The sequence below is a fragment of the Pleurodeles waltl genome, chromosome 6 (assembly GCF_031143425.1).
Source record: "Pleurodeles waltl isolate 20211129_DDA chromosome 6, aPleWal1.hap1.20221129, whole genome shotgun sequence".
Lineage (NCBI taxonomy): Eukaryota > Metazoa > Chordata > Amphibia > Caudata > Salamandridae > Pleurodeles > Pleurodeles waltl.
Window position 1 is genome coordinate 1472739376 of NC_090445.1, and position 144179 is coordinate 1472883554.

Here is a 144179-nt window from a genome sequence, read left to right on the forward strand (position 1 = left end):
CGATTTCCTCCACCATGACCCGAGCTCCTCCTCAGAGAACCTGGGGTGTCTTTGAGGTGCCATGATGTGGTGTGGGTAATGTGTGAGGTGGTGTGTGTTGTGATGTGTGAGGGGATGTGTTGGTGTGTGTTGTTTGAGGTGCGTGGATGTTGTGTAAGTGATGGTGTTGTCTGTCTGTGGATACTGGTGTTGTTTTAGGTAGTGTCTCTCTGTGGCCTGCTTTCAAATTTCTGGTTTATCACTGACCTTTGGTGTGGCGGACTAGTGTGGGTGTCTGTATTATGGCGGATTCCGAGCTGTGGGTTGTAATACCTGTAGCAGGATTCTGCGGCCACAGCGGTATGTTGGCGGTCTTCTGCACTGCAGTAAACGGCATTTACCGCCAGGGTTGTAATGAGGGCTTAAGTCTCCCCATATCCTTTGAGCACCTACCGTAACTCGAGGTCAGTGGGAGAGATACTGGGGCACAGTGATATTAAAGTAGATTCCAACAGTGATGGCTGGCTATCAAAACAGAGTGATTTCTACAAGTGTGGGAAGTGTAAAGCATGTAGGAGTATTAGGAACATTAAAAGCTATTTGTTGCCCAATGGTCAATGGCAAAAGATCAATAAATTCATCACATGCAGCAGTGATATCTGTGTTTATGTTCTAATGTGCCCATGTGGTTTTAGTTATGTAGGAAGTACCATTTTTCCTGGTAAAAAAATTATTCTGGAGCATTTAACGGCAATTAGGAATTGTGATTACAGTTACTCAGTGGCAAGGCATTGGAAACAAGCAGACTCTCAAAATCCTGATACACTCTCTTTCTTTGGTATTGACAGGGTATTGGCAAGGTGAGAGGAGGCAAAAGGGAAAATACATTTCGGATTATGGGGTCAGGGTATATTGTGAGTCTTAATTGTAAGGCCCATTGGGTCTCACTTTTGAGGAACTTTCAGTGGATATTGTTTGAGGCTCCTTTCCCTTGTGCAATTATTTGACACCAGCTTTTTATGTCCTTTTTTATGTCCTGTATTTTGTGATAGGTGATTGCAAGGGTTTTTCTATTTATTTTTGCATGTCTTTTCAATTATTTTATTTTTTTATATTGATGACTATCAACCTTATTATTATTTGTATTTATATTTTTTAGCATTGTGTTGCACTTTGTATATTTATGTATTTGGGAGTGCACTGTTAGTATACAACTAGGTATTGGGTAGTTTTTTGTGTAGATGTCTCTTTGAATTGAAATAAAATATCTAATTATAAAGGAGGATTGAAGAGCCACTTGGCCTTGATTTGGGAATATTATGAATTAAGAATATTCATGTTGAATTGGGCACATATTTTGTAATCAATTAAATTTATTTTTAGGATGTTATGCTGTGACTTATATGACATGAAATCTCAAATTCGTAATTTGCTGTAGCAATTTATTTCTTCCATGAGACTGTGATAGGGGTATAGTCTTTTCACTGTTTTTGTTGTGCCGAGATGTATTTGTGTTTATAGGTGGTGGTGTACGTTGCTTTTGTACTGGCTGTGAAGAAGATCTCTTTAAGATCGAAACGCATTGCCATTAAACCTTTCTGCAGACATTAAGCCTTGGGGTGTGTGTTTTACGGTGTCTGCGATCCGCAGCACCTTCTAGTGTGATTTTAGCAGTAACCGGTGTCCGCAACTCTCACCGACCTTGTTTTTGGGGATGTGATTGGGTTATGTCGGAATCTATGTCTACTGTCATAAATATATATTCACTGAAAAAAACAAAGTTAACAAATCTATCTATATATATTCATGGAATAAAACAAAGGTTCCAAGAACATTATAGTTAGAAAATAGAATTAAAAAACCTTGGAAATTGGGAGTTGGCCGTGCAGCCTGTCTGGATGTGAGAGTAGGTGTGAGAGAGTCTATGTGGGTGTGAGAGTGGGTGTAAGAGAGAGCACTTCCTACTGGTTAGCTAGTAAGTGATACCTTGTTGGGTAAACGGCCAGTGTGAGGAAGGGGGGCCTAGGCAGCAACCCTCCCCTGGCTGATTTCACCCCTGGGGTCCACATCTCCCGGCACCCACAATTCAATGGGGGGTGCACTGCCCCTCTCACAGGGCTGATCTAGGCCCCATCGCCCGGGGCCTGACCTTTATTAAATTGAGGAGGGAGGCTACGCCATCCCCCTTCACTGGCCAATTTCGGGACCCGGGGACCCGATACCCTAGAACCTGGCCTTTTTTTTGGGGGGGGGGGTGGGTCACGAGGCTTCCCACCCAGAGTCAATCTCTTCCCCGGGGACCTCATACCCCAGGGCCTGGCCTTAACAGGCCTGAAGGCCCTGGCAGTCCCAGCCGGCTCCCCGTCTATTGCAGGAGCCAGCATTGCTGTCAAAGACAGGGAGCTGCTAAAGATGCAACTCCCAGTTTGGGAGAGCAATTCTGTTTGACAGCTCTCACTTGCTGGAACCGGAGTGTTTGTTCTGACTTAGAGGAAGCTGTCAAAGCTCCCTCCAATTCAGAGCAAACAGCTATGTCCCGGGAGTGGGCAACCCAGGACAAAGCAGAAGCCAACCCTGAGACATGTCGGTCCCCAGGGTCATTTATGGCTCCACAAGGGCGCCCGCGTGGCACCATCATTCTTTTAGTTCAGCCCCAGGGAGGTTGTGGTCCCAGGGCTGTGGGTGGGTTGTGTAGCTCCCCTTAATTTAAATAAATATCCTTGGGGAGGTGGGGTCTTAGGGCTGTAAAGGGGTTGCGTGCCCCCCATGTAAATCAACGTTTACACCAGAAAGGTGGTAGTCCCCGGGGGCTGCAGGTGGGGTGGGCAGTCCCATCATGTATATCAATGTTTGCCTGGGGAGCTGGCGGTCCCAGGGGCTGTAGGGAGCGCACAGCCTCCCCATGTAAATCAGTGCTTGCCCCAGGAAGTTGGTGGTCCCTAGGGCTGTGTGGGGGGTTCACACAGTCCCCCCCACACATAGCTAAATATTAGCCAGGGGCAGGGTGGCAGTTACCGGGACGTGGGTGGCTGCACAGCCCCAGCTTACTATTGAAATTAAGCTCCAGAGAAATGGCAGTCCCTGGGGCATAAATAAGTCCAGGAGGGGGCCCCCGAGCACCCCCTCCTTTATTTTGAACATGCCCCCAGGACCTGGACCACCAGGGAACTTTCTTAAAACAAGCACAGAAAGACCATGCTTGTTTTTTAAAACTTTTTTACCACAGATCTGCAACTGCGTCGTGAATTCACTGCAAAACCTTTTTTTAAAATACTTTTTTTCCCTGGGGTTCCCTCTGGAACCTCAGTACCAGAGCTAAGGGGTCAGGGTGTCACCCTCTTTTCTGGGACTCGGCTGAAACCAAGCCCCAAGATGGCTGCCAACACCTCCTTGTTGAAGTGTTGGAAGCCAATCAGATCTCTGCATGTGATTAGGAGGGTTCACGAAACCTTCATATACTAATAGATACAAATTAGTTTTTTCTTTAATGTTTCAAAAACAACTGAATTAATTTACAACAAATATCAAAAAGGGGTCTTTATGGTCCAAGACCTAGCTTTCTGACAAATTTGGTGTAATTCAGTCCAGCGGTACAGCCTCAATTCCTGTTCAAAATCCCTATGGAAATTAAAATGTAGAAAACGTGTTTTGGGACCCCTCTTTTTCTCATCCCCGCATGACGGATTACCCTGAAACTTTCCATACATCAGCTGAAGTGAACGTCGTATTTGTTTGGAAAATTTCAAGAAGATTCATTACCTGGCACCAAAGATATAGGCAAGTAAAAAAATGCTTTTTCTAGAGACACTAGGTCCTAACTGTAACTACCCAGTGGCAACGGCCACTAGGTAGTTATAGTTAGCACCTAGCTTCCATAGGAATAGAATTACTCCATATTTGGCAGGACGTTATAACTTGTTGCGCAGATTGTGCTTGTTATAATTTGGCGTAAATCTGTTCATTAGTGTTGGAGATATTCAAGGTCAAACAATATAGATATCTAGGGACACGGATCCTCTGTGGATCCAACTGTCCCTTTGCTGATATTTTTTTGGCTGCCAACACTTCAACCAGGAAGTGATGGCAGCCATCTTGGTATTTGGCTTCACTCTGGTCCCCCAAAAAAAAGGTTAAAAAAAAGAAAAGAGGCCAGGGCAGGGGCACCCTGACCCCTTTGCTCTGGTACTGAGATCCCAGATAGACTCTACCAGGGCAAAAAAGCATTTCATAGAATTTTGTACGAGAGTTACGGAGAATCCATGGATCTGGCAAAAATTTTAAAAAACAAGCAAGGACTCCTGCGCTTGTTTTAATGAAGCCCCCTGGTGAACCATGCCCCGGGGGCATGTCAAACATAAGGAGGGGGCACAAGGGGCCACCCTCCTCTGCTTGCTGAAGCCTTGGAGACCTCCACCTCCAAAGGCAAATATCACCTTGCATGCTGGGGGGCCACGTGGCCACCCAGTGCCCCAGGGACCACCACCTCCCCAGGCAAAATACTTTTATTTATATAGGTGAACAGACCTCCCTTGTCCTAGGGACTGCAACTTGCAGTTGAGGCTTCAACTGAAATGAATGCAGGGGACTATGTGCCCTCCCTCCCACAGTCCCGGGGACGCCACCTCTCTGGGGGTTAATTTAAAGAAGGAAAGGAGTCTGTCCTGGATCGCTGGCCCCGGGGACTATCACCTCCCGTGGGTTAGTTCACGTTGGAGGGGGGCCACTAAGCCCCCCTCGAGAAGCCAATGATGGCCTTGTGGAACGCCAACCCCTAGGGTCCCCTAGCTCCTGCTATGTCCCAGGATGCCAAACCCCAGGGCATAGCTATTTGCTTTTGCTTGGTGGGAGCTGACAGCTTCAACCAAGCAAAAGCATACAAACTCTGCTTTCTGCAAGCAGGAGCTGTCAATCAGCTCATACTTGCAAAAAGTGGAGTTCTCATCTGTTTCCCTGCATGCAAATATGCGTGCAGCGAAACAGATGAAAACAATGCTCCTGTAAGCAGGGAGCCTGCTTGCGGGAGCAATGCTGATTCCCACAGGAGTCGGGAGCCAGCCAGGACCGGGGGGATTTAATGCCCCCAGCGGTCTTCTAGTTTAAAAAAAAATGGTTTACTGATATTAGGCTGTCACTTAATAGATTGATGGTTCAAGTCCTGATATCTCATGCTGTGTGTCTGTTTATTTACTAGTGTATTCAATGTTAAGCATTTTTAGTGATGTACCATTTGTGTGCTTTTGCCATCAAAATCTGTGGGTTGAAAGCCGTAATTGTATATGGACACTGTAGACTAATAAGTCAACTGTGGCATAGTAATTAAGGTCCAGACTGTCACACTGAAGTTTGTGGGATCTAGTGTAGGTGTGACTGTGGTCATTTCCATACTTCAATTTCTTTTCAACTTCAAATATTTAAGGTACATACTGAAAGGTGATCTCACTCTACTTACTTGACAAAAGCATTTTTCTTTTCAATTTTTCTGCAAATATCTCATCCTAAATATATCATTCATCAAAGCTTTAAAAAGCTCTCTCTCTCTCCCTCTCTTATTTTTTTTAGGTGGTCATAGAGGCTTGGCCACTGGGCCTGGCAGCAGGTCAGGCCCTGTGGCCAGCTCCTGCTTCACACAGCTGAAGGCCATATGTGGCGCAGGGCTGAGTGGTTATAGGGGCTTGGCTGCAGGGCCTGGCCGCAGGGTGGTTGCGCAGTAGTGGTTGGATTAAAGTAGACCAATTAAAACAAAAATCTGTTAAAAAAACACATAAATTCACTGAAAAAACGAAGGTTACAGGGACATTATAGTTAGGAAACAAAATTTAAAAAAAACCTTATGAATTCACTTGAAAAAACGTAAAGGTCACAGAGTCGTTATAGTTAGGTTTTGAATTTCTGAGAGCACGTTATAGCTATGATAGGGCACAACTTAAAGTTGTTTGAGATAACTCTAAATATAACAGGTGAATTTCTCCGGTTTCGTGCAACTTAATTCAGAACCTAACTATAACGTCACTGGTCACCAATAGGTAATTATAGTTAGGACCTAGCTTCTATAGAAAAGGCATTTTTTGTTTTGCTAATAACTTTGGTGCCGCTTGATGAATCTTCATGAAATTTTCAATACTTATACTTTGCTAAGTTCAGCTTCTGTCTTGAAAGTTTCAGGGTGATTTGTCTAGCAGGGGCAGTGAAAAGGGGAGATCCCTATATGTGTTTCCCTATTCATTTTTCCATAGGACATTTAGAAAGGACTACAGCCCTTTTTTTTCATCCAATTCATGGATCCACAAATCCTGGATTTGTGAATCCACTTGCAGATTCACGAATACAAAGAAAAATTGAAAAAACACCCACTGTATCCAAACTCATGCTCCCTAAGGTAACTATAACTCACGCATTTGGCATGAGCAGTTAATTACTCCCCATTTGATATCACTGATAACACCTTCTTTGGCATCTTTGATATAATCACTGCAAAATTTGCAATAAAATTATTGATCAGAAAAATGTGCATGGCAAGATTGCGAGCTATAGTTACCTTGGGGCGTGAGTTATAGTTACTTGAAATAACTAACTATAACTGCTGAATTTCTAAGGTTTTGTGCAAGTAAATTCAGAACCTCACTATAACGTCCCTGTAACCTTTGTTTCTTTCAGTGATATATATATATATACATTTTCTTTTCCTTAAATGTGTTTTGCACTTTATTTAATTTAGTATTATGATGCCCGAAAAAGAAAAACAACAATAAAAATCATCAAATATCTTAAATTGGATTGGGAGTCGTCTGTTCTTGTGCCGTGGTGCAACTGGTCTGGGGTAGTGACCGAGAAGTGACCTGTATTTCCTGAATATATATATATTTATATATATCAAAAACGAAGTTGTCCTCATGTGAAAGCGCACTCCCAGCAGGTTATATAAACGGGAAGAAAAAGCAAAGCTTTTTGATATTTATATATATATATATATATATATATATCAGGCAGTGGTGTTAAAGAAAAACAACAAATAGGGTTCTGTTCCCTAAAACCCTAATATCAAATCAAAGAAGAGAAAACAAGCATAAACACCATTTGGATAATGGAAGGGTATCAGAAAACAATACCTTTAAACTTAATAAACGTAGGCCCATTTTCATACTTTTTTAGCGCTGCATTTGCGTAATTTTTTGACGCACAAGCGGCACAAACGTACAAAATACAATTGAGTTTTATAAGTTTGCGCCGCTTTTGCGTCAAAAACGGAGCAAATGCGGCGCTAAAAAAGTATAAATATGGGCCTTAATCCATATAATTTTCTTTACTCCTCAGGCTCAAAAATCATATTTAAATATTGATAGCTAAAGCAGTTGCTCCCACTTTTTAGTTGGTAGCCTCTGACATAGGCCAGTCAAGGTGTACAGCCATTTCAAATTTTCTCCATCAAGCAGTAGGAAAAAAACTGCCCAAAACTAAGCACTGTGATATTCTGGTTCTGCTCTGCAAAGGGAATTGGACATTGATCCAAACTATATATATTTGCCAGATAAATCCTACTGGTAACTATTCAAAAGACTATTTGATTCAATCAGTGACTCTTTTAAGGATGATGCATTATGCAATATCTTTTATTATGACGATGATTTCATGATTCCTCCAAGAAATCCACATCTGATACATAGAGTGTATTTTTGGATGCTGAAGGGAATGCTGCCTTCAACCCTGGCCTGATCAGGCATCCAAATTCACCTGAATGGTTCTTCTACCCCTTTCTGGATGAATACATTAAGGCCTGCATGATGGTCCCAAATGCCAATGCTACTAGGCTGAAAATGAGTGCTGAATGCCAGTAAGGAACCCAAGAAAGGGGTCAACAAGGTCTGGTCCTCATGCATGGATAGATTGCCTGGCACTCTGGGGACTGTAGTGCAAAAGCATCATAGGAGGTCCCGCACCAGGCTATTGTTTCCAATTAGGGGCACAGGGAAATGTGTTCCCTCAGAAACACCAATGCTGAGCGTTTCTTTGAAATGAGGAAAGTCTCCTGCTCAGTATAGACCCTAAGCTGAGCAATCAAGCACATTTAGAAGTGTAAGAAATTGGTTGAGGGGGGTGAAACTCTACTCTACTCAAGCAGGAAACACAATTCGTGTCACAATGAAACACAAGTGTTAGACCTGGCATTCTTGGCATTGTTTCTCCTGTCTTTTTACCTTCCGACCTCCTTTTTCACTGACTTCAGTTTTGCTGGCTTTAGGATTGTGTGAACTTTACCACTGCTAACCAGTGCTAAAGTGCAGATGCCCTGTACCCTACACAGGATGATATTGGTTATCCACACTTGGCCTATTTCATTTACTTGTAAGTCCTTAGTAAAGTGTGCTATATATGCCCATGGTCTGTAAATTAAATGCTGTTAGTGGTCCTGCAGCACTGATTGTGCCACCCACTACAGTAGCCCCTTAAACGTGTGTGCAGTTTTAAACTGCCCCTTCAACCTGGCAAGTGCACCCAGTTGCCATGTCCAAGCCTTCCTTTTTATTACGTGTAAGTCACCCCTAAGATAGGCCGTAGCTAGCCCCAAGGACATGATTCAATGGATTTAGAAAAGTTGGACATGTAATTTTAAGTTTAACATGTACTGTAGTGAAATATTTATTTTTCACTACATCAAGGCCTATCCCTTCAACAAGTTAATGTTGGAATGAGCTTGAAACTAAGTGTAATTTCTAATATCAACAAGATAGAAATTTAGAGCTTGGTGTCTCTGGAGTCACATTGTAAAATCAAAATATATCATGAGGATGGATTTTAAATTGAAAGTCTGAACATGCCACTTTGGAAAGATGCAAAACAGAAAAAAAACTCCACTGACAGTAATTATAAGCTCAAATCCTTCACAAATGTTGTCATGCAAGTGAATTGACATGATTTTTTTTTTTTAATTTTATGGTTATAACTTTTTACAGAGAGCTTTTGTGAATTTCTGATCAAACATTGTCATAAGAACAGGTAACAGCTAGGAAATGGAACTTTCCATGCATTTAACAAACGCTTTTACAAGCCCACTTATCTGACGGAGAGCTTATAGCACATCTAATATAACCAACATTGCGAATGGCAAACAATCAATTGTATCCTCAAATTACAATACAAACAGCTATACATTAGAAATAGAAAATTATATTGGGAATAACAAAGTATATCTCATGCCTTGATTATTTGAAAAAAGGAAAAATATTTATTGGAGGAGCCAACACATAAATGTTGCACTGGTTCATGCTCCCTCAATTAAACCATAACTTGAGGTCAGGAAGAGGACTTCTTATTAAAGCTGTATTTAGGGACCCAAAGTGTGCCAATTGTGGATAAGTGGGGTGTGAATGTGGACATGTACTTTTAAGTTCAACATGTCCTGGTTGTGAAAACCTATTAAATTCATTTTTCACTACTGCAAGGCCCATGTTTTCTAAAAGTTAAAATTGGAAATACCTTGAGACAGTCTTTAAGTGTAATTTTTGGGAAAAGATAGTAATTTAGAGTTTGGTTTTTCTGGGCTCATATTTTAAAATCAGAATTCATGATGAAGTTAAATCTTAAATTGTAAGTCTGAAAAAGCCACTTTTAGAAAGTTGACAATTTCTTACTTTAACCATTCTGTGCTTCTGCCTGTCTCCGATTATATGTCTGGGGTGGCTGACAGCTAGGCTGTGTCTATTTCCTCTAGACAGTCACACACAAAGGGAGCTGGGGTGTGACATTTACATCGTGGTGGCCCATCACCAGGTTGACAGGCCTTCCTAGGCTAGTTAGAAGGGCCGAGTTGACACTTGCACCCATAGGGATGTTTCTGTCCCCACGAAAAGAGCTGCTTAGCCCCATGTAGAGTTTATGGAGCCAGGGAAGGAAGAGCAGGACATTGTACACTTCAAAGGCCTCTCTTTTAAGTCTCCCCCCTTCAAAGGCACAGGTTTAAGGACTGGACCACCAAATCAGTAAACGTTTGGATCTGAGGAGATTCTGCAAGGAAGAAGGACTGCTGTGCTGGCAGAAGGGACTGCCACTCTGCTGAACTGCTTTGCTGTGTTGGCATGCTGCCTGTTTCCCGGGAAAGAGAAATAATGGACTTGCCTCTATGCATCCTCCAAGAACCTATGTGACTCGAAGGACTTGTTGGCTTGCCTCTTGTGAGTCCTACCTTATCAAGAGGTGTCAATCTAGTCCTGGGCCTCAAAAGTGATTTTGGCATCTGTTTGTTTGCAAAAGTGGATGCACCTCCGCTATTGTGTCAGTTGGAACTACTCAATTCCAACGCATCACCAGTGCTGCTGAGGGCTTCACATGTCTGAATGCACTTTTCAAGATCGATGCAACACCACCAGCCCTGACTATGCATCACCACCATCACCCGCTGTGCAGCTTCATAAAGATGTATCTTCCTCATCACAAAAGGTTTGACGCCGCACTTCAAGGAGAAGGAATTGATGACTGTGCAGCTCGACGACGACGCATTCCCTGATTGCGTGCATCAGAATCGACACATCACCTTTGTATCGCCTCATTGACGTCGATCCAACTCTCCATCTACGGTATTTTTTCAGTCGGCCCTTCATGAGTCCTGTAGATGTCCTACCCTACTTCATGGTCAGCCTGAAGTTTGGATCTACCCCGGTCCAGAGCGACCTCAAGTAACTGGTAAGTGCTATTAAGCTTTCTGCTTTCTATTGCAGTTTCTTGTTTAAAATTGTATATCTCAAGTTCTACTGAATGGAATGTTGTCATGTTGGTCTTGTTTTACTCATAAATGTATCTTTCATTTAGCTAAACCAGTGAGGAGTCTTTTTGTGGTGTTTTCACTGTGTTACTGTAATTTACGTGTGGCACTAATAATTTACACATTGTCTCTTAAGTTAAGTCTCACTGCTCTGTGCGAAGCTGCTGGAGGGTGAGCAAAGGTTATTTTAGGGTGTGTATCTGACTAACCCTGAATTAGGATCTGGTCTCTACCTGGACATATTGCACACCTCTGCCAACTAAAGACCCACTTTCTAACAACAAGCACTCCCCAAATGAACTGTGCTTAACTCCCTGGTAGCTTGGCACAAAAGCAGTCAGGATTAACTTAGAGTTAATCTGTAAAGTATATTTGGTACACAAACAGAAATAAAGTGAAAAACACAACACAAAAAAATCCCACAACCATTTAGAAAAATTGAGTAAAATGTAATAAATTATGTGACACCAAGACGGCAAAATTTCAATCAGTAGAACCAGAAAAATGCAATTTCAAATACTTAAGGTAAGTAAAGTGCCTAAAAGCACAAACTGTCACTCACAATTTCTACTTGTGCGAGACCGAGGAAAAGCCACAAGTTCAGGCCGACCGCAAAAGACCATGGGCCAGATACAGGAACCAGGCTAGTCCCTTCTAAAGTCCAGTGAAAAGAGTTCCATTTGTACTGGAGGAAGCTGTGAAAAGCTAGCACTGCATCATAAATGGTTGTCGATGTAGTGGAGAGCAGGATGGGGTTCGTGGACATAACCTGTTGGGTGTCGTGGAAAGTCATTGCTGGAGATTTGCGTTGGCAGCAAACTGTGGGCTGTCCATGATGTAAAGCACAGTTCACTTCTCACATTGTTGCTGGTGGTTGCTGTAGTGCGAAGAGTCAGGTTCACTAGAACTTGGCATTGGTGGTTGATGTAGATAGCAAGATCTTTGTATGAACGAGCCTGTTCGTAGTCACAAAGACCTCAGAACTTCAGAATTTGTCCTTTTCTTGGAGAGGAATCTCAACTAATGCTACACCAGGGTCCAGGACCTGAGAGGCACCTCTTGGGAATAAGGATATCACACTGGCAGAAACCAACAGGGCTCAGGCAGTTCCAATTGCAGGTCCAGTTGCAGTTCCAGGCAGCAGGTCAGCTGGGCAGATGCAGGAAGGCCTCTGGACCTTGTATCTCAGAAGAGGTCAGTCAGATGACCCTTGAAGTCACTTTAGCCTGGTAAGAAGGGTGCAGGTCCAGTTTTCAGTCTCAGCAAGCAGGGCAGCAGGGTGTCCTTCTTATGTAGTATTCACAGGTCCAAGAGTGTATTGATGTGTTGGGATTGAGGGTCCATTATCTCTACCTGGTACGAGCTTTGAAGGAGCAGAAGTTTCTAGAGGCTTATACCCACAAAGGTGTCTGGAATTTCATGTCTTCCAGTCCTGGACCTAGTTTGCTAGGGAGCACCATAGACTGGTGTGAAACCATTTGTGAGTGTGTTGAGGCTGAGTCTTTTTGATGTGAAAGTATAGTAGGTGACAGCTCAGCCCCCTATCAAGTCAGAGATGGCCCCACCTATGCCCCTTTGTCCCACTGCATAGGTGTAATACACAAAGACCGGCTGCCCGCTACATCTAGCCATGTGAACAGGATATAGGCTGCAGGCACCAAATGGTTAGGATAAGAAAATGCAAAGTTTCTTAAAGTGGCATTTTAAAAATTAAAATCTGACTTTAACGTTAAAGAGGGTTTCAAATTACAATTCTTTAGATACAAAACTCAACATTTTAAACGTAAGGCGATAACACCAATGTGTCCCTTGGGTGAGGGAGGCCTTGCAGTACTGAAAAATAATGTAAAGAGTTTTTCACTACCAGGACATGTAAAAGTTAAAAGTAGGTGTTCAACTTCTAAATACACACCATCTTGCCTAGTGGGCTGTTTAGGGCCTACCCTAGTGGTGACTTATATGTATTTACACAAAAGGTTTAGGCCTCATAAAAGGTTTATTTTGCCATGCTGAAATGGCAGTTTAAAACTGTACACATAGACTACAATGGCAGGCCTTTTCAAAAAGGCTACTTAAGTGGGTTGCCAAATAAGTGCTGCAGGACAACTAGTAGCATTTAATTTGCAGGTCCTGGGTCCATGTTTTACTGCTTTACTAGAGACTTTAGTAAACTTAAGGTGCAAAATGGGTGTAAGCCAATTTTAACCAGTGTTAGGGAGAGATCACAATCATTTGAGCACTGGTTAGCAATTGTACAGCGAGCCGCAGAGTCTCAATGCCAACAAAAACAAAGGGCCAGATCTATCAGAGTGTTTTGTGATCCGGTTTGCGATCGCAAAATCTGCATTTTGTTATGTAACAATTCCAATTTGCGAATCGGTAACTTGTTACCGAATTGCAAATTAGATTTGTGACTACATTCCTATTTGGTATTAGGAAGGGGTGTGTCAAGGGGGTCCCTTCCTTATACCGAATCGCAGAGGTATGTATGATTGTTTTGTGACCATAAATGTGGTCGCAAAACAATCGCAGTTACCACCAATTTCAAATTGCTGGTAACCCATTTGCAAGGGGGAAGGGGTCCCCAAGGGACCCCTTCCCCTTTGTGAATGTATGCAAAAACGTTTTTTAAGAGCGGGCAGTGGTCCCACGGACCACTGCCTACTCTTAAATAATGAAAAGAAAACGTTTCATTTTTCATTTTTAAACACATCAAGGAAAACAGGCTGCATTTACAAAAAAACATTGCTTTATTGAAAAAACGCAATCACAGACATGGTGGTCTGCTGAGCCCAGCAGGCCACCACCCCTGTGATTGTAGCCATTTGCAATGGCTCGCAAATTGCGACCTACCTGATGAACATTGATGAGGTAGGTCCCTTTGCAAGCCCTTGTGAATAACAGTATGAAACTCCTGGAGTTTCATACATACCAATAGCGATTACTTAATTGTGATTCGCAAAAAATCGCAATTAGGTAATCACTATTGGATATAATGATACATCTGGCCCAAAGTCTGCTAAAACAGGAGGATTGAAGGCAAAAAGTTGGAGGAAAACCTCGTCAAGGATGGTAGGTCCAACAACAACTTTGTACAGGTTTTTACATTTCTTGACAAAGAACATTCCTCTCTTATGGTTATTTTTTAACTGGTACCTCCAAGGACCGATGGGTACAGGTGCAGGCCGACACACTTGCCATGCAAGGTATTACAGGACCTTAGACAACCAGCAGAGCACCTTCCCAAGGCCAATCTTCTTATTCCAGAGAAGGAGAGGAGGACACTTGCGCCCATTCTGAGAACAAACCAGAGTAGGGAGAGCTATAAGTAAATGTTGTTACTCCTTCCTTGGTGAAAGTTGGAGGCAGGTTACCTCTATTTAAAAAAATGATGGGCTATTTCACAGGACCCTTGTGAACGCCAAACAGTGAACGGGTTTAGAGTAGATATTCTTCCTATTGCTCTTCAGTGCTAAATGCCTTGTTGCTGATCTCATCTCCAAAGTAAGAGATCATCAGTAAAAGGATCAATAGACAGATGCAGTTTCCATTTGGTGTATTTTTCTGATTCAAAAGAAAAACAATAGGTTGGGGCCAGTTATAAACCTGAGGGAACTGAACAATTTTGTTTTTTACAAGATGGAAACTGTCATAGGCCTGAGGGACATCCTTTTACGGGGGGATTGGCTGATGACATTTTGATCTCAAAGATGCTTTTCTTTTGGTTACCATTTTGCACCATCACAGGAAATACCTGCAGATTCATGGGACGGCTAAGTGTACAGATTGAACTCCCCACCCTTTCTTGTTTCCCTTGCCCCTCAGCATTTTACAATGATCCTGAGGCTGGTGGCTTCATTATTAAGATCAAAGGGTATTCAAATGGAGATTTACTTAGAGGTTATTGTTTTCACGTGTCATTTCTAGTGTCCCAAGTTCAAGAGGCAGTATATATACTGCGGAGTCTGAGAATCATAATAATCCAGGAGAAATCAGATTCACACCTTGAAGAAACATGGACTTCTTGGGCTTTCTGATAGATTCAGAAGAAGCTGTGCTGAGACTTTCAGTGGTAAAGGAGAAAGACATCCGGATCAAGTTGAAACACACTTTGTAAGCCTGCCACATAGTTCTCAGGCAGCTAGTTTAATCCATTCAGGCAATCTTCCCTAGGCCTCTCTATTAGAAAGTCCTGTACATGTTAAAATAAAGGGGCATATTTATACTCCGTTTGCGCCGAATTCGCGTCGCTTTTATCGACGCAAATTCGGCGCAAAACTAACGCCATCTTTATACTTTGGCGTTAGACGCGTCTAGCGCCAAAGTATGAGGAATGAGCGTCATTTTTTTGCGTGAACGCCTTCCTTGCATTAATGAGATGCAAGGTAGGCGTTCCCGTCTAAAAAAATGACTGCGACGCAAATGCGTTGTATTTATACTCCCGGGCAAAAATCACGCCCGGGAGTGGGCGGGGCAAAAAAAGCCGCATTTGCGCCTCTTTTTAACGCCTGGGTCAGGGCAGGCGTTAAGGGACCTGTGGGCTCAAAATGAGCCCACAGCTGCCCTCCCATGCCCCCAGGGACCCCCCCTGCCACCCTTGCCCACCCCAGGAGGACACCCAAGGATGGAGGGACCCATCCCAGGGACATTCAGGTAAGTTCAGGTAAGTATAAGTTTTTTTTTTTTTAAATATTTTTTTTTGGCATAGGGGGGCCTGATTTGTGCCCCCCTACATGCCACAATGCCCAATGACCATGCCCAGGGGACATAAGTCCCCTGGGCATGGCCATTGGGCAAGGGGGCATGACTCCTGTCTTTACTAAGACAGGAGTCATGTAAATGGCGTCTGGGCGTCGTTAAAAATGGCGCAAATCGGGTTGAGGCGATTTTTTTGCCTCAACCTGACTTGCCCCATTTTAAGACGCCCTAACGCCATTTTCCCCAACGCCGGCGCTGCCTGGTGTACGTGGTTTTTTTCCACGCACACCAGGGAGCGCCGGTCTGCTAGCGCCGGCTAACGCCATTCAATAAATACGGCGCCCGCATGGCGCTTCAGAATGGCGTTAGCCGGCGCTAAACTTTTTGACGCTAAACTGCGTTAGCGCAGTTTTGCATCAAAAAGTATAAATATGGCCCAAAGTATTTACAAAAGGGGTTAAGTTACTCTCATGTGCTTCCCTTAGACAGAGAAGAAAAGCAGGAATTAAAATGTAGGATAGATTATATATTTATAGAAGCTTTGAACAGCCACACCAAGGCCCATATTTATACTTTTTTAGTGCCGCACTTGTGCCACATTTTGACGCAAAAACGGCACAAACTTACAAAATACAATTGTATTTTTTTACGCAAAAACGGCGCAAACTACAAAATACAATTGTATTTTGCAAGTTTGTGCCGTTTTTGCGGCAGAAAGCGGCACAAATGCGGCACTAAAAAAGTATACATATGGGCCCAAATGTCATATTTCTTTAGATCTTGTTTAAGAATCAGATGCAGATCTGACAGGCTGGGACGCCCGATGTGAAGCAATTTGGACAGGGGAAAGATGACTAGAGAAGGACTCCAGACAATTGTTTATGACTTCTTGCATGCTCCTCTGTCATCGAAAGTTTAACAAAAGGAATGGGGAAATAGGCAATTCTTCTGAGAATGGTCAGTCTGACAGAATTAAATTGTGGCAACAGCCTAGGGGACACAAAATCAAAACCTCTAGCAGAAACAGAAAGGCATTATTGGATTATTGTCAGCAACACAGGATGTTTTCAGTTGCAGGATGTCTTCAGGGGCAAGTCAATATGATAGCAGATTAGTACTGATGGACTTGTTGAGACTCCATGAACTGAAAACTGCATGTCACAGTGTTAGAAATCTAGGGTCCTTATTTTTGGCTGCTGGCTTCATGTGATGAAAAACATATAACTAACTTTTCCCCATTTGGAATACGAACAGTATACCAAGTGGTGGCCTTATATACGGCTCACATTGTTCAGACCAATCAGTCTTGATGCAGGTTGATGGGATAATGTGTTAATATAATGATTTCCTTTTTTACGAATGGGTAGGCAGCATTTTCAGGTTTAATTATCGATGGATTGATAATGTCATGATATTTTGTGTATAAGAGCTATTGTGGAACTAATTTCATCTCTTTTGGGGTGTAATTTTGCCTTCATTTGACAAAATTAGCAGTCATTTTGTGAAATATTTGACTCACTACAAACTGCCTTGTTTTTGAACGGGCTATTAATACCGTTGAGTTGGAGTTAGGTCATTAATAGTATAACCAGTTGTGTAGGTATTAACACCTGCTTTTACCACTGAATTAAATTTGAATACTGAGGATGAAATTGGCGAACTCTGAATTCTTAATGGATGAGCTTTTGGATGGGCCTCAATCGCAAAAGTCTGGTTATGTGACTAAAGCTATGTGCCATTATTCATCATATCATTAACTTTTTTCACAACGGAAATGGGAATAACCTTTTATAAAGTGATATATTTTTCATTTGAATTGGTAATTTCATTGCACATTGTGTTTTTGTGTTTACGCTTTGCTCTTTCTCTTTCTAATTTTTTTCTTTATTAAATTATGCACTGATTATTTTCAGGAGGTCAGTACATCAGGCGGCTCACCAGACTGTTATAATGTAATTAGTGCTTTCTACAACTATATGATAGGATGAGGCAACTATATCTTTTGGCGAGCTGAACTATGAATTGGACATTGTGATTAATCTGTTTTTAAGATTATGGTCAAAACTGGGCTCGATTTTAATCTAGTGTTTTCAACATGTCAATGTATGTATGTTTTTAAATGTGTATTGTTACTTACTGCCTTGTAGAAGTTCTTCTCAACGAACCATGGTGGCTGTATGATTTTTTAAAATGGAATCAACAAGGAAGATGTGTATACTATATCGAGAAGTTCTCCTTTTCATACAGTGTACCTAATGGATTCCGTAGATGGTGGACTTGTAATTGAGTGCTCCCTGAATGATATCTTTAGTATCAGGATATTTATACCAGGCAATAATTACTAAGGAGGATTTTCTCATCAGTGGCTTCCCCATGCAATTTTAAACGAGTTTGGGATATACTGCTAATAAAAGGAAATGTTCATAAAACTTGTATTCAATAGGTGAAATTCCTCATAAAACTGCTCTAATAGTAGAAAGGGAAAAGAATCACCATGACTTTGTGTCAGATTCATCTCTCTGCATCACACTAAAATCCTTTTCCTTCCCACTGCCTATAGGAAGGCCTCAACATAGTGGAGAACCTGCCTTGTCCAGAGTGCTATCCAGGAGAGCTGATTGGGTAGCCATATGGGTTTTATCTCACTGGTCTGAAAACGTATCCTTGATTTTTTAGACTAATCTTCTGATGCTGGTTCCTTAAAGATTGCTATATCAGTATGTTCCAGACCTTTGAACACCTTCAAAATGTCTCTAGGTAAAATAGTAGGATTTTAAGTAGGTTAAATATAGAATGCTTTTGCATGAATAATAAATGTCCCAAACTCCAGTCTTTTAACCTTACTTTCATAGTTATTAGTAGGATTTATTTTCCAGCAAAGTTGACATTTCCGGAGGTGAGCCTGAATTTTTTTTAGAGAAAGTGTATACAATTATTAAAATGCTTGCTATTTCAAGTTTTATAACGCATGAGAGGCATTCAAAGTATTGTCTACTCTTTGAAAGGAAAGGTTTTACTGTGGATAAAACCATCTAGACCAGTGGTTATTTAAAAATGCTTAATTGGATGTATATTTTGCTTCAATGGAATATTTGCTGTCCAGTATCAGTGTAAAAGGAAGTACTGAGAGAATGCTTCGTAGCCTATTGTTTACATTTTCACAACAAAGATGCATTAAATATAATGCGAATATTAATTGTTCCTCTTTGCTCTATTTTACATTTGGTCCAGGCAAACAGGTAGGGGCAGATTTAAGAGGCCCAGACCGCATCCTTGTGCCACATTAGCGTTTTTTTTTTTATGCTAATGTGGGCCAGTAAGGACTAAATTGCCACACAAAACTTACAACATGGCGCAATGCCTGCATTGCGCCACTTTGCAACCCTTTGTGCTACATTATGCCTGCGCCAGGCATTATGGGGGTCATTCTGACCCTGGCGGTCCATACCGCGGAAGCCCCGCCAACAGGCTGGCGGTGCTTCCATGGGCATTCTGACTGCGGCGGTACAGCTGCGGTCAGAAACGGAAAACCGGCGGTGTCCCGCCGGTTTCCCACTGCCCCAGGGAATCCTCCACGGCAGCGCTGCAAGCAGCGCCGCCATGTGGATTCTGACCACCTTCCCGCCAGCCTGGTTCTGGCGGTTTTCACCGCCAGAACCTGGCTGGCGGGAACGGGTGTCGTGGGGCCCCTGGGGGCCCCTGCTGTGCCCATGCCATTGGCATTGGCACTGCAGGGGCCCCCTAACAGGGCCCCACATTGATTTTCAGTGTCTGCTTGGCAGACACTGAAAATCGCGACGGGTGCAACTGCACCCGTCGCACACCAGCAACTCCGCCGCCTCCATTCGGAGCCGGCATCCTCGTTGCTGGTGCTTTCCCGCTGGGCGGGCGGGCGGCCTTTTGGCGGTCGCCCGCCAGCCCAGCGGGAAAGCCAGAATGACCGCCGCGGTCTTTTGACTGCGGTGCGGTCTTCTGGCGGCGGAACTTTGGCGGGCGGCCTCCGCCGCCTGCCAAAGTTGGAATGACCCCCTATGTATGCAAAAGGGGCGTTCCGCCATTAAGTGGGTGGTAAAAAAAATGGCCTAAAGAAATATAAGAGATTTCTTTACGTCATTTTTTTGTCACTTTTAACGTCTGCCAAGAAACGCCATTAAAAGGAGGTACACCATCGTTCACAATGGGCCTCAACAGGCTTTGCAGGATTAGTGTCAAAATCTTTGACGCCAATGCTGCAAAGCTCCGAACTAGCGTCATAAATTTTGACACTAGTTCCCCTAACTGATACCATGGTGTGCTGTATCTTAGATACAGTGCATACATGATGGTATTAGGGGGGCCCTAAAGGGCGCAAGAAAAGTGGCGCTGCACTGGGTGCAGCGCCACTTTTCCAAATCAGGCCTGTAGTATTTCTCACACAAACGCACACACATAAACATATTTGTATGCATGTATACATATGTATGCATATATATACATAGTAAATAATATATATGTGTGTATGTATATTTTTATATATATATATATATATAACTTATTAGCGGTTGCTAGGAGGTAGTTATAGTTAGGAACTAGTTTCCATAGAATAAGCGTTTTTTGACTTGCCTATATCTTTGGCACCTTTTGACAAATCTTCACAAAAGTTTCCAAAAAAAAGTGTCGTGGTGATTCTTGTTGTGCACAGAAAGTTTCTGGGTAATTCGTCAAGCAGGAGCCAAGAAAAAGGGCAGGTCAAAAAAGTTGTGTTTCTCATGTTAATTTTCATAGGATCTTTAGACATGACTACAACCAGATCTACTGGACAGAATTACATGAAATTTGGCAGAAAGCTAGATTTCGGTTCACAGATTACGATTTCGTTTATTTGGTTAAAATGTGCCCATAACATTAGGAGATATTGAAGGGAAAACACATTTGCATGTGAATGACATCATCAGTGATGTCCACAGTGATGTAATTTGAGATGTCATCAGTGTCATGTCACTGGCTATGTCATGAGTGATGTCTTATGTGATGTCATAATCAGTGCATCTGGGGGCCAAGTTTAGTTTAGGTAACTATAAATGCTGAATTTCTCCGGTTTTGTGGAACTAAATATAGGCCCTAACTAAAAAGACCCTCTAACCTTTAGTATTTTCAGTGAAAACATATATATATATATATATATATATATCTACACACACACACATGCATATACATATATATGTCCTCGTCAGTTATATATCTTTAATAATAACAAGGAAGGCACTGCTTTCTTTCACACACATAAATGTATACCTTTCTCATTTTTGGACATTGCCTTTTGAATGTCACACAAGTTTGAATATATTCTGTATTTCTGTATTCCAGATCTGTAGCACTCCAAGGGACTGGAAAAAAACCTCTCATTTATGTGCTACTGGGATTTGTCTTCAATAGGGCACGAGATCTGATCAGTATGTATCAGGTAATCAAAATAACCAGCCGACTTCTAGGAACTGTCACTATGTTTGTTTAATGCCCTTCACATGAGCAAAGGGAGAGCGAGAGTAATTGCCCTCGCGCTGAAAGGTAATAACCAAGGGATCGAAATAGCCACATAATTGGATCCCATGATAAGAATGAACAATAACATGATTTATAATGTATGGACGTGTGTGAACTAATATGGCCTGATTACTGCTTCTCGGTGTTCCAGCAGCACTGCAGAGAAAAGAAGGAGCTGGGAAGAGGTGCTCGACCACCTGTTTTAGCTTCTTGAATGTCACGTGCGGTATGATAACCTACAACAATTTTTTGTTTTACTCTTGCTGAATTTGAGTCACGGTTTTGTAATCATATTTTAAATTAACAAGCGCCTGGACAGGTATTTTTCGATTTGAAAAATGCAGCTGTTTACAAGACATAGGGTTGTATGAAATACAGACTTAGGAAAAAACATTTAAGCGTCCTAATATGGGTAGAAGAAGTATGTGACTTTCTAGAATACATAATGTTTGCACAGGAGGACTTTGGGAATAATGAAAGCATTGTCAAAACCAACCAGACCAACATGTCTTAATACCGAGATATGCCCTGTTCTTGTCTTGTTGTGTCGCTCCAAGGGGCATATTTATACTCCGTTTGCGCCGAAATTGCGTCGTTTTTTTTGACGCAATTTAGACGCAAAACTAACTCCATATTTATACTTTGGCGTTAGACGCGTCTAGCGCCAAAGTCCATGGAGTTAGCGTCATTTTTTAGCGTGGACACCTACTTTGCGTTAATTATATGCAAGGTAGGCGTTCCCGTCTAAAAAATCGACTCCGAGGCATGTGCGTGGGATTTATACTCCCGGGCAAAAATCACGCCCGGGAGTGGGCAGGTAAAAAAAAATGACGTACGGCCGCTTTTGCGCCGGTTTTTAGCGCCTGAAAAAGGCAGGCGTTAAGGGACCTGTGGGCTCTGAAGGAGCCCAGAGGTGCCCCCCCATACCCCCAGGGACACCCCCTGTCACCCATGCCCACCCCAGGAGGACACCCAAGGCTGGAGGGACCCATCCCAGGGACATTAAGGTAAGTTCAGGTAAGTGTTTTTAAAAAAAAAAAATTGTGGCATAGGGGGGCCTGATTTGTGCCCCCCTACATGCCACTATGCCCAATGACCATGCCCAGGGGACAGAAGTCCCCTGGGCATGGCCATTGGGCAAGGGGGCATGACTCCTGTCTTTGCTAAGACAGGAGTCATTTCTATGGGGGTTGGGAGTGAAAAAAAATGGCGCAAATCGGGTTGAGGCGAAAAAATTGCCTCAACCTGACTTGCCCCATTTCTTGACGCCCAAGCTCCATATCCCCCTACGCCGGCGCCGCCTGGTGTACGTTGTTTTTTTTAACGCACACCAGACGGCGCCGGCGGCTAACGCCGGCTAACGTCATTCAATAGATACGGCGCCCGCATGGCGCTTCAGAATGGCGTTAGCCGGCGCTAATTTTTTTGACGCAAAACTGCGTTGGCGCAGTTTTGCGTCAAAAAGTATAAATATGGGCCCAAGTATCTAATTCCCGGGATCTCCCTGTTGATCCCGTAGCTCCAATCGCAAAGTCACCTACCCGAGCCGTATCCATGAGCCTTATCCTTTAGCCTCTGTGTCCTTAAACCTCCATGTCCCTCGGTGACCCTCTGAGGCCCTCCGAGGTTCCAAGGCTCCAAGGCAACTCTCCACGCCTCAGCACCTCTCCTGCCCTTCAGGAGCCTGTCAGTCTGGCTCTGAGCTCGCAGCTCACAACGCACAGCGCTAGGCGCCCAGCTCCTTACTCCTTGCTTCCTGTTCCAGCTTAGCATGCATGGCTTGCCTAATGTCTCATCGCTAGGACTTTCCTATTATTTATGATTTTTGATTCACGTTTGTTTTGTATATGCAAACAGACATCAGATGAGCTTGCCCTTCAAAATAACGCAAAGTGTTTTCTGGATAACACTTTACTTCCTGTGGATTTTTTACTATCGCCGGTTACTGTGCTATGTTTTGAAAAATGTATCTGATTCGTTTTGTATGATCTTGTTACAACAGAATTTCAATTAACCATTGTTGGTTCAGTAATACTTTTTACCCTGGAGAAAAACCGAGAGAACAACTTGCTCTCTGTAGGATACACAGTTTTTCATCCACTAAACAAAATGGTTTTCTGTCGTCCTAATAATACTCACCATTAACATTCAACAAAGAAACATTTACCTGTGAACTGTTTTTGACCATGGATTAACTATTTTGAGTGCTATGATTTTCAAAATCTTCTGTTATTAAGAGTGGAGGGAGGTATTGCAAAAGCTTTATATTTACCCTAAGGTAGTGGGGTTTATGTTTTTCGTGGTAGCACCAATTTCCCATTATGATGCCTTGTTGTAATCACTAATGTGATTTTATGATAGACTTGCAGTGTTTGTTGTATCAACGCTGCTGCAATATATGTTTACTAAAGCAGTCTAGCCTGCTGCAGAGGTCAATGACAGTTGTAAAGGCCATCTATTAGGGGTAGAGTGCAGGCTCAGCTGCTAACAGGTTAATGCATATTATTCCAACACACCTACAAAAAAAGAGTAAGAGGAAAATTTCCTTGTCCAACCTCCCAAATTATCTACCACTATCACAAAAAGGCCAAGAAAAAAAAAGTAAGTCCCCCCGCCTTCATGGGCGGGCAACTAACAAGATATAATACAAACACAGATTAAATGTTTGAAACAACTGCCCTTGCCCACTAATCGTGGCATGCTTCATCAATGGGCTTCTGCTAACACATTCCTATATATACCCACATTGGAATGGAGCAGTATGGGTGGGGAACATAAAACACTATGCAACAAAATGAGCAAAACAGGGGTCAGAACACACAACAATACATTAAAACTATCTCATGGGTGTCCACTCCGTCATTTTATTAAAGGACCCCCTGGAAAGGATTAAAAATTGACTCCTGGTGGTGATATACAGGACACTATTACCTGTTCACCCCAGTCTCTGTTCACCAGTCAACATGTTTCAGCCATCTTCATTGCCTTAAGGGTCATTCGGCCTTTATCAGGACCTCTTGGATCCCTGTTATTTTTGTCCCCTACCTGTCATAAGTCAGGGCTTCTATCACTCTAAGTATCCATGTACACTTAACCCCTGTTCGTATACACACTGTGCGTCATCTATGACAAAGGGTAGAAAGACAAATGTCACACACACACACAAATTCATTTTTGCGGTTGAAAATTCATCCAATCCATTGCCTCTCTATCCCATCACAAACATATACGCAAACAAATGTGTACATTGGTTCCCTCATAGTTCAATGTTATCTCCTTTACACATTCACATTCCATCATGATTCAGCCCATCAGCCTGAATGGTTTCACCCCCAAGCAGTGAGCTTTCCAAATTAATATTGGACTTATCTCGCAGGCACCTAGTTTCCCTTAAGTCATCTTTAAACCTGGAGCCGAGTGGGAGCACCACCCTTTAGTCACACACTAAGCAAAATAAAAGGAGTATTTTTTTTTTAATAAACTGCTTTGTTAAAAATATTAAGAAGTATATATATTATTAACAGTAGGAGCTTTCCACATCAAAAAGCAGTTTTGTGGGCATGCTATTATAGAGATATGCAGAAAAGAAATTTCTACATGTCCTACCCTTGAATACATTGCAACCTACCTTGAGGACTACAGGGCCTACTTAGGGGGCAAATGCTAGTATGTAAAAGAAAGGTTTTTCCCTATGATAAGCTGTTATAGTGAAAGTGTTGCAGTCCACAGATGGCATTTGACTTTCCTTGCCAGGAGTGTAGTTTGTACACTATCTACTATAGTCTTACATGAGTGTTACATAGAGCAATAAGGCATTAGCCTATTTATTCATGATTTAGGGGCAGAGTGCATACACTGGGCCCTGGACAGAAAAGCCTCAGCCAGCAGTATCTAAGGATCAGCAAAAAATTGAGGTGACTATGTAAAAAAGGGCATTTTCTTATACGTTTCATGCTTTCAGAAGGTGAGTGGAATACATGTAATAATTTACTAGTTGAAGATTGTGTACTTCCCATAAACAACCTTTTTCCAGATGCACTCCTTAAATATAATATTTAGATTGTGTGCCTTACTGATGCATGTTTGATAACCCTATGGGTAGAATCTCGTGATGTTTGCTATCATTATGTGATCTGTCACCTGTTTTCATTAAAAAATGTGTTTAATTTTATGAAAATGATGAATAGTAGAAAAGTACAAAAGTCGACAAAATAAGGTTTAATTAATTGAAAATTCTAGATTATTTAAATACCCCATGTACGACCAGCACTACATTACCAGTGCATATTCTCTTTTAACCTACACATTTCATTTTGCTGCATCTGTAAATGTCGATAAGAACATGAATATTGCAATGTTTTGATTAACAGTGCAAGATGCGGAAATGGTAATACATAAGTAAAGAAAGGCAAATGGGTATAAAGGGCAATTAATTGTAAGCTGATAATGTAGCTCTATCACACCCTTGATCAGTACAATATAAATACAGACACGGTTCAATTATAGAATTTACCCATTCTATCTCTCAGTCACTTCAGCACTGATATCTAGCAGACAAGCAGAGTTTAGTAATTACCAAACAGCTTATGAAACTGGTGAATTTCTAACAGGAAATATGTTCACAGGTAGGACAGTCAGCATACAATATGTAAACTGCTAGGCACCTGCAACTGATTTTGGCAGATAATGTTGGACATAACACGAGCCATCGTAGTATAGGTGTACTTCACAAGAAGAAATAATGAATTGTTCCTGAAAGTGTGAAAGTCAACCTAAAATTGATTGTTATGGTGTGACAACCATGGGGCGCCATAAGCAATTGGTACTTTTGTACATGATTCGTATTTACAACAGATTTAGGCCCCAATTATGAGTTCGGAGTAAATATGTGCACAGTTCAGCCATATTTATTGTTTATGACTGGAGAAATGTTCAGTTAGACTATGCTTATGATATTCTTTCAGACAAACAGCCCATTATTTTCTGTCTCTGTATACTCTATCCCCCTCCAGCAACGAGAAGGAAATTGAAAATAAAGAAAACTGACAGTTCTACGAGCACCCTTAGACATATAGCACCTTGGACCAGCAAGAGGTTGGGACCACCAGTCTTGTGAAACAGTTTAGGGGTTGAAGTCCAAGGCAGTGTTACAGTCATTTTTCTCCACTCCTCAGTAAGGCAGCCAGGAGCATTTGCACCTGCAGTACGATGCAGGGAAGTCTTCTTGCCTGTTTACTTGGTAGACACTATATTCAGAGTGGATCAAGCAGGGTATTTTAAATTATAAGCCATGAAGGTATTTTTCATGAGGCCTAAAGTTTGCATGCTCATTTCTTCCAATTTTTCAGATGTGTGTTGCATGTTTTATGTAAAAGGGAGCCACTCCATGCACCCAGAAAGTAAGATGGTGGACATATTCTTCAACTGTGATGAGTTTTCTCCTGCACTCTACCCCTCCTTCTGTTTCTCCCAGTTTAGTCCAAGAAAGGTCAAAAGTAATCCTTTATCTGCTACCTGTTGGTCATAGTCTCTACAAACAGTAACGTGCACAAATGCATGATTTCCCCACCATGTGGCAGGCAAATTCTACCAAGAAGGAGTAGCCCTAGAAAACTGTCACTGTTACAAATGTTTTAGGACATCTCCAGGAATGTATTGTCAATCCTCTGAAAAATCGAAATATAGGAGTATACCAATGCAAGTTGATATCTGAAATGTAATCCTCATGAATGCCAGTTTCAGGGCACACGAAACAAGAGAAGTATTTTTCTTTGTGGCCAGAAGCACAAATCAGTGTCAACAATACCAATATCAGACTCATCCAATAAAAGATAAAGGGGGTGATTCTGATTCTGGCGGGCGGCGGAGGCCGCCTGCCAGAATTCCGCCCTCCAAAATACCGCGCCGCGGTCAAAAGACCGCGGCGGGTATTTCAAGTTTTCCCCTGGGCTGGCGGGCGGCCACCAAAAGGCCGCCCGCCAGCCCAGGGGAAAACGACCTTCCCACGAGGATGCCGGCTCGTAATCGAGCGGGCGGAGTGGGAAGGTGCGACGGGTGCATTTGCACCCGTCGCGTATTTCACTGTCTGCCAAGCAGACAGTGAAATACTTGTAGGGGCCCTCTTACGGGGGCCCCTGCAGTGCCCATGCCAGTGGCATGGGCACTGCAGGGGCCCCCAGGGGCCCCGCGACCCCCCCTACCACCATCCGGTTCCCGGCGGGCGGACCGCCGGGAACTGGATGGCGGTAGGGGGGGTCGGAATCCCCTCGGCGGCGCAGCTAGCTGCGCCGCCTTGGAGGATTCAACAGGGCAGCGGTACACTGGCGGGAGCCCGCCAGTGTTGCCGGTCTGACCGCGGCTTTACCGCCGCGGTCAGAATGCCCTGCGGGGCACACCGGCCTGTCGGCGGTGCTCCCGCCAACCCTGGCCCCGGCGGTCTAAGACCGCCGGGGTCAGAATCACCCCCAAACTGTGTTCACTGTCCTTAGGTCTAGGAGATCAGAACAGTGCAGCTTAAGCCTCGGCCTTCACCTTAAATACTTAACGCCATCTTGTAAATATGGCCCCTACACACGCAGCACTTTGCGTGGAAGGAGTGTGCAATGGGTGTGCCTATGGGTGTGCCACAACAACACTCATTGCATTTTGACACTGCCCCAGATTTACAGGTTTTCGTAAACCTGAGGCACCGCCAAAATCTAACGCCATCCCGGATTGGCGTTAGCATAGTGCAACGAGGAGAAATGCTTTAATTTCTCCTAGTTTCTTTTTATTTTCCATTTAAGAATGTTTTTGTGCAGGAAGGAATTCCTTCCTGCACAAAAACAATCTCCCCCTCAATGCAGCCATCCTTGCACTATGGTACAAGGGTTGCTGCGTTGATGCATGGCAGCAAATTTAGCGCCACCCCAGGGAGAAACACAGAGATGTGCCGTATTCTAGTAAATACAGCACATTCCTGCGTTTTGAAAACAACAGTGCACGACGGTGCCAAATTTGCTGCAGCAACACGCATCGTCATTTTCTGTTAAATCTGGCCCTCATTTCTTTTAGGAAACCACATATCAGTATATACCTCAAACTTAGCAATGTGTATTTGCTAAAATCTAAAGGAATGATCCACTGATACTTCCACCTTTTGACTACAGTCAGCATTCAGTATTGAGGAGAAAGACACAAGGCCTTAAACCCTTCACCATTTAATTCAGAAGGCAGTTACTTAATTTTACATGGTACACTCTGTAAGTCAAATGCGCCTTGTGCATTACCCTGGCCATATTGCTTCAAGGTTAAAGTTCCAAGGACAGGAGAAGAAATTCATAATGAAATAACGAGGTGCTATGATTATCTCTCCAAGTCTGTGAACACCTCGCCTATAGTTGACTTTATGTGGGAAGATTTGGCATTTATAATATCTGACTACTGTTGAGACAGGTGAATCCAAAAAGTCATATGCACATGAAGATTTAATGTATAGGAAAATTGAATATTACTTGAACAGGGGGAGAACCCCCCTCCAATATTAATCATAGTCCTCGCCAGGGTGAAGCACAAAAATCTCAAATAAACCTGTGCTTAATCTACATGTAGTTTGACACAAAGCAGTCAGGCTAAACTTTGATGCAACACTCGAACAGTAATAAAGTACAACACAACACAATAAAAATATCAAACCAATTAGAAAACTAGAATAAATATAAAATAAAAGAAATGTTACCAAAATGACAAAAGTTCTGCACGTATAACTGGAAACATGATTTTTTTAAGTTTTAACTAAAAATTGTGGCAAAAATCACAAAGCACCAACTGTGGTTTTCTTGTTGTACCAGACCAGGTCAAAGTCAAAAGCTAAGGTTGACTGGGATAAAGCTCATGTCAGATGCAGGGACCAGATTGAACCCAAAGGAAGATTTACTATTTTTGGAGAATAAGTGGTTGGTGCCAAGTTGTCAGTGGTGCAAACTGAATACTTTTGTGTAGATTTGTGGGAAAGCTATGAGCTGGTAAGGACTGTGTATTGTGCCTAGGAATATCTCAACATCAATGAGTTATTGTTCAGCATCAGTCCTGATGAAGCCCTTTAGGTTCAGACTTTGAAACTTTAAAGTCGACGGCTGCAGCTTTGTCGGTGGTTCATGTCTCAGTCGATTCTCCAGGCGCAAAGTTGGCAAAAAGTTTCTAAGTCCCAGCTTTTGCAATGCGGAAAGGAAGATTGCATTCTCACACTAGCCAAGAGTCTAGGACCTTGGGAACACCACTTAGGGGTTAGGATTCACTCCAACAGAGACCAGCAGGAGGGTGCAAGCAAGGTTCATTTAGTACTGGCTATCTGGGCAGTTGTATGGAAGATGTTTGAAAGCCTGTTGTGTTCCTGTATCTCAAAGAGCAGGTCAACCAACTGACCCTTGAAGTCACTTCTGGGGGTCTGGGTTCGAGTAAAGATAAGCAGGTTCATTCTTCCTTCTGGTTTTAGACAGTAGGGCAGTCCTTTTTCTAGCCTTCCCAAGGACCAGGAGTGTTCTGTAGTCCAATTTGTTCAGCCTGGGGTTGGGGTGGTGGGTGAGTTAAACATTTGTCCACTCATAAACCAGTTCTGGTAAGTACCTCTACACCATTAGGTTTAGTGCCAGCCTAAGTAGAGAGAAAAATGAGAGGTTAGGCCTAAGTTTGAGATCCTTTTGTGATGAGTAATCTCCTCAATTATGGTGTATGAGGATATTTTTAGAAAGGGCAAACATGTTTGTGTAAAATTACCTGGGGACAATATGAAAACAATTTTATTACTATTATTTATGAGCCATGCTAAGGACAAAAACAGAGCGGGTTATTGAAATTATTACTATCTTAAAGTCCCTAATTAGAAGATAGTCAACATGTCTGCGTCATATTGCCCATCCAGATCATTAGCAATCATCAGGACCATGCAGAGTAAACTGTAATCTAAATGTAGACCTCTGGACGTTATAGACATCATAAACGGTAGGGCAAAACACATACACACACAAATTTATAGAAATTACAAAACCTAGACAACCTACACAAACTAGATAATCTGAATACTCTTTGGTGCTGTCGGAAACAAATACAGGAACATGAAACCTTTTAATAACCTTCATACCGCTGTGGTTAAAGGATCATCACCAATACACACATTATATTATATTTGTAATCCAACACAAGTGAAAACAGCAAATGATGCAACACAGCACATTGTGGGTTTAAAAAGAGCAACTACACACACACATACACACACACACACACACACACACACACACACACACATGAAGGGCCATTTGTAGATTGCCAAAGAAGAAAATGTTCACATGTGCATGAAATGTTGGTTACTCTAGCTCTGAGTCACAAAAGTCCCAGGGGAAGCAAGGACCTGCTGTTGTACTAGTCACACTCTGCAGTAAAATAGCACTACAAAAAAACCTGTACTCATAGCAAGGTACAAGCTGGCACAGTTCAATTATTTGTATTCCACTTAGGCCATCAGACGTGTGCACCAGCTATTGACTTGTGGCCTCTAGGCTTCTGTCCCCAAGTAATACCAGGATGGTAAACAAGCTTACCATTAAAGGACCATAAGGGCCGTTGTGAGAAAGACAGTGCATGTGGCTAGTACATGCTCAGTCAGAGTGTCTTACATGCATGTGCCAGACTGTCACAGCTCTGCTAGCAAACAACTAGAAGTGATGGATGCCATGTATATGCATGAAAATGCCACACGGTGTGCCAAACTTAGGGCCTCATTATGAGGCTGGCGGTCCCAGGACAGCCTCTTTGTGCTGACGGTTGGACAGCTGAGACTGTGGCAGTACGACCGCCACATTACAACCCTGGTTAGCGGACCCACCAGGGGACCACTGTCCCCACTGGGAACAAAGATCCTGATGTGGTGATGGTGGCCGAAGTTGTAACCAGCCAAGGCGGTGCTGAACTCAGCACCGCCTGGATGATTACAACCCCACTTTCTGTCAGCCTTCCCATGGCTGGAGAGGCTAGTGGAAAGCCAGTGCAGGGGACAACAGGTGGGCCTCTGCACTGCTAATGCCCATGGCTATCATGGCTATGCAGACAGTGTGCATTCTGAGGGTGCTGGAGTGCTATGATATTGGTCTGTGCTCCCTTAAGTGAGTCAAGACCAATATCATAGCGCTGTTCCCGCTGGTCAGCCCGGCGGGAACCGATTATTACAATGTGCCCGGCAGGAACATTGTAATATGCTCAAGGGGAACATCACCATCTTGGCAGTGATGTCCTCTCCGCAGCTTTCAAGGTCCCGTGGTGGGACTGCCAAAGTCATAATCAGGCCCGTAGTTAGGCCATATTTTTATATGTGTTGTAAAAAGGAGTCATATTACTTATGACAAAAGGGAGGGCAGCATAAGTCAAATGAGTATGTATGTTCAAATGATATGAACAATATTAATGGAGGTTTAAAAAATGAAAAGAAGGCACAAAAATTCAACTTGGGGTATATTTGCCTCCTATCCAGATGTGGTAATTTTCTATTCATCTTTTCTATTTTTCTTTACTTTCTGGTATAACTTAAATGTAACTTCCTGAAACCTTTACCAGTAACAAATACAATAAATCAAAGCGAATGGTCTGGGCTAAAATCATGGCTGCTCCTCTGCCATCTGTATTCTTAGCATCCTCATTGACACCGAGATATTCTTTGGAGCAAAGGAATCAAAGTTAACCAGCACTTGCATGTGGCATATTAAACTGCTAAACAACTGTCTTGTTCATTTGTTTGTTGATTCTGAATATCATATGCTTCCATACAATTGTGGCTGGATTATCGTAATTCATTCTCCATTGGTGCCCCAGAGAAACGAACAGGAATGCTGCAGATGGCTTGAATGAGGCAGCCATCCTCATCAGTAGTAGCAAAAAAAGGGATCATATCATCCCAATTTTTTTTTTTTTCATTGCTTGTCAGAAAAAGCACCCTGCTTAAATCTCCTGTTCTCATGTGCCATCAACCTTTCCCTGATTTATGGTGAACAAATGTGTTTCTTACATGCTATAACATAATTTGCTATCAATAGTTGTTGCAAATCTCGAATACCAAGACCATACCTTCAGTTTATGGAGCTTTTTCTGTAGCCACAGTAAGGGTCTCAATTAACCTTGATCTAGGATCAACATGCTGTAACTAGCAAGAAACATTTTCACAAGAAACTAAACTAGAGCACCTGATTTGTATTTGTTTTCCTTCAGACCCATCAATGCATCTTTCTCAGCTTTCGTGATGTTAAATTTCACATATCTACCCTTCTAGACTAGATTTATCATGCCCCTCACAACTACTTGTTCAAAAGCTAAAATCTTATGAGACATCAAATGTGCAGGGGGAGTGAAGGTGGAAGGCATCCTCAATCCAGTAACCAAGGTTGTCGGAAAGGACAAAGTTCTATTAAAATAGTAATTTAATCTCACCTTCCGAAAAAATTGGTGTCATTCCATTTTAAGATTAAAAGTATTAGGTAAAGTAGTGGGAACATATGCCAGCCCTTTTGATAATGCCTTTTCTTCTGCCCGAGATAGACATTAGGTTGACAAATTGACAACAGCATTGGATTGTTTGGGGTTGACCATCTGTAATGTTGGCTCTGTGACTGTATCTCCCCATGATCTTCCTGTTGGAAACAAACTTGTTTCCTGCCTTTGTATCTCCCTCTGCCCCAACGCCGTTTTCTTGGTTGTCCCCTGGACCATGGGCCACCCCATCCTCTGAGTTGGGTCCATTGACTGGTCCCTAAAAGGGGCCAGATTCCAGTTCCGGATAATTAAATTCTTGTTCGCGTGAAGTGGTACTTGTACTTAGTTGTTCATTATCATTTTCTCCTCCACTTGTACCAGAGGACTCAGAAAAGGTGGTATAATGTTTATAACCACCCCAACCCCTACTTGAGTATCTTCCACAGGAGTCTTGTCTGTAATATTCCTCTGTCAAGTATGGATAAGTTAATGTCTTTTTGTAAAAATGAATGTCTCTAGCTAATTTATCAAAGTTTAAAAGCTTGCATATTGGTATCAAAATCCTTCATCGTTCTTTCTAAAGGTTCCAAAGCCTCCTTTGCATTCACCAAAGCCTTTTTTTCCAGGAGCTCGTTTTTAAGGTCCGCAATTTCCCTGGTCAGTTTTTGAACTTCCTCTAATGCTGTTTCTACTCCTAACACCATCCAGTGTCTAGAGCAATTATTTTCTACAAAGCTAACAATTTTCTTTAAATTTGTGATTATCCACAAAACTTGCTGGTTCATTTCTCACCTGTAACCCTAATGGGATGGTGTTTGATTGTAAATGTCAATGTAGGCGCGTACAAACCAATTTCTTCTGAAGTCTCTCTAGTCTATTAATCTTTTCACTTAATGTTAAATCAATTGAGGAAGACACAGTATTTAAAAATTGAGTACCAGTTTACCCCTGTACCAGCCTGTTAATGTAATCCTCGCTATACGAGAGTCTCTTTCAAAAGTCAGACTTGTAGGATATTCAATTTCCAAAAATCAGTATAAATACTCAACAATTCTTGACAAATTAATTATCAAACAAAAAAACACAAAACAACCTTTCGCAGATCAGCATCTGCTCTGAGAATATATTATAGTCTACACAGGTTAACCCAATAAGAATCCGACGGATCTGGGTTTGGTTATATTATAAAACAACATTGATCCAACCGGAGGAAACCCCCATCAATGTCTAATCCAATTCTAATAAAAATAATTATTATCACCCATGCAGCATCGATACAAAACATCATTGAAATTTCCATTAATTACTCCATTTAAAAAAAATCTTTTAAATAATGTATTAAATATAAATCAAACTTCCTACCATATCAAAACAAAAAGAAAGACAGAAAAAGTTTAAAAGATAAAGTGCACCTGATTTATAAACAGCAAAATTGACAACAAATCTCCCACATATCTAACAACACAAAAGAATTTAAAAAGCCTGTTGGTTGACCATTCCTCCAATTGAATAAATACTTATTAAAATATATGACACATTAATGTAATAATGTAAAGTATGTGTAATTTCTTTTTAAAATTATATGTAATTTTTTGTACAATATTTTAGTTTTTTTGAGTTTTGAAAATTATAATGTCTTTATATATAAATTGTTTGAAGATTTTCTATTTTTTCTATTTACATTTATTTTAAACATTTTTGAAATGTTGTCTAATTAAATTACTAAAATAGAGTAAATGTGTAATATTTATGATTTATTATTTTAGATTTTGTTAAATATATTTTATTTATGAAGAAAGTTTCAAACACCATACAGATAATGCCTGTATCATATTTTTGGAATAAGTTCTGTTGGTGGGAATTTTAGTTTATGGTTTTTATTTTTAGTGTTTGTTTTGAAAGTTTAGGAATATTAGTGCATACTAATAAAACATATATTCTATTAATAATAGTGATAAATATAGTATTTTATATGTTAATGTTTAACTATAAACATATAGGTTTTTAGTTTGGGCTATTGTGTCCCTTAAAGCAATTTTTACTTAATTTCATTAATTAAAAAGTATGTGTAAGTTTAGACTTTGTGCATATATACGTTTTAGTGTGGAGCACTTTGCATGAAATGTTTTTGATTGTAGTGGAAATAGAAAATTGCACCCATGTAATATCCAACACATTCCCTAAGTAGGTTTAGATCGGGGTAGATATAGTTATTTCTATTTTCACTCTTTAGTGTCCAACACCTTCCTCAATTGGTTTATATTAGAGTGGGAACAGTAAATGTCACCCTTTTAGTCTCCAGCACATTCTTCAAAATGATTAATGTTGGAGTGGGAACAGTAAATGTGACTTCTTTAAGGTCCACCACTTACTTCAAAATGGTTTAAGTTAGATTGGAAATGGTAAATGTCACCCCTTCCCTAAATTGGTTTAGATTTGAATGGGAATAGTAAATTTGCCCCTTTAATATCTGAAACCTTTCCCAAATTGCTCTAGATTGGAATATTACATGTTACCCCTTTAGTGCTCACACCTTCCCCAAATTGGTTTAGACTGAAGTGGCAATAGTAAATGTCAACATTTTAGTGTGAAACACATACTTCAAAATGGTTTAATATGGAGTATGAATAATAAACCTCACCCTTTATGTCATTCACTTTCTTCAAAATTGTTTATATTGAAGTGGGAATAGTAAATATCATCCCGTTTAGTGTCCAACACCTTCACAAAAGTGGTATAGACGAGTGGTAATAGTAACTGTCACTGCTTTAGTGTCCAATACCTATTCCAAATTGATATAGATTGGAGTGGAAATAGTAAATGTAACCTCTTTAGTGTCCAGCATCTTCTTCGAACTGATATAAATTGGGGTGGAAATAGTAAATGTCACCTCTTTAGTGTCAAACAGTTTTTTAAAAATGCTTTACGTTTGAGTCCAATTGTTAATTCAATCGTTTTAGTGTGAAATACTACTTCTACTTAAAATTGTATTTCTATATATTAAGAGTAGTTTGTGTTATTCCATTATTGTTGGTGTTTGGAAGGATATTTAGAAAATAGTCAGTAGTATATGTGTAATAAATGACATTATTAATTACATATTTGCATAGAATAAACACATAGAAAACATTTTTCAATTTGTATTTATTTTTTCAAAGTTTATTTATTGTATACTGTTACATTTTTTAAAATATATAAGTCTAAGCAACACATTTATATATAGATAAGTAAAACTATTTTAATACTTTTATATTATTAAATAAAAATGTAAATCACATTTAAATAGTATTGTATGTTATACATTTTCCAGGTTTTTTTGCTTAATATTTTTTTACTATTTCTTAAATTGTTCCAAATTGCCAGCATCAAGGAGGACAGCCAAAATCGTCTCAGTACATGAGAAGGGTCCAAGAGATACTCCCTTAAAGTACAGAGCCACAGGCTTGATAGATGCTTCGCAAACAGTATTCTCTAGACTCTAGACAGATTTAGTTTTCTCAGGAGGCTTGGATAGATAAAGCTGAAGCATTATTCCCCCTTCAAATGGCATTCAGAAAATAACCCAGCACCATTGACCAAGCCTTCAGATTTTTATCTATCTACTGAAAGGCAATGGTCATCCAGAAACAACATGTCTATGTTGTTTTTGAGGACCTAAAAACAGCATTTGACCTAAGAACAAATATGGACGACACTTAGAGGTATGGGTGTCCCTCATCCTCTGTTAGATATTTTAATTTGCCTTCATAAGGATACTTATGCACCTTTACCACCTCATATATACACTTGACCGTTACTGAACCTGGGGACTCATTATGGCTTCCCCTGGACACAGTGTCTGATTGCTGTCCTGAAAAAGTCCTTTGTAAAGGACGAACCACGTTGGCTGATCTGTTTTTATGTGCAAGGAAAACTTAATAAGAAGAAAAAGAAGATGATCTTGTGAAGATATGGACTAACTGGACTTTATTATTCTACTTCAAGTGGTGCACTATCAAAATATCTATTATCGTATCTCTCTTGAGTTAGCACCTTAGTGACAGGTGCTGTGATTTGTGCACACATCGATTCACAAATACTTGCTTCTTGTTCCATTACAAGGCCTATATCTAAGTAGGGGATAGGGATTGGTGCATTTGTACTCCGAACCCGCTGCCAATCGTTTCAATAGTTTCCTTAGGCACAGATTTGTTGGGGACAACCTGGGAAACAAAATGATCAGGTCAACATTAAACACAGGGTTAGACACGGTTGCGTGCTTAGAATCAATTTTATATCTGAGCTCCTAATGACCTGACCACATTGCAGTGCATCTCTCTTAGCATTCCTTTCTTTTGGGTGACTGTTATCTTGAGAAATTGTAACAGCAAGTGTACGAGATAGCTGTACAAGGTATATGTTGAATAGGTTTAGCCTTAGCATATGCGTAATACATGTAGAGAAGTTTACATGTGCTATTTTTGTTCACCTAGTTAGGCTCACAGAAATTACAGTACTAAGCTTATAAATTAGTCTGCATACTGCTAATGTCGCACAGGCTTAATTTTATTGTCTGAGTAGTATACGCAGAATGTCAATCGGCCAGATGTATGTAGTTTTGACTTTGCAATTTCCTAATTACAAACTGGGATGTATAACAGTGTGTTTAACACTGTTTGTGATTTCCAATGGGGCCGCAAATGACCTACTTCATCAATATTCATGAGGTAAGTCACAGTCTGCAACCCCAATGTGACTGCTTTTTAAATGAAGCAGTTTTTTTTTTTAAATGCAACCCATTTTCCTTAAAGGGAAACAAGATGCATTTCAAACCAAAAAAAAAGAAACTTTTTTTTTTAAAACTTTTTTCAGAATAGGCAGTGGTATGTGGGACCACGACCTGCTCTGAAAAATTATTTTTGCTTCCATTCACATGGGGGATGGGTCCCGTGGGGACCCCTTCCTGTTTGCAAATGGGTTACACCAACTTGAAGTTGGTGGTAACTGCAATTGTTTTGTGACCGCATTCACAGTTCCAAAACATATTTACATACCCCTGCAACTCGCTATGAGGAAAAAGCATCCGTGGCATTCCCTTTCTTAATAGCGACCCACAAACCTATTTTGCCAGCTAGAAACAGGTTACTGACTCGCAGAATAGGATTGTTACATATAGAAAGGCTGTTTTCCAGATGCAAAAAGCCCAAAAGGCTTTCATACATCTGGCCCTGCATGTTTTATTATATTTTAAATTATGTTTGATTATTAATATTTTTTTAAGTATAAGTGCTTCTGCATTATTCGCAATATTAAAGAATTTGTGAGTGGATGTATTGGTGAGCATAATAATGTTAGCTTAACACTGAGGTCTGGTCCTACTTTAGAAAAATAAATGTAGCTGTAGATGTAATTTATCCCTTTGATGAGTACAAGCACTTATGCATGCACCATTTCTTAATTTTAGATGTATTTTTTAGCCTGCAGCATTTGCACATTACTATACACTTCTTATTTAGTGGAAATTTTGCATTTTATACATGCCTTTATGATGCCATACCGAAATAAAGTATTTTTGAGGAAGATTATTACATTTATACTTTACAATTCTTTAGTGTTTATACAATATTTGTTGCATGTTTTCCCGGTTTAAAAATGTTTTACATTTCTCAAGCATGTATTCAACATTTTAAACTTATTTTTCCATCCATTTGTATGGGAAGATATTCTTGTTTTTCAGTTTCATTTAGTGGCCATTTTTAATTAACGCTATCTTCTAATTTGTAGTCTATTTGTGTCATTGGTAGTCTATTTTCTGGGTTCCAATTATGGGGAAGGTGCTGATGTTTGTCCTAATCCCTTTATAAAAGTTTCTTTAGGGGCTTTTGAGGTTGGAGGGATTTCTCAGGCTTTTGACTTTAGGGGGGATACGAGTGGGAGGACTACAGATTAGTTAAAGTGTTTGTGGGATTTGTAAATTTATTTGCATTAATTGTAGTGTTTTTCACTAGTGCATAGGTTTGAGTTATCGTACACTATTTTAGTAATATATAGATATGGCATTTTATACTGCTTCATGGTAATTGCTTTATGGTAAGTAAGTGATATGTAAAAGTACTTTTGGGAATGTAATGTTTTGGCAGATGGGCTTACCGTATACTTTTCAGGTTTCCTTGTGGTAATATTGGAGTAATCGATGTTGGTACACACAGGTATACATTCATATAAACAAACAAAGTCGCATCACCATTATTAGGTTTCCCCATTGTGAACTATGTCAACGGCGGCACATAGATACATAGTCAGGCAGGCTCTGAGACCAATGCCGTGGGATACTGACTGACAGGTCGCAGATGGAGCAACACTTAGCCAGCATACAAACAGAAAACTTAGATCAGATTCCACAGATAGGCGCAGGAACACCACATTGGTCCTAGGAGTTTGGCCCCAATAGAAGAACAAAAGAAAGGCATCACTAGAATTTTGGGCCACCTTTGAGGAAACCCAGGCTGATGACACTGACCCACAATCAGCAAGCAAGGCGGCCGTACCTCCACTGCCAAATGTGGGTATGGAGGTGCTCTCTCCGATGCCTGCTACACCCCATTACGATACACCAATATGCCAGTCCAAAGAGCCCCAGGGACCCCTACCAAACAATAAGCTGTCAGGTCTAGACATGACAGACTAAAAGGTCAACAATCCCAGGTACTCTCAGCACCACCCCTGTCCAGCACGAGAGCTCCCAAAAATTTGACCCCCTGTCCATCATAATTAGGCCACCAAACCTCAGCAGCATTAAGAGAATGAACACTCCGACTGATTCCAGGTAATGCACCTGGGTGACAGGGAGGTTCATAGTAGTTCTGGACAGTGAGACTACTAGTGGAGGTGAGGAGAGGGGTCCCAGGCCTCTGGAATCTATTGGTGAGGAGGGAGCCACAGGGTACTGTCAGGTAACTGGAGAAACAACATAGAGCAAGTTTCAAGGTAGGTCCCAATTAAGGAGAACAGCGCATAGCTCAAAGCGAAGGAAGCAATCTGGGTGGGATCAAGAGGAAAGACATGAACTAAGGAGTGAGGGAGAGCTCACACCCTGGAATCCCAGAAAGAGAGTAAAGCAGCACAACCTCCACCTGAGAAAAGCAGGGGTAGGTACTGAGCCCCAGTTGCAGAAGAATCCGAGGTGGACTTAGAAGAGAGGCTTTTGATTGGCGCCTGAGGCTCACCCAAGTGCCATGAAGGAGAGGGGCTGACCAGGAGATTAGGGATCAAGGTAGCATGGTGCAAACTCAGCTTAGACACAGAAAAACCAAGATGGCACCTTTGCGTGCGCATGAGGAGATCAGAGACGAAGACCTCCGCTGCTCCTCCCATACGCGCAAGACAGATAGCCTAATCCCAAGGGACACAGTAGCTCAGGAGGAAGGTGCCATTTTTGCACAACCCTTTTGTCACCTGCAAGCCAGCTGGACCAAAGGAACTGACCAATATGATAGACCCTGGCCTGAGGAGGGATCCATTGAACCAGAGGACATAGCTGCAGAAGACTGCATCCGGCACAGAGAGGGAGATCCCAAGTGGAACTTCCCTTACATGCAGGATTGTCTAAGGAGATGGGACCACAATGTTGAGGAGAAAGTAATGGAGCTGGCCAAAACAATAATATGTCCGCTACTGCAGAAGGGTACATCAGGGACCATCTATATGCCATTAGCTCAGATGGATAAGGAAGGGCTAGGAGCAAAATTGTCACTGTTGTTGGATGGGGAAGGGAAATGGATCTCATGCTTTGAGAAGAACACAGCATGAATAAATCTGGCAATAGGTGATGTTAAAAGTCTGCTAAGCTGTATTTTTGGAGAGAAGACTGACACTGTGTTTTCCTAAGCTCACATCTAAGCAATCACGCTGAGAAACACAGAGAATGATGGGACCACATTCAATTCATACAGGCACCAAATATGAACAGCCGTGAGGGAAATGTTTCCTAAATCCCAGATGTAGGAGGGTTGATGACAGAAACCTGGTGAGACTATCACAAATTTTCTACACAGGATGAGCGAACAATGGGGACAGGAGACAGGACAGCCTTGGGCCAATACGGACACCCACGTCATATTCTTTTACAACATCCTTTAAAAGGGGCTCCCCACTGAAATACAAAGTGGACTAGACAGTGTAGTAGGGCTAGACACCAAACCTCGGTAGGAGATTTAAGCACACATATTGCATTCTCACAAAAGGAAACAGGAAAAGGACAGAAAACAATGTGAGCATGCCCAGAGGGACATCGCTCAGTTGGTCCAACATAAACAGAGAAAGACCACCCTTGGGGGGGGGTCACATTTGCAGCAAGAGTGCAAATGGCACCAGTTCTGAACAGAGCACCACTTTAAGACCCCAGAGGGTGTCAATATAGCTATAACAATTGAAATCAGGGAGATTGGCAGCATCAAAACTCCATACAATGTTATTATTGCCACAGGAATGGCCACATGGTTGATCGATACTGACTAAAGGTGCACCAAGAGTAGAGGTTGTTGAGCCAGGGCTAGGCCCTGCAAAATTTCCATCAGCAAAGCCCAGCACAGGGAAACCTGAATGCACCTCATATTCAGTTGCAGGGAAGTCAGTCCACTGCAGCACGAGCGCAACAGGGGTCAGGTATTAGGACCAACACGTGGCATAAGCAACCATGGGAACACAGCCCAGCAAGAATTGGGGCCACCACTGCAGCAGGGAGGGGTGACAGTTTTGGGAGCAATGCCTTCACACAGACACAGAAGCCAAACGCCGCAGTAAAACTTAATACCCCAATGTAAAAGATCCATTTTGGCAATACCTGAAAAATCTATGTACTAAAAAAGGAATACCAAGAAAACATTACAGATTTAAACCTTCACTTGCATTTGGAAAGCTCAGGGTTGCTGTACGGCTGTCGATCGGGTATCCTCACTCGACTCTGCTATTTGGGGAGCCTACAGGAGCTTATTCTGCTGCTGATCCTCCAGGGTGGGGTCAGGTGGCCACACACCAGGGGGAGGGCAGTCTTACAAAGGAGGGCTGGGTGGCTTCCTGAGCATGTGCATAAAAAACCCAGCACCCTAGGTCCTCGCATCCACAAGCTAAATTGGGGCACGTTCCAATTACCAGGTCAAAATGCTCCCTTTCTCTGGAGCAAGAGTTCTTTTTGGCATGTTGTCCCAGCAGCAATAGAGTCCACAGAATGTTTAAAGCCTTCAGCCAAATGGTTTTCAAAATGCAGCTGTCCTGTACTGTTGAGAGCTAGTCTTCCTGCACGGTTAGGATAGTGAAGACCCCATAACCTCCACAGTACATGCATGGGTTCTGGCAGATTGCGAGGCACTGCATGACGCCGAGTCAGTAGAGGGGGTCCACCAGACCATTCAACCGTCCCAGTCCATTCCCATATTTTGAGCAAAGTTTGACAAGTTCTCAGTCTTGATTCGGATTCCACGTGGGGTGATATTTTTGCCTTCTTTCCCTCAAAACTTTCCAAGTAGCAGCCGGGAACAGCAGGTTAAAAAAATGTATTGTACAAGGGACAGGAGGGTGCATGGGAAAGGGAGACCTACAGATTCGTCACCCCACATCAGGCATAGCAAGCAGCTAACACACAAGGCCTCACACATACCATCTGAAGGGAGAAACAATCCCAAATCTGAACACTGTAAATCAGAGGCATATGGGGCTGCAGAACTACTCTCTGACCCCCTCCGGTTCATCATATTTAAAAATACAAAATCATGTGAAGTTCCTGGGAAAGCTCCAAAAAACAATAAAAAGAAGCCCAAATGTAGCTCAAAGGAAGCCTCTAACTATGTGTGTAATCAAGACACCTGGCGCCACTTGGGAGGGTCACGTTGCAGGCCACATGCTGGGACATGAGGGGTACACATGAGATCGAAAGGCACGTTGCGATCACCAAAAAACTTTCAGTGCGACCCGGCTCCTCTTCATATTTCTCCACGCATGTGTAGGCCAAAAACACTGCCCACACTGATAGCATCCCGAGGCACACACTAGGGTACTGGAGAGCTGGTGATACCAACAGAGCACCAATTAACATGTAACTTACCCTCATGCTTGCGAGAATCACCCCGCAAAACTTACTTACAGATGTACACTTAGTCAGGCACGGAAAGGGGGGAGGCCCAAAAATACATTCATAAACGATAACCGATTTTTTCCAAACTAGTTACCCCAAGTGGGGCTACCCTCTGGTGCCTTACTTAATTGACAGAAAATGTAGGAATTCCTAAGAAATAATTGGTAACATCCAAGGATGTGATGTGTTTTTTCTTTTATAACAACCAAACCTAGCTCTCATTCAACAGGTCTGCAGTTGAGCCTCCAAGTGTACTACCTCTACAGCCGACCATTGGTTTCTCAGTGGCCACATCAAATACCCCCAACAGGCTCACGTGCTACAACCCGCTCCAAGAACTTTCCACATCAATACCTCACTGGGATCCTGAGCCACACTTTGCTCAAAAGACTTTTTTCTAACTGTTTACAACTGAGAAACTCCCATCACCAAAGAACTTCAGACATATCGGCTGAAATTATCTCAAGACATATGGCGGTCATTCCGACCCTGGCGGTAAAAACCGCCAGGGCCGTGGTCCGCGGGAGCACCGCCAACAGGCTGGCGGTGCTCCTTTGGGCATTCTGACCGCGGCGGTACAGCCGCGGCCAGAAACGGAAAGTCGGCGGTGTACCGCCGGCTTTCCGCTGCCCAGGGGAATCCTCCATGGCGGCGCAGCTTGCTGGGCCGCCATGGGGATTCCGACCCCCATACCGCCATCCTGTTCCTGGCGGTTTCGGCCGCCAGGAACAGGATGGCGGTATGGGGTGTCGTGGGGCCCCCGTAAGAGGGCCCCACTTAGAATTTCAGTGTCTGCTCAGCAGACACTGAAATTCGCGACGGGTGCTACTGCACCCGTCGCACCCCTTCCACTCCGCCAGCTCCATTCGGAGCCGGCTTCCTCGTGGAAGGGTGTTTCCCGCTGGCTGGCGGGCGGCCTTTTGGCGGTCACCCGCCAGCCCAGTGGGAAACCCAGAATGACCGCCGCGGTCTTTTGACCGCGGTACGGTCTTCTGGCGGTTCCCGCTTGGCGGCGGGTCCCGCCGCCCGCCAAGCTTGGAATCACCCCCATAATGTTCTACAAATTATGTGTTTTTAAATATTTCTACACTCTCTGTGTACTATTGGTGCAATTGCATACCTGCATTTCCAAAAAAGGGCGTTGTCTAATGGATCTATTCAGAAATCACTACTGCGCTTGTGCAAGCCCCTCTCCCATGTCACCTATAATTACACTGCACCCAACACTAGCATTCTACATGCACTACACAGCACCCTTTGTACACAACACTTGGTATCAGCACATGACCGCAGTGGCTTCCCAGACATCAGCTGGGTCATGTTACATCTGTTCGCTGATACCACATGCAGTAGGCACAGATAAGCTTTACTTATCCGAAGAGGAAGCCCATGAAAAAGCAAAACGCCTTCTCATTTATATCTTTGTAAGATTAAGGCAAAGATACAACCTAACAGAGTAGCGCCCCATAGAATGCGCAGGAAGGGCACTATAGGGGAGGACATTGTTTTGCCCCAAGATTTTCCAGAGAATAGATTCTTGGAGGTAGCGAAACTACCTAACCAGTGCATAAACATGTCTGCCTTCCCTTACATTTGGCTTCCCAGGGTGGTGCTTAGCCTGTCTGGGTTTGCCTTCATTAACAACAAGTGGACCCCAGACATGGAGTTTCAGTGCAGGGCCATCCACCTTTATGATAAGAAGGGAATTGTGTCTCATAGGGAAGGGTTAAATAACTGCGTAGATATCCCGTGTTGGGGATATGGGACACTGAGATGAATACGTATACGTGGATAGAAGGGAAGGTGCAGCCCCTAATTGTATGGAAACTCGCACTTTATTCCTTCTGCTTCAGAGGCAAAGGAACCATTTCTCTGGGAATGAATGAAAACTCTGGCACAATCCTGCACATTCCAGACATGCAATCAGGCACCTCTATGCTGATGGAAACCTACTGGCAATGCAGCAAATTTGCATACACTCAGCTCGTCCCTGGATGGTATAGCCTCTGCTAACTAATCACTAAACACAGCCCAACCCTGGTCATCCCCGGATAAGATCTGTCTGAATTCTACCAGCACCTGCTAAGGAAGAAAACAACACTGTTGCATCAGGCTTGAGAGGAAAGAACCTCTGAATATTTTGGGTGGGCTCAGTACATAGCAATTCCTGAGAAATTCTGACTGTTCACTGACACCCAAGGTTCTGGAGGAGCGTCCATACCCTTCTTCACCTTGCAGACAAAAGCAAATAACCTATTGGGAAATGCTTAAAATGATGAACAGCAATGAGCTCAGCCTTAATGCCATGAAGGAAGAACTGAGAGCCATCCGCTTCATGATGATGCAACGTTGGTATGTGCTGGACTTGATGACCTCAATGGAGGGTGGGGAGTACATGAAGATTGGTGCATCCTGCTGTAGCATGACACCTGGCAATGACCTGGGCAATGGGACTCTGACACTTGCCATCGAAGGATTGCACTGACTACAAAAAGACCTGCATGAAGAGGAAGGTGTCCCTGAGCAGGAGTAGTTGACAAACTGTTCTCCTGGCTCCCCAGTGGCTGACCAGTCTGTTCACATCATTGTTGCCTATTTTCATCAAATTGCTGTTTTTGTGTGGTTTCCTGCAAGCGGGGGTTTCCTGCTGTAAAATCCAGTCCTCAAATAGGGTAGAATGCAAGTGGCTAGGTAAGTGGGACAACATGTGACTATTATGACTTATAGGTCTGATGGTGTAGTTGAAAATTCTACTACAGGGGGAATGTTAATATTGGAGTAATCAATGTCGATACACACACAACGACACTTTCATATACACATACATCACCTTTATTAGATTCCCTCGTTGTGAACACTCCGCCTTCCCTGGCACGTAGATATGTGGTCAGACAGGCTCTGAGACTTAGGCCTGAGGTTACTGACTGACAGGTCACAGATGGAGTAACAATTAGCCAGCAAACAAATGCACTAACAGGAAAACTTAGATCTGATCCCATAGATAGATGCAGTGACACCACAGTGGGCCCAGGAAATCAGCTCCAATAAAACACACATGTCCAAATGGGTGCGTGCATTCCCAAAAACACCATAAAGTTAGATGCCATATGTAGCTCGGAAAACTTAACCAACCAGAACACAGCACACACAACAACTATGTACCCTATAAAGTGGGACATCAGGACACGCACTTCCTTGCCTACATTGTGTCCACGCTAGGTTGAGGCCCACCTCCATTTGTTATCAGGACCTTATGTATGACTCCATGATAACTGTTTGCCTTCCAAACCAAGACAGGAATGTTTTTATCACTTTATGGTACTCAGAGAAATGTCTAAAAACCTTTCCAAACTGATGTACAATGAGAGACAGTCCCCAGACACCAGTTCTGTAACTGCTCTCCTGGCTGCAAAAGTTAACTAAATGAACTGTTCCTGGTTTGCCAGACGCCACTTGTCTTTTGTTTTTTAGGTAAATTCACATTTGAGCAACACCTGTATGAAAAGGAAATCACTTTTGTTTATTATAAACCAATATTCTTAACTATAGATTCATTTTTTCTGGTTCCCAGGAAAATTTCTTTTTTAAAGGCTTTTTTTTAGGTTTTTTATGGCTCCTACATACTTTGGATTGCTTTATGTGGTTTTATCTTTGCATTTATTTGGGCTTTTATTTATTTTTTTTACCATTTTTGGTGGAGTATTCTTTTTGACTATGTTGATACAGAGGATGATCTGCAGCTACAGAACAGTAAGTCGTATTTGTTTTATTTGTTTTGGGTGGAAGTTCTATATTTTGTTATTTGTGTAATAATGATATGATTTTTATTTGAAAAGGTTTATTTTTTATGTGCTCTAATTATTTTACATAATAGATTGAGTTTGTTCATTGAGCATTTTGGTTGGTGAGGTTTAGACTTTTAAATAAATATAATTTGTATATTATTTTATAATATCTGTTTTATTTGTGATTGGAGTATTATTTGATGGGTTTGACTGATATAGTTGAATATTATGTTAATTATTTTAATAAAAATGATTTGTCATGTAGATTAAGATTATGTGCTAGTATTTTGGGAAGTTTGTAGGTTAGTATTTATTTTATAAATGCTTTTGGATATTATTGCAAAATAATGATGTACTCCTTTGTTTTTTATGCGGAGTTTGGCTATGTTGTCATTTCTTTTGGTTTGTTTGCTAAGTTTAGGAGCAATTTGGGTTACGTATTGCACCATTTGCAGTTGTTTGTAGCTTTGCTCTTTTTGTAATGCCTCTAAAAATGTATAGAGTATACATTTGTTGGAAAGTGGATTATTGATAAGGTAAGGTAAGTACCTACAGTTAGCAATAGGCCACTAACCCACACTAGGTCCAGTTAGGTCTCAATCAATTAAACCCCGCTCAACACTTGGTAGCTTGCAAATGTGCGACAAGGCTTAATTTAGGAGACAGGTGTGTAAAGCATTTATAAATCCAACACAGTGAATAAGTAAAACACAATAAAAATCTCACACCAATTAGAGTGTATTTTTATCTTTAAAATGACGCCAAAGCGATTACAATTAGATGAGGGGAACTGTAGATATGAATTCTTAAAGAATGAATGCTTTCTAGCTTGTAGGAAATAAAAGCGCCAATCTGGTCATCTGATCGCACTAGCCGGGGGCAAGATCAAAGTTTGAGGCCGACCACGATGGAGCCCTACTCTGCTACAGCAAGAGGGAGGCCTCAGTCAAAAGTTTACCTTCAGACTTAGGGCCTCATTATGACCCTGACGGTCACCAGACCGCCAGGGTCGCAGTCAGACCGCCATCCAAGTGGCGGTCCGACCATGACATTATAACCTCGGCAGAGGTGCCATGGTCCAACCGCCAACACCTGCAACCTGGCAGTCCCGGCGGTTGTAATCCACCAGGGCAGTGCTGTACGCATCGCTGCCCTGGGGATTACAAGTCCCCCTTTGCCAGCCTGTCCATGGTGGTTTATACCACCATGGAAAGGCTAATGGAATGGGGACTTCGGGACTTGGCATGGAGAGTGCAGTGGCCACCATGCACAGCCCCGTTGTGCATTCCTGAATGCACCCGCCGCCCCGCCATATTGCTGCCACCTCCATTAGGAGCTGCAATGTTAAAGCCCTGTTCCCCGCAGGGAACTCAAAATAGGACTGGCGGGGTTCAGGCCGCACAGGTGGCTTGATGGTGGTAAGAGTTTGGCGGGCGGCCCCTGCCACCCGCCAAACTCATAATGAGGACCTTCATCTTTTTTTTTTAAGAGTTTCTTCAGCGGGATAAAGTCACCAATCCGATCTGACCTCCATGGAGACCTTTGTGAAGAATTCTACCTTTGGACTTAGATGAGTTTCCAGGATGGAAATCTTTGTCAGGGCCGAAGCTGAATCTTGATCTGATGTCCCTGGAGCCCTCCTCAGTCCTGGTCAACTTTAAACGTTCAGACTTTGGCCCTGTTTACAACTTTGGAGGAGGTGTTAATCCGTCCCAAATGTGACGGATATACCACCAGCCATATTACGAGTTCCATAGGATATAATGGACTCGTAATACGGCTGGTGGTATACCCGTCACATTTGGGACGGATTAACACCTTCCTCCAAAGTTGTAATCAGGCCCTTTGTCCCTTTTTTGAAGCTCTTTCTATCTGACAGGGGTGGAACTGCTACAGCAAACCGATTTTGATGCAAGGTTGTCGGATCACCTTTCCAGGAGCCCCCAGTGAAATCCTGGAAGTCTGTGGCTCCAGAGCTTTTTACCAGGATGAACCTGAAAGTCATGCTGGGTTGCTGTTGAGGTAAGACAGCTTGACTCACCATGGCATGTGGGTCCCTTTATGGAGCTTTTTTCCAAAAGTTCTCCAAACTTCTGGATCTTCTTCCAGAAGGTCTTTGAAGGTCCTTTAGAAGTCCACAGCTCACCCCCAGGTTCCAGAAGCTCTGAGTTACTCCTTGAGGGTTAGGACTCCAACTCCCAGAATGCAGTTGGTTCAAATCCAAAAATGACCACTAGCCACTGGTCAGTTCCTTCAGGTTTTGATGCAGGTAACTCTGGTTAGCAATTTTACACCAGTAGCAAGCAAGGAGTCCCTTCTTGACTCAATTGAAAACAGGCAAAGTCTTTTTAGTGGTGAAGCCTAAGAGTGCAGTCCTTCAGAGTGCAGTGTCCAGTTGCAGTTGGGGGGGTCCAGCAGGGCACTACTTCTTGTTCTGATGTTGTTCCTTACAGGGATCTGAGGTGCAGGTGCAGTTCTGCCAAATTTCTCCTTGCTCCTGAGGTGAAAAGCATAGGGGCAACTGCCCAATCACAGGCAGGCCACTCCCCTTTTGGATGATCACTTCCTGGGAAGTGTGGCAAAAATCAATCCCGGGGAGCAACATTCCTTAAAAAAACAAAATGGTAGAAACTGAATTTGGAGGCTGGGTCTGGCTGAGCCCACCCAGTGGTGGGGCTATAAATCTCTTACACACCCCTCTCCTGCCCTCTACTAATCTAATCAAGAGGACACGTAATTGTCTGGGGTTGCAGGAAATGGGGGAGGTCCTGAGCTGCTTCAAATGTCCTTCCCTTCTTTGAAGACTTGTTTGGTTGCTCTCCTACCATTCTGTTTTACCATCTTCTGAGGCAGATCTCATCCCCCAGGCCCTTCCTTTGTGCTCAGCCCAGGCCACTTCATGCCTCATCAAGGCAGCCTAGAAAGATTGCCAGAGGCTGGCCAGTCAGATAAGGGGACTACAGAGCTGAAACTGGTAACTTTTAGGAAGAGTTCTAAAACTCTTTCTAGGTGAAAGTTTTATAAAATTCAACAGTTGCAAGTTGTTGTATTTATTATAACATTAAGTTAGATACTTGACAGGTCTGGCTCCTTTAGAGACTTTATTAATTTATAATATAGTCTCCCCATTTTAGCCTGTGGAACTTATTCACTACAATGAGGGAAAACAAATGTGGCTATTTTTCCTCACCGGGGCTTATAAAACATATTTTATAAGGTCCCTGCTTATAGTTTCACTGCATCCTGGGGGCCTCTAGGGCACACCTTAGGGGTGACCTTTATGTAAAAATAAGGTAGTTTAAGACTTTGAAAGTACTTTTAATTCCAAAGTCGAATTTGCATGTAACTTTAATTTAAAAGCAGCCAGCAAGGCAGGCCTACCTAGAAAATGACAATAGGTACCTCAGTAGTGCACCTATGGGTGCACCACCTATGCTAGGGACCCTAGACCTACCTGTCCTACCATATACTAGGGACTTATAATTAGGTTGAAATAGCCAGTTTTAATGAGCTTAATATGCATACTTGTTTTACACAGAGCACCCGTCCTGCGACTGGTGAGCAGTACCCAGGGCACCATCAGAGTCAGGAGGACACCAGCAAAAAGTAAAAATGGGGGCAAAAGGTTTGGTGGCTTCTGCAATCAGCCCAGTGTTCTAACAAAGTTGTACTGTGTCTAGTGCTTATTGGAAGGCATTGTGCCATCCTGCCAGTGTTGTTGTTTGTTTTGGCTTCCTGTGCCAAGTTGCTGTCAGAGACATTCTACCACGGTATTTGGAACTTGGATTGGCATTCCGAGTGATCTCACAACCCATGTATCTTCAAAGTATCTTCAAAATAATCCATTAGGGGGTCTTAGTCTGTGCTTATTTTGCTGACAGACTTTCTGTAAGTGAATTGTAGTGGTTAGCTACCTCTGCAACAGTGACAAAGGCTAAAGTTATGTTTGTTTCTTATTAGTTTTTATTTCAAATGTAAGTTGGCTGTTTGTAGCAAATTCTACACTTAGGTGGTCATTCCAACCTTGGCGGTAAAATGCGCTTACCGCCAGACAGAAGACCGCCATAAAACCGCCGCGGTCGCAGTAAACCGCCACGGTCATTCTGACCCACAACAGGCAAACCGCCAAAATACCGACATCCACAAAAGTCCGCCACACCAAAGGTCAGCGATAAACTGGCGATGACCAAACCTCCACTGTCACGCCAACAGAAATACACCCATGCCATTACGACCCACAAACCCACGTGGCGGTCTTTCCACCGCAGTATTCTATTGGCGGTACACACCGCCGCGGTTGAAATACACATACTCGTACAAAGCACTACCACATTGGCCAATTCGAAATACACACACCTGATACACATACACACACCACTCCCACACACCCAATACAATATAAAACACACACCCACATCACCCACAAACTTCCACTCCTAGAGATTCGTGAACACGCACCGAGAAAAGACATCCGAGCATCCAGACGCCCAATTCACTGTCACCCTGCAATATTAGCACGCACTTCACACAACACAACAATACACATCACCACACTTAGCACCACACAATCCACCCCACACATCACCCACACCACCCCATGGCACCCTCAAAGACACCCCAGGTTCTCAGATGATGAACTCAGGGTCATGGTGGAGGAAATTGTACGAGTAGAGCCCCAGCTGTTCGGGACACAGGTGCAGCACACCACCATTGCCAGGAAGATGGAGCTATGGAGCAGAATAGTCGACAGGGTCAACGCTGTGGGACAGCACCCAAGAAATAGGGACGACATCAGGAAGAGGTGGAACGACCTACGGGGGAAGGTGCGTTCCATGGTCTCATGACACAACATCGCGGTACAGCGGACTGGCGGCGGACCCCCACCTCCTCCCCCAGAATTTACAACATGGGAGGAGCAATTCTTGAACATCCTGCATCCTGAGGGCCTCGCAGGAGTCGGTGGAGGAATGGACTCTGGTAAGTCTCATCTTCACTACTTCATCCCCCCCATCCCACCTGCATGCCAACTCATACCCCCACCCTCACCCCCACCCCCATCACAACTACCCCTTGCAAATGTCTAACCATCACAACCCACCCATCCCAAAACTTAGCCCTGCATGTGGCCCCAAAGCATGGACACCCATCACCAAAGCATGCCCAATGCACATACCCATCACCCCCCCCCCAAAACACCGTCACAACAGCCCCCACAAAGGAATGCCAGCACTGGGGTACACGGGCACCCACCCATTGCACGCCATTGGCACACACATAAGCAATAACCATACTTTTATACCCCTGCAGGACCGGAACGCCAGGTCACCGCGCAGGAGGGTCCACAAATGTCCACTCCACCCCCAGAAGAGGCCCACAGTGATGACAGCAGCTCTGTCTCCCTGGATCTAGATGACCAGCCCGGTCCATCGGGGACCTCGGGACAGTCGGTTCCCCTCAGACAGTCACAGGCCACAGCAGACCTTCCCCCCTCTGGGAACACCAGCACAGCACCCACCCAGCGGGCCCATACCTCTGTCCCCAGGACACGTCAATCAGCGGTGTGTCCACCACTACAGGGAACCCAGGGTAACCCACCACCCCAACAACAACAGGGACCTGGGGGCAGTGGTAGTGGGCACACGGTCCAGGGGACAGAGGCCCAGGGAAACAGGGGAACTGGGAGGGCTGCTGTGCAACGGGGGGGGACAGGCCAAGGGAACCCACTCTCCACGAGGCCCTCTCCTCCATCATGGGAGCATACCACCGCTCCCAGGAGACGATGGCGATGGTCCTGGCCAGGTTTCAGGAAATCCAGCTTCTGCAGGAGCAACAGTATATGGGGTTCAGGGAGGAACTAAGAAACATCAGTTCCGCCATGGGTACCATCGTAGTGGCCCTGAATGAGTTAATCACCACATTGCGGAACACTGTGGCACCTCAAAGGGCCCCTGTCACTAGCATGGACCAAGAACTGGCTACCACCTCCGCCAGCGCTAGTGGACAGGAGGCCCCGAAACAAGACCAACAGGCCACCAGAACCCCAACCCCTGCAGAAGGAGAACCACCCCGCAAGCGGGCCCTGAGATCCAGGAAGAAGACAGAGTAACATGTCAAGACCCCCGCCAGCAAAGGATACCGCCCTGATTGTCATCCCACTGTCCCACATTGTCACGCTGTCCAACTTTAAACTGCCCCTGCTCCACTTTCCACAGGCATTTGGACAATGCACCTGTGATACTGATAGTCTGGACTCTGCCATGGACAATCCTCCACCATCACCCCTCACCGATTTGCAACCACCCATCCAAATTAGAGCACTTGAATAAACACACTTATTGCACATAAACAATCTGGAGTCTGTCTGTGATTTTAACAAATGTATTAGACATGGCTGTGCCAAAATGTTTATTCACATTGTGATGCCAACAAACCGCTGTCACACAGCTGTAGTCCATGGGGAAACAAAGCAGATGTCACGCAGTGGGGCCCACAGCTCTGAAATTGGAAGGGAAAGTCACAACACTGTTACCATACACTGGGGGAAAAAGTCAGACAGTAGAGAGGTAGGAGTCTTTAGGTAAATGTAATATGCCGGTGTCTACTCCTAGCTGTGTGTCAATGAAAATACTGCTCTATTACTATGTCGTCCTCTTCAGCTTCCTCCTCTTCACTCTCCACAGGCTCCACAGCTGCTACAACACCACCATCTGGACCATCCTCCTGCAGAAAAGGCACCTGGCGTCGCAAAGCCAGGTTGTGAAGCATACAGCAGGCCACGATGATCTGGCACACCTTCTTTGGTGAGTACATTAGGGATCCACCTGTCATATGGAGGCACCTGAACCTGGCCTTCAGGAGGCCAAAGGTTCGCTCTATCACCCTCCTAGTCCGCCCATGGGCCTCATTGTACCGTTCCTCTGCCCTTGTCCTGGGATTCCTCTCTGGGGTCAGTAGCCAGGACAGGTTGGGGTAACCAGAGTCCCCTAATAGCCACCCCCGGTGCCTCTGGAGTTGACCCATCACATACGGGATGCTGCTATTCCGCAGGATGTAGGCGTCATGCACTGACCCAGGGAACTTGGCATTAACATGGGAGATGTACTGGTCAGCCAAACACACCATCTGTACATTCATGGAATGATAACTTTTCCTGTTCCTGTACACCTGTTCACTCCTGCTGGGGGGTACCAAAGCCACATGTGTCCCATCAATGGCACCTATGATGTTGGGGATATGTCCAAGGGCATAGAAATCACCCTTCACTGTAGGCAAATCCCCCACCTCAGGGAACATGATGTAGCTCCGCATGTGTTTGAGCAGGGCAGACAACACTCTGGACAACACCTTGGAAAACATGGGCTGGGACATCCTTGATGCTATGGCCACTGTTGTTTGAAATGACCCACTTGCTAAGAAATGGAGTACTGACAGCACCTGCACTAGAGGGGGGATCCCTGTGGGTTGGCGGATGGGTGACATCAGGCCTGCCTCCAGCTGGGCACACAGTTCATGTATAGTGGCTCGGTCAAGCCTGTATGTTAGAATGACATGTCGTTCCTCCATTGTCGACAGGTCCACCAGCGGTCTGTACACGGGAAGATTCCTCCTTCTCCTCGCATGTCCCAGCGGACGGTGCCTAGGAAGGACAACAGCGAGCACAGAGTCAATCAACCCACAGGTACGTTCCCACAGCTTGCACACAACACGATTCACTATGCATTGAATGGTTTGTATGAGTGTTGAGGAAAGGCCTAGGTATGTGTGACGCAGTAGAAATTAAGCCTTGTGGGCCCTTGAAATGGCGGCTGCCTGACCTGTGAAGTGTGACAATGGGATGTGAGGTCAATGCGCTGGCGTGGCACACCGCGGCGGTAGGTGGTCGAAGACCGCGGCGCAAAGCCGCATTGGTTAACATTGAAGCCTATGGGTTTCACGAGCCAATGACGATGTGCGCCGGCGGTCGCGGTACGCACCGCCGCGGGCGTGAACGCCATTTTCTATCAGCTTAATCACTCGATACCTGATCTTCCACAGGAGAGGACCTACACTGCAAGTGCTGCTGTGACCTCGGTCTGGAAGAGACAATGGCTGCTGCGACTGGGGAAAGGGCCCCTGCCTTCACTTCTGAAGAATTGGAGAAACTCGTGGATGGGGTCCTCCCCCAGTATGCGCTACTCTACAGTCCTCCAGACCAACAGGTAAGTACACTGGGACCATGCTTTGTGGCCAATGCCTGGGTTGAGTCGGGTGGTTGAAAGATGGTGGGGAGGGGAGCGATTGAGGCATGCATCAGATGACAGATGAGAGCATGTGCCACATGGCAAGGGTGGGGGTGGGGGGCCACTCACATCGAGCATGCAGAAGGTGATGACATTTTTTCTCTCCCTGTACATGTCACATAGGTCAGCGCCCACCAGAAAGTCGCGATTTGGCGTGCCATCGCCAAGGACGTCCGGACCCTGGGGGTCCACAACAGACGGGGCACCCACTGCCGGAAGAGGTGGGAGGACATCCGACGCGGGAGCAGGAAGACGGCGGAGGCTCTGCTGGGGATGGCCTCCCAACGTAGGGGGGGTGCCAGTCGTATATTGACCCCCCTGATGTCCCGGATCCTGGCGGTGGCCTACCCCGATTTGGATGGGCGCGTGAGGACATCACAGCAGACACAAGGGGGTGAGTACAAATACATTCTGCTGACTTTGCGGGCAGTGGAGGTGTCTGGGTGGGGGAGGAGGGCTGTGGGTATCCCTAGGCCAGGGCGATTTCTGTAGGCTAGGTCCCTCCGTCAGGCATGGCCCTGTGCCCCACCCCCCACCTCTGTAGGGTGCCAAGTACAGGTATCCATGGCCCTGTGTCATCTATGTGTGCAGTTGTCGTCCATAGGCTTGTAGGCCATGTCCCACGGATTGCGTAGTGGAGCCCAAGTGCGCGGCGTAGTGCAGGGGCCTTCTGTGTCTGTCTTGTCCGCCAACGGTAGCGGTAATTCATGCACTCAACATGTCTTTATTTCTCCTCCCCCCCTTTTTTGTGGTCTTCCTGTTCATGTGTGCATTGGCATTATCAGGCGGAAGAGAAGTGGCATCGGAGCACGAGGGAGCTGCATCTCACATGGCCATGGCGGGCCATTCAACTGACTCAGATTTCACCAGTGAGACGGAGGGCGAGGGGAGCTCCACAGCGGGGACTCGTGCTGATGTCAGTGGCAGCGACTCGTCCTCTGAAGGGAGCTCCCTTGTGGTGGCGGCAACATCCGTGCCCCCTGCAACAACAGGTACAGCCGCCACCCAGCGCACCAGCACCGCCCTCCCAGCAGCCCCTCAGCGTTTGCCCCGTGCCCGCTCACCCAGGAAGGGGGGCATCTCCTTCGCCCCAGGCACCTCAGGCCCTGCCCCTGTCACCCCTGCTGCCCTCAGTGAGGAGGTCATTGACCTCCTGAGGACCATCATTGTTGGGCAGTCTACCCTTTTGAATGCCATCCAGGGTGTAGAAAGGGAGGTGCACCGGAGTAATGCATACCTGGAGGGCATTCATTCGGGTCAGGCTGCCCATCAGCGATCGTTCAACGCTCTGGCCTCAGCACTGACGGCAGCAATTCTCCCTGTCTCTAGCCTCCCCCCTCCAACTTCCTCCACCCAGACCCAATCCCCTGTACCTCTGCCTATCCCAGATACACCTACAGACCAGCCTGCACACACCTCAACACCCAAGGGAAGCTCATCCAGACATAAGCATCACACATCACACAAGCATTCACACAAGCAACATCCACATGCAGACACAGCAACACCCACTGCCTCCACTGTGTCCCCCTCCTCCTCGTCTCCCTCCTCCCTCCCTGTGACGTCTCCACTCACACTTGCATGCACAACATCTTCAGCCACTACGTCCATCACCAGCACACCCACCAGAACACTCCGCACATGTGCAGTCACCCCCCCACTACCATTTACACATCCACTGTGTCCTCTCCCAGTGTGTCTGTCACCCCCTCTTCCAAACCACACAAACGCAGGCAGCCACCCACCCAACAGCCATCCACCTCACGACAGCCTCCAGCCCAAGCACCTGCACCCAAAGACACCAGACTTCACACTCCTACAACCACATCCTCTTCCTCCACTCCCATACCCACTACACCTAGCCGTCCCTCTCTTTCCAAATTGATTTTCCTTTCCAAACTTGACCTCTTTCCAACAACTCCCCCACCCCGTCCGTCTCATAAGACTGCAATCAGCACCTCAGCCACCACCAAACCAGGACCGATCAGGACTGTTGTCCAAGGACTGTGGAGTCCCCCACCCTCAAGGGCAACTAGTTCTGCTAGGAGCCAAGGCACGGCCAGCCCGCCCCCGGAAAAACACCCAAAAATTACCAGTGCCCGGCGCGAGAGGCCAAGGACACCAGGGACCAAAATCCCTACCCTGGCTCTGGCTGGAAGTGGGGTGCCACCTGGCACACCGCCAAAGGTGGGAAAGGGCCACAGACGACCAGGGAAGGGTGGGAAGGGCAGCACGCCCGACAGGTCCGGCAGCAGGCCAGCTGCCCCGGAGGGCCCCACCAGCCCCATCCCGGGTGTGCAGGAGGACACCCAGAGGCCCGGTACGGCAGCCCAGGAGGGCCCCGCCAGCCACAGCCCAGCTGCCCAGGAGGGCCCTGCCGGCCACAGCCCAGCTGCCCAGGAGGGCCCCGCCAGCCACAGCCAGCTGGGCAATGAAGGAGCGCCAGCCACAGCCCAGCTGGGCAATGAAGGAGCGCCAACTCAAGCACCGCTGAACATGGCAAGGACTGCCAAGGCAAGCACCGCTAAACAGGGCAAGGACCGCCAAGGCAAGCACCGCTGAACATGGCAAGGACCGCCAAGGCAAGCACCGCTGAACAGGGCAAGGACCGCTGAACAGGGCAAGGACCGCCAAGGCAAGCACCGCTGAACAGGGCAAGGACCGCCAAGGCAAGCACCGCTGGACAGGGCAAGCACCGCTGAACAGGGCAAGGACCGCTGAACAGGGCAAGAACCGCTGAACAGGGCAAGGACCGCCAAGGCAAGCACCCCTGAACAGGGCAAGCACCGCTGAACAGGGCAAGGACCGCTGAACAGGGCAAGGACCGCTGAACAGGGCAAGGACCGCCAAGGCAAGCACCGCTGAACAGGGCAAGCACCGCTGAACAGGGCAAGCACCGCTGCACTGGGCCCTTTATCTCAAGCACCGCTCCGCTGGGCAACGCCGTCTCAAGAACCGCTCTGCTGGGCACCGCCGTCTCAAGAACCGCTGAACTGGGCCCTTCATCTCAAGCACCGCTGCACTGGGCCCTTCATCTCAAGCACCGCTGCACTGGGCCCTTCATCTCAAGCACCGCTCCGCTGGGCACTGCCGTCTCAAGAACCGCTGAACTGGGCCCTTCATCTCAAGCACCGCTGCACTGGGCCCTTCATCTCAAGCACCGCTGCACTGGGCCCTTCATCTCAAGCACCGCTCCGCTGGGCACCGCCGTCTCAAGAACCGCTGAACTGGGCCCTTCATCTCAAGCACCGCTGCACTGGGCCCTTCATCTCAAGCACCGCTGCACTGGGCCCTTCATCTCAAGCACCGCTTCGCTGGGCACCGCCGTCTCAAGAACCGCTGAACTGGGCCCTTCATCTCAAGCACCGCTCCGCTGGGCACCGCCGTCTCAAGAACCGCTGAACTGGGCCCTTCATCTCAAGCACCGCTGCACTGGGCCCTTCATCTCAAGCACCGCTGCACTGGGCCCTTCATCTCAAGCACCGCTGCACTGGGCCCTTCATCTCAAGCACCGCTCCGCTGGGCACCGCCGTCTCAAGAACCGCTGAACTGGGCCCTTCATCTCAAGCACCGCTGGCCCATTGGCGGAAGGGGCAGTGCCGCATCTGTGTCGGGCAGGGCTGCACGAAGCACTCTAGGCAGCAGTCCCCCTCCAGAACCAGTGGACACTGTCATCCACTTGAGAGACTGTGGCTTTGCACTCCCCAGGATGGTACAGTGGGCAAGCCACCCACTGTATGGACTTGAGAGACTGTGGCTTTGCACTCCCCAGGATGTAACAGTGGGCAACCCACCCACTGGAGAGACTTGAGAGACTGTGGCTTTGCACTCCCCAGGATGGTACAGTGGGCAAGCCACCCACTGTATGGACTTGAGAGACTGTGGCTTTGCACTCCCCAGGATGGTACAGTGGGCAAGCCACCCACTGTATGGACTTGAGAGACTGTGGCTTTGCACTCCCCAGGATGGTACAGTGGGCAAACCACCCACTGTATGGACTTGAGAGACTGTGGCTTTGCACTCCCCAGGATGGGACAGTGGCCATGGAGGCCCCTCGTGGATCTGGCGTCGTGTACTCATGTGGCTGAGGTGCCCCCCCTTCCCTTCCCCCTGAGGTGCCTGTAGTTTTTCTATCTGATGCCCCTGCAGTGTTCTCTCCGTTGGTGTCAGGTATCCTGTGTGGGCCTTGCCCATTTGATTTGGGCCCAGTGGTCCACGGACATTGACTGCTAAAAGTATCGGACTTTGAATATTTATGTATATATTAGTTTTAAATGTGTGATATTTTTATATGCCGATAATACAATATATTCGACTGTTTATGTTCAATTCATTTTGTCTTTGCATTCTTCCGGGGGGTTTGGGGTTGTAACAGTGATGTATTGTTATGCATTGATGTGTGTGTTGTAGTGGGTGAGGGTGGTGGTGGGTGTGTAGGGTATGTGTGCCCGTAATATTTTCTCCTCTCCCCTCCCCTGTGTCGTAGGTGCAGTACTCACCGCAGTCTTCTGCGCCGGCGTTCGTGCTCCTGGTAGAGGAGCAGGAATACAATAGCTGGTAGGATGTGTAGTTCGGGTTCCATGCTGTCCAGATTCCTCGTGGGATGTATGGAGGTGAGCGTTTTCCGTTTGAAATGTCTGTTTCCGCCGTGTTTTTATCGGCGGGGCTACCGCCCCGGAAAAGGTTGCAGATTGGTGGTTTGTGATAGGGTGGGCGGTACATTGACTCCCACCTGTCTGTTGGCGGTGACCGCCCCGCTGTTTGTTTGTCCCGCCGTGGCGGTCGGAGTGTTAATGTGGCGGTCTCTGTTGGCGGTTTCCGCCAGGGTCAGAATTCCATTTTTTTAACCGCCAGCCTGTTGGCGGGTTAGCCGCCGCTTTAACACCGACCGCCAGGGTTGGAATGACCCCCTTAGTGTAGATTGTTGGAGGTGTCTCTACATATTTTGATTGAAATTATGGCTGTGTGAGGGTAAAGACTTAAAATGGTTTGAAATCATGAATTGTTCAAAGTCTAAGATTACTTTTTGTGGGTTGTAGTTATTTCTTTTATGTGTAATGTAGTTTAAGAGTCTATAGTAGCTGCTACTTTTTTGTTTGATAGTAGGGCATAAACACAATGGACTTCTGTTTTTTTTTATATTCACCATGCGTGGTGTATATCTGACTGAATAGATTAGGGCACATTTTAAAGGTTCCATCCATCAACCAAGTTTTACATTGGCTTAGTTTTAGTAACTTATCTGGGGTAGAAAATATTATGACTCATCTACCACTGTTTAGGTTGTCATACAACTGGAAGTTCTCCTCATTATGTGTCATTTTAATTTAAAGTGTTCAGGTATTTCTAATTCTTGGTATCGTCTACAGACAGGAGAAGTGTCACTCAGGGCATTTTTTGTTTGTGTAATTAAACATTTTAAAGTGGGGATAGGTGGTAGTTGGCCTGTGATGTGTTCATGGACGTTAGGGAGTATATCTTTTAAGATTTTGGTCATGGATTCCTGGGAGCTAATGCTTTCTTCTCTTATATCCAGCAATGGGTACCTTACTCCTATTTCTGGGGGTGGTTTTATTCCCTCACAATAATTACAACATCATCTTTTGTAGTGGCTCTTCCATGGCATGCATTAGTATAATATTTGGTACATTTCCAGTTCACATTTTCCATTGATTTACTTTCGCGATTGTAGGTGTAGCTTATGTGACTTAGGGCCTCATTATGAGTCTGGCGGTCAGAGCACCAGACCGCCACGTTGGTGGTCTTTCAGACAGCCTTATTATGAGTCATTCAGGCGGGACTGCCAACCACCAACCTAAAAAGACAGACCACCAGCAGCACAGCCACCTGGAAATAGGTGGTCGGACCTTCAGACTCGACAGCACCGCGACCAAACATGAACCTAATTACAAGCACATGGTGACCGTGGTGGGCCCCCATGGTGGTCATCCAATGGTGGGCTGAACCACGGTGGTTTGCGGTCCGCAAAGTAATACACAACTGCACATTGAATTAATTTGAAAACAAAACAGCTGACATACATTGCAACACTGGACGCACCTGCAAAGGACACTATAAAACACACCCCTTCACACAAAACAATCCTTTCCATTAACACAGCAAGCCACAGAAACCACAAATACTACAGCTTAGTGGCCATATGCTACAATACATCTGTTTGTGAACTCTCAATTACAGGGAAGAGAACATTGGTCAACTGTGTGTAGTAGAGTGAGTGACCTGCCTGAAACTCACAGGATGCACTGTTTCTCTAATTCCAACCACCAGCACAGTGGTCACATGCCCCAAAACATCTGTTTCACAATTATCAATTGCAGTGTACTCACCTGGGGGATAACATTTGTATAGTGTGTGTAGTTGAGATAGTGACACGACTGCAACTCCCAGAAGGCACTGTTTATATAACCCCAACCACCAGCCCAGTGTTCCTGTGTCTAAAGACCCCTGTGTGTCAACTCCCTAATGACGTTTATTCACTTGTGGGGATAATATTGGTCAAGTATGTGAAGTAGATGGAATGACCTGACTGCAACTCACAGGAGGCACTGTTTCTTTGACTCCAAACACCAGAACAGTGTTCACTTGTTGAAAGACCCCTGTTTGGCACCTCTCAGTGTACATTTACTCAGTGGAGAGGATGCCATTTGAATAGTGTGTCTAATAGAGGGAGTGACATGACTGCTAAGGCCAGTGGGCTCTGTCACTGTTACTCCACTCATCAGTTCTGTATCCTTTTCTATAGACTCCTGTTTGGTAGCTCACATAGGAAGTGCACTCACCTGGGAGGATAATATTTGTATAGTGTGTGTAGTACGGGGAGTGACATGACTACAACTTCCAGGAGGCTCTGTTACTATCACTCCAACTACCAGTCCAGTTTTCTCTTCTCCAAAGACAAAATGTATCAGGTGTTAGAAGTAGAGGGAGTGACATACCTGCTAACGTAAGGGGGGCTCTTTTTCTCTAACTCCAAACACAAGCCCAGTGTTCACTTGCCCAAATACCCATGTCTGTTAACTCCCAATTGAAGTGTACTCACCTGGGAGGATACAATTTGTATAGTGGTAGGAAGTAGAGGGAGTGACCGGAATGCAAATCCCAATAGGCCCTGTTTTTCCAACTACAACTGCTGCATAGGTTCTCATTATCCTAATGAGACTACTGGATTTGGGTGGCAGGATCACTAGTACTTGTGGGTGACTGAGTCTGAACTCACTACAGGTGACACCTGTCAGCCTAATCTGGGTTTTGTTCTGGTTAACTAGCAGTGCCTAATCTCCACCCTAGAGAAGGGATGATTGGGCAACCGAGCCCATGACACACTTGATTCCTCAGGGAAATCGCGGTCACTCATATCTCATCCGTTTCTCTCAGTTACAGTAGTCTCTCACATGGAAGGACAATCAGAGGCAGAAAATAGTTCAATAAGGTTTTATTGAAGTAACTGCATCCTAGAGAACAAAGCATGTATTGCAATAACAAGGACAATGAAGCATGACAAAAGCATGACAGGATTAAAATTGTGACAAGGAAAGTGAAACATAAAAATAACTCTACCATATTGGCACTAAAATCATTAAGAATAGCTCCTACCTAGGTTACGTTCGAACACAGCATGTTAAGCTCTAACTCTGCCCTTCAGGTTCCCCCCAGGAAGACATAATTCCTCACACCTGAGCTAGAGCAGCTGCCACGAAGCACTCAGCAATCAGCATACAGTCGTGGTCATCTGGTTGGAATCTCCCTCTAATGTACATTGGTCAAAGTAGTAATTTAATAATAAAACAGTTGATGTTCCAAGAAATTATCCCCAAGTAAGAGTGTGTATGTTTCTGGGAACATTAGAGACAAAGCGTATCACTTTTGCTGGCAATCTATCTTACTGAAGCCTTGAGAAAAGCACAGAGAGAAAAAAAATTCTTGTTTAAGAACGCAGTGCTGACCTGGGCAAAGAACAGCTTGATAGAGAAGATAAAACAAGACCGCAAATGTGGCTATTGTTAAAATAATAAAAATAAAGCTGAAAAAAATATATCTAGGTTAAAGTGCACAGTGGCAGGCCTAGTTTACTAAAATAATGTGTATGAAGCTATAACTAAAAATGGCTACACAACACCCTCCCCCTGCCGGTTCAAAGGTGGTTCAAAGCCTATTTATGTATAAAAGCTACTAAAATACAACATAAGGCATATATATGGGAATGCCAATAATGAGAAGTTAAAAGACACTTGAGCATGTATTAGAAGGACAATTAAAAATGTTAAGTGTGGTGCCAAAAAAGTTGAATTTCAAAAGTCAGAGTCATTTTGGAAGTTGCGAATTCAATCCGGGATAATTGAGGACAGGAAATCTTCCACTTCTGCAGGTGGTAAGGTGGGAAGTTAATTGCCAAGGGAAACCAAGGAGCATTCATGTTCGAAAGCCTGAGCTCCATCCAAGGCAGCAGCCATCTGAGGTGTGCCCAACAATAAGTTTGCACCATCCACAAAGGGCAACTCATAAGCAGTTTCACGTAGCAAACGCACCCTCAACGCGCATGTCTGGTAATGAGCCCTCAGTGAGAACATCAACAGATCAGCTTCCAATGAAAGCAAGCGCTGCGTAAAAAGACAAACTTTCAGTGCATGTTTAAAATGAGCACCAGAGGCACCGAAACACAGGCTGCTCACAATGCAAGACCAGTCTGAATGACAGAGACCAGTCACACTCTAATTGCTCCGGGAGTGATGCTCCAAAGTACTGCATCATGCGTTCATGACACAGCTGCGCTGGTGGAAGCCTTGTTGGGACAGGACAGCCATTGTACAGAAAAAGTAGCAATAGCAAAATGCCATCTATTATAGCCAAAGTATTCAGAAATCCCCCGAAAATTCTGGAGAATATTGAGTGGATGGCTGAAGGTAGAAAGCCGAACATAGAGGAGAAGGCATGAACGAAACCAGACCCAACAGCCTCAAAGAAAATTGCAATTCCAGTAGTACTGAATGCATTAATTATTCATCCCACGAGCTCACCAAAGTGTCTAAGAAAGTTAGTACTTCAATAGAACTGTATCTCTGCTGATGACCTTGCAACCTCAAGCACATAGGTCTTGCGTGCAGATGTAAGGCCACATGGTTTTGAAACAATGAATCCTTGAGTCTGTTCAACCTGTCAAAATTTGCATTTGAAGTAGCGATATGGGGCCAAATCTCAGCTACTTCCCTCTGTCGTGTAGGAGGAAAAAGTACGTTGCCGTGGCATGTAACAATCTTAGAGACCGAAACAACATAAACTATTCTGGCTCATATCCCACAACAGTTCTCACTATTGACGAGAACATAGCTGCCATTCGAGAGCACCTGGAATGCAGGTCTAATCAAGGGGACTGGGACTCCATTCAGATAACAAGCCAAGTTCCCTGCCGAAGCGTTGCACGTCCCGTGCAAGGACAGTTGTTTACAAACTATCGATTGACTGACAGAAGTCTCGCATTCACTACTGCTAAGAAAGACCTCATTCATACCACTAAGACATTTGTACGAGAAGGGTAGTTCTCACACCTCATGGATGTAACTATCTCCTAGCCTTTCATATCTGTCCACTGGAATGTGTTTTAAGCAGGACGTAAATTGAAACGTTGAAATAGGCAGAATAATGACCCTTTGTATTAACCACTCAGCAGATGGTATTTCAGCCACAGTAAAAGGCAACTTTTCTAATTTTTCAATATTTAACATGACGTAAGTCACTTCTTTTTTGACATTAGTTATTGTTGTTGCATTAAATTAAAGGTGGAAAATGTAACCCGGGCGCTGACATGTTGCCAGGGAATGCGACCTGCCTTCAGTGTTTGTAGTGTCCAATCTAACTGCATAATGGATCTTAGTTGACTCTGTCCATGGTATAAGGAAGACGTCACTTTGTATTATATCTATTGCAGAAGAAACAATGTTGTTAAAGGTGTATATCCAGTCAGACAGGGTATTAATCCATTACCTATAACAGCTAATGCTTTCTGTAAATTTTCCTGATCTATTTGCCTTAACTGGGCACCTGCTTCTTGTTAAGAAAGCTTCCAAATTTCATTATAGATTGCATATAGGAAGTGCTTTCTGTGATGTTTTCTGGGGCTTAACAGGAAATCCTGTAAGTCAGTGTTATTAGACAGAAGGCTGAGGTGTTCTTTAACAGCATCTAGTGAGGAACTCTTCAACCCTTGCTGGCATAGATTTACTATACTGTATGTTGTTACAATACCCACATGTTCAGATGACACATAGCGAGGGTCATGCCTACTTGCTCTAAAACCTCTGTGGAGTTTCTAAAATGTTTATGACACCCATTGGTATCTATTGGCCACAATAACCACCCGCCAGGACATGAATGTGAAGCATTAAACATGCCATTTTGGACACATTCATTGAGCTGATCTTCAGCTGCATTTATATACCTTTGCCATTTGTACAATTTAGCAGGGTCAGGAATACTGGAGCACATTCAAATCCTTAATATTTGCTAAGCCTAAACAGCTTGTCTGTTGTACAGTTTCATTATAAAATATCATTTGAATAGGTATCAGGCATGCTCTAAATAAAGCTTCCTTACCCCTTATTTACCAATTTTTTGTTCCCCACACACTTTTTAAGTCACTCAACTTCAACCAATATTTATAGCTTTCTATAGCCAACCGGGAAACAAAGGAATCAGAATAAATGAATTTTGTATCTGTCAATAATATATGTACATTTTCCATCAATGACAATTGAAATAATATGACTCAGCATTTTTAACAATATGCCCAGAAAAATATGTAAACTTATTAGAATATGTTTTAGAACTCCCTTGTGGTCGAGTTGGACAATGTTCCCATTGTTTGTGATTAAAAATAGTCTTTGGGGTACTTGCTCTGTGAATGAAATGGTGTCCATAATAATTATAGCAAAACATGTCATCATAATTCTCTTTGGATTGATAAACATCCTCACTTTCAAAAACAGTAAAATACTGCAGTTCATTCATCATAAAATCAGCTGTTTTCACATCCCAGTCATCAGAAACAACTCTGGGTATTATTACATTGTTCAAAGAAAGTTTAAACACATATGGTATTTGAATGACCCAATCAGGCCGTATGTATCAAATGTGACTTTATCCCAAACAATCCCATCAGGAATTGGTATAGCGGCAATGTTCATGAAAGACAGGTCTCTGCAGACCTTGTGTGAAGAAAAATGGGGTTTTAGAACCTCATCCACCAGTTCAACTGTTGACCTTACAGGAAGGTAATGACCATGTATTAATAGAAAGAAAGTAATAACAAAGCCAATCCAAAGGAAGAAAGCTAATATAGTAAAGGAAAGCCACAGATAGTTCCATGGAAAAATGAAGTAATTTGTTATAAGCCAGTGTATCAGCTTACATGTTTTTGACAGTTCAGGTGTAGAAGGGGCAAATGAGTCCGAAAAGGTGTCATTGATGTTGGCAAAGTATCCAGAAGCAGTTTGTGCAATAACTGGAGCTGTATTGTAACAAGGAGAACTGGTCTCCCGCAGTGGTTTACTATAAATGACACCATCCGTTTGTGTAGAAGTCGAATCAAATCAATCAGCAATTTCTGTGTTGCTTGTTATAATAGATGTCAGTGGAACTAATGCAAGATCATTTTCTACCCTTGCCAAGCTCAGAGAGGTGTCAACGTTGCGGTTCAAAACTTGTAGAGGGACATTATGACCAGTAGTGAGAGGGATTCGGGTACTACTGGTTCGCCTTTTGGTCTGCTGTGCAGGATCGGCCACATGGTGTAACTTGACATTGTCGATAGAGACAAAGCGGTTTTCTTTAGGACCAGGCAATGGTGGTGAAATTACAGTTCTGGTACCGTGTATTCCAAACACTGGGACCGGTGCACGGTAGGAAGGACCAAACTCATTTTTCACAGCAACTTTTTCACATACTAGATTCCCAACCTTTGCAATCCAGCCGGTAGGTTTTATTGGTGCATCCTTAATTCCTACAGAGGCAGCAGTGGTAGAAGCGTTGTGATCACGGAACTGTTGTAATTCCTGCAAAACAGAGACACATTCATTTATGTCAAAAGGTGTTTCTGCCACCTCCACGCCAGGACCATCAAGATCTGGAACATACATTTGAGTTCCAAACAGGCACTCGTATGAAGTACGACCCCCCCAGGGACCTTCCAGGCAGAATATTCAGTGCTCTCTGGACTCCATACAGGTGATTAAGCCAACTACGACCTGTACCCAATACTCTGGCTGTTAAGGATTGCTTTGAATCTCAGTTTTGTTGCTTCACTACACTATTTCTCTCGGGATGAAATGGAGACGAGTAATGGAGTTGGACTCCTAACGAAGCCATGGTGTCTCTGAATGCCCTTAAGGCGAAAGCAGGGCCCTGGTCCGAGTGGAAAGCCGCAACTGCATATTTGCCGATAAGGAACTGCAAATCTTTAATAACAGTCCGAGCATCAGCTGAGCGTTGTGGCCACACCCATAGAAATCTGGAGCAGGAGTTAACAGCGACTAAAATGTATTTGTATACAATTTCCGGTGTTAGGGAACTACAATGGTCCACGTACACACATTGTAATGGTTTGTTTGAAATTAGAAGGGGTGTCTGCGGTGGGCATTTGACAGTGGACCCTTTTATTTGTTGGCAGATATTGCAACAAAGTACATACTGCTTGGTCTGTTTGGCCACCAATAACGTGATTGCAATAATGATATTGTAGCTGCCACACCAGCATGGGTGGAAGCAACCCCCTCATGCGCTGCTTTAATCAACTCTGGTCTCAGGTCTTTATTGGGAATTACTGGAACCCCCACGCCTGGTATTTTTACTTCTGCGTTAAGGAAGTCTCCCATTTGGTAGGAATATTTAGCAGGACATGCTTTTGGAAAGGGCGTGCCTTCAGCCGTGGCTTTCACGGCAGCCCATATGTCATTGTCCGGTTTAGTTATAGAATGAGTTACTGCAGCAACAGAGGCCATAGCTACTGCTGACTTGGCTGCTTCATCAACCAGTGTATTTCCACCAACATGTATTCCAATACGCTGGTGTCCAAGTGTATGTACAACATGGACGTTTGGTAGCGGTTCCTTCAGATCCTCTACTTTCCCCCACAGAAGTCTGTGTTTGATGGTTTTACCTCTAGAATCTCCTAACCCATTCTGGCGCCAGTAATTCAGATATTCATTGAAGGACTGGACACAATAGTATGAATCACAAACAGTCACTGTTAGCTGTGCAGTAACCGTATGTTCCAGTACCATCACCAGAGCCTTTACCTCTTCTAGTTGTGCAGTGTGATCCCCTAGGGTTTGCGTGAAAGTATGTTGTGGATAGAATTTATTACCCTCCATATAGCCGCTTACAACTGCACAAGCAGTGGAGTATTGATCCTTTGTGCCTATTGCAAGTTGTGATGAGCCATCGGTGTACATGGCTCTTTGATATTGATCAATAAGCGATGTATTTGCCGGAACTGTGTATTCTAGTTCATATTGTAAAAATTCTTGAGTTTGTAACTTTGGGTCAAAAATATAGTCAGTCTCAGTGGCTGTCAGAGACGTTCACCATTGTATCCAACATGGATGTAATGCTTTAGCATTTGGAACGCTGGCTTTGGTAACAGCCTCAAGGGCTGGAATTGGAGATATGACAATGATGCATTTCCCCTGGGCCCGTGGTCTTTCTTTAATGACAGCCATCTGAACAGCAGTGAGATTTTTCTCAGTGGGAGCAAAGCGCTGTTCTGCTGCTGAACACAAATGTGATTTGTATGCAATCGGGACCGTCTCACCCTCACTGAAAGTTACCTAGGTGAAACCAATGGCACCAGCAAATACTCTGATGACCAGATGTTTTTTATGGTCCCTTGTGTATTGGTGTTGTGCTGCAAGCATGTCTGTTTGCAAAGCTCTAAGAATGTGTGTTTTCGACTGTCCAGAATTTACTGGAAAAGTCAGGCTGCATTAAGTCATGTAAGGGTTTTATGTGTGATGCATAATCTGGAATGTAAGTTCTGCTGAAATTTAGGAAACCCAAAAAGGATTGGAGTTTTTTTAATGGTATTTGAAAGTTTATAACTGTGTGCATTTTTTCAAGAATTGTGGTGCTAGGCTCTTTCCTTCACTTGATAGCTTGTATCCCAAAAACAGGACACTTAGGAAGTCTATTTCTGTTTTATTAAATTAAATTTATAACCAAATTTGGCAAACTCCACAACAATGCGGACTACCCCTCTTAGATGTTGCAGTAATTCATCATCCGTGAGGTAGGACAATGTCTTGGGTCAATGTCATGCAATATTGAAGTTACACAAGCCGCAAACAGTCCTGGACTGTTTTTATACCGCTGTGGTAAATGACAGAATTTTTTCTGGGAGCCTAGTGCGCTGAAACTTGTTAGGTCTCTACTCTCCGATGCTATGTTTTGGCAGAAAAAAGCATTGGAAATGTTCTGTGTTTTTTTGTATTTTCTGCACACTGTGTTGTTCATAAGTGCTGTGAGAGTTTTGTATAGCGTGTGTGTGTGTGTGACTGTTTAAGTGTCTCTAGTCTAAGACTGTTCTGTACGAATGGCCTGGTTTAGCTACTAGGAATAAATGGTTATTCATTGGTGAGACTCAGGGTTCGATTACGCCCTGGTACTATAGTTGTGTGAGAATTTCCCTCAGTGATGCTTCAGCATCATGTTTATTGGGTATTGTGGTTGAGGTTGGGGTTGATTTTTAATTGATATTACATGATAGGGGGAATCTTTAGCCCACCCTACGTGGTTGCGATTTAACGCGGGTACCTGCGCCAATGCCCAATCAATGACGTCGGATTCTGCAAGCTCATCTGGAACAAGGGGCGAGAAAGACGGTTTGATAACATCTTCCCCAAATGGGCAAGTACGAACAAATTCTGGTGGCCAATCCCTTTCCGCCAGTAGAATATCATATATATTTACGACGCAGTACCAAAAGGTTGCGTCGATTGTGCATTCAATGTCTCCTTTTAACTGTAACGTTACTTTGTACACCCTATCTGACGTGGAGACATGCATGTCTGCAGTTTCAACTTGTAAGAAGTTATCAGTTGCTTTCACCTCCAGATGCTCCTAAAGATTCCAGTGAACTATTGTGACCTCTGCTGTGCTGTTTACCAGAGCTAGTGCCCACTTCTTGTTCTTGAATGGAGCCATCTTCTTGAGTGACATGATCAATTGCAACTGCTGCCACTTTTTTCTTTTTGAATTGGGGTTTTTGTTGGGGAAGTTTCTCTTCTTTTTTAACAGAAACTTCTGTAGAGCTCTGTGATTCCTGTCTCGGTTTCACGTACTCAGTGCTTCGCTCTAACCGCCCACTTCTCTCACTGAGTTTTTTCAGTGAGTCCTGAAAGGAACGAGATTGGCGTGTATCAGTATATTGATATCTGTCATGCATTTTTATATTATCTCTATTTCTGAGATTATATCTATTCTATGCGGTCTTGGTATGCGGCAATTCTCCCCTTTCTTTTTTAAGTGTTTATTGTTTTTTATCCCAGGATTTCTTAGAACCCTCAGGATTTTGTTGGTAGAATCTTTATTAGATTGACTCTGAAACTCTGATTTTGTTGGTCTGGCCTCCAGACTATCTCGACCAATACTAGAGTAGGTCTCCGCAATAATCTTTGGCAACTCACGTTCTTGATCCTGTGGAGGAATGTCCTGGAGCTGCATGAGCACTGCTAGTGCAACTGCTTCCCCTTTAAGATTTCTCAGTATAATGGAAGATAGAGTGGCAAAATTGCCCAAATGTTGCATCCCCAAGTCCAGGGCCGGGGCGGCCCCGTATTCATCTTGAATTTGTTTCAACGCTTCCGGTAAATTGGCAAGTGTCAGTGTACTGTGTGTGGTAGTATAGAGCGTCGCAAATACTGTGCCCCATGTATTGCACTTATCTACTGTGGGAACCATCCCAAATGGCAAGCACATCATTAATATTCTATGTTTCTCCTGAGGTCCCGTATGGGGAAATAATGCTTCCAGTGCATTAATTTTTTGAGCTAACCAAAATGGAATCTTTTCTCGTTTGGCGGGTACTTTACCCATGATCGGATGTACAGTTGCAGGATTAATACCTGGCATTACTGCATGTGGTTGCACCTGGGCAGCATGTGCTGGATTTGTATTTAATGTTTGCATTACAAACTGTACTAATCATCTGTATATTGCCATAAGCTCAGTATATAAGCGACGGGGCGCTGTATATGTGGCCAATAAAGGCTAGGTGGGTCCTAACCTAACGTGTAGAATTGTAAGGGGTAAGGAGTCATCAAGCCAATTATTATGTTCTTGATAAGATAGAGGTATTTCTAGATATACATATGCTCTATATTGTGCAGGTATGTTTGCAGGTGTATAGTGATGAAATGTATTTGTGTTCCCATCAGCTGCTGGAAATGTGACCCAAGAATAGAAATTTTTTGTTCTATAGGCTGGATGAGCTTCAACAACAAATGTAACCTTACCCCCCTGGGCCATGTGTCAATAAATGTGCAGTAAGGGGTGGTCGCATATTGACTGCAATTGCTACCTGTTGTGGGTTTGCCATGACGAATGGTAAATTTTGTTCAGGGATCAGCACACCAAATGGGGATTATCCTTTTAGAGTTCAAGTTTGAACAACCTACAGTGTTAGTTAGCTAAGGAGGAAAATCCTCAATACCACAGACGTCTACATATATATTACTGAGGTGTCTTTGCATGTAGTGAGAAAGAGGTGCTCAGGAAGACCCAAAAATGAGTGCCTGACCAAACGTTGGCGGCGCCATGTTGCATAGGTTCTCATTATCCTAATGACATTACTGAATTTGGGCGGCAGGATCACTTGTACTTGTGGGGGACTGAGTCTGAACCCACTACAGGTGACACCGGTCAGCCTAATCCGGGTTGTGTTCCGGCTAACTAGCAGTGCCTCATCTCCACCCTAGAGCTAGAGCAGGGATGATTAGGCAACCGAGTGCATGACATACTTGACTCCTCAGGGAAATCGTGGTCACTCAGACCTCATCCGTTTCTCTCAGTTACATTAGTCTCACATATGCAAGGACAATCAGAGGCAGAATAAAGTTCAATAAGGTTTTATTGAAGTAACTGCATCTTAGAGAATAAAGCATGTATTGCAATGACTAGGACGAAGAAGCATGACAGGATTACAATTGTGACAAAGAGAGTGAAACATAAAATAACGCTACCATATTGTCACTAAAATCGTTAAGAATTGCTCCTACCTAGGCTATGTTAGAGCACAGCATGTTAAGCTCTAGTTCTGCCTTTGGGTTCCCCCAGAAAGACATCATCCCTCATACCTGAGCAAGAGGCCTGTAGTCTACATAAGCAACAGCAGCGAAGCACTCAACAATCAGCTACAGTCGTGGTCATATGGCTAGAAATGTTCCAAGAAAGGATCCCAACGTAAGAGTGTGTATGTTTCTCTGAATATTATAGACTAAGCGTACCACTTTTGCCGGCAACCTATCTTACTACAGCCTTGATAAAAGCACAGAGTGAAAGAAATGTGTTGTTTAAGAACGCAGTGATGGCCTAGGAAAAGAACAGCTAGATAGAGAAAATAAAATGACCGCAAATGTGGCTATCATGAAAGTAATTAAAACAAAGCTGAATAAAATATATGTCGGTTAAAGTGCACAGCGGCAGGTCTAGCTTGCTAAAATAATGTGTATAAAGCTATAACTGAAAATGGCTACACAACACAACCACAAGCCCAGTGTTCACTTGCCCAATGCATCTATTATTGAACTCTCAAATGAAGTGTTCTCACCTGGGTGGATAACATTTGTCAAGTGAGTGTAGTTTATAGAGTGACATGACTGCAACTCTAAGGAGGCACATTTTCTCTAACTCCAAACACAAGACCAATGGTCACTTGTCCAAATACCCTTGTTTACTAACTCTCAATTGATATTTACTCACCTGGGAGTTACCAATAGACAGATCATGCACAACACTGAGATGTGTCTGGCTACCTAGCTCCATCTTGGCCTGCTAACCGAAGACAAAACTATTGAGGGCAGGAAGGAAAGCTTACCAAGTGTGCACAACAATTATCCCTAAGGCCTCAAGATGCATCACATAATGGTATTGGCAGCAGGCACATTCACACAGCACTGACCACATGATGACTCTAGTCACGTACACAACAAGTTCCTGGGTTTGCCTGCATCACAATCAACTAGGCCTCAAAATTGCCAAAGACATATATTGCCTAACCACTGTTTTGACTTCTAAGGCCATCCTCAGTCTAAAAGATCTGTCATGCTTCATAAATGCAATGTCAATACAACCAATACCATGGGTACTTGCCACAATGGGATTAACTGCAACTTAACTTTTTTACAAGGTCTCTGCTTAATGTAGCACTAAACTGTTGGAGGTAGATGTTACAATACAACCAGTAGCACTGTATCTTTCACATCAAGAGGTCGAGATGCCACTGGGCACACAGTGGCCACAGAAGAGACTGTCACTGGATGAAGACCTCAGTGAAGAAGACTCTCCTGTACGTCTGGATGTGGAGGACGGTTCTGGCCCATCTGGGCAATCTTGTCAGATGCCATGTGAGAAAACAGGGCTGATTGCAGAGGCCCCCTAACTTTTTGCCCCCATTTTCAACTTTATGCTGGTGTTTTCCTGACTTTAAAGGTGCCCTGGGTACTGCTAACCAGTCCCAGGGCCTGTGCTCTGTGTAAAATGGATATGCAAATTAGGCTAATTATAATTGGCTAAGTTAACCTACCTATAAGTCCCTAGTATATGGTAGGGCATGTAGGTTTAGTGACCACAGCATAGGTGGTGCACACCTAGGTGCATTGCTGAGGTGCCCAGTGTCATTTTAAAAGCAAGCCTGCCTTGCTGGCTGCTTTTAAATTAAAGTTATATGCAAATTCGACTTTGGAATTAAAGGTACTTCCAAAGTCTTAAACTACCTTATTTTTACATATAAGTCACCCCTAAGGTGTGCCCTATGTGCCCCTAGGGCTGGGTGCCATGTAACTATAAGCAGGGACTTTATAAAAATAGATTTATAAGCCCTGGTGAGGTAAAAACAGCCAAATTCGTTTTTCCCTCATTGAAGTAAATGGCCTTCATAGGCTAGAATGGGCAGACTTTATTTTAAATTTTAAAGTCTCCTTAAATGTTACATACCAAGAATTTGGTATCAAATTGATTGTTGTAATAAATCCCACAACTTCCAGTTGTTGGATTTAATATAACTTGTCCAGGTAAAAAGTTTAGACTTTACCTAAAAAGTTGCCAATTTCAGCTCTGCATTGTTTTTGCTGCTGTGCTCTGATTGGCCAGCCTGCAGCAGCTACTGCCAGGCTGCCTTGATGAGGTGTGAAGTGGCCAGACTTCACACAAAGGAATGTGCTTGGGGGAGAGAATCTCCCCTCAGCAGATGGTGAGGCAGGAAGGGGGAGGGCTGCCAAACTGGTCTTCAAAGGCAGAGAAGGACATTTGCAGCACCCAGCAACACCCCCACATCCTGCAACCCCAGACAGCTAGGTGCCCCCTTGATTAGATTAGGAGAGGGCAGGAGAGGGGTGTGTTTATGATTTTTAGCCACACCAGTGGGTGGGCTCAGCCAGATGTAACCTCCAAAAATCAGATTCATCCATGTTGGATTTTTAGAGACTGTTGCCTTCGGGGATGGATTTTTGCCACACTTCCCAGGAAGTGGTCATCACAGGGGGACGACCCTGTCCCTGATTGGAGAACCAGGGCCCCCCTGCTTTTCACCCAGGAACAAGGATAAAACTGGCAGACCTGCACCCACACCTCAGATCCCCGCCAACTTTCAAGAAGAAGGAACTTAAGGAGAAGAAGGACTGCCCTGCTGGACCCCTGGCCTGCACCTGGAACCTGCACTCAGAAGGACTGCACCAGCTGCACACTTGGGCTTCACCACAAGAAGGACTTTGCCTGGCTTCAACTGGTTCAAGGAGGGACTCCCTGTTTGCTACAGGGGAAAAATTGCTATCCAGAGTCCCCTGCACCAACTCCTAAAAAAGAGACCAGTTGACCACTGCCCAGTGGCCAAAAAGGAGTTTGCGCCAGGTGCATTCTGGGAGTTGAAGTCCGCACTCCCCAAGGACCATCACAGAACTTCTGGACCCTTGGGGTGAGCTGTGGACCCCAAAAGAACCTTAAAAGAACATCTGGGTGAAGCCCCAGAAGTTTGGAGAAGATTTGACACATTTTGTAAAAAAGCTCCAGAGAGGGACCGACCCGCCGCGGAAATTCTAGCCGGCTTGCCTCAACCGCGACCCGGCCTGACTTCGTGGTTCGTCCCGGTAAAGAAAAACATCCGAAAAAGAGACTAAGTCTGAACGTAAAAAGTTGACCGGGACCTCCCAGCCATCGTATCCGAGAAGGGCTCCATGGACGTCGGATCAAGATACAGGTTTACCCCGGTCGAAGGATTTTCATCTCGAAAAAACGACTAAGTCCGAAGGTAAAAGTCTCCACGGAGGAAACCCACATTGCGTATCCGGACAAGGGCTCCAGGAGGTCGGGTTCAACTGGCAGGTTCGTCCCGGTGAAGAAAAATCTTCAAAATAAAGACTAAGTCAGAAGGTAACTTTTTAACCGAGGCCTCCCGCGACCTGTAGCCGAGCAGGGCTCCATCGCGGTCGGCCTGAAAGTTTGACTTTGCCCCGGTCGTGGTGCAACCAGATGACCCGATTGGCGCTTTTTGTTTCTAAGCGCTAGAAAAGTAATAATTCTTTAAAAATTCATATCTCCGGTTCCCTTTATCCGATTTTATTCGTTTTGGTGTCATTTTAAAGATAAAAATATAAGCTATTTTTATGAATTGGTTTTGGATTTTTAAACTGTTTCCTGTGTTTTATTTAATTACTGTTTTGTGATATTTGAATGCTTTACACTTTGTCTCCTAAGTTAAGCCTTGACGCTCGATGCCAAGCTACCAAGGGTAGAGCTGGGATTAATTTACTGAGACCTAACTGTACTTATGTGGAGGTTTGTGGCTTGTTGCTAGGTGTAGGTACCTACCTGCACTACCAATAACCCATTTTCCAACATGCCAACACTGAGTCTCACTTTGGACACATCAACACTGCCCAGCCCAGTTGCCTCAACATCACAGGTAGCCATTTGCCCTCCAACCTGTGTACTGCGCACAGTGTCAACCATCTTGTGCAGTGTAACACTTCCAACAATGAGATGACAGGACCTAGTTGGGGAGGGCACACTGTGGCAAGGACACAGGCCCATGGGGCTAGGATGCGTGGAAGTAATGCTGTGGCTGAAAGGGGTGAGGACACTGGGACTGATCTTGGCTAGGACACCATCAGCCGTATCTTAGTGGTCTATCAGGAGTCCCAAGGCATGATGGGCCAGGCCTTCACCAAATTCCAGGAACTCAAGCAGCTACAGAGGGACATACACAGGACATGCAAGAACAGATGGAGGCCCACAATAACAACATGGCCTCTCTAATAGGGGTTGTGAGGGATATTCACATAGCTCTGAGCAGGGCTTTTCAAAACCAATTGTCCCCTTCCTTTGGCTCATCAACAGCAGACCCATTAACATCAGTGCCAGCCACAGGAAGGGAGGCCCTGCCAGAGGAAAACCAGACACAGACACCCCTGCCTCTGTAGCAGCAGATCCCCCTTTCTCAAGCGGGTACTTCCAACAAAGAATCTATCTAGGAAGTGTAGATGGCAAGACACCCACCACTGTCAGCAAGTGACCTCCTCCTAAAGAACCTCCTTTGTGTGCCACATATTCACTCCGTTGACTGACCATCAACCATTGTTCCAAAGGAAGGAGTATTCTTGACTTTGGACTTTTGGATACCCAATGGTGTGGCCTCTACTCCAATGCGTTCACTCACCATGACTGACCCCTTCATTTTACTTTTTAGTTCCTTTCTGTCCAAAATGTATTTTATGCATCAGCATTGTACTGAATTCACCCATCACAAATTCATTGTCTGCTTGCTTAATTTCCATATTTAGCTATGTATAGATGTAAGACCATGTGAACCCTATGATGAAGACACAAGCTACTTGTGCAAGGAACGATATGTTACAGGTACACAGTGTCTTGCTCAGGCTTACAACCATCACACACAAGCACATTGGTTCAAGTGTCTGGTCACACCAAACATTTTATTCTATTGTACAGCATATAGGCTGTCTATATGTCTGGACTTTTTGGACTTTTTGAAACAAGAATGTGTGACTCATATTGAGTTAAAGTGCATATTCCCAGGTACAGCCCCCCAGTCCACAGAAGGAAGGGATTTGTCAGACATTGTCCTGCTTGAACAGGCAAACATTAACATGGATGATGTCACCATCTTGAGCCTTATTACATACCACACAAAATAATCAGACATTACATAATCCAAGACACAGACAGATGGTAGTACAACAGTCCGTGATCACATGCCCATCATAATCCTATTCCTATGGTAAGACACAGACATATGTCAGTGTTGTGGCACAGGCACTGTGGCCACAGTTATGAAACACATCACCAGCTACATACCGGTAATACAAACATTGTTTAGCTATTGTGAAGGAAAAATGATTTGGTCGCAATCTATGACTACATATTTCCTGCCCACATGATGACACACAGGATGCAATTGTCCCACAACAGCACACAAAACAAGTTCAATGTGCACTTCTGACCTTCCATCCAAACACTGTGCAAGCTATCTTGGCACAGGTCTCATACACCCAAAATCTGTGACCTACATTACTTACATTACTTGGAACAATCCATGTCCACTTTGAATGTCAGTTCAGCATCAGATACCTGCCAATGTAACAACTCTGAAATGCCCACATGAGGATGCCATGGTAAAGGTACCTGTATAAAACTAACACAGGGAATATAGGCTTGAAAACATAGCAAGCATCTAGAAATGAAATTACATTGCAAGGAAACTGACACAGACAAAGCAACATCAAAAAGATCGGGATATTTCAATAGCTAACTCATCAAGCATCCTTTGGCTGAATATTGCATATTACCAACTCCCTAGCTGTTAACCCACTCAACTCCACACTTTCTCACAAATACAGTTTATTGTACAGTCACAGTCAGTACATCACATGACATACTTACACTCATGAAAAGTAACAGTTGATGAGATCTTCCTGCAAATCAGCTGCTTCTTCTTAACCAATGTCATCCTCACTTGGCATTTCCGGAGTTTTACCTGGTGGCTTTGCATGCTCCCGCTCCTCTGGGATGTATTGGATAGTCCTCCTCAAGGCAATGTTGTGGAGCTTGCCACAGTGATCTTACACACTTTTCCAAGTGAGCTGAGGAGGGCTCTACCACTCCTATCCAGACACCTAAATCTGGCCTTCAGGAGCCCAAATGTGCACTCAGATGGCTGCAGTGCCATGGCTGGTGTTGTGTGCCCCTTCCTGCCCTTGGCAGATGGTGGTGCCTCCTTGCTTCTGCCAGCTGGTGTTCTTTTCCTGCCCTTGCTGGCTGGTGGTGCCTCCTTCCCCTTGCTGGCTGGTGGTACCTCCTTCCCCTTGCTGGCTGGTGTGTCTCCTTCTCCTTGCTGGCTGGAGTCTCCTTCTTGCCCTTGCTAGGTGGCGGCCCCTTCTTGGCCTTGGCAGTGGTGCTGGCACACTGGCTGTGCTGAAGGGTGCCACCTTGGAGCCTCTCCCACCTGCAGTAGCTGCAGAAAACACAATGGCCGTGGACTGGGTGGCTGAGGTGCTGGGCTGGGATCTGGCCACCCTGGCCCAAAGTGAAGGACGGGGGAGGGGTAGGGAATAGGTCAATGATGGTGAGGAAAAGCTTCTTAGGGACACTGGGGTGGGAAGAGGGTGACGGTTTGGGAGTGGAGGAAGAGGGAGTGGTTGTAGGAGGTGTCTGTCTGCTGTGTTTGGGTGCAGGTGCATGGGCTGGATGCTGTTGTGAGGTGGATGGCTGTTGGGTGTCTGAGGGCTTGCATTTGTGTACTTTGGGAGGAGGGGTTAAAGACACAGTGGGAGAGGACACATGGGACGTGTGCATGGATGTGGGGGTGGTGACTGCCAGTAAGGGGCGTATAGTGATAGGCGTGCTGGTGATGGAGGTAGTGGATGAGGATGTAGTGCATGCAGTTGTGAGTAGAGACGCTACTAGGAGGGAGGTGGACGAGGAGGAGGGGGACACAGTGGAGGCAGTGGATGTTGGTGTGTCTGCATCTGGATCGTGCTGGTGTGAGTGCCTGTGGGATGAAGTGTGGTGCTTGTATTTGCCTAAGCCACTTCTGTGTGTTGATTTGGGTGAATGCAGGTCTGAACCGTGCTTGGGATAGGCTGGGGTTGAGGGGATTGGGACTGGGTAGAGGAAGCTGGAGGGGGGAGGCTGGAGACAGGGACAATGGCTGCCATCAGTGAGTTGGCCAGAGCCTGGAATGCTCTCTGTTGGGCCGCCATGCCAGAGTGAATGCCCTCCAGGTATGCATTTGTTTGTTGCAAATGCCCTGCTAGACCTTGGATGGCATTCAGTATGGTTGACTGCCTAACAGAGAGGGATCTCAGGAGATCAATAGCCTCCTCACTGAGGGCAGCAGGGCTGACTGGGACAGGGCCTAAGGTGCCTGGGGTGAAGGAGATGCCCACCCTCCTGGGTGAGCAGGCACAGGAAACACACTGAAGGGCTTCTGGGAGGGTGGTGCTGGTATGGGGGGTGGAGGCTGTACCTGTAGTTGGGGTGGGCACAGAGGTGTCCGCCACCGCCAGGGAGCTTCCATCGGAGGAGGAGTCACTGTCAGTACTGTCCCCTCCTGTCTCCGTCGTGGTGCTCCCCTCGCCCTTCCTCCCACTGGTGCACTCACCATCGGTGGATTGAGCCTCCTAGCCCATGTGGGATGCAGCTCCCTTCATCAACAGTGCGTCTGCTCCCCTGGCAGATGATGCTAATGCACACAAGGACAGGGTGACAAAACAAAAAGGGGAGGAAGAGACAGAGGATACACTTGGTCAATGCCAGCAACAACAATACCGTTGGCGTACACAACTCACAGGGAACAGCCCTATGCACTAGGCCATGCACTACCAGTTACAATGCTAGTCACCAGCCCATGGGGGACAATGCCTAACGCCATTAGCTACACACCTGAAACCCACAGGACCCTGCCCAGTAGTAGATGCCCACCAACATTATTGTGCTTGGGATGCATCTGAGCTTTTGCAGCATTGAACCTACCCTGCCATGTTCGCCCTGGCCTAGGGGCACCCACAGCCCTTATCCCTCACCCAGGTAACACCTTAACTCACGCAAAGTCAAGAATCTGAAACTGTACTCACCCCCTTGTGGCTGCTGTGATGCCTTCAAGCGCCCATCCAACTCTGGATAGGCCACCACCAAGATGAGGAACATCAGGGGGATCAGTGTACGACGGGCACCCCTTCCTCGTTGGGAGGCCAGCCCCAGCTGTGCCTCTGCCGCCTTCCTTGCCCAGTGGCACAGGTCCTCCCACCATTTGAGGCAGTGGGTGCTCCACCTGTCAAAGACCCCCAGGATCTGTACCTCCTTGGAGTTCTCACGCCAAATACCCTTTTACTGATGGGCGCTGACCTGCAGAAAAAATACAGCAGAAAAGTTATTAGTCATACCGTTCGGACTGTGATACTCATGCCCACCATATCCCTCCCATCCCCTTATGCACAGAAATTGCCCACCATACATGCAGCATTCTGCCCAGGACCCCTCAGCCCCCCCACACGAGGCTTACACACACAGCACTCCATACATTCATGCCCCACGCATCATGCTCACAGTGTATTGACCTGCTGGTCTGGAGTATCATAAAGTAAATGGTAGTGGGGTAGGACCCCATCCACCAGTCTCTCCAACTCCTCGGATGTTTAGGCAGGGGCCCTTTCCCCAGACACTCGAGCCATGGTCGCTTCCAGACACAGGTCACAGCAGCACTTGCAGTGTAGATCCTCTCCTGTTGAAGGTCCGGTAGCAAGTGAGTGAACAGATAGAAAATGGCGGTCATGTCCGCGACAGTGCATACCGTCACTGCCAGCGTGCATCGCCATTGGCTCCTGGAAGCCAAAGGACCCAATGATAACCAATGTGGTGTTCCACGGCGGTCGTCGACCACCGACCGCAACGGTGCACAACACCAGCGGAATTACCTCATTTCCACTTGTCCCGCCTCACAGGTCAGGCAGCTGCCATTTCAGGGGGGCACAGGCCATGTCACCTAACTGCGTCACAGTAGACTTAGGCACATCAACTGAATTACAAGTTCACATGCTGTTCCTGTAAAACAAAAATTGCATATTAATTTGAGTACATGTTTGAATATGATCTTCTGCTCACCGTTTTTCACCCTAGAATTCAACCACTGAGGATGAATAGGAGATGGAGACATCCCCCGTGTACAGACCCCTGGTGGACCTGGCAATAGTGGAGGACAGGCACATTATCCTAACTTACAGACTTGATAGGGCCACAATCCAAGAGCTGTGTGCCCAATTGGAGCCAGACCTGATTTCAGCTATCTGCCACGCCACAGGTGCCCCCCCTCTTGTGCAGGTCCTGTCAGTGCTCCATTTCTTGGCAAGTGGTTCCTTCCAAGCGACAGTGGCCATGGCATCAGGGATGTCACAGCCTAAGTTCTCAAACGTGCTGACCAGAGTGTTGTCTGCCCTGACGAAACACAAGCGCAGCTACATTGTATTCCCCCAGGTGGAGGATTTGGCCGCAGTGAAGGCTGACTTCAATGCAATGGGACATATCCCCAACATCATTGGTGCCATTGATGGTACACATATTGCCTTTGTTCCCCACCCCCACCGGAGAAATGAACAGGTGTTCAGATTTTCAGATATCAAAAGAGCTTTCACTCTCTGAATGTGCAGATGGTGTGTTTGGCGGACGAGTACATATCCCATGTCAATGCAAAGTATCCTGGCTCTGTGCATGATGCCTTTATCTTGAGGAACAGCAGCATCCCATATGTGATGGCTCAACTCCAGAGGCACCTGGTGTGGTGTAGGAGGCTGGCCTGGCTTGTAGTGGGTACCAGAGGTACTTACACCTTGTGCCAGGTCCAGTTATCCCTTATTAGTGTAGAAGAGGTGTTTCTAGCAGCTTAGGATGATAGAAGGTAGCTATGGCAAAGCAGCTTAGGCTGAACTAGGAGACATGTAAAGCTCCTACTACACCACTGGTGTCATATGCACAATATCATAGGAAAACACAATACACAGAATTACTCAAAATAAAGGTACTTTATTTTTATAACAATATGCCAAAAGTATATCAGTGAGTACCCTCAGTATGAGGATAAGTTATATACACAAGATATATGTACACAAACTAAACTTAGGTAAGTAATATCAAGAAAAGTAATGCAAACAGTGTAGAATCACAATAGGTTGCAATAGGAACACATAGGTATAGGGGCAACACAAACCATATACTCCAAAACTGGAATGCGAACCACGAATGGACCCCAAAACCTATGTGAGCTTGTAGAGGGTCGCTGGGACTGTAAGAAAACAGTGAGGGTTAGAAAAATAGCCCACCCCAAGACCCTGAAAGGTAGGTGTAAAGTGCACCTTCTACCCCCAGAGAGCACAGAAGTCTTGATAGTGGGATTCTGCAGGGAGAACAAACACCAGCAATGCAACAGCAGTGGATTTCCGGAGCTGAGTACCTGTAAGACAAGGGGACCAAGTCCAATAGTCTCGACAGTGTCGAGAGTGGGCAGGAGCCCAGGAAATGCCAGCTGAGGGTACAAGGAAGCTGCCATCGGATGGAGGAAGCTTGGAGTTCTGCAAGAAAGAAGAGAGCTAGGGCCTTCTCCTTTGGAAGACGGATGTCACACGTCACGATGAAGCTTGCACAGGTGTTTCCATGCAGAAAGACCACAAACAAGCCTTGCTAGCTGCAAGGGCTGTGGTAGAAGTTTTTGGGGGCTGCTGTGGCCCAGGAGGGACCAGGATGGCACCACTTGGAGGAGGAGACAGAGGGGGCGCCCAGCAACTCAGGGAACCCTCACAAAAGCAGGCAGCACCCGCAGAAGTACCTAAACAGGCACTTGGAAGAAGAGTGAACCAGAGTCCATGCAAAGTCACAAAAGGGAGTCCCACGACGCCGGAGGACAACTCAGAAGGTTGTGCACTGCAGGATAGAGTGTCGGGGACCCAGGCTTGGCTGTGCACAAAGGAAATCCTGGAAGAGTGCACAGGAGCCGGAGCAGCTGCAAATCACACGGTACCCAGCAATGCAGTCTAGGACTTACCTCCACCAAACTTGGACTGAAGAGTCACTGAACTGTGGGAGTCACTTGGACAGAGTTGCTGAGTTCCAGGGACCACGCTCGTCATTCTGAGAGGGGACCCAGAGGACCAGTGATGCAGTCTTTTGGTGCCTGCGGTTGCAGGGGGAAGATTCCGTTGACCCACGGGAGATTTCTTCAGAGCTCCTGGTGCAGGGAGGAGTCAGGCTACCCCCAGAGCATGCACCACCTGGAAACAGTTGAGAAAGCCGGCAGTATGAGGCGATACAAGGTTGCTAGTAGTCGTCTTGCTACTTTGTTGCGGTTTTGCAGACGTCCTGAGCAGTCATCGTTCGATCCTTTGGTAGAAGGTGAAGAGGGAGATGCAGGGGAACTCTGGTGAGCTCTTGCATTCGTTATCTGAAGAATTCCCCAAAGCAGAGATCCTAAATAGCCAGAAAAGGAGGTTTGGCTACCAAGGAAGGAGGATTTGCTACTAAGAGAGGTAAGAGCCTATCAGAAGGAGCCTCTGACGTCACCTGCTGGCACTGGCCACTCAGAGCAGTCCAGTGTGCCACAAACACCTCTGTTTCCAAGATGGCAGAGGTCTGGGACACACTGGAGGAGCTCTGGGCACCTCGCCTGGGAGGTGCAGGGCAGGGGAGTGGTCACTCCCCTTTCCTTTGTCCAGTTTCACGCCAGAGCAGGGCTGGGGGATCCCTAAACCAGTGTAGACTGGCTTATGCAGAGATGGGCACCATCTGTGCCTATCAAAGCATTTCCAGAGGCTGGAGGAGGCTACCCCTCCCCAGCCCTGACACCTATTTCCAAAGGTAGAGGGTGTTACACCCTCTCTCAGAGGAAATCCTTTGTTCTGCTTTCCTGGGCCAGGGCTGCCTGGACCCCAGGAGGGCAGAAACCTGTCTGAGGGGTAGGCAGCAGCAGCAGCTGCAGTGGAGACCCCGGAAAGGCAGTTTGGCAGTACCAGGGTACTATGCTAGAGACCCGGGGGATCATGAAATTGTCCCCCTAATGCCAGAATGGCATTGGGGTGATAATTCCATTATCTTAGACATGTTACATGGCCATGTTCGGAGTTACCATTGTGACACTACACATAGGTAGTGACCTATGTGTAATGCACTCGTGTAACGGTGTCCCCGCACTCACAAAGTCCGGGGAATTTGCCCTGAACGATGTGGGGGCACCTTGGCTAGTGCCAGGGTGCCCACACACTAAGTAATTTTGCACCCAACCTTCACCAGGTGAAGGTTAGACATATAGGTGACTTATAAGTTACTTAAGTGCAGTGGTAAATGGCTGTGAAATAACGTGGACGTTATTTCACTTAGGCTGCACTGGCAGGCCTGTGTAAGAATTGTCAGAGCTCCCTATGGGTGGCAAAAGAAATGCTGCAGCCCATAGGGATCTCCTGGAACCCCAATACCCTGGGTCACTCAGTACCATATACTAGGGAATTATATGGGTGTACCAGTATGCCAATGTGATTAGGTAAATTTAGTCACTAGTCTGTTAGCATAACCACTGAGGTTCTGGTTAGCAGAGCCTCAGTGAGACAGTTAGGCATCACACAGGGAACACATACAGGGCACATACTTATGAGCACTGGGGCCCTGCCTGGCAGGGTCCCAGTGACACATAGACTAAAACAACATATATACAGTGAAATATGGGGGTAAAATGCCAGGCAAGATGGTATTTTCCTACATGTGGCTAATAGGTGAGCCTATGGTCCCCACCCAGTTGATGTAGGTATATGGGTGTTGGGTTGGCCCTAAGGGTGAGTGTGTGGCTAACAGGTATTAACCGATATTTACAGGGGCCTCTGGTTACCCCAACCTCTCATGGCTACTGACCCCAGTGAGAAATGCCAGGACAAGGGCAGATGAACGTTACAATGAGGCACATGGCTGATCAAGGAGGATCATTGAGTGCATCTTTGGCCTCCTGAAGGCCAGATTCAGGTGCCTCCATCTGACAGGTGGATCCCTGTACTACTCACCCAAGAAGGTCTGCCAGATCATTGTTGCATGTTGCATGTTGCACAACCTGGCCTTGAGAAGCCAGGTGCCTTTTCTGCAGGAGGATGATCCTGGGGATGGTCGAGTGGCAGCGGTGGAGCCTGTTGACAGTGATGAAGAGGAGGCAGAGGATGTGGAAAACAGAACTACAGTATTTCAACAGTACTTCCAGTGACACACAGGTAAGACACTGTAACTTCACCTTCCATTGCAGTTTTGTGTTGGACATTGTACATGGCAGCATGATTTCCCCATTTCTATGGCCACTTACTGTACCCTTTGTCATCTCTATTTTAAGATATTTGTGCCCCACTCTGGCTTCTGTTGTGTTTACTGCTGCCACTACAGGTCATACCTATGTAAATATAACTGTACATTTGAATTGCAATGTTTACAGTTTGTTAAACTAATACATATTTCAATTAATTGACAGACTCCATACTTGTATTTGTTCCAAGGGTGTTTATTTATGTGATAATATGTGTAAGGAGTATTGCAATGGGCTGGGTTGATGGTGGAGAAATGTCCAGGATAGAGTCTAGTCTATTGGTAGCACAAGTGCATTGTCCAAGGGGGCATGGGAAGTAGAGCAATGTCAGTTAAAGGTGGACAGGGTGACAGAGTGGGACACAAGGGTGACATCAGGGGAGTCGTATTTGCTCCCAGGATGTTGGTGAGTGCCTTGTGGAGAGTCAGTTCCCTGGGCCTGTCCTCCCCCATCGCATAGCAGTCCTCTTAGCTTCCCTGTTGTCCTGTGCCTCTGTCCCCTGAACGATGTGCCCACTGCCACTGACCCCAGGTCCCTGATCGTCTTTTGTTTGTGGGATTGCCTGGGGTCCCTGTAGTGGTCGACACACTGCTGATTGATGTGTCCTGGGGACAGAGAGATGGGCCTGCTGGGTGGGTGCCTTGCTGATGTTTTCTGAGTGGGGAGGCTCTGTGGTGGTTTGGGAATGTAACTGGGTCACCGTCTGTCCAGAGATCCCTGATGGGCTAGGTTTGTCATCCTGATCCAGGCATGCAGAGCTGCTGTCATCACTGTGGGCCTCTTCTGGGGGTGGACTGGATGTTGCTGGCACCTCCTCTCCGGTGACGTTGTGTGGGGGTCCTGTGGGTATGTAAATGCAGTGTTATTGTTACTGCGCGTGACGTCTTGTGCATGGGTGTGTTTCCCTCTATGGTTGTTATTACCAAGGCAGCTTTGGCTTGTGTGAATTGTAATTTGGTTGGCTAAGTGATTGCCACTATTGTGCATGCTGTGGTGATGGGTGTCCATGCAGGGCTGTGAGTGGTGTCCATGCATTGTTTTTGCACGCAGTGGTGGGTACTGGGAGGGGTGGGTTGTGATGGTGAGGTATATGTGAGGTGGTGGGGTGAGGGTGGGGGTATGTGACGGCATGCAGGTAGGAGGGTGAAAGTAGTAAAGAATTGACTTACCAGAGTCCAGTCCTCCTGCTACTCCTTCTCAGGCCCTCAGGATCCATGATTGCCAAGACTTGCTCCTCCCATGTTGTTAGTTGTGGGGTAGGAGTTGGGGGTCCACCACCAGTCCTCTGTACTGCTATCTGGTGTCTTGCAACCACGGAATGTACTTTCCCCCATAGGTCGTTCCACCTCTTCCTGATGTCATCCCTGGTTCTTGGGTGCTGTCCCATGGCGTTGACCCTCCATCTTCCTTGCAATGGATGCCTGCTGCACCTGTGATCCAAATAGCTGTGGCTCTACCCGGATGATTTCCATAACCCTTAGCTCCTCCTCAGAGACTCTTGGGTGTTGTTGTGGTGGCATGGGTGTAATGTGAGTGGTGTGTGTGAGGGTGTGTGGGGTGATGTGTTGGGGTGTGTGCTGTGAGGTGCGTGGATGGTGCATGGGTGATGGTGTTTTGTGGCTCAGATTCAGTGGGTGCTCCTGGCTTGACACTCTCTATATTGTCAAATTCTTTGAGTCATAAAGGGTTGTGGGTATTGTGGGTGTGTGTTTTATATTGGTGTGGGTGTGTGGGTGTGGTGTGTGTATGTGTGTCAGGTGTGTGTAGTTTGAATTGTCCAATGTGGTGTTGTTTTGTATGTGTGTGTGTATTTTGAGCGCAGCGGTCTGTACCATCAATGGTTTACCGCTGTTGAATGACCGCCGCGATGATTCGTGGATCATGATGCTGTGGGCGTATTTCTATTGGCGTAACAGTGTAAGTTTTGGTACCGCCATTTTAATACTGACCTTTGGGCTGGCGGACTTTTGTGTGTGTCTGTGTAGTGGCAGATTTCTATGTGTGGGTCATAATACCCGTAGCGGTATACCGCCTCTTTATTTTGGTGGCAGTCAGCATGGTGGTAAGCGGCACTTACCGCCAATGTCATAATAAGGGCCAAAGTGTTGTGTAGGTTCTGTCTGCTCAGCCTGAAGAGACCAAGGCCTGTCAAATGTACTGTATCTCCCAGTATGGGACCTAGTCCAGGTTGTGGGAGAGTCACTATGGCAACTGTGGCACTGTGCCCACACCCTGTACCCCAGCAGATACTGGCTTGTGGCCAATATGATGCTCTAGTGGCAAAACCTGCCATGAATGCTTCAGTCTTTTGACTAGATTAGGAATAGATATAGAGGTAAGTCATTAAGTTAGTCCATATGTACATTTATGTAGGAGGCTGGCCTGGTTTGTAGTGGGTACCCTAGGAACTTACACCTTATACCAGGTCCAGTTATCCCTTTTTAGTGAATTGTAGTCTGTGTTCTGGCAGCTTAGGCTGATAGAGGTAGCTGTAGCAGAGCAGTTTAGGCTGAACTAGGAGACATGCAAAGCTCCTGCAATACCACAATAGTTACACAGCACATATACACAATGAAAGACAATACTCAGTGTTACCAAAAATAAAGGGACTTTATTTTAGTGACACAAGGCCAAAAATATCTTAGAGGCAATACTCCTACTGTAGGTAAGTATTAGATACAATATATACACTAGAGACCAAAGTCAGATAAGTAAATAGTCACAGAATAGTGCAAACAGTAGAAAATACAATAGAATGCAATAGGAAGGAATAGGTCTAGGGGAAACACAAACCATATACTAAGAAAGTGGAATGCGAATCACAAATTCCCCCCTAGGCAAGTATAGTCTGTAGAGGGGTGCTCGGAGTGTAAGAAAACCACAAAGGTGAGTAAAACACCCCACCTCAGAGCCCAGGAAAGTAGTAGTAAAGTACAGCAAGTTTCCTCAGGACACACTACAAGTCGTAGTAAGAGTTATTGCAAGAACCAAGCAAGACTGCAAGCAACAAATGGTGGATTTCTGGACCTGAAGACCTGTGAAGAGAGGAGACCAAGTCCAGAAGTTGCAGAAGATTCCAGGAAGGACAGGAGCCCCTGCCAACCTAGAAGATGGTGCAAAAGAGGATTCTCCGGTTAGAAGAAGTCTGCAGAAGAGCACCAAAGAAGATGGCTGCAGGTTCCTGCATGATGCAAGAGATGTTCCACGTCGAGATGTTGGATGCAGGCAAGTTGCAGCGCTGGATTTGTCCAACAAGCCTTGGTTTAAGCAATGTCGAGGTTTGCGTCAAAATGGCGCTACCTAGACCCAGGAGGGAGCTGGGAGCCTCAACTTGAACTGAGGAGGCAGAGGGGGCTCCCAACACTGGAGGGAATGGAAAAATGACCAAGCAGCACCCACAGGAGTCCCAGGACACGGGGACAAAGAAGGTGCAAATTACGGTTGCTGCAGCACTACAGAAGAAGGTTCCACGCCGCTGGAGAACAACACAGCGAGTTGTGCATTGCAGGATGGAGTGCTGGGGACCTGGGCCACAATGTGCACGAAGGATTCTTGTAAATAGTGCACACAGGCCTCAGGAGCTAGAGATGACATGGTGCATAGGGGTACTGTCGCACACAGGGAAGGCAAGCTCTTACCTCCACCAAATTTGGACAGCTGGGCCTTAGGACAGTCTGGGTCAACGGGTTCTACCACCTGTGTTCCAGGGAGCACACTCGTCACCAGGAGAGGGGTCCCAGAGAACTGGTCGTCATCTTAGAAGGTGCCTGCTGGAGCAGGAAAGTGACTCTGTCACTCCACGGGAGATTCCTTTGGTTCCTCTGGTGCAGGACAAAGAGAGGGAGTCCTCAGAGTGTGCACACCTTGGAAACTGTTGCAGTTGCTGGCTGGAGCTGAAGTTGCAGGGTCACAGTAGCCTTTCTGGATACTTTGGCCCATATTTATACTTTTTGACGCAAAACTGCGCCAACGCAGTTTTGCGTCAAAAAAATGTGCGCCGGCTAACGCCATTCTGAAGCGCCATGCGGGCGCCGTATTTATTGAATGACGTTAGCCGGCGTTAGCCGGCGGCGCCGTCTGGTGTGCGTTAAAAAAAACGACATACTCCAGGCAGCGCCGGCGTAGGGGGATATGGAGCTTGGGCGTCAAGAAATGGGGCAAGTCAGGTTGAGGCAATTTTTTCGCCTCAACCCGATTTGCGCCATTTTTTTCCACTCCCAACCCCCATAGAAATGACTCCTGTCTTAGCAAAGACAGGAGTCATGCCCCCTTGCCCAATGGCCATGCCCAGGGGACTTCTGTCCCCTGGGCATGGTCATTGGGCATAGTGGCATGTAGGGTGGCACAAATCAGGCCCCCCTATGCCACAATTTTTTTTTTTTTTTAAACACTTACCTGAACTTACCTTAATGTCCCTGGGATGGGTCCCGCCAGCCTTGGGTGTCCTCCTGGGATGGGCATGGGTGACAGGGGGTGTCCCTGGGGATATGGGGGGGCACCTCTGGGCTCCTTCAGAGCCCACAGGTCCCTTAACGCCTGCCTTTTGCAGGCGCAAAAAAACGGCGCAAAAGCGGGCGTACGTCATTTTTTTTGACCCGCCCACTCCCGGGCGTGATTTTTGCCCGGGAGTATAAATCCCACGCACATGCCTCGCAGTCGATTTTTTAGACGGGAACGCCTACCTTGCATATAATTAATGCAAAGTAGGTGTCCACGCTAAAAAATTACGCTAACTCCATGGACTTTGGCGCTAGACGCGTCTAACACTAAAGTATAATCAGGACGGGTCTCTGACGTCACCTGCTGGTACTAGCCAGTCAGAGATCTCCAGAGTGCCCCCACACCTTGGAAAACAAATGGCTATGCCAGGGACACACTGGAGGAACTCTGTGCACCACTCCTGGGGTGGTGATGGACAGGGGAGTGGTCACTCCCCTTTCATTTGTCCATTTTTCCATTTTTCCATTTTTGATCCAGAGCAGGGACTAGGGGTCCCTGAACCAGTGTAGACTGGTTTGTGCAAGGTGGGCACCATCTGTGCCCTTCTAACCATTTCCAGGGGCTCTGGGAGGCTACCCCTCCCAAGCTTGTAACACCTATTTCCAAAGGGAGAGGGAGAGTGTAACACTCTCCTCCCAAAGGAAATGCTTTGTTCTGCCTTCCTGGAACTGAGCTGCTCAGACCCCAGGATGGCAATACCTTGTCTGTGAGGTGGCAGCAGCTGTAGCTGCAGTGCAAGCCTCTGAGAGCTGGTTTTTGCAGTACTGGGGGTCTCTAGTAGAGCCCACAGGATGCATGGGATTGTCCCCCAATACCAGATTTGGAATTGGGGGACAAGTCCATGATCTTAGACACCTTACACGGCCATATTCGGAGTTACCATTGTGAGGCTACATTTAGGTATTGACCTATATGTAGTGCATGTGTGTAATGGCGTCCCTGCACTCACAAAGTCTGTCGAATTTGCCCTGGACTGCGTAGGGGCACCTTTGCTAGTGCAAGGGTGCCCTCACACTTAGTAACTTTGCACCTAGCCTTCAGTAAATGAAGGTTAGACATATAGGTGACTTATAAGTTACTTAAGTGGAGTGAAAATGCCTGTGAAATAGTGTGTGCACTATTTCACGCAGGCTGCAGTGGCAGTCCTGTAGAAGGGTTTATCTGAGCTCCTTATGGGTGGCAAAAGAAATGCTGCAGCCCATAAGGATCTCCTGGAACCCCAATGTCCTGGGTACCTAGGTACTATATACAAGGGACTTATAAGGGGGGTCCAGTGTGCCAATTGGAATTGGAATATGAAGTCACGAAACTATAGTGACTAATTTGGAAGAAGCAAAAGCATAAGCACTGAAGTTCTGGTTAGCAGAGCTTCAGTGACACAATTAAGCACTACTTACAACACATATTAGGCCACAAACTATGAGCACTGGGGTCCTGGCCAGCAGGATCCCAGTAGGACAGGCAAAATACACTGTCATATAGGGTTTTCACTATGAGCACCGGGGTCCTCGCTAGCAGGATCCCAGTGAGACAGTAAAAACACACTTACACACACACTCACAAACGACCAAAAGTGGGGGTAACCATGCTAGAAAGAGGCTACTTTCTCACAATTTAGCATCATTGTCAATGTGTGTCTTTAAAGAATGACAGGTCCTCAACACCCACAGCTCTGTTGTCACCTTCACACGGGTCATATTTATCCCATAGAGGCTTACTGTACAAATGACAGTCCCACAGTGCAGACAGTGTGATTATTTCTGGGATACCATCAGTGGCCTGGTCGCATAGCAGAAACTGGACAAGGCATGCTTTGTGTGTTGGATCCCATCTCTGTAGAATAGTCCAAAGGACTTTTTTTGTTATAGGTAAATACCACAGAACCCAACCCCTGAAGTGTCAGGAGTCTGCACTTGTAGGCCACATGTCCACACATGGACAAAGAAGACACTTTCTGTACTCACAATGCCAGACCCTTGATTGTTACTCAAGTGTAATGGTGAAGTTTATATATTGGCAGTTGCCTGTAGAGACTTTTTGCAGTTTTCGCTCCATATAAAGAGAATAAATTATCCCATCTTAAGGGCATAGGTGTCCATTTTGAAACTGACAATACAGTAGATGTTATTGAGAGTAGGGGCTGATAGCATGGCTAACCACATTGGTCTGACAAGAGACTCACAAGCCACCACTAGTACAAAGGGTTGGATTAATCCTCAGCAGTGTTTGGGAGTCCCCACTATAACTAACTCTTGAACACTATCTGCCCCAGCAGGCTCCACTCTTCTTCCATTTCTTTCTTTGTCCCATGTGGACCATTAGCTCTGAAATAAGGTAGGGATGCATAGTAAGAAACCTTTGTCTAGGGAAGACATATGTTTAGGCAATAGCTCTGTGATACACAGGCTTCCTAGGATTAACCTTCCCTCACCATCATGCCCAAATATTGTAATCCTAAATAGAGTACCAAAGTTGCATGCAGAAAAGAAAGAACCTTATGATGTGCTGTTTAATAAAACATTGTAAAGCACAGATATTTCCCCGTCACAGCCACATAACATTCTGCTTACTCGACGGGTAGCCTGGCTGGGATCTGGTAGGGTGGACTGTGAAGGGGTTGTATTATTTTTAATTTTAGGCTACCCTTCCTGGTCCCTCTAGTTTTGTATGGTAGGACCAGCAGTACATATGAGCTTAGTAGTGGTATTGACTCACCTCCATTAGGACATTTTTATAGACCTGTGATAATCCCCCCGGTATCTAGCCAATACAAGTCTTAGCGGCCCATCCCTGCTGCAGTTCAAGCTCACCCCACCAAGTAGAGCTGACTAATATGTAATCCCTACCCATAATCAGTTTGAGTCTCTTGATGGGGTTGGATAGACTCACAAGCTACAATCTGTGCCTATAAACCATGAGCCTTCCACAGGGCCAGACCAACTAGTTTTCTCCAGCCCCTTAACTTGTACCACCTCAACAGCTTTTCCAGTGCTGTCCTATACAATTGGGACAGCACCATCCCGCGACCCTGGTTTGAAAGTTCCATTCTCTGGAGCTACTGAGGTGTGGTTCCCCATTTTAAATTACCCTCTTGGAATGTGGCAGGACTGGGGCCAAATTGTCAGATTCAAAGTGGTGTGCATTTATTAATAAATTTGATATCTGCCTTTTCCAAGAGGCCTGGGCTATGCAGCCATTGCTTTTTCCAAGATTTGTTAACTTTTCTAAAGCAGCAATCTTTTTTGGTTTCCGAAGACCCTCTGGGGTCTATCAACATGGGTGAAAACTTCTACGGTAGGTCAGTTTCAGGAGGTGAATATGGACTCCCTTGTTCTATTATGTGTATGCCTTAGCTTATCTACTGATCTGACTCTTTACATATATAGGGCCTCATTACGACCCTGGTGGCCGGCGGGGGTGTACCGCCAGTGTATTATGACCGTGGCGCATTAGCAACTGCCGTACCGCCGGCCCCTCCACTTGACCGCCAGGTGGTCATAATCCCCAGGGTAGCGCTGCAAGCAGTGCTGCCCTGGGGATTATGAGTCCCCAACCGCCAGCCTGTCCATGGGGGTAAACACCGCCATGGAAAGGCCTGGTGTAAGAGGGACTAGGGTGCCCCTGGGGGCCCCTGCACTGCCCATGCACTTGGCATGGGCAGTTCAGGGGCCCCCAGGCACAGCCACAGCGCACATTTCACTGCCCAGATTTCGGGCAGTGAAACGCACGACGCGTGCTGCTGCACCCACTGCACATCAACATTGCCGCCGGCACTATTATGAGCCGGCTGCAATGTTGATGTGACTTTTCCGCTGGGCCAGCGGGAATGTCAAAATAGGGAGCCACAAATACTGCCAGCACTGGCAGTATAGTGACACCCGCGGCTTCGGCGGTCTTTTTGTAAGTCGTTATGAGGGCCATAATGTCTCTTCTAGATCTGTTAGCACAAAAAGTGAGTCAGTGGTTCTGGATATTTTGAATGACCATTTTTCTCTAATTCCACTTACAGCAAGGAAGGTGGCATCTGGAAACTTTAATTGTCAGTACGAACTACTAAGTATTGATAACCAGCCCCTTGCTTTGAAGAGGATGCTAGTAGGGGTCTCCTGGAGAAAGGAAGCGTGCCAGATAAAAAAATGGACAACAGTAGCCCTTCAGATAAATGCACTTACCTTGGGCTACCTGCTTGTAATGGCAGAACTACTTCTGACCAACTTGGTGCTCATACACAAAATAGGGTAAATCACCCCAGTCTGATTGATTATATAATGTGAGATGCCAGGCTGTGGGACAATTTATTTGATATGACAGTAGTTCCTCACCACAATAGTGATCATAATGCTCTGTCTTTATCATTGACTAGTCTTGATAAAACTTGTATTAATGTTATTGATGGGAACTGCAACAGAATGTTGATAGTTGTAAGTAATAGGTGCAGAGTTGAATGGAGAAGTATGCAGTGCTAGTAGGCGTTGCTTAGTGGGATATACAGCCTGGTGACCAATTCTTTGGTAGAGCTATCAAACTAGATTTAACTGGGGGAACCAGGGGAGCTCTGGAGGCAATAGAAGGAGGTAGTGTACAATTATTTGATAATATGAAGGAAAAGTGCTTCTATAAGGAGGTTGGGCGAGCCAGGTTTAATCCAAATTGCAGAGAGGCTAAATGCAAATTGATCAAAGCACTGAGAACCCAGGACAGATCAGTGATTTTGTTTGGCAGGGTGCAATATAATAAAGCCCTATAGGATGCAAAAAAATGGAGAAAGGGAAAAATGTGAGGGACTCCTTGTAGCAGCAAGAACTAGGAACTCACATTCTTTCTGGAATATAGTGACCTCCGGAAATCAGATTGGGTCATGTATCATTAAATGTAATAAAACAACTTGTTGCTGGGTTGCACAATTTTCGACCCACTACGCTGATAGAGGCACCAAGATTGCCTCTTTCATTGATGAGGGTCCACTTGAGACCCCACACAAGTTAGGTAGTGCTGGTAGAAGTAAAGATGCCAGCCCTGCGGCTGGTCTCCGATTGACTGCCAGACAGTCACAAGTTGGCGATTATTGTGAGATCACAGCTCAGCAATTGACAAAAGCTATAGAAAGAATTGTCCCCAACAAAGCCCCTGGCCTTGACAAAATCCCTTGCGACCTGTTTCTGAATGAACCAGGAGCCTGGAGTGTTCTTTTCTCTACAGTATTCACTGTCATCATCAAAGGGGCATCATTCCCTCATACATGGATTGGGGCTGAAATTATCCCCTTATACATAAAAGGCCCATGGGATTCCCCTCTTAATCATTGACCCATAAGCCTGGTCGATAGTGCACAAAAGCTTTTCAGTAAAGTAATCCTGGGTAGACTGCAGGAGTGGATAACTGATAATCAGGACCTAACCCCCTGCAAGCATGCTTCAGGGAATCTGTTAGTACTATTGATCAGGTATTCAGACTCCAGTTGCCGTATTGGATAACTGCTACTCTGGAAAAGAGGCTTTTGACCTAGTTCCTAGAAATATCATTTGGAGGGTTTTAGCTTAAACAGGGGTCCCTGGTTATTTGTTAAGTAATATAGAGAGGTTACACACTGAGACATATGCCTGAGTGAGATGCAGTAGTTTAGGGGAGCTAACTGACTGCAATGAATAGAGTGGTGCGGCAAGGATGTGTCCTTGCCCAAACGCTATTTTCTTTGTATTTAAATGGCCTTGTTGATTATCTTAAGCCGTGTGATAATGACGCATCTAAGTTGGCCAATCAGAGGGGGCCTGCACTTATGTTTGCAGATGACACTCTATCACTCTCAAAAACTTCAATGGGTTCTCAGAGGTTGCTGGATCAATTTGAACTTTTCTTTGAAGAGAGGGGTCTTGAGCATAATGTGAATATAATAAAATACATGGGCCCTCATAATGACATTGGCGGTAAATCCCACTTACCGCTATGGTAATGGCTGCTAACATATCCTTTCGCCATATTATGACACACACACACCAATCCGACAGAAGACTGCCACATCCACAAATCCGCCACTCCAAAGGTCAGTGCTAAAGTGGCGGCACCAACACCCATGCGTTACGCCAACAAAACAACACCCACTACATCATGACCCACGAATCACCACGGCGGCCATTCAACGGCGGTAAACCATTTGCGGTACACACCGGCGTGCTCAGAATGGACACCCAAATACTAAACTGCACAACACTGGCCAATACCAAAAACACACACCTGAAACTCATACACACACCACACACACCCACAGCACTATAAAACACACACCCACATCAGCCACAACCCTTTACGAATACAAATCATTGCCACCAGACTGACACCAAGAGCACTGCGACAACTAGACACAAACATCACTTACACCCACACATCCCTCACGCACCCCACTATGCACACCCAACTACAGTTCCAATCACCCACATAATTACACACACCACACAACACCAATGTCCCCACAAAGGCACCCCCGTTTCACAGATGAGGAGTTGAGGGTCATGTTGGAGGAAATAGTCAGGGTAGAGCCAGAGCTGTTTGGAGCACAGGTACAGGAAATATCCATTGCATGGATGATGGATTATGGCGGAGAATCGTGGACAGGGTGAACACCATGGGACGGCATCCAAGAACAAGGGACGACATCAGGAAGAGGTGGAACGACCTACAGGGGAACGTACATTCCATAGCAGCAAGACACCAGCTTGCCATACAGAGGACTGGTGGTGGACCCCCACCCCCTCCCCCACAGCGTGGGAGGAGCAAGTCTTGGCAATACTGAATCCTGACGGACTCACTGGAGTTGCCGGAGGACTGGACACTGGTGAGTCAATATTTATTACTTATCAACCCCCATACCTGCATGCCATCACACCCCCTTACCCTCACTCCCATCCTTCCACTCCATCCCACACACTGCACCTACACATATGACTAACCCCAATGCCCAGCCCTGCATGCAATACCAATGCATGGGCAGCCCTCCCAGCTCTGCATTTACACCCATCACTAAAGCATGCACAACATAGGGGAACTAACAATCCCACAATACAGCAATATACACAAACCAAGGTGGCAGAGCATCAGCAAAGATAGAGGGGAAGCTAGGGATGTACAATATGTCACAGGCATGAAGTATAATACATCACTTACATCCCCGCAGGTGCCACAGCCAATGTCAGTGGAGAGGAGGTGCCACGACAAACCAGTCCCCCAACAGAAGATGCCCCCAGTGATGATAGTAACTCTGGTCTTCAGGATCTGGATCAGCAACCTGGCCCATCAGGGACCCCTGGACAGTCGGTCACCCCAGTCCACTCACAGTCCACCACAGAGCCTCCCCCATCAGTATCCAACACCACAGCACCCACCCAGCGTCCCCACACCTCTGTCCCCAGGACACGTCAATCAGCAGTGTGCCCACCTGTACAGGGACCCCAGTCCACACCTCACACGCAATACAATCAGGGACCTGAGGTCAGTGGCAGTGGGCACACCGTTCAGTGGACAGAGGCACGGGGAACAGGGACACTGGGAGGACTACTGTGCGCCAGGGGGAGGACAGGCCCAGGGAACCGATGCTCCAGGAGGCACTCACCAAGATCCTGGGGGCCTACCAACAATCCCAGGACACTATGGGCCAGATCCTTGACAACATGCAGGAGAACAAGCGTCTGAAGGAGGAACACCATCAAGAGATCAGGGAGGACTTGCAGGCTGTCAACACCACGTGATCTCCATAGCAGGGGTGCTGGCAGACATGGCCAACATAATGAGGGAATCAACAGCACACCAGTGGGCCCCTACCACTAGCCAGTCTATTGACCAGCCCACCACCTCCGCTGCATCTAGTGGGCAGGAGGCCCCACACTGGACCTACAGGCCACCAGCACCCCTCCCCCCGCTGAAGGTGAACCACCCCGCAAACCTTCCATGTGACCCAGACAGAAGCCAGAGACACTTGCTAAGATCAAGAACACCGCCAGAAAATGAGACTCTCCTTATTGTCCCACTTGTGTCCCACCCTGTCACTTTCACCACTTTGAACTGTCCTTGCTCCCCTTCCTATGGCCCCTTGGATACTGCACCTGTGCTACAAACAGACTGAAATAATATCCTGGACTTACCTCTACCATCGCCCCATTCCATTGCACTTTACCCTCACTTTTATAGCACTACAATAAACAGCCTTGAACACAACTTGACTGTATTTTATGTGTTGAGAATTGCATTAAGGAGAACAGTCACATGTGGTGAAAATGATATGGACACTATGGTGGTCATTCTGACCCTGGCGGTCTTTGACCGCCAGGGCGGAGGACCGCGGGAGCACCGCCGACAGGCCGGCGGTGCTCCAATGGGGATTCCGACCGCGGCGGTAAAGCCGCGGTCGGACCGGCACCACTGGCGGGGTCCCGCCAGTGTACCGCCGCCCCATTGAATCCTCCGCGGCGGCGCAGCTTGCTGCACCGCCGCGGGGATTCCGACCCCCCTACCGCCATCCAGATCCCGGCGGTCGGACCGCCGAGATCAGGATGGCGGTAGGGGGGGTCGCGGGGCCCCTGGGGGCCCCTGCAGTGCCCATGCCACTGGCATGGGCATTGCAGGGGCCCCCGTAAGAGGGCCCCTACATGTATTTCACTGTCTGCTGCGCAGACAGTGAAATACGCGACGGGTGCAACTGCACCCGTCGCACAGCTTCCACTCCGCCGGCTCGATTCCGAGCCGGCTTCATCGTGGAAGCCTCTTTCCCGCTGGGCTGGCTGGCGGTCTGAAGGCGACCGCCCGCCAGCCCAGCGGGAAAGTCAGAATTACCGCCGCGGTCTTTCGACCGCGGAACGGTAACCTGACGGCGGGACTTTGGCGGGCGGCCTCCGCCGCCCGCCAAGGTCAGAATGAGGGCCTATGATAGCATACTATTAATGGCCTGTAACTGTCTGTAGTGACCACATCAGGACACTCTTGTCATATCACCATCAACTGTTAAATGACAAACCATAGGTGACAGTAAGTTTATATGCAAAGCAAGCAAATGCCATCATGCCACAGTCACACAGATGAAATCAATATTCAGAGCAATGATCAGTTCCACTGTCTCACCTGTGTTTCATTGGAAGTATTGACGTATAACTGGTGTTTTGTTGTCCACATCTTCATCCTCTGCCTCCTCATCCTCACTGTCGTCAGGGTCCTCTGCTGCCACAGGGGTATCTACAGTCTCCTCCTCCTGCAGAAAAGGCACATGCTATCTGAGGGCCAGGTTGTGCAACATGCAGGATGCCACTACTATCTGGCAGACCTTCCTGAGAGAGTATCACAGGGATCCTCCTGTCAGATGGAGGCACCTGAACCTGGCCTTCAGTATCTCGAAGGTTCTTTTAATTATTATTCTGGTTTGCCCATGTGCCTCATTATAATGGTTATCAGCCCCTGCCTGGCATTCCTCACAGGGCTCAGGAGCCACAATAGGATTGGGTAGCCAGAGTCACCTGCAAATAGTGAGGGTCAAACTTTAGCCTTACACAATCTTACGGGGATAACATCTGAAGGCATACACTGACATACAGTGGGTGGGGACTCTGGCTTACCTATTAGCCACACCCTGTGCCTCTGAAGTTGGGCCATCACATTTGTGATGCTGCTACTCCTGAGAACAAAGACATCATACACCGACCCAGGATACTTGGCAGTGATGTGGGAGATGTCCGCCAGGCACACCATTTGCACATTCATTGAGTGGAAACTCTTCCGATTCCTGAACACCTGTTCATTCTGGCGGGGGGACGAACGCAATATGTGTACAGTTAATCACCCCAGTAATATTGGGGTTATGCCCCACTGCATAGAGTCCTGCCTTAACAGTGGCAAAATCATCCACCTGGGGGAAAACAATATAGCTGCACATGTTCTTCACCAGGGCAGACAGAACCCTTGCCAGCACGATTGAGAACATTGGCTGTGACATTCCTGCTGCCAAGCCCACTGCCACTTGGAAAGAACCAGTTGCAAGGAAATGGAGCACTGATAGCACTTGCGCAAGAGGGGGGATCCCAGGGGGATGACGGATGGCTGATATCAGGTCAGGTTCCAATTGGGCACCCAGGTCTCTGATTGTGGCCCTGACCAGTCTATAGGTAAGTATAATGTGCCTGTCCTCCAGCGTAGCCAAGACCACAAGGGATCTCTACACGGGGTTTGTCTCCTCCTCCTATTCATCTACAGCAGTAGCTGTCTAAGGACACAAGAGTAAGTAGACTGTCACAATTTGAACAATGGAACCACCAACTGTACACTCAGTGTACCTACAGCATCAATGTACACCTAGTGTAGATATAGCATCAATGTGATGGAACAGTGGGAATGGCAATGTATGTGCTATTTTAGGCAATGACACAGTTATGGTTTATCTGATCGTTGTCCACCACCATGAAATGGTGACCGCCTGTCCTGTATCTTGGGACAGGTGGAAGTGAGGTAACTCTGCCAACGTTGGGCATTGTGGCAGAAGGCGGTCGTGCACCGCCGTGCAATTCCTCATTGGCTAATATGGGGCTCTATGGAGAACAGTGGCCAATGGGGATCAGCGCCAGCGGTGATGGTGTACACTGCCACGAACGTGACCACCATTTTCTATCCAAATCCTCACTTGTTTCCTGACTTTCCACAGGATGACACCTACACTGCGTGTGCTGCTGTGACCTGTGTCTGGAACCTACCATGACCTGTATGACCTGGGAAAGGGCCCCTGCCTTCACTTTGGAGGAGTTGGAGTGACTGGTGGATACCATACTACCCCAGTATGGACTTCTGGTTGGGCCTCCAGAACAACAGGTGAGTACGCCATGGGCATGATGCATGTGGGAAGGATGCATGGGGATGTGTGTGCAAGCCTCTTGTCATTGAGTGGGGATGTCTGGTGGTAGTGTACATGGTAGGCGCCGGATGATGTGTGTGCCAGTGGTGATGGAAACAGGATTGGTGGGCCATATGTGTGACAGGCTGGATTGTCTGTGTAATGGTGTCCTCCTGTCTGCATTCCCTCTGCAGGTCAGCACCCATCAAAAGAAGGGATTGTGGCATGCCATCGCCAAGGACGTGCAGATCCTGGGGGTCTACAGCAGGCGGGGCACCCACTGCAGGATACAGTGGAAGGACCTGAGACGCTGGTCATGGAAGACCGCGGAGGCCCAGCTGGGGTTGGCCTCCCAACGAGGAAGGGGTGCCCTTGAAAACCTGACCCCCCTGATGGCCTGCATACTGGCGGTGGCCTACCCATAGCTGGATAGGCACTTGAGGGCATCAAAGCAGCCACAAGGGGGTGAGTACAGTGGGCATTACTAAAATAATTGGTAGGTGGCATGGAATCCAGGTGCTGCATGTGAGTTAGTGGATACCCCTTAATACCAGGCCAGACATTGCCGCGTGATCCAGCTCAAGGGTAATGGGTGTATGGAAAATGTTGGTAATCTACCTTGTTTGCATTCTGTGTCAGTCAGGGCTTTGTGGGTCCCAGGAGGGGTGTAGTTGGTGGTGTTTGGCCCTCATCTTGCTGTGGCAGCTACCCAATTTCAATGGCAGTCCAATGCATAGTGCTCAATCCTGAGCCCTGTTTGTGACGGTGCTGTGTGTGCCAACTGTGGTTTTGGTGCATTAATTGACCCAGTGTTCCCTTCTTCTTTCTCCCCCCCTTTTTCCTTCTGTCATCCTGTACCTGCGTGCATTAGCAGCATCTGGCGGAGGAGCAGGGGCTCCGGCATCAGAGGAAGCTGCATCCCACAGGACCCATAAGGCAGAGTCCACCGACGCAGAGGGAACCAGTAGGATGGAGAGTGAGGGGAGCACTACGTCAGCGACAGGAGATGACAACACTGACTCAGATATCTCCTCCGATGGAAGCTCCCTAGTGGTGGCGGACACATCTGTGACCACCCCAGCTGCAGGTACAGCCGCCACCCCCTGTACCAGCACCGCTCTCCCAGTATCCCCTCAGTGAGTTACCCATGCTCGCTCACCAAGGAAGGTGGACATCTCCTTCACCCCAGGCACCTCAGGCCCTGCCTCAGTGAGCCCTGCTGCCCTGAGTGAGGAGGCTATTGACCTCCTGAGATCCATCTCTGTAGGGCAGTCAACCATTGTGAATGCCATCATGGGGCTGGCATCCCAGATGCAGCAATCCAAAGCATTCCTGGAGGGCGTCCATGGCGGATTGGCATCCCAACAGAGATTGATTCAGGCTCTGGCCTCCTCTCTAATGGCAGCCATTGTCCCTGTTCCTACGTCCCCCCTCCAACTACCGTTTCCCATTCCCAATCTCCTGAACCTCAACCCATCCCATTCACATGTGCAGACCAGCATGCACACAAGACAACACACAAGAGTGGCACAGTCAAACACAGGCACCATACTTCAGCCCACAAGCACTCACGCAAACACAAGACAGTTGCACACACAACCACATCCACTGCCTCCACTGTCTCCCCCTCCTCCTCCTCCACCTCCCTCACAGTCACATCCACACTCACAACTGCATGCACTGCTTTAACATCCACCACAAGCATCACCACACCAAGCAGCACTCACTTGTAGACACTTCCACAATATCCATCCATGCGTCCCCTGTGTCCTCTCCCACCGTGTCTGTCCCCCCTCCTAAAGGACACAAACACAGGCACTCAGACACCCAACAGCCATCCACCTCCCATCAGCACACTCCCATTGCATCTGCACCCAAGTCCAGCAGACGTACTCCTCCAACAACCACTCCCTCAAACTACACTCCCATCCCTCCTCCCTCATCCCTCCCCACCGTCCCTAAGAAATTTTTCCTTGCCCAACTTGATCTCTTCCCTCCTCCTCCTCCCTCCATCCTGCCTGTAAGAGCAGGGTCCCAATGACTCAGCCCAGCACCTCACCAGACAGCCCACGGGGACAGTGGAGGCACCTCCCAGTCGTGGAGGCAAGACAGTGAAGGATCCCACTCCACCAGCCAGGAAGGGGAAGGATCCCACTCCACCAGACAGGAAGGGGAAGGATCCCACTCAAACAGCCAGGACAGGGAAGAAGCCCTCACCTCCTGCCATGAAAGTGAAAAAGCCCTCACCTCCAGCTGTGACACAGCAGCCTTTGCCTCCAATGGAGGATGCCCAGGAGGCACCTTCTACAGCTGAGACACAGCAGCCCTCACCTCCAACGGAGGCTACCCAGAAGGCACCTTCCACATGTGAGACACAGCAGCCCTTGCCTCTAAACGGAGGCTGCCCAGGAGGCACGTTCCACAGCTGAGACACAACAGCCCTCACCTCCAGCAGAGGCTGGCAGGGTACTGCACCTCCAGCAGCGGAAATGTAGGCCACCCTCCAGGGACTGTTGTACAAGGAGCCCCCTCCAGAAGAAGTGGGCAAGTCCCCAACCTCAGAGACTGTGACCTTGCACTCCCCAGCATTGGGAAATGGGCATGGAGCCCCCTTCAGAAGCAGTGGGCAAGTCCCCCACCCCAGAGACTGTCACCTTGCACTCCCCAGCTAATTGTAATGGGCATGGATCCCCCTCCAGAAGCAGTGGGCAAGCCACCCACCTCAGAGACTGTGACCTTGCACTCCCCAGCATTGGGAAATGAGCATGGAGCCCCCTCCAGAAGCAGTGGGCAAGTCCCCCACCTCAGAGACTGTGACCTTGCACCCCCAGCATTGGGAAATGAGCGTGGAACCTCCTCCAGAACCAGTGGGCAAGTTCCCGACTTCTGCTGAGGTGCCCCCCACCCCTTTCCTTCTGAGGTGCCTGCCCACTTCAGTAATGATGCCTTGCACAGTTCTGTGAGGATGTCATCAGGAAACGAGTTGGGCCTTGGACTGTGCCCTGTGGCCATGTGAGGCCTTCTTACTTTGGACTGGGCATTGGCCCTTTGTGGACAATTGTACATATCTGGTTCATGTGGTGGCTTTTGCCTTGCTAATACATTTTCAGTACTTCTGAACTCTAGTCCTTGTATTAATATGTTGTATGTTGTGTGCCATTGGTTTACGTCTGCAGCTGGTTGTGTGTATGGTGTGTGTTGTGCGTGTGTCACTCTCCTTTTCCTCCCTCCCTCCCTTGTGCACTATGCGGCTGTACTCACCGTCGGCGTTGGTGTTCCAGGTGGAGCATGGCGTAGAAGAGCATCGGGAAGACTTGCAGTTCCAGTTCCATGGCGGCGTTGTGCTTCTCTGTGTCTCTGATGGTGAGTCTTTGGTCTTCTGTGCAGTTTTTCCGCCAGGCTTTTGATGGCATTGGTTCCGCCCTGGAAAAATGTGGCGGATGGCAGTGTCATGATATGGTGGGCGGTACCTTGTCTTCTGCCTGGATGTTGATGGCTACCCCCGTGGTGAGTGGTGTTAACACCCTGGCGAATGGTGTGGTACATTGGTTGTCTATGGGAGTTCTCACCGCCATGGTTATAATTTGACGCCTGTTGGCAGTATTTCTGCCACTTTATCACTCACTTCCAGTGTCATAATGATTACCATGGTCTTGAACCCTGTGTGCTTAAATAGGGTGAGTCCTAGGCTTGCTGGGACTTACCTTGAGTGAGTGTGTACATTTCATTACCTGGGTATAACTTTAGCTGAACATCTGGGGTAGCACTTGCATCTTAAGCAGCAGACATTAAAACTAGAGTAAGGGGTGGGAGGCATCAATAAGATTTTACTTCAGTCTCAGTTTTGCCCAATCCAGCCGCCACTAGAAATTAACAATTTGCAACATCTACGGATGGCAAGCTATGGAGCTGAACTGTGGGGACACCTCTGTGTGACTCCCCTTAGTGTAGCAGAAAACCGCTTTATGCAGCAGTTGATTGAGCTTCCTATATGTTTTCCCTTGCTTCCACTGAAGTTATATCTTGAGTTGAGACCAATTAGATATAAAGTCGGGTTGCATCCTTTGCTCTATTGGAGAAGAGTCTGGTATACTCCTGTGCCTTCTTCTTATCACAAAGGATTGGAAGAAATTCTGTCTCTTCCCGTTTCAAATACATTCCATCGATGCGGCATATCAAGGCTGTTTTTCAAGATATTGGGGGTCATTCAGACCCCGGCGGGCGGCGGGAGCCGCCCGCCTGGAAGGAACCGTCATATGGCCGCTCCGCGGTCGAAAGACCGCGGAGGCCATTCTGGCTTTCCCGCTGGGCTGGCGGGCGACCGCCAGAAGGCCACCCGCCAGCCCAGCGGGAAACCCCTTCCCACGAGGAAGCCGGCTCCGAATGGAGCCGGCGGAGTGGGAAGGTGCGACGGGTGCAGTTGCACCCGTCGCGAATTTCAGTGTCTGCTGAGCAGACACTGAAATTCTTTGTGGGGCCCCCAGGGGCCCCACGACACCCCATACCGCCATCCTGTTCCTGGCGGGCGAACCGCCAGGAACAGGATGGCGGTATGGGGTGTCGGAATCCCCATGGCGGCGCAGCTTGGAGGATTCCTGAGGGCATTGGAAAACCGGCGGGAGACCGCCGGTTTTCCTGTTCTGACCGCGGCCAAACCGCTGCGGTCAGAATGCCCTGCGGGGCACCGCTAGCCTGTTGGCGGTGCTCCCGCATCCCCGGCCCCGGCGGTCTTTGACCGCCGGGGTCGGAATGACCCCCTTTGTGCTTGAGAATTTGGGGAGTAACCCTGGCTCGATATACTGGCAATCCCAAAGTTCTTAGTCAAAACCAAGCATTGGCAGTAGAAATATTGGGTGGGGCTGAACAGATGCTCATTGACAGCGGCCTTTTTGGCTGTTAAAGACTCCTAGAGGAGGGAGAATTTTTTGGATAAGATTCAACCGCTATTGGCTAGGCGATTGTATAAGCAACTACGGTATGGTACTCTGCCATTTGGACACTTTACAGCCAACTGGTCCAAAGTTATAGACTGATCCAGCATCTCAGTGCCCACATTGTGTGTCCCCCAAAGAGACTACAGAGCATGTCTTGATTGTTTGTCCACTTTAGCAAAACCGTAGGAAAAGATAGATTGTTCTGCTGTGCTGGAATCTGGGAATTAAAGAGAATGCAGCTGCATGTAGGATACTGAAATATGACGCAAATTGCCTAATTGTATTTGGGGTTGTCAGATTTTTGTTAAGCATGTGGAAAATTAGGTAGAGAAGGAGGGATGATTTAGTGGCAAATGGCCTTGGGGTGATTTTATAAAGCTCATGTTTTTCCCTAACCCCAATGGTTACTGTGTTGTATGAACCTTGGTACCTATTGACTGTGTTATTGTGTATATAATTTGACAATTAATTATTTAAGGAAAACGATTTTGTACATGACATCATCTGCCTTAAAAGTGACTAGTTGTTTCATTCACGTCTCCCTTCCACATGATATTGTATTGATTACTCAATATATTATGTATTATGATGATTGTTTTTATATTTAACTGTTTTATTCTATTTTATGCTTTTATGGCTTTGAGACGCAATAAAGCTTTTTAGACTTTACTTGACAATCTCACAGTGTGTGAATGTGTTGGTCCAATCAGGCCTAAGGATTTTACCCCTTAGAAGCCACATAGGTTTGTGGTGTTTCATTGTGGCTCACTTCACAATACAGGTTGCTGGAGCATGGGCTACCTGATGTCAGCAAGCTTGATTAGTCATTGTAAGCTATGAGCAGCGTAATAGGTTAGTCTGCAGATGCAAATACATATGTCTGTATTCATGTCCCTGTACTTATTGACTTGTATGTTTTACATTTGTGGAGTGTTACAAATTGAAAAGTTCGAGTTTGGTGTTTCTGACATGTATGTGATTCTCTTGATTTGTATTTTGCGTCCATGAAGATCAACACCTATCATGAGAAGGAGCTATGGAGAGTCATCGCCGGGAAGGTGGCAACACTAGCAGTCCATAGCCGGTGGAGGACCCACTGTCAGAGAAAGTGGGAGAACCTGAGATGCTGGGCCTAGATGATTGCTGAGGCCCAGCTGGGCATATCCTCCCAACATGGGCGAGGTGCCCTTCCGACCATCACCTCCCTAATGGCCCGCATTCTGGTGGTGGCCTACCCAGACCTTGATGGGCCTTTGAGGACAGCCAGCAGTCACAAGTGGGTGAGTACAGGGCATATTCCTGCCTATCACAGCCATGTGAATATGTTAGGTTCTGACAGCTCCCCATGATGATTAGGGATGAGTCAAGTATAACACAATAGATGAGTGATTGTTTGTGTCGACATGCTATGTGTTGCATACTGATGTGCCTTGCCTATTAGCCCAGAGACCTAGAACACAACTGTGTCTAATCCACAAAAAAGCTGCTCTCCAGGGGCAATATATGGCTGTGTACAGGGATCAATCAAGTACTGTTTCTTGTTGTAGTGGGTGTAATTTATAAATTTATATGCAACAAACCACTACAGGGCAAAAGAAGGGTAGTGATTGATCTCTGTCCTCAGCCATGTGTCTGGTGAAAGGAGCATATTGGCTTCTGCCACCCAGAGGCTGCTTGTCTTTACCGTATGATGGGTTCTAGTGCCTTACTACTGTCTGTAATGTGAAGACGGACATCATACATGCGACAGTGCACACATTTTTTTTGGTGCAGCTATAGATAAACACTTTCCCTTGGTAAGTGAGGAATGTCCATTGACATGACTTATGTGCCAACATTCTTTGTGTCTACATGCTAGCATATGTCCCTTTCTCTTTAGAAAAATGTGTAAGCTGCTGTTTAATGAAGGTCTATCTGCATTGATGGGATAATTTCTATCGTCCCTCACATATATGTGCATGACAATATGTTTGTGGAATAAGACATTTACAGTGAGGGTACATTTCATGTTGTGCCACATACAGGAGTGTGTAACCATTGATTATTGTCTGACACTTACCCTCACTCATCATAGCGTGTCATCATAGCATGTATAACTGCAGTAGTAATGAGGGACATGACATGTAGGCCTAAAGTTTTCACCCACAATGTGCATTTCCCTGCCACTAATGTAGAATCATGTGGCAAAGTACTTTACACATGTGAAATTGGGTTTGTTTTTAAATTGACTGTTGGCATGAATCACAGAGTGACTTGCAGTTATGTTGGAATCATATGTGTTTGGGTACAAGCATTCATTCACAGACATCTGGCATGACCAAAATGGAAACAATGGGCAAAATGTTGAGGGACTTCTCCAAGTACATGCAAATGTCTGGGCCTCTCCAACATCCAAAGGACTAACAGCATCTACCGATACACTCAGAGTATGTCATTGTAAGGGGCGCCAGATATTGGTGGTGATTTCCCTGGCACTTGATGATTCATTCTGTTGTGGAGTTTAGAGACATATCTCCCTGATATTTTGCACATTTTGTCTACAGTGTCCATTTCCTTGCCAAATATGTGGCATATCTGAGCAACATTAGTACTACCTCCATGACTCCACTGGGGCAAATTTTACTTGATGAAGTGTGCATTGTGGATCTGTTTCCACTGTGACATGAGTATTTACATGTCACCTTCTCCTGGATATTGTACTATTGTCAGCAACATGGCATGTTCTGGGAGCATTATTTCTTATTGTTGTGTTATTGTGTATGTGACAAATAGATAACTGCATCACCTTGTGTGGGAACTGGGGGAATGCATTAAGAATTGGCCTATTATTGTATGACAACAGGTAAGTGATATATGCTCAACGAGGCAAAGCATTGAAGGTGATGTGGTCTCCCACTTGTTCAATGGTTACTGGGATTGCACAACTTCAGCCATGCAATTGTAGTTTTCTGAGATAGTGATTTTACTGTGGACAACTGTTGACAGTTCATGTGGCATGCATGGATATGTTTTGGTACATTTAGGGGCCACTTAGGTAGAGTTTGTTGCTGGGGCCTACTTGACATCATGGTAATGATAGCTAATCACAAGTGCTGTTCAGCTTTGATCATGGACATGTGATGACCCTATTTCTCTTTGTATTTGTAGGCATCAGCCCTGAGAACCGAAGGAGATAGGGCACAGCCGAGTGGGGATGCATCTGGCCAAGGGACCTCAGGTCAAAACACCATGAACGCAGACAGATCCAGTGGCCCAGAGGGTGAGGGGAGTGCCACGGGGGAGACAGGATCTACATACTCGTCATCATCGGATTCTTTCTCCAACGGCCACTCCTAAGTGGTGGTGGACCCATCAGACTACTCCTGTACCATCTGTGTTCATCCCTACCAGTTCTATTGCCACCCTCCCTGTTGCTCCCCACTCACTTGGCCGCACCCACTCACCCAAGAGGGTAGGCATTTCCTTTGCTGCATGCACCTCCACGCTAATCCCTGTTACCACTGCTGCCCTCAGTGAGGAGTCTATTGACCTCCTGAAGAGTATCTCTGTGAGTGAGACAGCCATTGTGAATACCATCCAGAGGTTGTACACCTAACTGCAGCAGATAAATGTGTTCCTGGAAGGCATTCATAGCACAATGTCTGACCTACAGAGATCTTTTTAGTTTCTGGCCTCCTCAGTGATAGCAGTTAGTCATTCCCGACCTTCTTTCCCCTCTCCACCTTCCTCTTCCCAATCCAACTCCCCCATTTCGCTAGCTATCCCAAGTGTACAGACCGATCCACACGTACCCACCTCAACACACAAGAGCAGCAAACATAAACGCAAACACCACACAACACTCTATCACTCAACAGACACCCACACGCACAACATCAGCCACCACTTCCAGAGTGTGAGAAAGTAGCCTCTTTCTAGCATGGTTACCCCCACTTTTGGCCTGTTTGTGAGTGTGTTTCAGGGTGTTTTTACTGTCTCACTGGGATCCTGCTAGCCAGAACCCCAGTGCTCATGTTGAAAACCCTATTTGTCAGTGTGTTTTGCCTGTCTTACAGGTATCCTGCTAGCCTGACCCCAGTGCTCATAGTTTGTGGCCTATGTGTGTGTTGTCAGTATGCTTAACTGTGTCACTGAAGTTCTGCTAACCAGAACTTCAGTGCTTATGCTCTCTCTGCTTCCAAATTAGTCACTATAGTTTAGTGACTTCATATTCCAATTCCAATTAGCAGACTGGACCACCCCTTCAAAGTCCCTAGTGTATGGTACTTAGGCACCCAGGGCATTTGCGGTTACAGGAGATCCTTATGGGCTGCAGCATTTCTTTTGCCAACCATAAGTAGCTCATACAAACCCTTTCACAGGACTACCACTGCAGCCTGCGTGAAATAGTGCACACACTATTTCACATCCATTTTCACTGCACCTAAGTAACTTATAAGTCACCTATATGTCTAACCTTCATTTACTGAAGTCTAGTTGCAAAGTTACTAAGTGTGAGGGCACCCTTGCACTAGCAAAGTTGCCCCCACGTTATCCAGGGCCAATCCCCCGGTCTTTGTGAGTGTGGGAATACCATTATACGTGTACACTACATATAGGTAAATACCTATATGTAGCTTCACAATGGTAACTCCGAATATGGCTTTGTAAGGTGTCTAGATCATGGATTTGTCCCCCCATTCAAAATTTGGTATTGGGGGGCCCATCCAATGCATCCTGGGTGCTCCACCATGGACCCCCAGTACTGCCAAACCAGCTCTCTGAGGCTTGCACTGCTGCTACAGCTGCTGCCACCTCACATACAGGGTTCTGCCCTCCTGGGGTCTGAGCAGCTCAGTCCCAGGAAGGCAGAACAAAGCATTTCCTTTGGGGGGAGGGTTTGGGAGGGGTAGCCTCTCAGAGCTTCTGGAAATGCTTTGTAGGGCACAGATGGTGCTCTCCTTGCATAAACCAGTCTACAAAGGTTCAGGGACCCCCAGTCCATGCTCTGGTGCAAACCTGGAAAAAGGAAAGGGGAGTGAGCATTCCCCTGTCCATCACCACCCCAGGGGTGGTGCCCAGAGCTCCTCCAGTGTGTCCCTGGCATTTGCCATCTTGTTTTCCAAGGTGTGGGGACACTCTGCAGATCTCTGAGTGGCCAGTGCAAGCAGGTGAGGCCAGAGAACCCTCCTGATGGGTGCATACCTGGTTAGGTAGCCAATCCCCCTCTCAGGGCTATTTAGGGTCTCTCCTGTGGGTTCCTCTTCAGATTCAGCTTGAAAGCTTCTACCACGAATCCTCTGCAATGTCTGCTTCAGCTTCTGACTGTCGGATCAACCGCAGACTGCTCCAGGAACCGCTGTAACTGCAACAAAGTATCCAGAAAGGCTACAGTGACCCTGCACCTTCAGCCAGCAACAGCAACAGTTTCCAAGATGTTCATGCTCTGAGGACTCCCTGCCTTCACCCTGCACCAGAAGAACCAGAAGAACCAAAGGAATCTCCCGTGGAGTGACGGAGTCACTTCCCTGCTCCAGCAGGCACCTTCTAAGACGACGATCAGTTCTCTGGGACTCCTCTCCTGGCGACGAGCATGCTCCCTGGAACATAGGTGGTGGACCAACATGACTCAGACTGTCCTAAGGTCCAGCTGTCCAAATTTGGCAGGGGTAAGAGCTTTCCTTCCCCGTTTGCGACAGTACCCCTATGCACTGCATCATCTCTACCTCCTGAGGCCTCTGTACACTATGTGCACAGCGTGGTTCAGGTCCCCAGCACTTCATCCTGTGACACTCAACTCACTGAGTTGTTCTCCGGCGGCGTGGGACCTTCTTTTGTAGTGCTGCAGCAACCGCAATTTGACCCTTCTTTGTCCCCACGTCCTGGGACTCCCATGGGTGCTGCCTGGTCATCTGTGGGCTCTCTCCAGTGTTGAGAGCCCTCTCTGCCTCCTCCATCCGAGTTGAGGCCCCCAGGTCCCTCCTGTGTCCAAGCAGTGCCATTTTGACGCAAGCAGTGGCATTGCTTGAACCAAGGCTTGTTGGATGAATCCAGCGCTGCAACTAGCCTGCATCCAACATCTCGATGTGGGACATCTCTTGCATCACACAGGAAGCTGTTGGCATCTTCTTTGGTGCTCTTCTGCAGACTTATTCCAACCAGAGAATCCTCTTTTGCACCATCTTCTAGGTTGGCAGGGGTTCCTGTCCTTCCTGGAATCTTCTGCAACTTCTAGACTTGGTTTCCTCTCTTCACAGGAATTCAGGTATAGGAATCCATCATTTGTTGCTTTCAGTCTTGCTTAGTTCTTGCAATAACTCTTATCATGACTTGTAGGGTGTCTTGCGGAAACTTGCAATGCTTTACACCTACTTTCCTGGGCTCTGGGGGGGGGGTATTTTACTCACTTTTGTGGTTTTCTTACACTACCAGCTCCCCTCTACACACCACGCTTGCCTAGGGGGAAGTTCATGATTCGCATTCCAGTATTTTAGTATATGCCTTGTGTTGCCCCTAGGCCTATTTCTTCCTATTGCATTCTTTGTTATTTCCTACTGTTTACACTATTCTGTGACTATTTACTTAGTGTATATATTGTGTATATTACTTACCACCAGAAGACGTATTGCCTCTAAGATATTTTTGGCATTGTGTCACTTGTTAGAAATGGGTCTTTGGTTGGCAGTCAGGTTACCCCCTGTCCAAGCAAGAACCCTCACTCTAATCAGGGTAAGTCACACACAATCCAAATCATCCTGTGCCCACCCTCTGGTAGCTTGGCACTGAGCAGTCAGGCTTAACTTAGAAGGCAATGTGTAAAGTATTTGTGCATTAAATCATGCAATAACACAGTAGAACATCACAAAAATACACCACACATTGTTTAGAAAAATACGTCATATTTATCTGAAAAGATATAGGTCAAAACAATTAAAGTGCAATAGGTATATGTTGAGATATCATTTTAAAAGTGATAAAAAGTGTATTTAATATTTTAATCTTTTAAAAGCAATAAATGTCTCTTTCAAGCATAAAGTACCTGGTTTGCGTTCAAAATCTCCGAAGAGGAGGAGATGCGTGGAAAACGGGGAGGTGTGCGTTGATTTCTTGGGCCACACACGGCGATGCGTCATTTAGTTTTCACGCAATGACGGCTGTGCATCTATTTCTGGTGCTCAGTCGTGGATCCTTTTCAGGTTGTGGGGTTTTCGTATTCCCCGTGGATTTCTGGTGCTCACAGGATGAAGTTCCAGGGGCTGCGTCGATCCGGTGGGCGTTGCGTTTAAATTTCTACCGCACGGCAGGTGCTGCGTCAATTGCTCTCTGGAATTCCCGGTTGCGATTCTGGTGTTGCTTCGATCTTCTCATTGCAAAGTAGATCTGGGTCGTTCCAGTTCAGCGTGCAGTGAATTTGTCACTGCGATGCAGGCTGTGCGTTGTTTCTGGCAAGCTGTGCATCGAATTTCGCCACACAAGGAGTCCTTCTTGTACAGATGAAGTCTTTTTGGTCCTGAGACTTCGGGGAACAGGAGGCAAGCTCTATGGAAGCCCTTGGAGAGCAATTCTCACCACAGCCAGAGAGCAGCAAGGCAGCAGGTCAAAAGCAAGGTAGCAGTCTTTCACAGAAAGCAGTCAGGTGAGTCCTTTGGGCAGTCAGGCAGTTCTTCTTGGCAGGATGCAGGTTCTGGTTCAGGTTCTCTTCTCCAGGAAGTGTCTTGATGAAGTAGAGTGTCTACCTCAGAAGTGTCTAAGCTGGTAGGGTCAGAAACCCTGCTTAAATTTACAAATGTTCCTTTGAAGTGGGGGATACTTCAAAGAGTGGCTTAGAAGTGCACAAGATCCCATTTCAGTTCCATCCTGTCTGCCAGGGTCCCAGTAGGGGGTATGGCAGTCCTTTGTGTGAGGGCAGGCTACTGTCCTTTGACATGTAAGTGTCAAGTCCTCCACCTTCCCAGCCCAGGAAGACCCATTCAAAATGCAGATGTGTGCAAGTGAGACTGAGTATCCTGTGTTTGGGGTGTGTCTGAGTGAATGCACAAAGGAGCTGTCAACTAAACCTACCCAGACGTGGATCGGAAGGCACAGAAGGATTTAAGTGTAGAGAAATGCTCACCTTCTAAAAGTAGCATTTCTAAAATAGTAATAAAAAAATCTAACTTCACCATTAAGCAGGATTTTATATCACCATTCTGGCCATACTAAATATGACCTGGCTACTCCTTTCAGATCAGGATCTACCACTCAAGCAGTATATGAGGGTAGCCTCAATGCTATCCTATGAACTGAGCAGGCCTCACAGCAGTGTAAAAATGAATTTAGGAGTTTTACACTACCAGGTCATAGAACACACATGTTCATGTCCTGCCTTTTACCTACATAGCTCCCTGCCCTATGGGCTACCTAGAGCCTACCTTTGGGGTGACTTATATGTAGAAAAAGGGGAGTTTAGTGCTTGGCAAGTACTTTTAAATGCCAAGTGGAAGAGGCAGTGAAACTGCACACACAGGCACTGCAGAGACAGGCCTGAGACATGGTTAGGGGGCTACTTATATGGGTGGCGCAACCAGTGCTGCAGCCCTCTGGTAGCATTTAATTTACAGGCCCTGGGCACATGTAGTGCACATGACTAGGGACTTACATGTAAATTAAATAAGCCAATTGGGTATGAGCCAATGCTACCATGTTTTAAGGAGAGAGCGTATGCACCTTAGCACTGATTAGTAGTGGTAAAGTGTGCAGAGTCCAGCAAAAATGAGGTTAGAAATAGAGAAGGAGGAAGGCAAAAAGTCTGGGGGTGACCCTGCAGAAACGCCATTGCCAACATCACTAAAATAAAGTACCTTTATTTTTGGTAACACTGAGTATTGTCTTTTCATGTGTATAAGTACTGTGTAACTATAGTGGTATTGCAGGAGCTTGCATGTCTCCTAGTTCAGCCTAAGCTGCCCTGCTACAGCTACCTCTATCAGCCTAAGCTGCTTGAACACTGACTACATTTTACTAATAAGGGATGACTGGACCTGGTATAAGGTGTAAGTACCTAGGGTATCCACTACAAACCAGGCCAGCCTCTCTCACCCAGGCACCTCAAATACCCCCACCATAACACACACCACATCAAACATACACACAGGCACCACCACAATAGTCAGTGACACACCCACCACATGCACCATACCCCCAGACACCACCCCAACAGACACATAGACATCAACCATACCTGCAGACACTGGCCCAACAGACACACACACACCTTTTCACCACTACAAGCATACCTACAGACACCACCCCAACAGACACATAAGTACCCACCACTCCATCACTCAGAACTCCACCTCACAGCCCCCAAGACACACAAACGTCCTCAATCACACACACAAAAGACACCACCCAAACATAAGCATACATCACACCTACACACTCTCAAGACATCAACACCAACACAGCAGATAACCACTCCCTCATCCTCCAAATCTCCACCCATTCTGTTGACCATCCTGGTGTTCCTAAGAAAGATTTTTTGTTTGAGCTTGCCCTTTCCCCTGTTCCCTCCACCCCTTTTGCAAACCCAGGAGGACCCCACCCACATCCCAACATATCCCTTCTACTTGCAAGTCCTGTAGGTATGCTGCCACCATTATTGCTGGATTCAGACTGTCTCGCCTTGATCTCCAGCTCCTTGAGACTCAGTTCATGAGCCAACAATAGTTTATTTTCAGCCAAAGCTCATTCAGCTTCCCCTTGTTTGGCTTCTCTCTCTGCCTTCTTTTCTTCCTGTTGGGCCTCAATTTTCAGTTTTGCCATTTGCAATTGGAATTCCCTCTGCCATACCTACCCCCTGCAAGCACTCATAGCCCCCCCAAGAAGAAGCCTACACCTATTAAGAAGCAGTCCACCCCTACTAAACCAAAATCCACCCATCCCAAATCTGAACCTCCCCCAATGATAATCCCTCAGGTGCCTGCCTGCCCACTTGATGCACCTTCCTGTTGAGGTTTCTTGGCAGTAAAGGAGTCAAGTGAGAGCACAGTGATATGCATGGACAATTGCATATGGACTGGCCAATGGCCTTAATTAACCCAAACAGTTGTTTTTTTAGTACACATTTGTCCTGCAATTCATTTTCTACCTTTATATTCTTCCTGTGGTGTCAGCCTACAGTTGTGTGTGTTTCAGCCTACTTGATGATCCATTTGCTGTTGTTTGCAGTATCTGACTTTATGGGCAGTGCTGATGTCACCCAAGACAAAGGTAGATTGTGTTCTGTTTGGTATGGTAAGTATTGCACCTTGGGTTGTCCAATGTGAGCATGTATGGTGTTAGACTTGTCCCCCTGCAATGGACAATAGATTAATCTAATGTGTGACAGCTTGAGTTTTGTTTGTGCCAACATGGAGTGTGTTCAATTATGCTACCTTTGATTGCATTTGACCGTGCATGTGTCCGTTTTGCTGTGTGTACTTTGCATCTACTTCATGTAGATGTATGACCCTTGCAGTTAGAGTTGTATGCCTTTGTTGACTTGCACGTCTACAATGTGTAGATAGGCATGTCACTTGACTTTAGTATTATTTGTTTCAGTGATATATGTAGGGCCAGTTCCTGTGCAAATGTTGGTTAAAGGGCATGTGCAAAGTTTAATGTGTCCCAGCCTCGTTCCCTAAGTGCTCCTGATGCCTCCATCCCTATTGTGCAGGTTTTGTTTCCATAGTGAATTTTGTATATTTGTCTCTCTGTCTTTTGTGCATCCCCTTGTCCATCCAAAGTGTTGCAATGTGGGTGACGTGTGTGTCTACTGCAAGGCTGTTTAATGGGAGTGGTGTTTGTAACCCATGCCACATCCATGCATATGTGTGTTGAATGTGACAGTCCATGGCATGTGTGCAATGTAAATGTGTGAGCTGTATTTGTAGAGGTGATGTTGCTGTGTTGTTGGTGTTGTGTGACACAATGTTGTGTACACTTCACTGTCCCTGGGCCTGAGATGAGCAGATGCGTGTTTTGTGTAGTGTTGTAGTGCAGTGTGAGTGACCTGCCCATAGGGGGCATTTAGTGATTGTGAGTGTGTCCCTCTTCGAATATGATTCTGACCTGGGACACAATGACATGTGTACTTGGTGCCAGTAGTGTGACTTCCATATGATATGGCTTATGGGCGGTTGTTTCCATAGTGACGTGGAATTTGTGCACCTTCAGTGATCAGCAGGGCAGGGTGTGTTTGATGGGTTCCATGGTGGCAGCAGACATTTAAGGCTGCCTGCAGGTGAGACTATCTATTTATACTCCTTGTTTCTGCCTGCTGTGATGTGGTTGTTGGACCACCATGGTCGCATTGGCGGTGTGCAACCTCATAGTATGTCCGGTGGAAACACAGGCTCAGTTGGCCTGGTGTGCTGCTTTGTGACTGCGGCGGTCTGTGTTGCCTGGCAGAACCTCAGCCGCCTTTGGTTCAGAAACCCGCATTACTCATAATAGGCGGTCCAACCACCAACACGACGATGGTCAGACTGCCGCCATGGCAGTGCACGGACGGCCAAACTCTTAATGAGGCCTTTAGTAATTTCTTTCTGGGATGTTTTCTATCTTGCTCTTTCTGTCATTGTGTCTGAAAGTAGTGTAACAGTATAAATAATTACAACTGTAAAATATTTATAAGTGTATTTACATAAAAAAGCTTTCCCTTTGGGGATGTTATATGGTAGAGAGGGGCTTTTCTTTTCTGTTGGAAAAAAAGTGTCAGTTTCATTTTAAAGGGTAATTTCTCGATATTTTACAAAAGTTGAGGCTGTTAAGGTTTGTTAATTACTTCTGTGTGAATGTTTATTTTATAATCATGAATATATACTTATTTTTTATGCATTTTTTCTGATTTGTAATTAGTGTTGTTTTCGGTCAGGTTAGCAGGTTTCGATGTTGGTTTTTCTTTTAGTCAGTAAAGAGATAGAAGTTTGAGAGTGTTTTGTTAATTATTTGTTATTTCTACATTTATAATTTTAATTACAAGTATATTTTAGTTTAAATATAAGTTTTACTCATTTGCAAGCTAGTTGTTGAGCTCATTTTTTTATTTTTATGGGTCTGGTCATAGAATCCAGGAGAATTTCCTCATCTTGCAGCTTTTGTTGTTTTTGAAGTATTCAGTCAATTAAATTTGTGTGCCTTTTTTTGTTTTGAATATTATTTTATTTATATATATTTCTATATATTTAGTTTGTTCTATAAATGTTTGTATTTTATGTAAGTAATTATTTTTGCTTATAATTTTATGTATTTTGATATATATTCTGTTGGGTGAATTATGATTATTTTGGTCATGCAGTCTATTTTTTAGACATGTGAATGTTGTGGTTAATGTTTATTGTAATTATTTGCTTAAAATTAATTGTAGCCTTTTATACTTATTAATGATAATGTAATTATTTTGTCGATATTATTGCATTCAATATTGTGTGAGGCAATATTTTTGACATAACATGTGTTTATTTAAAGGTGACACTATTTTTGTTTTACATGATTGTCTTTTTAATATATGTAAAAATCTATATTTTTAACATCAATATTTGTATTCTTGATATTGGTGGATTTATTAGTCAAGAATAGGAAGATGATCATTGATCAGTATAGGGAAAGGTGCAGAAGACATTGTGACGAGAAGGGTTAATTAGCTTGAACAGTGTAGATGAGCGTGATGCCTGCTGAAGCCAGAGCAACGTGGAAAAAATTCACGATGTTCGCTTTCAAGCTTGTTTTTTTGACATTCCGTAGATAAACTTATTCGCAGCTGCATGTGTGAGAAACAGGTTGTGAAGGAGATTCAGTCTCAACCTTGAGAACGAGACCACAGTAAAGATGGAATGAAAACAATGGCCAGGGAATGGCAAGGCAGCCAAGAGACATGCGCTGATAACATAGCTAGAAAATAATGGAAGGGGATAGAATCCAAGCTTCAGGTTACTTAAACACTGAAAGGCGGGTGAGGGAATTGAAGCTCGCAGATGGAGTTGTGAAAACTGTCATCTTCAGACCCAGAGCTGCCTCCCTGTTGTGCTGTTCAGAGACCGTGACGCTCGAGGGGGAGAGAGGTCCAAGCGGGCGGTAGAGGGCTTCCCAGCATTTCGTGGACTAAGTTAAGTTCCACCCAGGGATGAAAGGCCTTTGTTTCTCTGCTCTATTATTATGGTAGATTATTATGCTTGCACTGTGTTTATAATCTGAAGTATTCAGCTCGTTTATATTTTGCTTTCTAAACATCGTAGTGTGAGCCTGCTACAGTAATTGAAACATACATTTTGGTATGCAGTTAAGCAAAGCTAATCTGACGAATTCAGCTTGTTTATATTTTGCTTACTGAACATCGTAGTGTGAGCCTGCTGCAGTAATTGAAACATGCATTTTGGTGTGCAGTAAATCAAAGCTTATCTGAAGTATTCAACTAGTTTATATTTTCATTGCTCATATGTATACATAGATGCTCTTTGTGGTGTACTTATATATAAATAGATGCTTTTCATTGCTATTCTTGTTCTGTCAATGAACTCTTTGCTCATATGTATACACAGATGCTCTTTGTAGTGTACTTATATATAAATAGATGCTTTTCATTTCTATTCTTATTCCACTATTGTTAATGTGCTAAATGCCTACATTTACCTGAAATTCTAGTAAAGCTAAATTGTGTTCATAATTGGTGTGTGGTCCTTCATTGAGCTTCCTTATTGACTTATACCGAACAGGTGTCAACCAGTCACCTGGATAAGACAATCATTTTGTTAAAGATATCTATTTTCCTATACTTTTGTGTTTCAATGCTGTATGCATCAATAATATGTTAGTGATCCCTTGTTAAAGCATTATGTTACAATGATCGCATCATTTATCTTGGTGGAAGAGGTATATATATAGCATCCTCCCAGATCTCCAAACATGTAGCTTCCTTGCTGTTCAGCAAGCAAGCAACTGCTGCAGGTCTCAATTAATTTTGTAGGCTCTGGAAGTCAGAGTGTGGAGAGTGCTGCAGCTCCCCCATTATGAACAAGCTGGAGTTCAAAAGATGAATGAGAAATAAAAATGACTTTAAATATTATTTTTATCTTATCAGTTTTGCAGTGCTGAAAGACAGAGGTCAAATGTCAGACTATTTTGCTTGATTTGTCGATTTTTCTGTTTCTTTCTCTGACTGCATAGGTAGAGCGTTTGGAAAATAACTATCCGCAAAATCTTTCTGGGGTACAAGTAGCATGGAAGGGAAGGCTGTAATATATTGTTTTTTTAACACACAATAACATTTGAATACCTTTAATAAAAAGTACACATAAATAAAAACACAACAATGAAAGAACAAATTATGCCATTTTTGCAATTCTGAATTACAACGGAAACAAAGATTTCAAATGGATTAGAAAAAATCAAGGCACGTTACTTGTTGATGTGCAAATTACACATGTTTGCTGAAATCTGATTCTATGCATTATAGTTTGAGCACTATATAGATTGGGCAGTAAAACTACGACAGTGTGAATCACTTGGCCTCTTCAGTGGCAAATGTGTTGTCTGTCAAATCACTGTGCTCTACCATATCATACTTTAGTAATATATTTGTGACAGTTTGCTTCAGAATGCATTGCCAGCTACATGCCACAGCTTTACCACTGTAATGCTGAATTGATATGGCTCATTTGCCACACTCATACTTTGGATGATATTTGGATTTCTCAGAATCCCTATGACGTCACTGATGTAACACTAATACCAGCACCCGCACTCCAAAAGTTGTTTCAGCACCACTGACTCATATATGCACACTCATACATACCTGTGATAAAGGTGATGTTGCACCCTTCCTTAGACATGGGCAAGTCCTGATGAAATAGTTCACACACGAGACATCAGTTCCCATATCTAAGACATGCCTCTTTCAGTCTTAGATGACCTCCTCCCTCAGTCTTTAAGTCACATATACATCCAATCATGTACATCTGGCATCCCTCTCAGGCTCAGTAAACGACCACCATACTATTTAAGACACATTAATGACACTCAGGTATGCATCTAGCAAAATTATAATAGTTTTCTTTTGCTTAACTGAACTCAATGGCTGGTCTTCAATCAGTAAAAAAACAAAATGAAAAAAAAGAATCCAAACTTTTACAGTAATGTAATTGGACTAAGCTCTAAGAATGTTGACTTGTTCTTTAATAATATAATTCATACGCAATAGGACATACTCCACTGGTTTGAATCAAAGTGTGATATCAATGGGACATAACAGGTAACACATATTCCCAATCATTGACATAAATTCTGGGTAACTCCACAGCCCTTCCCTCCAGCGTCAGTGTAGCATCTTAACTGGTACTTGTCCAGGAATGGGTCACATCCAACTATGAATTCAAACATTTTTCTGGCAGCCCAAAAAAAGTACTGGGTGAATGTTTTCAAATACACATCATTGGCACTCTGACTACAATGCAAATTTACTACTGCATATGCATTTGAAAACAGACCCAATTGGGTCAATACAATGCAGGAGAAAAAGTCAAAGGTCAGGGGAGAGTTATAAATGTACTCATCTGCATTGCAAGATAATTTAAACAAAAATATTTTTTCACAAGCTCAACGTAACAGCAAAAATCAATGCAGTAAACTCCGCCTGCTTCCACATCCTATGAATGCTATGAAAGATCTTCAAGTGGCTTCCACTGTGCACCAAACAAATAGTCTTGCAAGCACTAATCACAAGCAGACTTGAAAAAGAGCAATGCACTCTACCCCTGTTGCAGCAAGACTAATACTCAACCTTCTATGCTGCCCCTTCATCTCACCTTACCTCAGATTTCTACAATGGCTTTCCATTCACAAACACAGCGAATTCAAACTCCTCACTAACACCTACAAAGCCCTTCACAACACCGGACCAGCATGACTGATCAGCTGGATACACTTTCACCAGCCTGCTAGACCTAGGGTGACCACTTGGCATTGAGGCAAATTCTGGACAGGACTGTAAAAAATTCAGGACAAAGGGTAAAAATTCAGGACATGAATTCAGGACGAAGGGTAAAAATTCAGGACAAAAATTCAAGAACAAATGTCAGTTTTACAGAGGCCATACCTCTCTATGCTATCAGTGCATTTATTTACTCCTTTCCAACATAGCACCATTTATTCACTGTGGTCCTTTTGTGATTGCCTTCTGGTATGCTACATTCAGGTGTCACATTGTGCCCTTGTTCAGTAGTAAATTAATGCCCTTCAGCACTGTGTCAAGGCCATCACCCCTACCCAAATCTGCCTAATCTTTCTTAAAAAGAAAGTAACAGCATTTTGATTATGTTTCTGAAAAATTTAAAACCCCTGGCAAACAGTTTGGGAAACATTAAGGGAATTAATCTTATGCAGGTTTAAACAAATTGAACAAAAACATCTGGCTTACCCCCACCGCCCATGGACTTTCAACCTAAAACATTTTTTATGAGGCATGGCAGATGGTGTGGACAACAGTCTCATACCTAATGTCAGGATGTGAGGAACCTACAACTTGTCTGTAGTCTCACAGCACTAGAGTGTATGTCTGGGACTCTACATTTATCTCAGAACTGATAGTCCGGACTACCAATCACATATAATAAAAGAGGAGGATGAAATTGAGTTCAAATGGGAGGTTGTTGCTAAGAACCGGATAAATAAGGAAGAGAAGAACAAGGTGGGACAAGTCCTAAAATCAGACAAGATAAGTCCACCAAGACTATCAGAAGGTATTGGGTGCCTGGGGAGTTGTCTCTGCAGACAGAAGAGAAACAGAGGAGGCACTGTTAAGTGGTTGAAAAAGCAGCACCTACCAGCCTTGGCAAACTCTTCTGGTGCAATGGTCCGCTGTTCGGGCTTGTGAAGGGTGAGCAGGGGCCAGACCCCTTGCAAGGTGGTGCAAGGCAATTGCCCACTTTGTCCATGACTTAAAATGATTTTGAAATAGAGCAAAAACCAAACTAGTGATCCGGGTTATCTCTAAGAGTCAAGTACACATATAATCTTCAAAATATTTGGAATGTAAATTGCACAAACAAAATGTAAACATTTTTAAATGTAATTGATGTTTCTTTAACCTATGGCACTGTTTTCCCCTTATACACAATTAGACCTTAGATTGAACTGGGAACCAGCTACCTGTTGATGCCTAGTGATTAATATCTATCATTCTCCCACTGATTTGCAGGATGGAAATCTCTGTAGAGCGTCACGGTCCCTCAGAGCCCAGTTTGCTTTTTGGTCTTCTCTTCTGCTTTCTGTAGTGGACCACATAGCACTAGTGAAGACGGTGTGCTACCCCAATTATAGTATTATTTAGTAAACATTCCCCTGCTTGTCCTTCTTTCCTTCTTCAGACATGCCACACATCTTATTTTATTGCTGGGGTGCCATCGGGTAGCTTTTTCCACTCTTAATCTCCCCGTAACTGTGGGTGGATTAGGCCTTCTGGACTTAAAACGCTATTATTCAGCTGCACAGGTTCAATGGGTGGCTCGCTGGCTTTCTGCCCACCCCCCTGCATGAGATGGGGTTTATCCATGAAGACTTTTAAGGAGGGCTTACTGCACTGCACATTGTTTCCTACAGACCGTTCTAGGGATCACCATCCGGGGTTATCATGCACAGCTTTCTCTGGCCTTGCTAGAACCTGTAAACTCACTGCCACAAAGAAACCCCATGCTCCTGCACTAACTTTGCAAACCCTTGCCACTTGCACAGGACGGCTGTGCTCAGAGCAACTCCATCAGTGGCATGCTGTAGGTGTCTTAAAATTGGGGGATTTTTTTCTGGACGGCAAGCTACCAAATTTCCAAATCCTTGTGGCAGACTACCATCTTCACCCCTGTTAACTCCTTACTTACAACCACCTTAAACAATAATTGCATGCCCTATTTCATGTCTGCCACCTAGCACTAACCCTACATGAGGTGTGCCAGAAGCCCTACACCATAGGAACTGGTGGCAAACTGATAGAATGAGTGTACAGACCTTTCCTGCAACATTGAGACCACGCCAGGTCTTCTTGTGATACTACCTGGATGATTGATGTGGCCAAACCTCTGCAAGATACAGACTGGACTAAAATGCTGGACTTTCCCCACAAAGTATCCCATTGCTTGACATTGGCTTTGTGGTTTGCAACACACATTCCATTGCTTTTAATTTGCTGTCTTTATTTGTTTAATGCTCTGCACTTCCAGACACAGGTCATAGCAGCACTTGCAGTGTAGGTCCTCTCCTGTTGAAGGTCAGGTAGCAAGTGAGTGAACAGAAAATGGCGGTCACGTCTGTGGCGGTGCGTACCGTCACCACCGGTGTACATCACCATTGGCTACTGTAACCCATAGGGCCCAATGATGACCAATGAGGAGTTGCACTGCGGTCCTCGACCGCCTCCCGCAATGGCGCACAACGTTAGAGGAATTACCTCATCTCCACATGTCCCTCCACACAGGTCAGGCGGCCGCCATTTCAGGGGGGAGCAGCCCATGGCACCTAACTGCGTCACAGCAGACAAAGGCACATTTACGGGAATACACATTAACATACTGTTTCTGTCACAACATGCAAGGCATTTTATTCTGAGGATATGTTTGAATATGACCAGCTGCTCACCGTTTTTTACCCTAGAGTACAACCGCTGAGGATGAGTAGGAGATAGAGACATACCCCCATGTACAGACCTCTATTGGACCTGGCAACAATGGAGGACAGGCACATTATCCTCACCTACAGACTTGATAGGGCCACAATCCAAGGGCTGTGTGCCCAGCTGGAGCCAGACCTGATCTCAGCTATTCATCACCCCACTGGGATCCCCCCTCTTGTGCAAGTCCTAACAGTGCTCCATTTCTTGGCAAGTGGCTCCTTCCAAGTGACAGTGGCCATGGCAGCAGGGATGTCACAGCCAATGTTCAGAATAGTGCTGACCAGAGTGTTGTCTGCCCTGATGAAACACATGCACAGCTACATCATTTTGCCCCAGGTGGAGGATTTGGCCACAGTGAAGGCTGACTTCTAGCAATGGGACATATCCCCAACATCATTGGTGCTATTGATGGTACACATATTGCCTTTGTCCCCCCCAGAGAAATGAACAGGTGTACGGAAATCGAAAGAGCTTTCACTCTATGAATGTGCAGATAGTGTGCCTGGCGGACCAGTACATTCCCATGTGAATGCAAAGAATCCTGGGTCTGTGCATGATGCTACATCCTGAGGAATAGCAGCATCTCATATGTGATGGCTCAATTCCAGAGGCACCGGGTGTGGCTGATAGGTGAGACCATGGTCCCCACCCGGTGTATGTTGGTATATCATTGTGGGGTTGGCCCTAAGGGGGAGTGTCTGGCTAACAGGTATCCCTTGATATTTTCAGGTGACTCTGGTTACCCCAACCTCTCATGGCTACTGACCCCATGAGGAATGCCAGGACAAGGGCAGAGGAACGTTATAAGGAGGATTATTGAACGCACCTTTGGCTTCCTGAAGGCCAGGTTCAGGTGCCTCCATCTGACAGGTGGATCCCTGTGCTACTGATCCAAGAAGGTCTGCCAGATCATTGTGACATGTTGCATGTTGCACAACCTAGCCTTGAGATGCCAGGTGCCTTTTCTGCAGGAGGATGAGGCTGGAGATGGGCATGTGGCAGTGGTGCATCCTGTGGACAGTGACAAAGAGGAGGAAAAGGATGTGGACAACAGAACAACTATCATATAACAGTACTTCCAGTGACACACAGGTAAGACACTGTAACCTCACCTTCCATTGCTGTTTTGTGTAGTGAAGTTTCTCTGGCTGGCTGCTGTTCCCACTACTATGGCCACCTATAGTACCCTTTAACATGTCTATTTGCAGATTTGTGTGCCCTATAGTGGCTCTGGGTGTATTGATTGCAGCACATTACAGGTCATACCTATGTATACATAACTGTACAGTCTATTTGCAATGTCTACAGATTGTTAAACGAAAACATCCTTAAATCATTTGACATACTCCATACTTGTATTTTTCCAAGGGTGTTAATTTCAGTGCTGAGAAGTAAATGGGGATGTGTAATGGGCTTGGGTGATGGTGGAGGAAAGTCCAGAACAGAGTCCAGTCTATTGGTATTCCCGGTGCATTGTCCAATGGGGCATGGGAAGTGGAGCAATGGCAGTTCAAGGTGGACAGGGTGACAGAGTGGGACACAAGGGTGATGTAGTAGGCTGGCCTGATCTGTAGTGGGTACCAATGGTACATACACCTTATGCCAGGTCCAGTTATCACTTACTAGTAGAGTGTAGTGTTCTAGCAGCTTAGGCTGATAGAGGTAGCTATAGCAGAGCAGCCAAGGCTCAGCTAGGAGACATGCAAAGCTCATAAAATACCACTTATATCATATAGGTACTATATCATAAGAAAGACAATACTCATAGTTACTAAAGATAAAGGTACTTTATTTTTGTGACAATGTGCCAAAAATATCTCAGTGGATATACTCCCTTAGGAGGGAAGTAACATACACAAATTATACACAAACAGCCAAATCAGGTAAGTAAAACAGTCAGAAAGTAGTGCAAACACTGTAAAACAGAATAGAATGCAATAGGCCTAGGGTCAACACAAACCATATACTAAGTAAGAGGAATGCGAACCACGAATGCACCCTTAGGCAAGTGTAGTGTGTAGAGGGTCACTGGGAGTGTGAGAAAACACTAAGGGTGCAAAGGAGACCCCACTCCAGGACTCAGGAAAGCAGGAGTTAAGTACTACTATTTCCCCCAAAACACACTAAAGTTGTGGTAAAGAATTTTGTAAGGACCACAAGAGACTGCAAAGCACTGAAGAAGGATTCCTGGACCTGAATACCTGTAAAGGAAGGAGACACAGTCCAGGAGTCGCTAAAGTGTCCAGGGGGGGCAGGAGCCCATGAAACCCCAGATGAAGGTGCAAAATGACTGCCTCGTTTTGAAAGAAGATGCTGGTTTTGCACCAACGAATGGAGGTAGGAGGTTCTGCTTTCTGCAGAAGGTGTCCCACAGCATGCTGGTGGATGCAGAGTTGTTTACTCATCAAAATACTGCAAACAAGCCTTTGTACCTGCAAGAGTCACGGTTGAAGAAAAAGGGTGCTGCCCAGGAAGGACCCGGATGTTGCAACTTAGGAGGGGAGGCAGAGGGGGCCCTCAGCATCGTAGAGAGCCCACTGGATGGAGGGAAGCACCCGCAGGAGTCCTTGAACACGGGTTCAAGAAGACTGAACACGGCGGTCATCTCAACAATGCAAAGAGAGGTCCCACGACACCGGAGGTCAACTCTGGGAGCTGAGCATCGCATGACGGATCACAGGGTGCACAGGATTACTGTCTGGGGAGGGGAGGCAAGGACTTACCTCCTCCAAATTCGGGCAGGTGGACCACTGGACAGTCACGGGTCACTTGGGTCCACCACCTGTGTTCCAGGGGCCACGCTCGTCAGGATGAGAGGGGACCCAGAGTACCGGTAAGGCTGTAGTTTGCTGCCTGCTGAAGGAGGGGGAAGATTCGGTCAACCCACGGGAGATGTCTTCGTGGCTTCCAGTGCAGGGTGAAGGCAGGCAGCCCCCAGAGCATGCACCACCAGGAAACAGTCAAGAAAACTGGCAGGATTAGGCGCTACAATGTCACTGGTAGTCTTCTTGCTACTTTGTTGCAGTTTGGCAGGCGTCTTGGAGCAGTCAGTGGTCGATCCTTGGCAGAAGTCGAAGAGAGAAGTGCAGAGGAGTCCTGCTGGATTCTTGCAAGTCGTAATCTGAGGAGAAGCCCACAGGAGAGACCCTAAATAGCCCTGAGAGGAGGATTGGCTACCTACTCAGGTATGCACCTATCAGGAGGGGTCTCTGACGTCACCTGTTGGCACTGACCACTCAGAGGCCTCCAGAGTGCCCTCGCACCTCTGAAAACAAGATGACAGAGGTCTGAGACACACTGGAGGAGCTCTGGGCACCACCCCTGGGGTGGTGATGGACACGGGAGTGGTCACTCCCATTTCCTTTGTCCAGTTTCGTGCCAGAGCAGGGACTGGGGTTCCCTAAACCTGTGTAGACTGGTTTATGCAAGGAGGGCACCATCTGTGCCCTTCAAAGCATTTTCAGAGGTTGGGGAGGCTAACCCTCCCCAGCCTGTAACGCCTATTTCCGAAGAGAGAGGGTGTAACACCCTGCTCTCAGAGGAAATGCTTTGTTCCGCCTTCCTGGGACTGGGACTGGGCTGCCCAGACCCCAGGAGGGCAGAACCCTGTCTGTGAGGTGGCAGCAGCTGTAGCTGCAGTGCAAGCCTCAGAGAGCTGGTTTGGCAGTACTGGGGGTCCATAGTGGAGCCCCCAGGATGCATGGAATTGGCTCCCCAATACCAGATTTGGAGTGGGGGGACAATTCCTTGATCTTAGACATGTTACATGGCCATATTCAGAGTTACCATTGTGAGGCTAGATATAGGTATTGACCTATATGTAGTGCATGCGTGTAATGGTGTCCCCGCACTCACAAAGTCGGGGGAAATGGCCCTGAACTAAATGGGGACACCTTTGCTAGTGCAAGGGTGCCCTCACACTTAGTAACTTTGCACCTAACCTTCAGCAAGTGAAGGTTAGACATATCAGTGACTTATAAGTTACTTAAGTGCACTGAAAATGGCTGTGAAATAACGTGTGCGTTATTTCACGCAGGCTGCAATGGCCGTCCTGTATAAGGGTTTGTCTGCGCTCCCTATGGGTGGCAAAAGAAATGCTGCAGCCCATATGGATCTCCTAGAACCCCAATGCCCTGGGTACCTAGGTACCATATACTAGGGACTTATATGGGGGGTCCAGTATGTCAATTCGAATTGGTAAATGTAGTCACTAGCATATAGTGACAAATTTCAAGGCAGAGAGAGCATTAGCACTGAGATTCGGATGAGCAGAGCCTCAGAGACACAGTTAGGCACTACACAGGCATACACATTTAGACCACAAACTATGAGCACTGGGGTCCTGTCTAGCAGGATCCCAGTGAGACAGGCAAAAACATGCTGACATACATGTAAAATTGGGGGTAACATGCCAAGAAAGATGGTACTTTCCTACAGGTGACAATCAGGAGAGTCTTATTTCCTGGCGAGGGTTTTTGGCAATGTTATCTGGCTTCTGCCTGGATCGCAGGGACTGTTTGTGGGGTAGTTCTCCTTCTGCAGGGGGTAGGGTGCTGGTGGCCTGTTGTTCCTGTGGTGGGGCCTCCTGTCCACTAGCGTCAGTGGATGTGGAGGGCTGTTCATCAGTGTGGCTAGTGTCAAGGGCCCGTTGGTGTGCCACTGCCTCCCTCATGGTGTTGGCCATGTCTGCCAGCACCCCTGCAATGGTGACCAGGGTGGTGTGGGTGTCCCTTAGGTCCTCCCTGATCCCCAGGTACTGTCCCTCCTGCAGCCGCTGGGTCTCCTGCATCTTGGCCAGTATCTGGCCCATGGGCTCCTGGGAATGGTGGCATGCTCCCAGGATGTTGCTGAGTGCCTTGTGGAGAGTCGGTTTCCCAGGCCTGTCCTGTCGCACAGCAGTCCTCCCAGCTTCCCTGTTGTCCTGCTCCTCTGTCCCCTGAACCGTGTGCCTACTGCCACTGACCCCAGGTCCCTGATCATCCTCTGTTTGTGGGGTTGCCTGGGGTCCCTGCAGTGGTAGACACACTGCTGATTGACGTGTCCTGGGAACAGTGGTATGGGCCCGCTGGGTGGGTGCTGTGGTGGTGTTTCCTGAGTGGGGAGGCTCTGTGGTGGTATAGGACTGTGCCTGGGTAACCGACTGTCCAGAGATTCCTGATGGGCCAGGTTGGCCATCCTGATTGTGAGAAAACAGGGCTGATTGCAGAGGCCCCATAACTTTTTGCCCCCATTTTCCTCTTTTTGCTGGTGTTTTCCTGACTTTGATGGTGCCCTGGGTACTGCTAACCAGTCCCAGGGCCTGTGCTCTGTGTAAAATGGATATGCAAATTAGGCTAATTATAATTGGCTAAGTTAACCTACCTATAAGTCCCTAGTATATGGTAGGGCATGTAGGTTTAGGGACCACAGCATAGGTGGTGCACACCTAGGTGCACTGCTGAGGTGCCCAGTGTCATTTTAAAAGCAAGCCTGCCTTGCTGGCTGCTTTTAAATTAAAGTTATATGCAAATTCGACTTTGGAATTAAAGGTACTTCCTAAGTCTTAAACTACCTTATTTTTACATATAAGTCACCCCTAAGGTGTGCCCTATGTGCCCCTAGGGCTGGGTGCCATGTAACTATAAGCAGGGACTTTATAAAAATAGATTTATAAGCCCTGGTGAGGTAAAAACAGCCAAATTCGTTTTTCCCTCATTGAAGTAAATGGCCTTCATAGGCTAGAATGGGCAGACTTTATTTTAAATTTTAAAGTCTCCTTAAATGTTACATACCAAGAATTTGGTATCAAATTAATTGTTGTAATAAATCCCACAACTTCCAGTTGTGGGATTTAATATAACTTGTTCAGGTAAAAAGTTTAGACTTTACCTAAAAAGTTGCCAATTTCAGCTCTGCATTGTTTTTGCTGCTGTGCTCTGATTGGCCAGCCTGCAGCAGCTTCTGCCAGGCTGCCTTGATGAGGTGTGAAGTGGCCAGGCTTCACACAAAGGAATGTGCTTGGGGGAGAGAATCTCCCCTCAGCAGATGGTGAGGCAGGAAGGGGGAGGGCTGCCAAACTGGTCTTCAAAGGCAGAGAAGGACATTTGCAGCACCCAGCAACACCCCCACATCCTGCAACCCCAGACAATTAGGTGCCCCCTTGATTAGATTAGGAGAGGGCAGGAGAGGGGTGTGTTTATGATTTTTAGCCACACCAGTGGGTGGGCTCAGCCAGATGTAACCTCCAAAAATCAGATTCAGCCATGTTGGATTTTTAGAGACTGTTGCCTTTTGGGATGGATTTTTGCCACACTTCCCAGGAAGTGGTCATCACAGGGGGACGACCCTGTCCCTGATTGGAGGATCAGGACCCCCCTGCTTTTCACCCAGGAGCAAGGATAAAACTGGCAGACATGCCCCCACACCTCAGATCCCCTCCAGAATTCAACAAGAAAGGAACTAAAGAAGAAGAAGGACTGCCCTGCTGGACCCCTGGCCTGCACCTGGACCCTGCACTCAGAAGGACTGCACCAGCTGCACACTTGGGCTTCACCACAAGAAGGACTTTGCCTGGTTCAAGGAGGGACTCCCTGTTTGCTACAGGTGAAAAATTGCTAAACCAGAGTCCCCTGCACCAACTCCTGAAGAAAGCGACCAGCTGACCACTGTCCAGTGGCCAAAAAGGAGTTTGCACCAGGTGCATTCTGGGAGTTGAAGTCCGCACCCCCCAAGGACCATCACAGAACTTCTGGACCCTTGGGGTGAGCTGTGGACCCCAAAAGAACCTTAAAAGAACATCTGGGTGAAGCCCCAGAAGTTTGGAAAAGATTTGAGAATTTTTGGAAAAAAGCTCCAGAGAGGGAACGACCCGCCGTGGAAATTCTAGCCGGCTTGCCTCAACCGCGACCCGGCCTGACTTCGTGGTTCGTCCCGGTAAAGAAAAACATCCAAAAAAAGAGACTAAGGCCCTCATTCTGACCTTGGCGGGCGGCGGAGGCCGCCCGCCAAAGTCCCGCCGTCAGGTTACCGTTCCGCGGTCGAAAGACCGCGGCGGTAATTCTGACTTTCCCGCTGGGCTGGCGGGCGGTCGCCTTCAGGCCGCCCGCCAGCCCAGCGGGAAAGAGGCTTCCACGATGAAGCCGGCTCGGAATCGAGCCGGCGGAGTGGAAGCTGTGCGACGGGTGCAGTTGCACCCGTCGCGTATTTCACTGTCTGCGCAGCAGACAGTGAAATACATTTAGGGGCCCTCTTACGGGGGCCCCTGCAATGCCCATGCCAGTGGCATGGGCACTGCAGGGGCCCCCAGGGGCCCCGCGACCCCCCCTACCGCCATCCGGTTCCCGGCGGTCGGACCGCCGGGATCTGGATGGCGGTAGGGGGGGTCGGAATCCCCTCGGCGGCGCAGCAAGCTGCGCCGCCTTGGAGGATTCAATGGGGCGGCGGTACACTGGCGGGAGACCGCCAGTGTTGCCGGTCCGACCGCGGCTTTACCGCCGCGGTCGGAATCCCCATTGGAGCACCGCCGGCCTGTCGGCGGTGCTCCCGCGGTCCTCCGCCCTGGCGGTCTTTGACCGCCAGGGTCAGAATGACCGCCTAAGTCTGAACGTAAAAAGTTGACCGGGACCTCCCAGCCATCGTATCCGAGAAGGGCTCCATGGACGTCGGATCAAGATACAGGTTTACCCCGGTCGAAGGATTTTCATCTCGAAAAAACGACTAAGTCCGAAGGTAAAAGTCTCCACCGAGGAAACCCACATCGCGTATCCGGACAAGGGCTCCAGGAGGTCGGATTCAACTGGCAGGTTCGTCCCGGTGAAGAAAAACTTCAAAATAAAGACTAAGTCAGAAGGTAACTTTTTAACCGAGGCCTCCCGCGACCTGTAGCCGAGCAGGGCTCCATCGCGGTCGGCCTGAAAGTTTGACTTTGCCCCGGTCGAGGTGCAACCAGATGACCCGATTGGCGCTTTTTGTTTCTAAGCGCTAGAAAAGTAATAATTCTTTAAAAATTCATATCTCTGGTTCCCCTGAACCGATTTTAATCATTTTTGTGTCATTTTAAAGATAAAAATATAAACTATTTTTATAAATTGGTTTTGGATTTTTAAACTGTTTCCTGTGTTTTATTTAATTACTGTTTTGTGATATTTGAATGCTTTACACTTTGGCCCTCATTCTGACCCTGGCGGTCGGTGATAAAGCGGCGGCCAAGCCGCCAACAGGCTGGCGGTCTAAAATATGCAATTCTGACCCTGGCGGGAACCGCCAACACAGCCCGCCAACTTAACACTCCGCCCGCCACGGCGGTACAAACAAACAGCGCGGCGGTTCCCGCCAACAGCCAGGCGGCAGACAATGTACCGCCCACCCTATTACGACCCACCAATCTGCCACCTTTTCCGGGGCGGGAGCACCGCCGATAAGAACACGGCGGAAACAGACTACGAACGGGAAAACGCTCACCTCTACGCACTCCACGCGAGATTCCGGCAGTATGGAACCAGAGTTGCAGGTCATCCCCGCACTCCTATTCCTGCTCATATACCAGGAGCACGTCCGGCGGCGCGGAAGACATCGGTGAGTACTGCACCTACGACACAGGGGAGGGAAAAGATTACCGGCACACACCCACCCACCCACACCCACTACAACACACACATCAATGCATTCCCACAGATCACTGTCACAACCCACAAACCACCCCCCTCCGAAATAATGCAAAGACCAAAAGAAGAGATCATAAACGGGCAGATATATTGAAATATGTACACCAGTAATCCCAATAAATAAATAAACTATGTCCAAAATATATACAGCTACTAAATGTAGTCCAACCACTGTCCGTGGATCACAGGGGTCCTGTGCAAAGGGGCAAGGCCCAGTCCCACGACAAGAACTCCACGGAGAGAACACTGCAGGGGCATCAGAAAGAAAATAGGACAGGCACCTCAGGGGGAAGGGAAGGGGGGGCACCTCAGCCACTTGAGTACACGACGCCAGATCCACGAGGGGACTCCATGACCACTGGCCCATCCTGGGGAGAGCAAAGCCACAGTCCATACAGTCCATACAGTGGGTGGCCTGCCCACTGGGCCATCCTGGGGAGAGCAAAGCCACAGTCCAAACAGTCCATACAGTGGGTGGCCTGCCCACTGGGCCATCCTGGGGAGAGCAAAGCCACAGTCCAAACAGTCCATACAGTGGGTGGCCTGCCCACTGGGCCATCCTGGGGAGAGCAAAGCCACAGTCCAAACAGTCCATACAGTGGGTGGCCTGCCCACTGGGCCATCCTGGGGAGAGCAAAGCCACAGTCCATACAGTCCATACAGTGGGTGGCCTGCCCACTGGGCCATCCTGGGGAGAGCAAAGCCACAGTCCATACAGTCCATACAGTGGGTGGCCTGCCCACTGGGCCATCCTGGGGAGAGCAAAGCCACAGTCCATACAGTCCATACAGTGGGTGGCCTGCCCACTGAGCCATCCTGGGGAGAGCAAAGCCACAGTCCATACAGTCCATAACAGACCCCACTGCCACTGGAGGAGGCAAGTTGGCCAGAGGACATCCTGCAGCCCTGCCCGAGATAGATCCTGCCCTGCCACGTCTGCCAAAGGGCCAGCGGTTCTTGCCTTGAAGGGCCCAGTTCAGCGGTTCCTGAGACGGCGGGGCCCAGTTCAGCGGTTCTTGAGACGGCGGGGCCCAGCGGAGCGGTGCGTGAGACGGCGGGGCCCAGCGGAGCGGTTCTTGAGACGGCGGGCCCCAGCGGAGCGGTGCTTGAGACTGCGGGCCCCAGTTCAGCGGTCCTTGCCCTGAAGGGCCCAGTTCAGCGGTTCTTGAGACGGCGGGGCCCAGTTCAGCGGTTCTTGAGACGGCGGGGCCCAGCGGAGCGGTGCGTGAGACGGCGGGGCCCAGCGGAGCGGTTCTTGAGACGGCGGGGCCCAGCGGAGCGGTGCTTGAGACTGCGGGCCCCAGTTCAGCGGTCCTTGCCCTGAAGGGCCCAGTTCAGCGGTTCTTGAGACGGCGGGCCCAGTTCAGCGGTTCTTGAGATGGCGGGGCCCAGACGAGCGGTGCGTGAGACGGCGGGGCCCAGCGGAGCGGTTCTTGAGACGGCGGGGCCCAGCGGAGCGGTGCTTGAGACTGCGGGGCCCAGTTCAGCGGTCCTTGCCCTGAAGGGCCCAGTTCAGCGGTTCTTGAGACGGCGGGGCCCAGTTCAGCGGTTCTTGAGACGGCGGGGCCCAGCGGAGCGGTGCGTGAGACGGCGGGGCCCAGCGGAGCGGTTCTTGAGACGGCGGGGCCCAGCGGAGCGGTGCTTGAGACTGCGGGCCCAGTTCAGCGGTCCTTGCCCTGAAGGGCCCAGTTCAGCGGTTCTTGAGACGGCGGGGCCCAGTTCAGCGGTTCTTGAGACGGCGGGCCCAGTTCAGCGGTTCTTGAGACGGCGGGGCCCAGCGGAGCGGTGCGTGAGACGGCGGGGCCCAGCGGAGCGGTTCTTGAGACGGCAGGGCCCAGCGGAGCGGTGCTTGAGACTGCGGGGCCCAGTTCAGCGGTCCTTGCCCTGAAGGGCCCAGTTCAGCGGTTCTTGAGACGGCGGGGCCCAGTTCAGCGGTTCTTGAGACGGCGGGGCCCAGTTCAGCGGTCCTTGCCCTGAAGGGCCCAGTTCAGCGGTTCTTGAGACGGCGGGGCCCAGTTCAGCGCTCCTTGCCCTGAAGGGCCCAGTTCAGCGGTTCTTGAGACGGCGGGGCCCAGTTCAGCGGTTCTTGAGACGGCAGGGCCCAGTTCAGCGGTCCTTGCCCTGAAGGGCCCAGTTCAGCGGTTCTTGAGACGGCGGGGCCCAGTTCAGCTCTCCTTGCCTTGAAGGGCCCAGTTCAGCGGTTCTTGAGACGGCGGGGCCCAGTTCAGCGGTCCTTGCCTTGAAGGGCCCAGTTTAGCGGTTCTTGAGACGGCGGCCGGTCTATGGCCAACTGCTAATTGCCTGGTGGTGCCCTCCTGGGCAGCGGGGATGGTGCTCCTTCACTGCCCACCTGGGCTGTGGGTGGTGGGGCCCTCCTGGCCAGCTGGGCTGGGTCCTCCCTGGGCAGCTGCTATGGGGGTGGTGGGCTCTCCCGGGGCAGCTGTGCCGGTTCCTCCCGGGGCAGCGGCTATGGGGGTTGTGGGCTCCTCCTGGGCAGCAGGCCTGCTGCCTGACCTCTCCGACTTGCTGCCCTTGCCCTCCTTAGTCGTGGGCCTGTGGCCCTTTCCTCCCTTTGGAGCTGTGGCTGGTGACTGTCTCTGGGTGGTGTCCGGGGGGGATGTAGAAGGCGGGCTCCTGCGGCGACCCTTCCGCCTTCTGCTCCTCTTCCCAGGGGGTGGGCTGGCTGTCCCCTTGCTGCTGGGCGAAGATCCAGACATGCGGGCTGGCGGGCTCCAATACCCCTACACCCTTGTTAAGGGGGCTGCAGGGCTGGTGGTGGCTGAGGTGCTCTTCTTACCCCGACGAGAAGGAGGGGGGGGCTCAGGGTCAGGAAAGAAGTTAGTAGTGGCGAGGAAGAGCTTCTTGGGACAATGGAGAGTGGTAGGTACAGTGGGAATGGGAGTGGAGGGAGAGGATGTGGTTGTAGGTGAGTCACGTTTGCTGTCTTTGGGTGCAGGTGCAGGAGGGATAGGCTGTCGTGAGGTGGATGGCTGTTGGGTGGGTGGGTGGCTGCGTTTGTGTGGTGTGGAAGAGGGGGTGACAGACACAGTGGGAGAGGACACAGGGGACGTGTAAATGGCAGTGGGGGTGGTGACTGCACGTGTGCGGACTGGAGTGGAGGGTGTGCTGGTGATGGAAACACTGGCTGATGGTGAGGTGAATGGAGGTGTGAGTGTAGACGTCACAGGGAGTGAGGAGGGAGACGAGGAGGTGGGGGTCACAGAGGTGGTAGTGACTGTTGGCATGTCTGCATCGGAATGTTGCGTGTGTGAATGTCTGCGTGATCTGTGGTGCTTATGTTTGGATGAGCTTCTCTTGGGTGTTGAGGTGTGTGCAGGCTGGTCTGATGGTGTGGGTGGGACAGGCAGAGGAACAGGAGACTGGGAGGAGGGAGTTAGTAGAGGCAGGTAGGAGACAGGGACAATGGCTGCCGTCAGTGCTGAGGCCAGAGCCTGGAACGATCGCTGATGGGCAGCCTGACCCGAATGAATGCCCTCCAGGTACGCATTGCTGCGATGAACCTCCCTCTCCACCCCCTGGATGGCATTCAAAAGGGTAGTCTGCCCAACAATGAGCGTTCGGAGGAGGTCAATGACCTCCTCACTGAGGGCAGCGGGGGTAACAGGGGCAGGGCCTGAGGTGCCTGGGGCGAAGGAGATGCCCGGCTTCCTGGCAGAGCGGGCACGGGGCGAATGCTGAGGGGCTGCTGGGAGGGCGGAGATGGTGCGCTGGGTGGCGGCTGTACCTGTAATGGCGGGGGGCACGGATGGTGCCACCCCCGCAAGGGAGCCCCCTTCCGAGGACGTGTCTGTGTCGCTGCAGGGTCCAGTCGTCCCCGTCGTGCAGCTCCCCTCGCCCTCCGTCTCACTGGTCCAGTCTGACTCTGTGGCATGGCCCTCCTGGGCCATGTGAGATGCAGCTCCCTCCTGCCCCGATGCCACTTCTCCTCCGCCTGATGATGCTGATGCACACAAGCACAGAAAGACAAACAAAAAGGGGGGGGGGAGAGAGAAATAAAGGGATATTGAGTACATGGATCTCCGGTACAGTTAGCGGACATGACAGACACAGATGCCCCCTGCACTAAGTTGCGCACTTGGGGTCCGCTACGCATTCCGTGGAACATGCCCTACACGCCTAGAGTTGACAACTGCACCCATGGATGACACGGCCCAGGGATGGCTGTACTGACAAACTACTGAGGGTGGTGGCTGGGGACACAGGGGCTTACGGGGGTGCCCAGCCTACAGATATCGCCCTGGCCTAGGGGGACCCCCAGCCCTCCTCCCCCACCCAGACACCTCCACTGCGCGACAACAGAGTAGATAATGCTTGTACTCACCCCCTTGTGTCTGCTGTGCTGCCCTCACGCGCCCATCCAATTCAGGGTAGGCCACCGCCAGGATCCGGAACATCAGGGGGCTCAGTTGACGGCAGGCACCCCGCCTACGTTGGGAGGCCATCCCCAGCAGAGACTCGGCGGTCTTCTTGGTCCCGCGGCGGATGTCCTCCCACCTCTTGCGGCAGTGGGTGCCCCGTCGATGGTGGACCCCCAGGGTCCGGACTTCCTTGGCGATGGCACGCCAAATCCCGATCTTCTCATGGGCGCGGACCTATGTGACACGTACAGGGAGGGAGAAATACCACGTTCAAGTTTCTCAGCATTTTCCTTTCCAGTGGCCCAACGCCCCCCATCCCCGCCAGGCCCCCCGCCATGCCCCCCGCCAGGCCCAACATGCCCCCCATCCCCGCCAGGCCCCCCGCCATGCCCCCCGCCAGGCCCAACATGCCCCCCATCCCCACCAGGCCCCCCGCCAGGCCCCCCGCCAGGCCCAACATGCCCCTCATCCCCGCCAGGCCCCCCTCCATGCCCCCCGCCAGGCCCAACATGCCCCCCATCCCCGCCAGGCCCCCCGCCAGGCCCAACATGCCCCCCATCCCCGCCAGGCCCCCCGCCATGCCCCCCGCCAGGCCCAACATGCCCCCCATCCCCGCCAGGCCCCCCGCCAGGCCCCCCGCCAGGCCCAACATGCCCCCCATCCCCGCCAGGCCCCCCGCCAGGCCCCCCGCCAGGCCCAACATGCCCCCCATCCCCGCCAGGCCCCCCGCCAGGCCCAACATGCCCCCCATCCCTGCCAGGCCCCCACCAGGCCCCCAAGCCAGCCAGTGGCCCCAAATCCATATTGAATTAAACTCACTTGTTGGTCTGGAGGACCGTAGAGTAGCGCATACTGGGGGAGGACCCCATCCACAAGTTTCTCCAACTCCTCTCCAGTGAAGGCAGGGGCCCTTTCCCCAGGCGCAGCAGCCATTGTCCCTTCCAGACCGAGGTCACAGCAACACTTGCAGTATAGGTCCTCTCCTGTGAAAGTTCAAGTCGCAAGTGGATAAGTAGATAGAAAATGGCAGTGACGTCCGCGGCGGTGCGTACCGCAGCGGTGCGTCCCGCCACCGCCGGCGCCCTTCGCCATTGGCTCCTGAAACCCATAGGCTTCAATGTTAACCAATGCGGCTTTGCGCCGCGGTCTTCGCCCGCCGCCCGCCGCGGTGTGCCACGCCAGCGCATTGACCTCACATCCCATTGTCACACTTCACAGGTCAGGCAGCCGCCATTTCCAGGGCCCACATGGCTCAATTTCAACTGCGTCACACAGGCCTAGGCCTTGCATAGCCACTCAGACACGCCATTCACTGCATAGAGAATCGTATACTGTGCTAGCTGTGAGTACGTACCTGTGGGTTGCTTGACTGTGTGCTCCATGTTGTCCTTCCTAGGCACCGTCCGCTGGGTTGGGCGAGGAGACGGATGAATCCTCCCGTGTACCGACCGCTGGTGGACCTGTCGACAATGGAAGAACGCCACATTATCCTGACCTACCGTCTTAACCGTGCCACTATCCATGAACTGTGTGCCCAGCTGGAGCCCGACCTGATGTCCCCCATCCGCCAACCCACAGTGATTCCCCCTCTGGTGCAGGTCATGTCAGTACTCCATTTCTTGGCAAGTGGGTCATTTCAGACAACCGTGGGAATTGCTTCTGGGATGTCTCAGCCCATGTTTTCGAAGGTGTTATCCAGAGTGTTGTCTGCCCTGATGAAATCCGTGAGGAGCTACATCATTTTCCCTGAGGTGGGCGAATTGGCTACAGTGAAGGGTGATTTCTACGCCCTTGGACATATTCCCAACGTAATTGGTGCCATTGATGGGACCCATGTGGCTTTGGTTCCCCCAAGAGACAGGGAGCAGGTGTACAGGAACAGAAAAAATTACCATTCAATGAACATCCAGGTGGTGTGTTTGGCTGACCAGTACATCTCGCATGTAAATGCCAAATTCCCAGGGTCAGTGCATGACGCCTACATCCTCAGGAATAGCAGCATCCCTTACGTGATGGAACAGCTACAGAGACACCGTGTATGGCTAGTGGGGGACTCTGGGTACCCCAACCTGTCGTGGCTACTGACCCCAGTAAGGAATCCCCGGACCAGGGCAGACGAACGGTACAATGAGGCCCATGGGCGTACTAGGAGGGTGATCGAACGCACCTTTGGCCTCCTAAAGGCCAGGTTTAGGTGCCTGCATATGACAGGTGGATCCCTAATGTACTCACCTAAGAAGGTGTGTCACATCATCGTGGCCTGCTGCATGCTTCACAACCTGGCTTTGCGCCGCCAGGTGCCTTTCCTGCAGGAGGATGGTCGAGACGGTGGTGTTGTGGCAGCGGTGGAACCTGAGGAGAGTGACGAGGAGGAAGACGACAGGGCTGAAACAGACAACAGGGACAGAATCATTGAACAGTACTTCCAATAGGACACAGGTAACATTTCAAAGATAATTTAGTAAATGTTAACTACTCTCCTGCATCTCTGCTGCCTGTCTATTTGCCCCAGTGTATGATGACTGAGTTTTGGCTTTTCCCTCCCTATTTCAGATCTGGGGTCCCCACTACGAGTCCTGTGCTTCGTTTCCCCATGGACTACAGCTTTGTGGCAGCTGTTTGTTGACTTCACCATGTACAAGGACATATTTGCACTGTCATGTCAATTACAATATATTGAAATCACAGCCAGACTCCAGATATTTTGGTGCAAAATAGGTGTTTATTTAAGTGCTCAAAATGGGATGGGTGGTTTCAAGTGGGTGGGGGCTATGGTGAAGGAATGTCCATGGCAGAGTCCAGAGTAACAGTCACACAGGTGCATTGTCCAGAGGCCTGTGGAGAGATGGAGCATGGGCAGTTCAAGGATGGACAGGGTGACAATGTGGGACAGTGGGATGACATCAGGTGGTATCCATTGCTGGCGGGGGTCTTGACATCCTACTCTGTCTTCTTGCGAGATCTCAGGGCCCTCTTGCGGGGTGGTTCTTCTCCTGCAGGAGGTGGGGGTCTGGTGGGCTGCTGCTGTGCGGGGGCCTCCTGTCCACTAGCGCCGGCGGAGGTGGTTGGCTGTTCTTGGTCCAAGCTAGTGGCAGGGGCCCTTGGGTGTTGTTGAGTGTCCGCCCTGTTGTTGACGAGGTCCTGCAGCAGCCCTACCATGGTAACCAGGGTGGTGTTGATGGCTCTGATGTCCTCCCTGTACCCCCGATAGTGTTCCTCCTGCAGTACCTGGATCTCCTGGAACCGGGCCAGTACCGTCGCCATCGTCTCCTGGGAGCGGTTGTATGCTCCCATGATGGTGGTGAGGACCTCGTGGAGAGTGGGTTCCCTGGGCCTCTCCTCCCCCCCCTGTCGCACAGCTGCCCTCCGAGTTCCCCTGTTTCCCTGGGCCTCTGCCCCCTGGCCGGTGTGCCCACTACCACTGCCCCCAGGTCCCTGTTGTTGTTGGGGTGGTGGGTTATCCTGGGTGCCCTGTAGTGGTAGACACACCGCAGATTGACGCGCCCTGGAGACAGAGGCATGGGCCCGCTGGGTGGGAGCTGTGCTGGTGTTCCCAGAGGGGTTTGGGTCTGTAGTGGCCTGGGCCTGTGTGAGGGGAACCGACTGTCCAGAGGTCCCCGATGGTCCGGGCTGGTCATCGGTGTCAAGGTCGACAGAGCTGCTGTCATCGCTGACGGCCTCTTGGGTGGGGGGTGTGGAGAATTCTGGCCCCTCCGCCGCGGTGTGTTGACGGTCGGGTCCTGCAGGGGTATAGAGGTATGGTTATAGTTTCAATGTGTGGCATATGGGTGTATCTGTGGGTTCTCGTGTCCCCAAGTGCTGGCATTCGTGTGTGGGGGCTTTGGTGAGGGTGGCTTGTGGGGGGGATGTGTATATGCATTGGGCATGCTTTGGTGATGGGTGTCCATGCTTAGTGGACGCATGCAGGCCTAGGTTTTGGGATGTATGGGTTGTGATGGTGAGACATTGGCGGGGAATAGGTGTGCTGGGGGTGGGGGTGAGGATGGTGGTGGGGGTGAGGATGGTGGTGGGGGTGGGGGTGAGGGTGGGGTTCGAGGATGGGGGTGAGGGTGGGGTTCGAGGATGGGGGTGAGGTTTGGGGTATGATTTGGCATGCAGGTGGGGGGGAAGCAGTATTGAAGCTTCAACTTACCAGTATCCATTCCTCCGCCGACTCCTGCGAGGCCGTCAGGATGCAGGATGTTCAAGACTTCCTCCTCCCATGATGTGAATTGTGGGGGTTGAGGTGGGGGTCCTCCGCCAGTCTTCTGCACGGCGATGTTGTGCCTGGATACCATGGAACGCACCTTCCCCCGTAGGTCGTTCCATCGCTTCCTGATGTCTTCCCGATTTCTGGGGTGCTGTCCCACTGCGTTGACCCTGTCGACAATCCTCTGCCATAGCTCCGTCCTCCGGGCAATGCTGGTGTATTGTATCTGTGTGCCGAACAGCTGGGGCTCTACCCGAACGATTTCCTCCACCATGACCCTGAGTTCTTCGTCTGTGAAGCGGGGTTGTCTTTGGGGTGCCATGGGGTGGTGTGTATGATGTGTGGGGTGGAGTATGTGTATTTAAGTGAGTTGAGTGTGGTGGTGTGTGTTGTTTTGTGTGTGGATAGTGTGTGGGTGATGGTGTTGAGTGGCTGTGGCTGTTATTTTTTGGATGCTGGTGTCTCGCTCTTGCCTTCTTTACGAATTTTTTAGCGTAGGGGTTTGTGGGTGATGTGGGTGGGTGTTTTATATTGTATTGTGTGTGTGGGAGTGGTGTGTGTATGTGTATCAGGTGTGTGGGATTCAAATCGTCCAATGTGGCTGAGTTTTGTTCGTTTGTGTGTATTCTGACCGCGGCGGTGTGTCCCGCCAATGGAATACCGCGTTTGAAGGACCGCCGCGTGGATTCGTGGGTCGTAATGGGATGGGCGTATTTCTGTTGGCGTGACGGTGGAGGTTTTGTCACCTCCACTTTTCCGCCGACCGCTGGTCTGGCGGTCTGTTGTGGCGGTCGGATTTTCGGAGGTTTCCCTTCTGCGGGTCAGAATGACCGTGGCGGGTTTCCGCGACCGCGGCAGGATTATGGAGGATTTCTGACCGGCGGTAGGCGCCTTTTACCGCTGAGGTCAGAATGACCACCTTTGTCTCCTAAGTTAAGCCTTGACGCTCGTTGCCAAGCTACCAAGGGTTGAGCTGGGATTAATTTACTGAGACCTAACTGTACCTATGTGGAGGTTAGTGGCTTGTTGCTAGGTGTAGGTACCTACCTGCCCTACCAATAACCCATTTTCCAACACTGATCAAGGCGTGCAGGACTACTGTCATCACTGTGGACCTCTTCTGTGGGGGGACTGGATGTTGCTGGCAACTCCTCTATGGTGAGGTTGTGTGGGGGTCCTGTGGGGATGTAAATGCAGTGTTATTGTTTCTGCGTGTGACATCTTGTGCATGGGTATGTTGCCCTCTATGGTTGTTATTGCCATGGCAGATTGGCCTTAGTCTGGGTTGTTATTTGGTTCACTAAGTGATTGTGTCTAGTGTGCGTGTAGTGGTGATGGTTGTCCATGCAGGTCTGTGAGTGGTGTCCATGCACTGGTGTTGCATGCAGAGCTTGGTTGAGGGAGGGTGGGTGTTGATGGTGGGGTATGTGGGAGGGGGTGGAGTGATGGGGGTGAGGATAGGGGTGGGAGTTTGTGATGGCATGCAGGTAGGTGGGTGAAAGTAGTAAAGATATGACTTACCAGACTGCAGTCCTCCTGCTATTCCTGCCAGGCCCTCAGGATGCAGTATTGCCAAGACTTGGTCCTCCCATGTTGTTAGTTGTGGGGGAGGAGGTGGGGGTCCACCGCCAGTCCTCTGTACAGCTATCTGGTGTCTTGCAACCATGGAACGCACCTCCCCCCGTAGGTCATTCCACCTCTTCCTGATGTCATCCCTTGTTCTTGGGTGCTGTCCCACGGCGTTGACACTGTCCACGATTCTCTGCCATAACTCCATCTTCCTTGCAATGGATGTCTGCTGCACCTGTGATCGGAATATCTGTGGCTCTACCTGGATGATTTCCTCTACCATGGACCTTAGCTCCTCCTCAGAGAATCTGGGGTGTCTTTGTGGTGCCATTGGTGTAGTGTGTGTGGTGTGTGTGAGGGTGTGTGGGGTGCTGTGTTGGGGTGTGTGTTGTAAGGTGCGTGGATGGTGTATGGGTGATGGTGTTCTGTGGCTGTAGTTCCGTGAGTGCTCTTGGTGTGCCTCTCTCTCTGTTGTCAAGGGTTGTGGGTAATGTGGGTGTGTGTTTTATAGTGGTGTGGGTGTGTGGGTGTGGTGTGTGTATGTGTATCAGGTGTGTCTAGTTTGAATTGTCCAATGTGGTGTTGTTTTGTTAGGTTGTGTGTATTTTGAGGGCGGAGGTATGTACCGCCAATGGTTTTCCGCTGTTGAATGTCCGCTGCGGTCATTCGTGGGTCATAATGCTGTGTGCGTAGTTCTGTTGGCGTAACGGTGGGGGTTTTGGTACTGCCAGTTTATCACTGACCTTTGGGCTGGCAGACTTGTGTGTGTGTCTGTATAGTGGCAGATTTCTATGTGTGGGTCATAATAAGGGTAGCGGTATACCGCCGCGGTATGTTGGTGGCAGTCAGCATGGTGGTAAGCGGCACTTACCGTCAATGTCATAATGAGGGTCTTAGTGTTTACTTTTCTTTCTCTGTCTTCAAAGTGAGAGGATTTATGCAACAATCTTGCTGGACACTAGAGTTAGGAAAGAGTTTTTTCTATTGCATGACAACATTTAAATAAACTTCAGAATATATCAGAATTAGGAGAACAAATGAAGCACACTTTTGTTAATTCTGAACTGTGCTGCAAACAATAACCTTTTCCACTCCATGCAACTCCACTTTACCCTGCATCTCTCAACTCTACGCCACTTCACTCTACTGTGAAACAATCTACTTTAAGCCACACTGCACCCTGCACCACTGCATTCTATGC